Source organism: Pleurodeles waltl, chromosome 7, assembly GCF_031143425.1.
Source record: "Pleurodeles waltl isolate 20211129_DDA chromosome 7, aPleWal1.hap1.20221129, whole genome shotgun sequence".
Lineage (NCBI taxonomy): Eukaryota > Metazoa > Chordata > Amphibia > Caudata > Salamandridae > Pleurodeles > Pleurodeles waltl.
The window spans coordinates 1,446,982,959-1,447,127,137 of NC_090446.1; the positions used below are offsets into that span (position 1 = coordinate 1,446,982,959).

General features: G+C 45.1%; 1 protein-coding gene across 2 annotated transcripts; it reads right to left on the minus strand.

The window, feature by feature from the left end:
* Positions 1-13,171: 13,171 nt before the first annotated feature.
* On the minus strand, positions 13,172-112,198 carry LOC138246466 (leucine-rich glioma-inactivated protein 1-like). Of its 2 annotated transcripts, none has more exons than XM_069201103.1 (9): positions 112,045-112,198; positions 101,548-103,794; positions 63,132-63,203; positions 48,359-48,430; positions 40,703-40,774; positions 37,763-37,834; positions 27,522-27,691; positions 26,220-26,384; positions 13,172-17,283 (listed from the first exon to the last, which is right to left on the minus strand). In XM_069201103.1, exons 2-9 carry the CDS (start codon positions 101,739-101,741, stop codon positions 16,466-16,468), a joined length of 1,635 nt encoding a protein of 544 aa, XP_069057204.1. In that variant the 5' UTR covers positions 101,742-103,794; positions 112,045-112,198; the 3' UTR covers positions 13,172-16,465. The 2 variants fall into 2 exon arrangements, with proteins under 2 accessions (XP_069057204.1, XP_069057203.1); XM_069201102.1 differs by having other exon boundaries at positions 111,946-112,045.
* Positions 112,199-144,179: the final 31,981 nt, after the last annotated feature.

Sequence of the window (144,179 nt, forward strand, 5' to 3'; positions counted from 1 at the left end):
CTATCATATTGAATGGATGCTTTTTGTATACCCACGCTACAAACCAATGTCAATGAGGCACCTCCACTCAAAGGAGAGGCCAAGGACCTAACTGATGCCAAGGGACAGGCCTAGGTCTCTGTGCACAGACTAGATTAGCGTGACACCAGGGCCAAGATCAAACTTAACAATAAGAGATACTTGCAGTTGGACATTCAGGGCAGAGAATTAAACATTTCCTAGCTAGTTGTACCAAGTTGTACTTTGAATGGCTGCTGTGAAAATAAAGAGTGAGACCGGAGGTCTTTCGTTGGATGCGGGGAACGACAGCGAGGGCAAGGTTTGCGGAGCGGAGCTGGCGGGTGGGGGTGTAGAGGCTGAGTCTGTTGTTCAGGTAGGCTGGTCCGGTGTTGTGGAGTGCCTTGTGTGCGTGGGTGAAGAGCTTGAATGTGATCCTCTTGTCTACGGGGAGCCACTGAAGGTCTCTCAGGTGGTGGGAGATGTGGCTGCGGCTGGTACATTGAGGATCAATCGGGCGGAGGCGTTTTGGATGCGCTGGAGGCGTCGCAGGTGTTTGGCCGGGATGCCTGTGTAGAGTGCGTTGCCGTAGTCTAGCCTGCTGCTGATGAGGGCCTGTGTAACAGTTCTTGTGTCAGTTGGGATCCACTTGTAGATCCTGCGGAGCATGCAGAGGGTGTTGTAGCAGGAGGAGGATACTGCGTTGACCTGTTTGGACATGGAGAGGGAGGAGTCGAGGACGAATCCCAGATTGCGTACATGGTCGGTCAGTGTTGGGGGGGTTCCCAGTGCGGTCGGCCACCATGAGTATTGTATTAACATCCCAAAGGCTGGAGTACCTGGGTTTGGGGGGTAAGGACAACCTGACTCCCCTTAGAAGCTTGTAGATCAACAAGTGCTCCCTACCTGGTGCCCGTCCACCAGGACATGACCTGCCGAAATGGCTGATTTGAACGTATTAACTGATCTATAGGCTAGACCTGAGGCAGCCAAAGAAGACAGAAAATTTAAGATATAAACATCATCCGCCACCCACAGGATCCAACAGTCATAACTGGCACCAAACCAACCATTGAGACCATGATGGGTGGTAGCGTCTGGTGGTGCTGTCCACCTATGATTTAGTATAGAATGTTGCAGCTTCTCGTGAAATCCCTGGGACTTTCCAATGTTCGCTGTAATCCTCCATGCCATGAGTTTGAGTCAGCCTAGCTCCACCAGATGATGATGATTCCCCAAGGGATCCTTGAGAAGATCTGGAAATAGAGGTAGACGTATTGGAAAATCCCAAGCATGTTCCAACGGAACTGGAAACAAAGCTTGAGATCTCCAAATTGGGTTTACTACCACTTGATCCGCCGGCTTTCTCCACAGCAGGGTCAACACTCTCATGATCATCGCAAACAGGGGAAAAGCGTACCCCTTTTCCCTGCTCCAACCTTGGAGAAAGGCTTCTGTCGCCACCGCGCCTGGACTTGGTCTCCAACTGCAGTACCTGTCCAGTTGATGGTCCAGGTGTGAGTCAAACAGGTCCATAGAGAATGGACCCCACAAGTCATGAATCCCCTGAAACACCCGTGGGTGTAGTTGCCAACGGCTGGCATCCTTCCATTGTCTGGATTGCCAGTCCGCCACCTGATTGTCTAACCCTGGGAAATGATCTGCCATGACTGAGATCTGAAGGTCCAGGCAGTAGGACCAAAGGTCCCAGGCTAGGTCAGACAGAAGTTTGGATCTCGCTCCTCCCAGATGGGTGAGGTTACGGAGTGCTGCCACATTGTCCATCTTGGCAAGGATACAACACTAGGCTTTGCCTTTAATCCAGCATTTTACAGTGAAGGACCGTGACATTAACCCCAGACAGTTTATGTGGAGTGCACGTTCTTCAGAAGACCACTTTCCTCCTGTGGAGCACGGTCCTCAGCCAGCTCTCCAGCCCAAGAGGCTGGTGTCGGATTCTATGGCCAGATCCAGTTGGGTTCCAAAAATAGCCCACCCATTCCAGGCTTCCTTATGTGCAATCCGCCATTGAAGCTCTTCTTTGGCTTCATCTGAGAGAGGCACCAACTGGGAATAAGTGAGGCATTTGCAAAGGCAAGATATCTTCAGGCACTGTAAGGCCAGATAATGCAGAAGTCCCAGAAATATTGCATGAATGGTGGATGACAGAAGGCCCACTGTGCGAGGTATCTGCCTCAGTGAGTATTTCTCCTGAGTTTGTGTTTGATTTTTGATAATTTTCGAGAGGGGAGGCTGAGAGAGGCCTTCACGGAATCCACCACAAATCACAAGAATTGTATGGTCTTTGTTGGAACGAGAGAGGACTTCTTCTCGTTGATTATAAAACCCAACGATTCCAGCAGCGTGACTGCTTGTTGCAAGTGGACCAAAAGTCATGAAGAGTCTTGGTCTATGGGTAGGATGTCATCCATATATATTATGAGGTGAATTCCTCTTGCTCAAACGTATTCCACCAGCAGTTTTATGAACTTGAAGAAGCACCAAGGGGTGGATGAGAGACCGAAAGAGTGGGAGTTGAATTCGAAGGAATGAGAGAATCATTGAAATTGGAGGAAGTGCCTTTGAGGTGGGAGAATTTAAATCGTAAGATAGTTGCTTTAAGTCTCTGAGGAGGTGGATGCCCTCCATTTTGAAATGTTGAAACACAAGACATTCATTGATGTCCTTCAAGTTGATAACAGGCCGTTAGCCTCAGTCCCATTTCTCCACCAAGAATAAATTGCTGTGGAAACCCTGGGGGTGTAAGTGAGCCAGAGAGATCGCTCCCTTGCTTACCAGCTCTGAAACCTCTGTGTCCACCAGAACCCTTTGTGCTGCAGAAAACATCATGGGTCTTGACCTGGTGTATTGGACTGGGCACCCATAGAACGCAATCTGAAACCCCCACACCGTCTGCAGTACCCAGACGTCTGAGGTCAGTAATTCCCAATTGTGATAAAATTCAGCCAACCTACGCCAAGTTCCATCCTCGAGTGGGAGTGGGCACTCACCTTGTAGGAGGAGTTGTTTCTGAAGTTGTCCCTGAAGCCTCCTTGACTAGTGCAGCTGCGGGTATGGTAGAAGGTAGAAAACCGGGTGGAGTCTTGTCACTGACCTCTACAGACTGCCACACCTCTGTGAGAGGGCTGTTGAAGAGCACAGCCGGCCGAGCGCCCCCTTCCTTGATGGGCTGAGACAAAAACATGTGGAGTGAATATCCTCTTGATGGAGGTATGAGCTTTATCTAGGGAAGTAAACATATTCACGAACTTCCGAAGCTCACAAATAAATGGGTTGCCAAGGACCAGCCTCAGAAGCCGCTAACTCCCCCAATTTTGGGTCCATCTTGATCAATAGCGATATGCACCTTTCAGAACAAATTGGGCAGTTCACTTTACCCAGGAATATGATGGCTGTCTGCATCCAACCTGACAGGATTTCAAGGGAGATCAAGTGGCCAGAAGCTCTGGGGTCTTAAGCCATGGCCAGGTTTTTAGTCGGTGGTCAGCCATATTGAGCAATTTATCCTGGCATAACCTCCAGGACCTATCAATTCCCTTCTTTGGGTCCCTGACAAACTTCACCAGAAAGTTGGCCAGTCTGGCATCTATAATCGGGGTCAGAGCTACCTACCTCAATAGTAGGGTGAGGGCATTCCGTCTTAAGGCAGTTCTGGACCTCCTTATCTAGGTGTTTGCATAGGCGGTTTGCCACGTACGCTGCCACCTTCGGGACAGGAGACCATTCCGCAGAGCGCATGTGGATGAGGTCCTCGGGTCCTGCATATTTGAGTCCATGAACGAGAGAGACCGCAGCACTCAACAATGTACACATCAAGGAGTACAAGTGAAAGCTAACATGCAGCTGGTAAGTTAATAAAGACAGTCGGTATTCATCTTGGTGTCTCAGGAGATCCTTTATTCAGATTAGTATTCCATAAATCCAACAGGTACAGTCAAAACGGCACAGCCAACACGTGTTTCATCAGAATCGTGACTTCATCAAGGCTAAAATAGCAATAGAAGGTAGGTATTTCACAAATGGCAAGTATCCATTGCATCTGTTCATAGAAATAGAATGCAATGCAGTTTATTATTCCATGTAGATGTAACACGCTGTGTTTCAAGGGTGATGATGTCCAAGGGTACAGGTAGGTACTTCCAAGGCAAGCCGAAGGTGAAAGGACCTTAGTAAACATTTCCTATCATTTTTGGGAGTGACGCTGAGTCCATGCTCTGTGGTTGCTCATGGGAGGGATCCTGAGCTGTTGTAGAGGGCTTATCAAGATGGCACCAAGTCTTAGACTCTTGTGGACCCTCGTCATAGGAGGAAAATGAGGAATCATGACCCTCTGGAGGGTTGCTGGAGAGGGAATCCCTAGAGGTGCTTGGGATGGGGAAACCTTGGGGGGAAGGGTTTGTGTCCAGGAAGGCCTTTTATAGGCTGGCATGATTCAAAAAAGTGATAAGGTCCCACTTTGTGAATGCAGTTATTATTTCTCAGTGTCCGAATATCTAGAGATATCTCGCGTTCATCAACAGGACTAGAAATAGTGTCAATATTACTCCAAATCCAATTTTATTTTAGAAATATTTGACTCGTAGTGAAAATGTGAACACACAGAGATCCGAGAGGATATATGAATTAGGCCAGCCAACACGCGTTTCGCCCCGCGGGCGTGTAAGCCAAGGCTTTCTCAAGGCATGTCAAGTGATTGTTTGTTCAGATAGGCAAATAAGCAGTCGATTGTGTAAGTAATAATACAGCAGGCCTGTCTTTTGAATGTTATTTCAGGTGACGAATGCGGCTGTCTACCTAAATACTTACAGAAAACTGGATAACTGCTGTATTATTACTTACACAATCGACTGCTTATTTGGCTATCTGAACAAACAATCACTTGAAATGCCTTGAGAAAGCCCTGGCTTACACGCCCGCGGGGCGAAACACGAGTTGGCTGGCCTAATTCATATATTCTCTCGGATCTCTGTGTGTTCACATTTTCACTACAAGTCAAATGTTTTCTAAAATAAAATTGGATTTGGAGCAATATTGACACTATCTCTAGTCCTGTTGATGAACGCGACATATCTCTAGATATTCGGACCCTGAGAAATAATAACTGCATTCACAAAGTGGGACCTCATCACTTTTTTGAATCAGGTTTTTCCATGGAGGACTAGGGCCCAATGTCCTCCGGTGAAGTTCCCACGTATTATAATATTAAGGGGCATTTGTATACAGGGAGTTTTGTGGTTTTTTGGACCCCCCCCTCTTTTCCTTTGGAGCAACTTTTACAGGCTGGCAAAGGCATATAGACCACCCCCAGGTTTGTCTGCGCGCTTGTTCTTGGGGTCAGATAAGGCATCCGGCTGCCCTGGAGGTAAGGGGGCTGCGAGCCCAGATGTGTCTTCCCCTGTGAATGGGGGTGGGGGGATTGGGCACTGAGCCTCCAGCTGTAACATCTTCCTCTTTAGGGCTGCAATAGCCTGAGTGACTGCCTTCCATATAGTTAAGTCCATGATGTGGTAGAAATTACTATCAATAGAGAGGTATGTAACCTCCTCTTCCTCCAAGTATTCAGAGGGTTCACCTCTGGATTTAGCATTTTTCAATTAGGGCCGGTAGGCCTGTGACACAGAGGGCTATAAATAGGCTGGGTAAACCAGCGTTGTAAATAATGGCCACTTGTAGCGTAAAAGCCCAGCACGTAACCACACAGCCTAGATGGGCCTTGGACTAATTTCACCCCTTGCTTGAGATAAGAGCCTGACGTGTCTCGCTGCAGAGGGAAGCTGACAGTGAGACGTGTCGGACTCAGGAATGCGAGGAAAGTGCAAAACTGACGCAGTGCGCGGCCCTCTAGCGGCCAGATGACCACAATCGTGCCCTTGAGCCCAGCAGTTGAACAAGTGAGAGGTGACCCCGGAGCCAGGGAAGCAGGAGACACTAAATTTCTGGGGGGGACAGGGACAACTTTGAGGTGGGCCCCCTGCACAAAGTTTGCACCGATGGGGGGGAGATGGCGGGAGGCGGTCGCTTCTAGTCGACTCCTGTGCGGCCTGCAATTCCCTGTCTGCTGGGCACTTTGCTGTCTGTTAGACAGTGACAGGCTCTGTGATACTGTTCGCCTGTGTGAAGTTCTAAGAAGCCTGTACTGCCTGCTGGGGGGAGTGCTTCCTGTCGATTCCTGTGCTGCCTGTTGGGAGCTTTCTTTCTGGTCAGACTGTGTCTGTCTCTGTGGCCCCGCCTGCCTATAAAGGCCAGTAAGGCCTATGATTGCTGCTAGGTCCTTGTCTGACAGTCAAGTGGCAGTCTCTGTGCTGCCGCCTTCCTGTGAACTGGGAATTCCAGGGAATTCGTTCCCTGGCACTGATAGGGGTCTCCCCCCCAACCCCACAACCCTCCTACCACCCCCCCAAAGGTAGCAGGACTCCCCTCTCCACTCCCCCCAAAACATTGCCACACACACCCCCCACCTCCCTACACGCACACTCATACAACTACTGCACATACACGCAGACATACACGCACACATGTACACAGACATACATGCACACATTTCCCATACACACACCACAACCCCCGCATGCATACACGCACTCACACATCCCCTCTACACACTCACACGCACACCCCCATGCACACACACAACACCCCCCATCCCCCTCCCCTAACGGACGATCACCTTACCTTGTCCGGTGATCCTCCGTGAGGGAACAGGATCCATGGGGGCGTCTCCGCCGCCAGCTCCCCGTCACCAGAACACCGCCACACCGAATCATGGGTTGTGATTCAATGGGCGGTGTTCTGATGACGTGGAGGTGGAGCAGCCTCCACTTCACCGCCGACCGCCAGTATGGCTGCTGGCGGCTCTCCGTCTGAAAAAGGGCAGAGGGCTGCCAGCAGTCATGATATGCTGGGCGGAAAACTGCCTGCACTGGCGGTCTTCTGCACGGCGGTACATCGGTGGTCTTTGAAAAAGACCGCCGAGGTCCAAATGAGGGCCATATTCCTTTACCAAACATGCTTTTACAATGAAATTAGTTGTAAAGGCATGCATTGTAAGGACACGGTCGTTGTTGACACTGCGATGTTAAGGCATGCACAATATACGCATGTGTTGTTCCATCATTCATCCCTCATACCAGTCTAGGGTGTCAAAGCACTTTACATCACACAGACATTATGCTGAGACAATCATCATATATGTGTAAATCAGTGTATATGGAATGCTACATAAGACAGAGGACTACAAGGTGTAGGTGTCACAGATCATCCATAATGTAACAGGTATAGTTTAAGAGTGCTTTACCTGGAGAAGCGCAAACTCAGAATTTAAAACATAACACCATGGTTGGGGGCTCTCTTTAATAATAAGAATTGATTTGCGCTCAAATTAACTTGTTTTGCAACATTAAGTTAATGAAAAAGTGAGGGGAAATCATAACGCTCTAATCTATACCTTAATGTTTGGGTGCAGCTCTTTGATGAGTTCATTGCTCACTGTTCTATATTCAGTTTTAATTTATAAATTGCAGGGGACAAAAAACGAGTTATTTGATGTAGGAAGCTGGCCTGGTGTGTGGTGAGTACCTATGGTATTATCACCTTATACCAGGTATCCCCTAATTAGTGAAGTGTAGGCAGTGTTTAGAAGCCAGGCTCTCTAGAGGTAGCTGTGGATGAGCAGCCAAGACTTATCTAGGACACATGCAAAGATCATACACTCCCACTGTAGTCACACAGCACTTACACACATGAAAGAAACACGTGTTACGAAAATAAAGGTTCCTTATTACAGTAACACAAACACTAGATAGGTAATACTCCAATAGGATGTAAGTAACACACTTTAATATGTATAACAGCAATTAGAAATTGGCATAAAAAGCAATAGAAAACAGTGAAAAGCAATAGGCAATACTGAAGGCCTAGAGGGGACCAGACCATATACTAAAAAAGTGGACCCCACCCAAGGAAGTGGAATCGGTAGAGGGAAGCTGGAGGAACTAGGAAACCCCAAAGGTAAGTACCAGAGTGCCCCCCAGCGACCAGGACAAAAGAGGTAAGTTACAGGTTTTTCCCCAACCCACCAAAAGGACTTCAGAGAAGGATATTGCAAAATGCAGACAAGACTGCAAGAAACTAGAGGTGGATCCTGGAAGAGGAAGATCTGGAAAAGAAGGGGACCAAGTCCAGTTTACGTAGGAGTGTCCGGTCGTGTCAGGAGCCACTACACACCCATCTGTGGATGCAAGAGTTGGTCGACGGGGAGACGAAGACGGTCAGCAATGCAGCACTGGAGCAAATGAAGAGTTCCTAGGTGATGCAGTTGACGTCTCACGCCGGATGAAGAATTGCAGTCAGTCTGTGGTGTGGAAAACCCGCCAACAAGCCTTTGCAAAGGCAAATGTCGCAGTAGAAGAAAGGTGGAGCTGCCAGAGACCAGCAAGGTCCGAGGGGGACTCAACCCATGGAGGGGAGTCCCAGGAGACCCTCAGCAAGGCAGAGCATCTGGAGAAGGAGAGGCAGCCCCCACAGAAGACCTACAGGCAAGGAGCCCAGGACTTGCAGAGAGGCCCACGCAGCACACATGAAGAGAGGTCCCACGTCGGAAGCACGTTGAGGGCTGTGCTTCACAGAGAAGAGTGCTGGAGGCTGAGCTACATGGAGCCTGAAGATCCCTTGGAGGAGATAATAACAAGCCTTGGTAGCTGCAAGAGACACTGTGCATGGGGGTACTGTCCTGCATGGGAAGGCAAGGACCTACCTACTCCAAAGTTGGACAGCTGGTAGAGAGGACCAAGGAGACCACTCCAGACTACCACCCCTGATGCAGGATCCACGCAGCTCAGGAGGAGAGTAGATCCACGCAGCCGGTTGTTGTTGCAGTTGGTGCCTGCAGATGCAGATAAGTGACTCCTTCACTCCATGAAATTTTCCTTCTTTCTTCTCATGCAGACTGAAGACTTGATGCCCTCAGAGGAAGCACAGCCGGGCAGATGTTGCAGTTGCTGGAAGGAGCCAGAGAAACAATGTTGGAGGGCAAAGTCATCGCTGGACCTGCAGATTGTAGGTTCCTGTGAATTCCAGTTGTGGTTCCAGTGGCCAGAAGTCAAAGTAAACATTGCAGAGGAGTCCTGCTGGAATCTTACACGTCGAATCTGAGGACCCACCCATGAGGGAAACCCTAAATAGGCCAGAAAGGGGGATTGGTCACCTATCAGGGTGACCACCTATGAGGGGGCTGCGATGTCACCTCCCTGACCTGGCCACTCAGATGCTCACAGAAGCCTCTGCCTACCTTGGATTCAAGATGGCAGAATCAAGTGGCCACCTGGAGGAGCTCCGGGCACCACCCCTGGGTGGTGATGGACAGGGGTGTGGTTACGCCCATTTCCATTGTCCAGGTGCACGCCAGAGTAGGGGCTGAGGTCCCTGAACTGTTACAGACTGGTTTACACACGGAAGGCAGCCCTGGGGTCTTGGTTAGCAGTGAACACAGTCAAAACATACTGACAACAGGCAAAAAGTGGGATAACATGCCAAAAAGAGGGTACTTTCCTGCATCTGACAAAAGCAGTAACCCACTGACCTATTCACATTATATACACTTTGTGATCTGCATGTAGACTTTCTTTGTAGCAGGCATAGTAACCCTGTACGTTATGTTGAGTCAAAACTTCCACTAGACAAAACTTCAATCTCTCGCCAGAAAGACCATAAACACTGGAATTATCTTGAGATTTTTATTGTTGCCTGAAAACTGTTGGTGGCAAGGAACACCCAGCAGGTGCTTTTAAAGTCACAATATACTTACAAACACAGCACCCCCATCCTAAGTCAGCACCCAGTGCAGAGGCACCAGTAGCATCGCCCTAGAGCCGGTCCTGCTGTCTTACCTAGCCCTGTCTGGCTCTCAGGCCATCTGGTTCTTCCTGGGACCCATGCTGTGTGCTAGCCTCTCTGCTGTCTATCCAGCGGTCTCAGGCTCTGTTCCACCACAGCCTGTGAAGTCCTGTAAAGCCTGTGAGCTGCCACAGTGCTGGCTTTGCATCCACAGGCCATTGGCAGGAAATGAGATTTACAGATAGCCCTTGGCCTTCAGAGCGGGCTTTCACAAATACCGGGAAGTTCTGAGGGAGAGACAGGGGACCAAAATGTTGGAGGGGGCAGGATATCAACTTAGGAGACAATAATTAGCACTGGGGCAAGCAAGCTGGAGACAGAGGAGAGAAGAGAGTGAGAGAAAGGTGACAGAAATGGGGGCTCTAACAAACATTGTCGCACAGGGTGCCAATAGCGCGCTAAAGCCTGCCCTGCTCATATCTCACAGTAACTCAACAATACTGTTTTTAGAAAGGGAGATACACTGCAACACAGCACTGTATTTAAAAAGTAAGGGAGTTACTTGGCAATAGTTTATTTAATTACCCAAACCTCCTTACCTTCTCATATCTTGCTGCTGTCTTCAGGGTTCGATCTTCAAGGGACAGGAAGGGTTGGGCTCAGGAGGAACGGGATGCAGACAGCAATCAACAAAAGACCTCTCATCTCCCTTTGTTCTCAGAAGTGCAGACTACAGGCAGCTGTGGCTGCAAGGTGAGAACGAATCCCTGTGATTTGTAGGCAGTCCCATATTTCTGTTTCTTGGAGGGGGCTTACTCCATAGTGTTCGTTTTACCATTTTTCTCAAAGGGGGTAGGTTTGAGTTCTTGGATTAGGCCCAACTTGCTACCTGTCGTGTACCTGTGTCCTGCCATTCGACCTGGCGGGTCTGGGCTGCGAGTGCCGTGTTCCGCTTACTCCCCTTGGTTGGCCTCCCTTCACCCTGCCGTAAGGCATCCCCAGGTGAGTGCCCTTTATATGCACACCGCCTTACTAGGTGTGCTTCAGTCCATTTTGGTAAAACTTTCCTTAATTTCCGCTTGCCCCTTCTGCTTTGTCTGGCATTGCAACTGGATGCTCTATCATCGGGGTGGGAGGGTAGTGTTTCCTCCGTCGTGGTAGCGCGTTGCCGTGGGTCATCTGCTTGCCCACCTGGCTGACCTTGCGCCTTTTAAGTGTCTTCCCTCTTGCCCCTGCCACCTTCGGGGTGGGGGGGCCCTTACCTTTCTGGCAAACCATTGGGGTATTTGAAGGATTCAAAATCCCTCATTGGCCCACCTTTTCGTGCCCTCTCCCCTGACCCGCTGGTCCTGGGGGGTGGAGAGGGCGGGGAGGTCAAACTGGGGTAACTGGTTCTTTTGGGTCTTAGGCGGCCGTTATGGTGCCGGCCCTTCGAGCCCCCTGCAGTGGTGGCATTTGCTCAAAAGGGCAGAGGGCGAGTGTCCTGGAGGCAGGTCACAAGTCAAGTGCAGGGCCAGTATAGGTAGCGCTTTCATGCGCTAATGGCCCTGCGAGTTACAGAAGAGAAGGGAAAATTCTTCTGTCCCCCCACTCCAAAATCTGGGGGGGACATATCCCCTACGTCCCCCACACTTCCTACGCCCATGCCCGGAGCAGCGGTGGAACAAACTGCTAAAAAGGATAATTTAGCACAGTCAAAGTGCAATATCACAAGGAAAAAAGCTCAAGGAGACGGAGAGGCACTTATCTGAATGGCTGCTGGAGTAGCAAGAAATAGGGAGGTGAAAAGTCATCACAGGTCTTTGAACGGCGACGCTGGCACATGATTGGACACTGTGTTGTTGTCGTGGCTCTGAAGCATAATGGGAAATTAAGTCTTTTCTCTTCCTGTCAATTTTAATCCTAGCCTCCGGTCCTGACATAGAATCACATCTGTACACCATGCAGCAGAAGTTCCTGCCCCAACACAAACTTACTGTTGTGAATCGGTCCTATTATATATGCAAAGGCGACACAGATTCAATCAGACAAATAATGAGTGAATGCAAAAGAAAACACTACACCTTTCACTATCCAACTGAATCAATATATCACATCACATTTTGGAGCAATGAGACACTTCTCTGTGTCAACTTTAGGTTGTGTCCTTTCAGAATCAAGCCTGCATCGCTGCTGACTATGCTATACTTGGACTGTTTGGGGGAAGCTTGCAAGTTTTGTACCTGTCCTCTGTTGGTGAAGTGTGCACTGCTGCTACAGAGGTGTGACGCATGCCCCTGCAGCCCTTGCAGTGCAGGGGATCCCCAACCCTTCCAGGGGACCCTATTCAGCCCAAAGACAATGAATATAAGTGAGATATGGAAGACCTAGGGGTTCCTCATCACTTTCTGGAGGAGGTCCACATCATTTTGCGTTATGCTCAGTGCTCAATTTGAGCTTGTGATTGCTGGTGGAGCTCTGGCACTCATTCTGGGGTTGGCGGGGCCCACCAGCACCTTTTTGTATTCATCACACATTCCTTGCAAGCAGGAGAGGGGAAAAACACCCAAAAGAAACAAGGAGGAAACAAAGACGGAAACAATGTCAACAAGGCAGAAAACAGCAGTCTGCAAGAGTGAGATGAAGGGGCAGGGAGTGTCTGACAATGGTTTAAAGAGGCATTGGGGGGATTCAGGACTATGCAACCTTGGTATTCAGCACGAGGATATTTACTAGCACAGGCTTTGTGTTTTGAGCTGTGCGTTGGGCACCGACACTCATTGTGTAACGAAGTGAGCACTGGAAGTGCCACTGTGCTGCTCGGTGTCCTGTACCTACTGGAAGGAGGCTTGCACAGCTCCACTCTGTTATATGTCTTTTCTTTGTGAGGGCTGCAGAGTGCTGTGCCTGTCCTATGAGAGGAAAGATTGCACAGCTCCTAATTTATGCAATAGTGTTATTTGTGCTTTTCATGGCCCAGATGGAGAAACATTGCACGCTTGCTGTGTGTGTTGTCCTTGTCCTGGGTGATATGAAGGTAGCTTGCACTGCTCCTGCCTTTTCTGAGCCTGTCCTATGTAAAGGAAGCTTGCACACCTACCGGATGCCTGTGAAGTCCCTGGTTTTAGTGTGTTTTTTGCCCTGGCTCTGTCTGTGCTTTACGCGTTCTGTAAGGGGAAGCTTGCACAGTCACTGCATTAGCTCTGCCTGTCGGTGTGAATGAAGCTTGATGCTATCTACAGCATACCTCTGAAAAACGAGGGGCATCAATCCACTGCTTCCACATTAATAAATATACTCAGATTAAAATTGCAAGAACACAAAACATGAACAAATAAGTATTATCGAATTGTAGCTCCCATTATAATTGTGTATCAAATACAAACGTTTATACAAAGATCATTCATTAAATTACATTATATTGGATACATTAGTAACGAAGAATACAATTAATTTGGAATTTTTGTCCTTTTCTTATCCACAGCTCTCCAAGAATTATTTCTAAATGGGTTAGTACGAAGATTCCTTAAGAGGAAAATCTAATTTGTGTACTTTCAAGGCAGAAGAGAAACAGGACTTCAGTTTTTTAAAGGCCACAGCATCCAGGGGAGGGAAGATGGTGGCTTCTGCACAGTGGTTGGTGTTGCTGACCACTCTGCGTTTGCCACCCTTGATCTGTAGGGTAACAATTCAGGCCCAAACACAGGCAGAAAGGCCTACAAAGAAGTAGGGAGATTTCTTGGCATGTTGGTGGCCTTTGCAACGTGTAAATGCTGGTTCAACGGCATTGGAAGTGAAGCATGTCTCTCTTGACCCAATGGCTGATTAGTAGATGTTCAAGGTACAGCGCGGACACTGCTATCCCGAAACACCCAGCATGACTTTGGTTCTTATGCAATCCAACAATCACCTCCATGGGAACTCCCCCATCCAGTGTTTGAGGCAACAAGGCTGGGCTGGAGGGATGAGTTACAGTCTCATCCCCATGATGTCTCCACCTGAGCAGAGCGGGCAGGTTGCAGTCAGGGTTCAAAAGAGTTTCTAAAACTTCACATCACAGAAAGTGATATTACACAACATTTGACATCAACGACAGAAGTGGAAGTGACATCAGTGAAAAGTTAAAGCAAATATACAAGAAAAGTGAATAGAACAACACCTGGAAGTCAGGAATGTAAAATCGTGGCTTTCAAAAGCAGTGGAGCAGCATCCAGATGTGTTCTAAATAGTGCATGCTATCACATGATGTGGTCTGTGGCAGGGTGAGATCTCAACCTGAAGCTGCCACAGTTTCTAGAAACTGTTCTTCACACAAAAGAACTCTGAACAGTCTCATTTAGAATTCTGGTTATAGATTTTGGCACTGAGTGTGACATTTATCAGACGGTAGTGAGAACTGTGAACGAGACCTCAAAATTACCTCCAAATGTGAGAGTCTTACTTGCAATGAACACTGGTTCATAACCCTGGTCCAGCAAACCTCAACAATCGCATCTGGTTTCACAAACCGTTGAGACACCTAGGCTCCTCTTGTCTCTTATTTGCACTTATCCCACGCATGTGGAAAACCATATCTGGCAGTCCAGCCTTCTCTTACATTGTACTAAAGCATGGAACGACCTCCCGCTACACATAAGAGCCTCATCCTCCCTTCTTGAATTCTGCAAGAAGCTAAAGAACTGACTTTTTGAGTAGTCCCACAAGGCACTCGGTTTAACTAGATTCACATTGCTCAGTGCCTAGATACCCTCCCGGGTGATTCAAATCTGCATAACATAACATAACATGACATAATATAACATAACATATAACAATGAACGAGACTTGAAGTTCTGCCAGTGCATGATGGAAACCTCACATAGAGTATGATAATCCTCTTCAAATGGATATTCAGTTTATCAGTTCTCCCTAGGATGGAGAGCAACAGGAACATGTACTACAATAACCAGCTTCCCACCATATTTCATGGATAAAATATTAAATTTGTTATTCTGAAAAACAAACTAAAAGGCCGGTGTATGTACCATGGAAATATCAGACTTTTTTATTTGTCCCCTAGGCCTTTTCCTTAGTTTTGACACTCAATGAGCAATTTATGTTGCTGTTTTTTGGTTATTTCTTATTGTTTGTGTGTGATTTTGGTAGTTTCCACAATGCCAGGTGATTTCTGAAAGGAGACAACTTTTATTGTGGAAGCTTGCATAAATGTTAAACCTGTTAGAAGGAGTGGATATTTTAATAGCAGATAAAATTGCTTTACTAAAAGGAGAAGGACACCACCAGATCTTGTGATTGAAGATAATTTGAATCGAAAACTCAAGGCTAATGGCCTTCTTACAAGTCAAGACTGATTTGCATATGACTGGGTACAAACTGGGGCGGCGTGGTGAGCAAAAAAAAATGGATTAAACCCAGATCTTTGCTACTGGGGGTGAATGTCTGCATTGTTCAGCATTCCGTCCATCATCTGTTCTTTTTGTATTTGTCGCCCCAAGTGGGAAGGATATGCCCAGATGTGGGTCCCGCGCTCCCTGCACCACTGGATTCAAGCTAGCCTGGCTGATGGTGATACCCTGAAACCGGTCCTAGGATGCTTGTTACTGGTCCAGGGAGAACCTGGCTTGGCAGTTCGGGCTGGACTATTCCTATGGGGAACAGGGTCAAGGCTGATTTGCATATGGCTGGGTCCAAACTGGGGTGGAGTGGTGAGCAAAAAAACAAGGGATTAAACCCAGTTCTTTGTGACGGGGGGTGAATGTCTGCATTGTTCAGCATTCCGTCCATCATCTGTTCTTTTTGCACTTATTACAAGTCTGGCATTCACAAGACCGCCACACTCGAGGTGGCGGTCGGAGCACCACGGCTGTGGCAGTCAGACCGCTGCAACTGTGGCGATCCAACTGCCACATTACAACCCTGGTAGTTGGACTGCAAAAGACTGCAGTCTCCGCCAGGATGTTTGATCCCGACGGGATGGCGGCATTCGTGTTTGTAATCAGCCATGGCGGCGCTGAAGTCAGTGCTGCCGTGCTGATTACAACCTTGTTCTCCATCAGCCTTTTCATGGCGGTTAAACCGCCTTGAAAAGGCTGCCAGAGAACAAGTACAGGGGGCTCCCCTCCCAGCACCATTGGAATGCGTGCTGTCTGATGTGCAAACAGTGTGCATTCCAAAGATGCTAGGGAGCGGCATTAGACTAGATTCGTCTCCATCCAATGCCGCTGGATGTTTTCTACTGGGCTGACCAGTGGAAACCTTGGATTCCGACGGTCAGCCCAGTGGAAAACTCGTCATGGGACCGGTGGGGAGACAGCCAGCACCTGGATAGTCTCCTCAGTGGGAGTTTGGTGGTTGGGTTTTTCTGACCGCCAAACTCATAATCAGCCCCAAAATATCCTAATTGAATGTGTTTTTTTGAAGTCAGAGTGCCTGTGATTTATATTTTGTTGACTGTGACTATTGAGCTTTCTTGTGATAAGAAGATTTGTAAGTTTGCATCACCAGGAAGCAGAAAAGAAAGTTAGAACTTGAAATGAGCACACTTTGCCATTAGTGTTAACTAAACTTAAGACTGACTGAACACAATAGTAGACATGATCATAGCCACTTGCCCACTTAGCAGGTGGACTAGGCCCTTTCAGAGACTCAGATCAATAACAATGTGCCTATATATCTGTGTCTTCCCTTTAAAGCTGGAGGCGAAGATGAAGTCACGGTAGTCCACAGCTAAATGTGTGAATGACCGTGGGGCCTGGACATTCAACTCCTGAAAGCTTACAAATGTGGCTTTTTTGGCATCATAGCGGTACACTTGACTGAGTGAGTAGTCATTGCCAAGGATGGAGTATCGGTGCTCATCAATGCTCAATGGCTGGAATACCATAGAGCCACGAGAGGGGATGCGCTGGATTTCCTTGAACATGGAATTCTCCCACTTCATCATCTTGGAGTCTCCAATGAACCGTGTCAAGCAGACAAAGACATCATCCTTGACCTTGAAATGCTTGACAGCATAGACGTCCTCCATCTCAGGGATGTCCGTTCTCAGGACAAACTGTTTGGTACCTTTGTCCCACTGGTAGATCACTGGGCGCTGGGAGCTGCTGGAGAGAATCAGATGAGGCTTGTTGTCAATTTCCAGGTACTCCACATCTGTGTCTCGGTACCAGAGATGCAAGGACTGGTGAGAATAGAAGCCATACCCATTCCACTTGTAAATGGTGGTAAACCCTGCCTTTGAGCTGTCAGCCACCACAAAGTACCAATCACCCTCCACCTGGAAGGTCTCAATGTCATTGGGTTTGCGAACCTTGCGGATCTCAATGTCCTGGATCTTGACAAACTTTTGGGAGTCTGCGTCCCTTTTGTAGATGTGAGATCCCCCAAAGAGCTGGGCAACAATTACATAGAGTTTGTCATCTATTACCAGGGGCTTGCAGGCCACGGTGGAGACACCTGTGGAAAGAGAAGGAGACACAAAGTGTTTAGGGACTAGAACATTCAGAGACAGTCAGAAGCCATTAGGCACATTTCTGATGAAACTCACATACCTTGAGAATTTACAAGTAAATGAGGATGAGAATAGTGGAATTGAGTCTAAAATGAGAGCTGGAGAAATAATGTGAAATGATGGACTGGATAGTAAACAGCCAATGAGCAAACTCACAGCAAATTAATGGGATAGTGATGGAATGCCTGAGTGAAAACTTATAATTAGAGTGAATAAGAAAAAGCCTGGTGAATGAGTAACTGGATGAGGAACTGAATGAAATAATCAATATGTGTGTCATTAATGAAGTAAATCTTACTGAACAAATTATCTGTTGCATGGACTGATCACACAAAGTGGGTCTCCTGGTTGTATTTACATTGGTATAGGGAGGAGACCCATACATTTTGGGAGGTAGTTTTACACTATAGATGTTTCCTGTAGTGTCACAAATTAGAGCAATTTAGCAAATCAGAACTCATGTATACTCCTTCATTGTCCTGTGTGGAAAAATGAAAAAGCGGGGCCAAATATTTGAAATCGAAGATGGTTTTACCTAGATGGAAAGCAAGGGATTTCCTGACAGAATGATGTCTGTGCAACAGAGCTGGAATTGTTACCAGTGCAGGGGCACTGGTCCATTGGAAATTGCAGCTACTTCATAGCCCCCTCCTCTTTTGTGACATACAACTGCAGGCCATTTTATATAAGGATGCAAAGATGGAGATATAGAAGCAGTGCTGTGAAACACAGCTAGACTCTTACAAGTCATTCAGAGATACAAGGCCAAATTCTAGGTAGCACATTGGGATGTGTAAACTTTAGTGGTGAAGAGAACAAATAACCAGGATAAGGGAACCTCAAACCTTGTTGTATTCTCAGTGTTAAGTTCAGCCACATAACTGTATCCTGGAGCCTGATGTCAGTGAACACTTTCTTATGCCTCAGAGCACATGGTCCAAAGTGTTTTGAGATGCATATCATCTCAGTAGATTCTGTGTGTGGTTCATGTAGACCATGCCACAGTAGTGTGGTAGCAGGATTGTGACCATTGCTATTGATCAGTGATGTTCCTAGCAAATGGGTTTAGACCACAGTACACAGGGGTGTGGTAGCTGGAAATGGACTATAAAATGTCGATTAACCATAATATCGTGGTCAAAATATTATGGCTACAAAAAATCAAGGGAAATAATATCTTATAATACGTTTAAAATATTGTTTACTAAAATATTGAGAAACATATTTCGTTTTTTCATGCTGTAGTTTTCATATTTGGTCATTTATTTTCATTTTTTTCTTAATGAAAAGTTTGTTTTGGTTCTTTCTTTTTTATGGATTTTTTTCTAGTTTGTGACTTACTGTAGAGGATAGGGTGATTAGTGCTTTATATAGATTTAAATTATTAATGTATTACGCAGGTTTTGAATCATTTCAGTAATTCTTATATGAAAAATTAATATTGTTAAATTTGTTAAAAACATTTGGAGTGACTTATTTTAAGATTCACATTTAAGATTTATTGTATTACCACCGGTTGTGGGGTTCATAGTGTCATGTGGTAGTATTTTTGTTTGGAGCAATCTACTCTACTTTTAATATGTTGTTTTACATGAAATTTAAGAAATGGAGGACTTTTGTTTTTTTTAGATGAATTATTTAATTAATATGGTTTAAAATTCTACCATTATATGTAGTGTAAAAATCTAAAAAGATTTATATTTTACAAAATGTTGGGATTCGATGATTTTGGCTCTGCAAATTTAATTTTATATCTATATTATGGATTAAGTGGTTTACTGCTGGATTGGGTAGGTAATTTTTTTCAATTATTTTGTTTGGTTATTTTACTTCTTAAATTTTTGTTTTGTGTTTTATTGAAAATTTTATTATTTAAAATGAATGTACCTTTTTTAAATAAAAAAAAATGAATTCCTGTTTTTTAAATGTTTTAATGTGCTATAAATTTGACCATTTTGTAGTTTGGCTTGTGGTTTATTCATTTTACTATAAAAATATTGAAGTGAGTTTGCATTGTGATAAAAAAAATATTATGTTCAACACATAAATACTGAATAAAAATAGATAATTTGTAATCATATATACTGTATTTTACCACAACCCTAATATTGTCATAATTTAAAAAACTTTTAATGGTCTAACATAGGAATAATAAACAATACCGTCAAATGTACACATTTTGCTCAGTGTTAAATCTCACCCCTTTCATGCAATACATTTTTCTGTGTTTCTGCTTAATTGGAGTTTAAATATTACAGTTTACCCTTCAAAATTATGCAATTTCACAAAGTTTCTTACATTGGAAGTTAGAATAGTAAATGTCACACCATATATTTGTGCACTTTCCCAAATTTTATTTGGATTGGAGGTACAACATTAAAATATTACATTTATTATTTAAGCACTTCTCCCCAATTTTAGTTGGATTTGAGTTAGAATAGTAATTCACACCTCTGACTAATACACTTACTGGGATGTTTGTGAGGTTGTCGTTGCAACAGGCAATCCCTCATCCTGATGGAACTCTATTAGCTCCCATTACCGGCCTGCATCATCTTCAAAACCAGCTGAATCGTTTACATAGCCATTTACAAAGCCATCACTATCAGCCCACCCACTTATCTTGCAGACAAGCTCACCATTTCTGGCGGCTTTAGGCACACCTGCAGTCAGGACACTATCAGACGCAGACTAAGAAGTGTAAATAAAAACAAGACAGCAGACCTTCTCCATCTATGCACCTAGGATCTAGAACAACATTCCCATATCCGTCAGGACCACCCCAAAACTGTTCCAAAAGAGGAAAGAGTTGGAGACTCACTTCTTTAAAGACTACCACATCACAATGCATTAACCGTCCCCAAACCAGCCATCTTTCCTATCACGTGCTGACCTGATGCTTGTCTTTGGCTACTTATAGTGTTCCGCTGCCTTTTGGCTAGATTTTCCACACTTTATTTGGACTAGAGTTAGAATAGTAAATCCACCTTTTTGATTAATGCGCTTTCACCCATGTTAGTGAAATTGGATTCAGACTCCTGTATCTCACATTCTATAATTTATGAACATTCTCCAATTAATGTTGGATTATAGATAGAATAGTAAATCTTACCTGTTTTATTTGTGCACTTTCCCCAATTTTAATTAGATTGGAGGTGGAACAGTAAATCATGCCTTTTTATGAATGCACCTTTTCCTAGAAATACATGAATTGGAGTAGTAAAAATCACCCTTCTGATTGCTGCAATTTCTCCAGTGTTCATGAGGTTGGAATTAGAATATTAAATCTTAACCTCTTATTTAATACTTTGTCCCCAGATTTCCTTTGATTAGAGTTGGAAAATTAAATTTCAGTCTGCCCCCCCAACAAAAATGTATGAATATTCCCGTATGTTTGTGGGACTGGAGTAAAATAGTTAATCTCACATTTGTTATGCACTGTCGCACCTGTTATTTAAGCAAGTTCCTACCTTTTCATTTGATTGAAGTTAAAATTGTGTTTGTCACCAACAATGCATGTACTTTCTTCTATGTTTGTTGGCTTGGAGTTAGAGAAGTAAATGGCACCCCCATCATAGTAAAAATATTTTTTAACAGTTGCAGGATTGTATTTAATAAAGTATATTTTAAAATATTTCACTCTTATCCACCACAAGTGGTCATATCCTGGGCGAAGAGTAAGGTCTGTGTTCCTACTTGGAGGCTAAGAGCTGAGGTGTTATTAGATGGTTCATTCCGTGAGCAAATCAGCACTGATCAATGTTTTCCAGAAAATGAGGAGTCGACAATGGATGACACAGCAGAATGGGACACCTTTAAGATGGTTATATGCAGGCACTGTATGAAGACCTCAAGGGTTGTTAAACATACTCTGCATAATGAGATATTGGTAGAAAAGGATATGAGGCATGCTGAAAACCAGTTGATTACATCCCGAATCGTAGCAAGAAACTTGGAGAGCTAAAACTGAAAAGAAAGTATTCTGAGTTGCAGGGCAGATTGTGAAACATAGATTATAGGTACTTCATTGCACTCTAAAGGTGATAGAACGGGTAGGAGGTTCACCTGGCTCTTGATGTCAGATGCACCTAGAGCTCCAATAGATGCCATCAGAGCCGTAAATAATACCATATCAAACATACAGGGTGCCGTTAACAAAACATTTACTGATCTCTTCAAGTCACTGTAGGCAGCAGGGGTGGGACTGGATATTGCAATATCAGGAACTTGAGAAGTCGTTGCTGAGTGAGGAGGTTCAAACATCCATAGATGGCAAGGACCAAGATGGCCGGCGTGGATGGTCTGCCCACAGAATTCTATGCTACTTCTATGGCTGTCATTGTCAACCTTTACTGTTAACATACTAGTTCACAAAGCAAAGCGGGGAGCTGCTGAGGTCTCTGTCAGAATTCAGGCTTATGACTCCCTCTGAGAGATCCACTGTTTATATAAACTATTGATTACCCAGCTACCCAGGAATATAGGGTCGCCCCTTTTTTGATACTAGAGTCAATGAGGGCGACACAGATAGGGGTGTTGGGATTCCTTAGATGATCAATTTTATAGACCACTCATACTTTTGAATCAGGATTATAAGATTCAGAGCCGAATTTTGACCAATAGACTCCTTCTAGATCTACCGAAGGCAATCCACTTACACCAAAATGGGTTCATCCTATCTTGTAACCCTTTTATGAATATTAGACATTTATTTCTCCTGATAGATGTGGGTGTAGAAGGAGAGAAATTGTTTTTTGGTGGTATCTCTTGATGTAGAAAAGGCCTTTGATATTCTGGGTTGGCCATACCTTACAGCAGTCCTTGATAGAAAGGGATTAGCTCCAGAGTTTCTTGAATGGGTACAGTTGTTATATTTGCGACCACTGGCCCAGGTACGGTCTGGACAGGGCACATCAGAGTGTTTTGGGGTTGGCAGGGGCACACGGCAGAAGGCCCCCTCTCCCCTACTATTTTGTCATGGCAATTGAGGCCCTAGTGTGCTCGCTGCCCCACAGAAGCCCACAGTAGGGCATAAATGCTGGGGGCTTCTGGCATATATAATCGCCATAAGAGGGAGGACAATGCCATTGTGTATCTCTGAGCACCCGGGAAGTCCCTGCCTGAATTAATGGTTGAGTTAGATGAACCTGGCATATTTTTGGACCTCAAGACTAACTGGGCCAGTTCCTGCCTATTTCCTCCTAGATGGGCCACAGCATTGGCGCAAATAGCTACGCTTCTCACTAGACTTGAAGGAAAGAAGTCACTTTAACGTATTTAGGGTAAATGTGTACCATGCTGAGGACGATCCAATAATAGCCAACGTGGGCAGGGTTCTGTCACCATCACGCCAATTGGTGTTCTTGTGGAGCACACACCCACTGTCCCCACTGGGTTGTGTGGCAATAGCTGTGATTACTGTACCTAGTCTCAGCTATGCAGATGGTTCTTTAAAAAAAACTTTTTTTATGTAGTTGCGAGCCTTGCTATCAGACTTAATATTGGGCAAGGGACGGAGGAGGGTCGCTCTGCTTAAGAAGTAGCTACCATCATTGGAAGGAGGCCCGGGTGCCCGTGATTATGAGTGGCACCGTGCAGCAGCAACACAGCTTCAGTGGCACACAGGGTGGCTGGAGGACAGGGAAAGTCCAGAAAAGATCGAGGTGATAAAGGCTATAGATCTTGAATCAATACTGGACTGGCTGATGGCATCAAACTGGGGAGCAACTGGGATGAACAAACTGTATAGGGTGGCTAAGGTCTGTTGGTGTAGGTACTTGCAGCCTAATGTTGGGTCATATCTGTACACCCCACAGTTGCCACTGTGGGTATTTGCCGGAATTTAAAGAAATAGTCAATCAACTATTGTAAAGAATTTAAATGATCATTTATTGAGTCAAACTATTTAAAATACATTCCTAAATAATAAATGTCTATAAAATAACTATAAAAGTCAAGAACAACAAAAATTACCAAAACAGTCCAATATTCCTTTTTTTAAATGTCTCTTCATTATTTTTTATGATTAACAGACACCCTAGCACCATCATATTGAGACACCAGTTAGAGGGCAAAAACATCGCTTGTTACTTCAGCAAAGGAAAATAAGGAATGACATATCATGTGCATGTATTGTACAGATAAGTCTAGGAAAATACCGAAGGTTTCCTTGCCAACTAAGTATTAAGAGTAACCTAAAACGTAAATTAAGAGAGTACCTTAGAAGCGTTTGTGTTTATGCCACTGCACAGTTGAAGCATCCTTCCGGTACCATGGCATCACCCACCACCCAGACTATATGAGTATATTTCACATCACATCCCCCGCCCGTGGGGTTAACCTCTACTTGTGTCAAGTAAGATAGTTCACCATATTCTTATGCATATGGCCAGCCCACCGGCACCCCCTCGTTCAGCAGGGAATCCCCCCTACGAGGGAGGTGCCAGGCAACACATCTATAGTCTCAGACACCCAGGGTGCCCTGTAATCCTATTTTGCTTCCAACTTTATAATGTACATGCCTCTGACCTAAATCCCATGCATCCCCCATATTGCCAAGCCACTGCGTTAATGCTAGCAAATTTCGCAGCTCCCCACTTTTTAAATACTCAAATCTAAAGCCCGCTGTTGGTGACTTCCAGTCATTGCGATGAGTTGTTTGTATCGTATCAGTGCTAGGTCGCTATGTCTATAAACCTACTTCCATGTTTGTTCTTTTGTGTAAACAAAGAACAACACGTTTGCGCCTCCAGTAAGTCATACATATTCAGAGGGGGGCTTGCGCGTTCGGGTGGCATCTCACTGACTCCCTCCCATCCATTGTTTGCCCCAAGTTCATAGTGTTCCATTGGGCTTTCCACATATGGGGCTGCACATGAGTTGATGGACATATAGTGGCCCTGTTATGCTCCCCACACATTCCATTTTCCCCATTTTTTGGGGCAGCCCCTTCCCTCATATATTGTTTTTTCAGCCAGCATGTACCCGTCCACGCCCTTGCTCCAGAATTGGCAGAACACCCACCCCCCGTTTTCGAGCAATGTTTCTTTTTGCACAATTAGACCTAACACAAGCCAAATTTTCTGATAGTTTGGGACCGCCCCTTGACCCCATATACTTAGGAGGGACTATTTAGGTGATTCATCTAAGTGCAATCCTGTTACTCAGGCCATACACCCCGAGACTTCCTTCTAGTACCTTTCTATGTGTGGACACTCCCAGACAATGTGAAATAAGACTCCAATTGCTTGCACCCCCTCAAATAAGCATCAGGACAACACCTCCCCATCTTTACCAAGGTTGTTCTGGAGTGGTAGGATCAATGCAGAATGCGGGGTTGCACAAGTCAAAACCCTGAGCATATCAACGTAACTCATGGGCCCTCCAAGGCTTCTTCACACTTCCCTTCCTCAAAGGCACCGAGGTCGCCCTCCCGGACCTGTCTGAGGGTCTGAAGACAATGAGGGGAGTTGAGGTGTTTTTTTATAGAGGAATGATACGCCCATTTTTAGCAATGAGTCCACCAGCAAACCTTCTTCTCATGGCAAGGAGTCAGGTAGTTCGGTTCCTTTTATAATTTTGGATGTCAGAGCGTGTCTAACCTGCAGCTATCAGTAAGTTTCAGTCACTGCTAAGTGATATTCCTTTCAGAGAAGTTCTAAGGAAATCATGTTCCCCCTCGCCAACAGATCCCCAGCTCAGAAATGCCCAACATGTCCATTTGGCAAAACCCCTCAAGTTTCCTACAGCTGATAGGATGTCACTGCCCCACAGTGGCCTTTCTGCACTAAGTTTCCCCATCCAGCCCAGGTGGGCCATAGCCTCCCGCCATATTGAAACCATCGTTTTGGAGTGAGTGGGCAAGTCCTATATGGTTTTTTTGGGCTTGGGCATCACACCCAGCACCCAAAGACTGGGATCCACTTCCAACTACTTCCCAACTACTTTGGAAACTACCTTCAAGACCTCTCCTCATCTGCGCCCTCACTGGCCACTCCCACACCATGTGGTGAAAGTGTGTCTCCTGTTCACCACATCTAGGACACTGAGAATATACCCCTACAAGCATACGTCAATGCGTTGCGGAGTACAATAGGCCTGATGAAGGTAATTAAACTGGGTAAACTTGAATCTAGACTCCCTCGACAGCTTCTTAGTGAATTCCCTGACTGCCACCCATTGTTTACCTGCCAATTCCACATCTGTTCAGTTGTTCCATCAATTCTGGACCTCAACAGAGTTACCTGAAAATTGTGATTACGGTGCATTATATAGCAACATTACTGCCTTTCTCCCACTCCCATGCATTAGCAGGTACTACACTGTTGCTCCACTGACATCTCCTCTGGTCCACAAAATGTGAGTGCCTCATGCACGAGTGCATTATGCAGCAAGAATTGTCCACGCCGTACCCCATATTTCTCCACCAATCCCTGAAATGTGTTAAGTTTACTCTATTCGTATATGTCTCCCAGTGTGAGCACTCCCCCATCAGAGCATGGCCTCATATCAACTCTTAGGTCAGAGGGAGGTTTGCATCTCTCAATGTTCCTTTTCCATGTCATATTAGAGAATAATACACATGTAAGACGTAATGGATTTCAGGGACAATGAAAGGCATGGATGATTGAGTGACTCAGTGACTGAATGAATGAGATAGTGGCTGAATGTGAGTGAGTGAGTCATTTTAATGTATATGTTTGTTTTTGGATATATATGATTTGTTATTTTTATGTGCTTTTATGGTTTTCTTAAAACTGAATCAAGTTTAATTTGAGTGAGTGAGTGAGTGAGCGAGCAAATGAGTAAGTGAGCATGCGAAAGAGTGAACGCAATTACATAGAACACCTGACAGAATTAACTCTTTCTGTTTGGCTCATACCTGTGATGTTGTCATAACTTCTAAACACCATCTCCACGTGGTCCCACTCCAGGAATCCGCACCTGCCACTGAAGGGCTGAGCAATCACCACATACTGCTCATTGAGGTACGTGAAAGCATCGATGGAGAGAGACTCATAGGGTAACGTCTGGTACAGCCTGAACTCTGCAAAACAAAGGCAATCATTAGGATAGCAGAAAGGATGGAAGAACTGTCTTGGGGGTCTGAACGGTTCAAAATGTGGGTTATTAAAATAGCATTCGATAGTGTAAATTTGAAGAGATATCTTCCAATGAAAACTGAGGGACTGATTCACAAGGGAATTTGGTGTACTTAAAGTAGTACTCTTGTAGTACTCATTCGTAGCCATTCATGCCTTCAAAACAGGCCACAAAACATCTAAAATGAGAATTAAATTGTAATATTCTTGGAATATTGATATACAATTAGTGCAAACAGAAAAGAACTCTGTCATCTTTGCACTTTTACTAATAAGTAGTTGGGCTGTTTCGGGGCAATTCAGAATGGCCTGCAGGAGTATGTAAGAGAGTTCTCCTGCCCTACTACTTACTGTTCTCAAACATACTTTTGTAAATCAACCCTAACCTGTTTCAACATGTCACTGATACATCCTTTAGATAGGTAACATTGTCACCATCTTAACATCAAATGAAAGATGTTGTTTTTTCATTTACCTGCTCATGTGTGACATTGTGTAGGGGCATAGCTGCTAAGTGACCCATGACGCATTCAGGCAGTTCTGATGGTTTTAGCCAACATAACACTGGATTCTGGGACTTGTAGTTTTGGTAAGTGCAGTAAGTGTGAGCTTAAAAAAACCTACATGCAAAATGTGTCCTTGTGAAGATAGGACATGTCTCCACTTGACAGCTAAACATGTGTAAATGCACGATTGTATTTGAGATGTGCGTGACTGAATGTATGCACAATAATGCTGTCTGTGTACATGGGAGTCTCTCTATTGCACATGCTTGTCATGTTCATGAATTGTAATTCTGGTTCTCTGTAAAGAGATATTTATGCACTGACACCTATTTTGTAGGAATGTTGTGCTACATAATTAAATAATCCTAGAAAAGGTTTTCAATTCTGAAAGATCCAAACACAACCCGAGATGGAAATCCAGTACAGTTGATTTAGGATTTGTTTTTTTTAGTTCTTTCCTAGGCAGTAGCAAACACTCTCAAATTAGTAAAATTGCAGCGACACTGAAGAAAATATGAGGGCAGAAATTGTGTTATCTAGGATTCAGTGTTCTTTTGGTCAAGTCCCCTCACCTACCCGTGGTGATGCAGCTGAAGTCCTTGGGACTCATGTCATTGACCTTGCGCCTCTGTAACTCTTCCGGACCTGCGCAGTAGATGGACTCCACAGTGGTGTTGGAGCTACGAAGCCAGACCACAAGCCACTTTAGGCCACAGTCGCAGTGGAAAGCATTTCCTCGGAGATCCCTGAGAACACAAATATAATTCATTGGTCTTCAGATCGTATTGCAGCCAGAACAAGCAAATTGCGTAGCAAATATGCAGTAGGCCATCACATCATCAGAATATATGCATGACATTACCGCTGATTAAATATACAGTGAAATTCAGATGTTAATTTCTATCCTGGAATCAAATGTGGACCGACCTATAAAGTAATGGTAATAAGGTAAGATGTGGCCTAGTGGCCAGAGCTACCTGCTTTGGAGCCAGGAGACCCAGGTTGGAATCCCTGCCATGGCCCTTGACTCCACATTGTTTGATCTTGGGCAAATCACTGAGGGGCATATTTACAAGGAGGTTATGATGCCGCTGTGTCTTTTTTTTGATGCAGAAGTGGTGCATTCAATGCTCCATATTTCCAAAGTGACGCATTAGGCATAATGGGTCACTTTTCTCTTCTGTGCGTCACATTTTACCTGCACTACAACCGGCTGCGTAAGGTTAAGTTAATCATATGCATGATAGACATTCCCTCTTAAAATCCTACACAGAACTTGCACATTCATATTTACAAGTTTTTAGGTAAGTGACACATTGTTGGCAAATGACATGCAGAGTCTAAAATGCATCAGAATTCCTACGCCTCCTTAACCTGGGTGTAAAAATAATGAACTGGCTTTTCAATAGGAGTCTGACCAGCTGAGGCCCATTTACACACTGGGACTTGTCTGTATTTCACATCCCCTCTACTAGCAGTGGGTCTACACATGCGAGAATTATGTTGCAGGACCCCTTGACCAAGCTGGGACCATGGCACCCATGATTCTTTCATCCTCTGCAGCAAGGCAATGTGATGTTGTGTTCCTTGTCCAAGGGCCTGGCAGGATTGTCACTTCTCCATGGAGGAAGGGGTCCCCATGTCCAGGCTTGCGCACAGCAAAGGACAACAGATAGGTACACACATAAGATAGGTAATACATGTATTGCCACTTCACATTCCAACACTTGCTTGTATTTACTTACATTACACTGTCACTCACTATGGCACACATTCTCAGGTCTCTACATAAATATAAGTATGCTATGCCCACTGTAATGTGACACATTGACATACTGCATACATTTTTTCATCCAGGACCAATGTAAATGTGTATAATGTGATATTCCAACATTTTACAGTCTTTTACATTGGCCCTAAAGCATTAAGCTACTAGCGTCATGTGAAACTGATGCAGTACCTCTAAATTTTGACGAATCACTGAAGTTGCATCCCTTCTGAGGCCAACTTCAGTGATGCACCACCTTTGGGGCTAATCTGTTACAGCAAAGTTCCCACAGATGCGTCAGAATTTCTGATGCACCTTGGGTCCTTATTACATGGTGCCCTGTATTGTGAATATGGCACATAACAGATTTCTGTGCATTGTAAGTATTTTTGACGCATCGCTGCCACAACACGTCATTTCTTGTAAATATGTATACAAATCTCCCTGTGCCTAAAAGTATGTGATTTATGAGTTGTGTTTGTGCAATTGTCTCTTGATGTATAGGATCTTGTAGATGGTCTTAAATTCCCCCAAGTAATGTACAGTGTTCTAATGCTTCCTAGCCAGATTTGTGCTACATAAATAACATTACACGCACACACATCAATTTCCATGAGTAAGATGTGTGCTCATGTGAGTAATCATGTCTGTCTATTTTGGTTTATTGAGACATTACCTCCAGACCAATGTGTAAATTATCCACTGCAGATACTTTGGCACAATACTTTTTGATATTGCAGTTTACTATCCGAGCGGACTTCAAAAGATTTTAGTGAAATATAAAATAATGTTATGCTGTATCTGTTTTCACACCATAGCACCTGTTGTTCTCTCTTACAGGCTCCAGGGGCCCAATCACAATTTATTTTAACTGATATTACTGCATGTCCTTGTTGATAAATTAAATCAGTTCTTACTCCAAACACCTTTTACCATCAGATCATGAAAACAAGATTCTGGAAGTGTTAATGTGTGACAAGAACGTCTGTGTGTATTTGTGTGTGGTATTTTGTTCTGGTGATAATGTTTTCAGTTGTTATTGTGCTACTATATCTTTGCACTGCATTATTGCAATGTGATGTGTGTACTTTTTTTGTTGTGTTCTGTTTTCACAGTTTTGTTGTGCTCGGCTATGATGTTATTAATATTATAACACTTTTGGTAAGTGATTGCTTTAACTTCTATTGTTTAGTTAAGACATATCAACAAATACTGCTATGTTCCTATGCAAAAACAGCACATGCCTTTAAAGTTCCTGTGACAAGCAACCATTCGCTACTGTGTAAGGTGGTGAAATACCACTGCTCCAGCTCTTCAACTATTTAGGCCTCTGGTCAGCCTAAACTGGTGGGAGAGACTGGTGTTAAAGTAGCAGTTTTAGTGCTCACTTTGGGGCATATTTAGACTCTGTTTGCGCCAGATTTGCGTCATTTAAAAAAAAATAATCCAGCGCAAAGTTAACGCCATATTTATACTTTGACGCTAGAGCGTCAAAGTTATTGAGTTAACGTAATTTTTTTACCGTGGAAACCTACCTTGCGTCAATGAGATGCAAGGTAGGCATTCCTGGGCATAAAATTACTCTAAGGCGTTTGCGCCTTATTTATCCCCCCGTGCAAAAATGATGCATGGGAGGAGGCGGGCCTTAAATAATGGTGCTAATCCTGTTTAGCGCTATTATTTAATGCCTGGGTCAGGGCAGGCGTTAGGGGAAATGTGGGCTCATTTCCATGGAAGCAGTCCACAGGTGCCCTTCCCTGCACCCAGGGACACCCCCTGCCACCCTCACCCACCCCTGGAGGACACCCATGGATGGGGGGATCCATCTACTGTAATTCCAGGTAAGTATTTTAATTATTTTTTAAATTTGCAAGGGGGGCCTAACTTGGGCACCCTTCCATGCCACTATGCCCAATGGCCATGCCCAGGGGACACAAGTCCCCTGGGCATGGCCATTGGGCAGTGGGGCATGACTCCTGTCTTTGCTAATACAGGAGTCATGTCCAAGGGGGTTGTGCGTCAAAAAATGATGCTAGTCACGTTAGAGTCAATATTTTTGACGCTAACCTAACTTGCACCATTCTGTGATGCACAACCCCCACTCATCCCTACACCTCCGCTGCCTGGCTAACGTCATTTATTTTTACGCTAACCAGGCTGCAGCGCCGGCTACTGTCATTCCTTAAATATCACACCCGGCTGGCGCGTTGGAATGGCGGTAGCCGGCGTTAATCTTTTTGACGCAAACCTGCACTAGCAGGTTTGCGTCAAAAAGTATAAATATGGGCCTTTATGCGCTACGGCCCCAGCAGTGCATATGGCAATTTTCCTGCTGCCTGCTTTAAAGCTGCATTTTTTTTTCAATTATAAGCACAAGGGAAGACATTGGTTTGCTGTATATGCTTACAATTTATTACAAATATGGGCCTACAAGATAATGTGGACCCACATATTGATGTGCTACAAGCACTCATGAGCAGGCCATCACTGTAAATTTTCTTTAAGTAGTGAAACAATGGTTTTAAAATATTCATTAGTAGCTCAAAAAACACCTGCTCTTTAAGTAAAAGCAGGGACTTTATGGACTCTAATACTTTTTGTTATTCTTGTGCTCCCATGGATGTTGCAGTTCAGCACTACAATAATGCACACTTGCTAATCTGGTGTCATACTGAGACATGACGGTGGGCGGGTATGCCTTCCTGGGGAGGAACATGGTGCAGTGGGTGACATGCAATAGTGGAGCAGGCTATCGCATGCATTGCTTCGGTAGCTGACTAAAATACTGTAGAGTCGAGAAAGAAACACTGTGCATTGCTGTGCTCCCTAAGGGGCCACTGTAAGTTTTCATTTTTTACATAGCACAAACGTGGCCCAAGGGCATCAGACTGCTTTTCATGAGCACCAGATTACATTACACAACGCTTTTGCACTAGGAGAGTAAGGGCCAGATGTGCTTGCCTAATAGCAAATTTTAGCGATTTGCTGTTAAGTAATTGCAAACACCAATGTACAAATGTGTGTTTTACACATTTTGCAATTCCTAGTGTGCCCCAAGTAGACTTACCTCATGAATATTAATTACGTAGGTCTTGCTTTGCAACCCATTGGGAATCGCAAAAATCAGAGGGATGGTGGCCTGCTGGGGTCTGCAAACCACCGTGTCTGTGACTACTTTTCAATAAACAATCCTTAAAAAAAAAAATGCAGCCCGTTTTCTTTCACGGAAAATGGAATGCATTTCAAAGAGAAATATGAAAAGTTTTCTTTTCATTTTTTATGGGTAGGCAGTTGTCCTTGGGACCACTGCATGCTCTTGAAAAATGCTTTTAGAACCATTCTCAAATCAGAATGGGTCCCCAAGGGCCTTCCCATTCGTGAATGGGTTACCACCAACTTGAGGTTGGTGGTAAAATGTGAATGTTTTGCAACCATATTTTGGTTGCAAGCGTTTTTACATACTACTGCAATGCGGTATTAAGAAAGGGCATGATAAACATGCCCCTTTCTAATACCGAACTGCAAACCCAAATTGCAATTCACTAATAGTTGGTACATAAAAAAATAGTTTTTGCTTTTGCAAACGGGCTGATTCTGGGAATCAGGCTGTTTGCAGAAGTAAAAAGGCTTTGTACATCTGGCCTGAAGTGATTTGCCCAGCATCCCAGGATGTTTGTCTGACACTGGGACTTGAACCTTGAACGAATCCCCAATTCCAAAGTCAATAGCTCTGTGTGTTAGGCTACATCTTCTCCCTTTCAAATTGCATCTGAAATCATTAGCTAGTAGGACAGGCCACACATTGCAACAGACTGCACTACAGCAAACATCTCCCTCCCATCCAATGCTGAGATGTTATGCTGTTACCTGTCCATTTTCTCTGAACAGGAGTAGCCACCAAGATAACGCCACACAGCAACAAAACAAAGCCTATCATATTGACCTCCCAAACTCTGATAAAGCTTTGTCATCAACTGAGGGTGATTGTGTTGAACACTCAAGCCAACTAGCTCCATTCCAAAGATCTCAGGGAGTGTGGCTTGTAACCAGCATGTAGCACTTAACCAACCCTCCAAAAGAAAAAATATATATTTATATACAAGATAAAATACTCCTGCCGTACAATAGAACGATATGTATGTATGTATGATCACTGAGGAATTCTGTAATTATACAGAATAACGGGGTTGAAGGCCAAGTTCCTTTATAAGATCATGGAACTTAGAGGTGATGAGGTGACTTGTAATATCCTTATAAGGTGTGGTAGGAGGCATTTTATTCCTTATAATACATGGCCATACCATCACCCTTCCCACAAAATGCTTACATACTTGGGGTGTTGTGCTTTCATGTGAAAGAGATAAGATATTTGTAAACATGAAGGATGGTATTAAATCTCTAGTGCTAAATGAAACATACCAAAAAGCAGTTAGATATGTGTTGCAAAAAAATATTATCATCAAATTAATAAAAGTCAGATTTAAAAAAGACACTGTAGCTCAAAATGTGTAGAAGCATGTAAAGATGCTCTATCTTTGTATAACTACCTAAAACATGGAAAAATATAATATTGCTTTTCTGCTTACCACTGCTCAGGTAAAAAACAGAACAAAAGAAGAAAAAGCCACATGTTGTTTTCATTTTTGAAACTGCAGCTTTAATTGTGCTCTGTAATTTACATTTCCCCTTGGCTGCTGGCTCTGGCAGCAGGTACTGAGGTTTAGAACTCAACTGTAAGTAGTTATTACAGTTGAGTGGCTACCTAATTTATTTATTAAAAACTAGAGACAGGCCTTTGTCTAGGGATTGCAGGCTCTCATGTATTACAATAAATTAAATCACATAAAAATAGGCAAGTTCTATAATTAATGTGTAGGATAATTTGGGGTCTGTCTTCCAACAAACTACACCTTTATCTCAATTTAGTGTACCGACAATGAAGCTTTGAAGTTTATGGGGAAATGATTTAGAAGTCTAGTTTCTGGTAAGATACATTTTCTTTTAATGTGTCATGCGAAGGACTTAGGGCCATATGTACGAACACATTTTACCATAGACACAGAATGGGCAAAACTGCTTGCTACATCTGGCCCTTAGAGGCATATTTATGGGGTACTGGCATGGGGCAGTGCCTCAAGTCTTCTTGCCACACTGCCCTAAGCAAATGTGAAAGGGCAGAAATGCACCATCTTTAAGAAATTCATGCAGGATTGTTTTTGCACAGGAAGGGACACCTTCTTGCAAAAAAACAATCCAAAGAGGTGTTTTCCTCTCTTTGTGTGCTGCAAAATGCAATACACATGGAAAGATGAGAAAAGCCTAGGAATAATTAAAATATTTCCCGTTGTTACGCCTGTTCTGGGGAGGTGTAACGTTTTTGGCACTGTGATTAAGTAAATCTGAGGCAGCATCAAAATCCATGTCAAAAGCCACCGCAACACCCATGGAACGTCTCCGAGGCACAGAGTAAGGCAACGCGCTGACTTGCGCTGCTTTGTCTTACTCCATATCTATGAGGTCATTCAAAGCCATGTAAAGCAGCTTAGCATGGCCTCATAGGTATGCTTGATGGGCTTGTGCCAACAGAGCATCGTAAAAGTGACGGTCTGGGGGTGCAAGCCTCTCGTAAATATGGGCCTTAGTGTGTTGCATTGCAAATAGATTTATATAGCGCTTATTACCCCAGATGAGGCATTGAAGGGCTTTACGGTGAGTAGCACACTATTCTGGAACTCAAGGTTAGTGGTTAATCTAGTGGTCATTGATTATTTTTGGTTACTGGGATTAATTTTATGCTTTCAAGAAAATGATTCCAGGAATTTAGTCCAGTTTCTTTGTGTTAACAGGTGTTGGGTGTGGTCATTAGTGGGGGGCTATGTGAGCTCATGAAAATGGTAGGCGGTAAGAATGTATAGTCTAGAGGAGATTACATCTTGTTTGGTTGCATGGATATGGTTTTAAAGCAGGAGGGGTTATGAACTATATAAGGAGGTGTCAGCAATTTGAAGAAATACAATGAAGATTAAGGAAGACAGGCATGAGATTTAGAGTAGGCTATACCATGTACAAAGGATGAGGCATCAATAAATCACATATCTAATAGAGTGACATTAGATAGGTGGATTCATAACTAAACTAGTGTTATGTATACTGGCCCTAAAGGCAGAAGAATAAAGTCAAATATCCCTAAATTGAGGCGCAACCTGCAGAAACCCTGTAAGGAAGGGTTTATGAATGTCTAGAGAATATTTCTCACACATTCTGATATTCAGAAACAATATATATGTTTATACAACCGATCACAACCCTTTGTTTATGCATAATGTACTTATGCATTATTATTTAACAGAAAAAAATACTGTGAATGGAGTAGACCTGGGAGAAATTTAAATTCTAATAATGAAATTTGCATCATGTTCGAATTTCACATTACACAAAATTTGCAAAATGTCCAGAAAGTTTGCATTATGCAGTTTTGTGCATTTTTTAGTACACAGGAAGCTCATTCGAGTGGGAAATATCCCAAAACAGATATTTCAGCTTGAACCAGTCTCCTGCCTCTAACTGACAAGATTTTTTTTTTTAAAGTGAACGCTTGTGTGAAAAAAGTCACACAAACTGTTTGCTAAGAACATTTTGATTCAAAATCATTTTTTTCATACCATTGTGATGGAATTTCATGAAAGTTAGCGGATTTCACACACCCATAGGAAGGTCAGCTAAACACAAACAACAAAAGCCATATGGAGAAAGGATATAGATGTATGCAGCTATATTGGCACTGTTACTGTCAGATGAGTGCACAGGATAGTTAAGTGACCATTTTTAACACACTAAGTGAATGTGAATGTTAGATCTGGCATCCTTGGCGTAGTTTCCCCAGCCTTTTTTTCTATGCTTTCTGGGATTTTGACTGTGTGCTGGACTTTATTTTGCTGTTTTTTGGTGCTCTGCGCACTTTACAACTGCTGACCAGTGCTAAAGTGCAAGTGCTCTCTGTGTAGATTGTATTGGTGATTGTTTTTTCCATGATTGGCATATTTGATTTACTAGTACATCCCTAGTAAAGTGCACTAGAGATGCCCAGGGCCTGTAAATCAAATGCTACTAGTGGGCCTGCAGCAGTGATTGTGCCACCCACACGAGTAACCCTGTAAACATGTCTCAGACCTGACACTACAGTGTCTGTGTGTGCAGTTTTAAACTGGCAATTCGACCTGGCAAGTGTGTCCACTTGCCAGGACCAAACCTTCCCTTTTACTACATGTAAGGCACCACTAAGGCAGGCTTTAGGTAGCCCCATGGGCAGGGGGCAGTATAATTAAAAGGTAGGACATGTAATGGTGTGTTTTACATGTCCTGATAGCGAATTTCTGCCAAATTCGTTTTTCAACATTGCAAAGGTCTAGCTCTCCCATAAGTTAACCTGGGGACTGCCTTTAAATATCTTTTAAGTGCAGTTTCCATTTTGGAGCAGATAGAGATGTGGAGTTTGGGGTCTCTGAACTCACAATTTAAAAATGCTTCTTTTTTAAAATTGTTTTTTAGAAAGTGGACATTTTCCTGCTTATCACTATGTGCCTCTGCCTGCCTGTAGAATCCATGTCTGGGTTAGACTGACAGTTGGGCTGTTTGTGAATTCCCTCTAGACAGTGACACAAAGGGAGCTGAGGAGTGTCGTGCATATCTTGATGAGTCTCCTGGGCTAGAGTGGGGAGGGCGGAGCTGACACTGACACCTGAAGGGGTTGTACTGGTCCTCACACAATGCAGTCTCCAACCCTCTGGTGTGTGTCTGGGGTCAGGGCTGGGCAAGGCAGGATCTTGTGAACAACAAAGACTTTCCTTTGATGTTTGCCTGCTTCAAAGGCAGAAATAAGTATAAGTAGTGGATGCAAAAATACAGATTTTTAGATTACTTCTGGATCAAAAGGAATCTCTGCCAAGGAGAAGAGCTGAAGAGCTAGAGGAGGAGTACTGCCCCTTTGCTTGTAAGTGTGCTTTGCTGGATCGGCCTGCAGTTGCTGTTTCTACCTTAGAGAGGACAAAGTCTGGACATTGCTGTATTTTCCTGCTTGAGAAGTGTCTCCAAGGACTTGGACTGAGCTTGTCCCCTGTTTTGAAGTCTCAGGGCCATCAAACGCCTTCCTCTGCCAGCACCTGGACTCTCTTGTTGGGACACCTACCCTGCCAAGTGGTGCCCTATCCAGTCCCTGGACCCTTGTAAGGAGAAGCTGGTGGAACCAAGACTGAAACCCACGCATTGGAGCTGAACAGGAGAAAAATCTATGCAGCACCCGCCATGCGGCTGAAAAATCAACGCACCACATACATCGCTGATGGAAAATCAACGCAACACCCGCTTGCGGCTGCCAAAATCGATGTTTCACCCACACATCGCGGTTCTTCGCCATCGTGCATCAGGATTTCACAAGCATCATCTCTGGGCTTCAAAACCACAGTGAACCTGCACGGACACGAGTTTGCCCATCCAGAAATCGACGTATCGTTCTTCTGCAGGAGAGAAAAACGACACATCGCCTACCCGACTCGAGAAGAATCGCCGCACGGCCTTACTTGTGAGTCAGGAAAGGACGCATCACTTACTTTTCCGATGCACACTCACCCGTGCAGCTTTATTTTTGATGCATAACAGGTACTTTGTGTAAAAACAAAGCATCCATTGATTTCTATGGATTAAGACTCTTTTTCACTTTAAAAAAATCATATCTTTGATTGTATATGTTGGATTTTTGCTGCTTTGGTCTTGTTTTATTTAGATACATATGGCAGTTTTCTAAACTGGTGTTGTGTCCCTTTTGTAGTGTGTTGGTACAAATACTTTACACATTGCCTTTGAGATAAGCCTAACTGCTTGTGCCAAGCTACCAAGGAGGTGTGCAGAGGTTATTCTAGGTGTGTATGTCCCTTACCCTGACTAGAGCGAGAGTCCCTGCTTGGACAAAGTGCAAACTGGCTGCCAACCAGAGAGCCCATTTCTAACAGTGAACATTACACACAGGATGATCTTTTGAGATGATTAAACTTACACATGCCCCAGTGCTGAGAGGCCTTGGAACAGGTCCACTGGGAGCGTCTCTAGGTTGTTGTTTGCCAAGCTCCTAAAAAGAAGATCATAGGCACTTTTAGTGGTGTAAGCGCAAAGGGGTGAGCAGCAAAGATTGATGAAGGGGAGAGGGAATGAGCAGGAAATAAGTCAGACTTAGAGAGGAAAATGTAAATGAGATAATCAGGTCAATGGTAAGGGGTACTGATACAAAACAAGTCAAAATGGAGGGGGTATACATAGGGGAAAGGTGGGGTGTCCTGGCATGGAACACGTCATAGTGAAGGGTGTAGGTAGGCAAAGAGTGGAGTACAGTCGTCGAACCCATGAGAATGGGGTTTGTGAATAGAGAGGTACATTGAAGAGAATGAATAGTGAGAAACCTGGCCTGGAAGTAGTCAGCCATTCACAAAAAGAGGAATGAGGAGGAATGGGGAGTACTGCAAGTAACTAGTCACAATGCGGACTAGGTTGATGTAGAGGAGAGAGTACAGGCCTACAAAGAAGCACTAATGGAACCAGCCATAATGAATGACAGAAGAGTGAAGGGGAGAAAGTATAGCATGAACGCAGTCACAATAAGACTGACATCTCACCTTTTAAATAAGGAAAATGGCCCATTTACGTCCTCAGCACCAATTGTGCAATGCGAAGGAAGTCAGTGGGTCATTCCTCTTACCGCAACATTTCCCCCTCCATCTGTGCACCTTTGAGGGCTGTTGTGGAATCGCTGCTTCATCAGCCCCACCCCTCTCATGCACGTCAATTCACCAAAATGCCAGTGGTAGCGGAAGTGACATCACATACGCACACTCTCACTTAAACACACTCTCAATCGCAAGCTTGCACACAACATATATTTAAAAGCATTTTTGGATTACGTTAGCTGGCAGGGAGGGATATATTCAAGCTAATTGTAATACATTCTTTATTACAGTAAGAGTGAATAATATTTCCATTATATTCTATAGTATTATTCACTCTTACTGTAATAAAAAAATGACAGAAAACAAGGAAAGTAGAGCCGAAACGGAAGTCCATTTTGCCACCTCTGAGGCCAGGAGCCGCAAAGGCAGTGCCAGGGGTCTCAAGAGGCAAGCCAGAGGTCCCCCCCTTGGTGACCCCTAAATAACATCCATGACCTCTTTCCTGCCCATCAGTGACTCCAGTGCACTGCATGGTGGGCTGATATCATAGATCCCACTGAACAACACTACAAAGAGGTCTCACCCTGACCACCACCTCTCTGCTTGAAGGAAGCGCTGCTGGGAAGAGAGAGCCTTCTCTTTCCAGAGATGTTTTTTGTCAAACAGGTCCCTGCTCATGGATCACAGGTGCACTAGAATCCACAAGCTGGGATTCCACTAGACAGCAGGGATTTGTATTTTTTGTAATTGGGAAGGCCTCTGGATGGGTCGATCCACACAAGAGGCCAAAAAAAATATACTGATTTTTCCTTCCTTTGGGGGCTCCATTGAACATAATTGTATAACAATACAGTTCGTATTGCATTAATTTTGTAGATCATATTACATTCATTTGACAATGTGCACCAGATTTTTCAACTAGATGTCACAGGATTCCTGTGGTCGAGTGATAAATTGTTTTCCTGAATCAGAAAATACACGTGTATGTAATGTTTCAACATAGAAATGTTTATGCACTGCTCTTTGAGGAGGACAGGTGAAGGGAACTGCCAGATCCAGGCAATACCACACGCAGGAGTCACCACGCCGCGCTGCCAAAAAGAATAGACCAAAGAGGACTGGGAAGTGAATTGCCAGTTCCATGCAGCAGTAGATGCTTGCCCCCCCCCCCCACGCTGCTGAGAAAGAAGAGACCGGCAATAGCGTGACTGGATACTTCTGAAACGGTAAGCAGCATTTGGTTTCAAATGCCCCAGACCCCATGCTCAGTTGTCACTATGAGTATTGTGAAAATGTGTTCATTCTACAGGCTATGATTTGTTAAAAGAGGGATAATTAGGTCCATCATAACAGTAACTGGACAATTAGGACTTACACAAACTTCAAATGAAGGTACCCTTCTGGATTAGCGCCACGTATGTTTCAGAGGTATGTCATTAGATGTTCCTCCCCGTGTCTTTTGATGAGATACAAAAGATTGTAGACACTTAGGGCCAAATTTATGAACACAGGGACTTGCAACAAGTCACCTTGCTACACTGCCCTACGTCAAAGGGAAAGTGCAGAAGCAATACGGCACATTCCTGCCCTTTCCCACTGTGCTGGTGCTGTTTTGGCTGCCTAGTGAGAACATAGGCACCCTTGTACCATGGTGCAAGGCTGTCTACGTTGCATGCAGGATTGTTTTAGTGCAGGAATGGACACCTATTTTCAGTTGTATATAAGATAGTGGATGGAGATAGCCTCCAACAGATAGGTGAATTGCAAGGCTCCTCCAGGATGCAACAGAGATCCTTTGTAGTGGGTCAGACTTTTGAGTGTGGAAAAGAGAAGATGGAGAGGGCCCTTTCCACCTGAGGGAAATTGCTACATGTGTGCCAGCACTATCAGTATTACAAATGGGGTAGCACAAGTGTCTGCAGCTGGTTCTATAATACCAAAGTGCCCTGGGTGCACACAAAGCAGACGCCCACACCTGTTGCAAAGCTAGGCCACATGTGTAATAGGTTTTGAGTGTGCTAAAAATGCACAACTCAGTACTGATATGTGCTGTATCTGGAGTTATCACACACATCAGTTATTATCAGTCCACTCATAATGAAGGCCTGAGACTTATTCCAATGTCTGCAGATATTAGAAGTTGCTTAGAAAAGTTTATTTTCCACACCTCATGTACACACCTGTGAAAGTTTGCAGAACTGTACTCTATGTAGGAGACACATTTCATTTCACTGATCAAGAAACCACTGTTGGGTTAAAAGCAAGGACATACTTACAGGTGGACCAGGGACTTCAAACCCCGGAAGGCTTTTCGGGAAATTGACTTAATAGTGTTATTTTCGATGAATCTGCAAAGGCAATAATACAAGGATGATAAAGCATGATACTTGGTGAGGACAAAATCCAGACTCATTTGCCTGGTTATAGTCACCTTTTCTCTTTATCCTGATAGAAATCAAGGACCGCCATTGCTCTAACACTGAAAAGTCTACAATGTCTTCCTTCAAGGGCAATGCTGTCGAGTCTGTTACTGCATTCATAAAATCCATTTGGGAAAAAGACACCTACTCCACATTTCAATAAATATATGTTTCATTCTTTCTAATAACGTTTTATTACTTTATTACACACAGTAAATCATCAGATGGTTCTGGTTTTCTGACTCCATGTATTCATTAAGAACTATAGTTTGAAATGAAACTGGTTTGAAACAAAAAGTGGAAGAAACAGTTTGAATTTTGTTTGGCAAACGTCAACAATGGACATAGGATGAAATAGTTAAATTAAAAATACAAATAACAATAAAGCCTAGAAACAACAGTGATTAAACGTTTTAAATATAGATATGTGTAAAAAATTATAGTACATTCACTGTAACCCTGATCTGCTTTTTGACACATCTATACACCTGCCTCCACTCTAGACTAACGCTGACCCTAAACCTAATCTTGTCCCTAACACACTCAGGCCTAGAAAAATCATAAAAATGTTACTAGACCTGCAGGTCGAGTAACTTAAATAATCTACTCGACTTAACTGTAATGTAGTTGACCCATAAACGGGTCTCAAATTGTGTGATCCTAGGCAAACAATTTACGGAGTCGCCTTTTCTTCCTTCTCACATATGACTGCACCTCCAAATATGTGAGCTCAGCACTTCTGCAGTACAAAAAAATATATTTTGTTTGGTCAAGTAGACTAAATTGCATTGCATGTATCACAAGAATGTAGCCCACCTATAGAGAACACTTGCTTTTAGTTTTCTAACAGCATTGCCATCAGGGCAGGAGCGTTTTTCAGTTTATGTTTAAACACTCACTTTTAATAAATAAATTACTAAACCATGATGTGGTAGCATACTGTCATCTACACACAGTAAATTTCCAAGAAATATCCAAAAATCTTTCCACTAACTTGCAGCTTTACTGATAAAACTATATAGTGTATTAGCAATCTGTGAAAATTGGGTTTCAGAAAACACGTCCTTTACACACCAACACCTAAAGTATTCTGATTTGTTTTCATCCTATTAAAATAGTTTTTCATCACACATAAATACACAAAATGGGTTTTCGCAACTACTGAAATATATTTTGAAATGTTTGTACAGTTGACTTAGTCATTTAAATGTTATGTGTTAGGAAAAACCAGACACCCTATATCCTTTTATTTTACATTCTAAACCACAGGTCACACAGTTCACCTTACTAAGGCCAGCAACTCTGCATTCAGAATGAAAATTAATTGTAAGACACACTTTTGACCTCTGTCTGTGAACACAGAGCCAATCTGCCAGAAGAACAAGATTTAAAGGCATCTTTTATTGCCCCTCCACTTTCAGACTGATTAGAACACCTGTTCTTTGTCAACTCACCAAAAGGGGCAAGTAAGTGTAAAAAGAGCTCCCCTGATCAATTATGACGGGCCATAGTGAGCAGTTGAGTAGATTTTTCAAGCCCTGAGACTGATTTGTTTGTTTTACTATAAGTCTTACGAACTTTGGGGGCGTGGCTTGGCCATTTCCGCAAGTTAGCCATCACATTGTGAGGCTCTGCCTGGCGGGGACTAAAACGCTGCATTTATCCTTAACTACAGCCATAGTCCATTACTTTGCTGAGAATCAGGGGTTGGTGGTCTCACCTGGCACAGTTTGAGAGGCTTTTTAAGGTGGTGATCTGCAGGATGTGCCTCTCTAAACAGCACTTTGTGCTGAAGGTGTTAAGGCGTGAGCTGACAGAACTGGAGGCCCAGATTGCCGATCTTGAAAAACGCTCGGCTCTGAACTGGTCAGAGGACTTTTTGGCGGCCTTGAGGGGGAAGATGACACTGTTTGAGGAGGGAAGAATGCTACGGCGAAGAGATATGGCGAGGGTGATAGAGCTGGCCGCACTCTGGCCACAATGCTTCGTAAGCTGTGCGCAAGTAATTATACTGTAAAACTGACCGATTCGTCCGGAGCGCGACACACTGGCACTGGTGACATCAAGCGTATCCACATTGACTTTTACTCAGCTCTATATGCTGAAATCCTGGGGCTGAACTTGGCGGTAGCCGTTTACTATTTTGCGGATATTAGCCTTTATGGTTTGAGAATGCAAACAGGCAAAATCTAGATGTCCCCATCCCTAGATGTTCTAGATGTACCCTAGTTGTGGACGATGTTGTCCAGGCAATACGCAGTTTACCCGCGGATAAGGCAACTGGGCTGGATAGCCTGACGCAGGCCTTTTACAAGAAATATGCTGACATATTGGCTCCTCACCTCTTGGAGGTTTATGCGGAGGCTCTTCAGGCCGGGCTCCTTCTGTGCTTGCTGCGAGAGGCTCTCATTGTGACAATTATAAAGTCCGGGAAAGATCAGTGCTGCTGCGGTTCTTATAGACCTCTCTCATTAGGCAGTATTGATAATAAGATCCTGGAGAAACTCATTGTGGCCCGCTTGCAGCCTCTGCTCCCTTCTCTGATGCTGCCGGAACAATCGGGCTTTGTGCCGGGTTGTTCCACCCTATATAACCTCCAAACTTATTTTGCGATATCCTGAACCTGAAGACAGCACGGCGTTTCTAGATGCCACCAAGGCCTTCGACTCTCTGGCATGGCACTATATGCTCGCTTTGCTGGCTCAGATGGGGCTAAGCTCTTAGGTTTATTCAGCTGATTCACCTGCTGTATTCACAGCCGTCTGCCCGGTTGAGAGTCAATGGGGCCGTTTCTGACCCATTCCCAATTGCCAGGGGCACTCGCCAGGGGTGCCCACTCTCTCTGTTACTTTTTACCATCGCAATGGAGCCGCCTGCGGCTTGCTTGCATCAGCATCGTAATCATAAGGGCTTGGCATTCCGGCAGTGCCCAATATTACTATCCATGTATGCGGATGATGTCACCCTATATGTTCGGCATCCGCGGCTGCACCTTGATGCTCTGTTGAATGAGATTGTAGGCTTTGGACAGATCTCCCATCAACTGGTCCGAGTCGGTGGTGCTGCCCCTCTCTGAGGCTACGGTGCAGTTTCCCTCTAGATACCCCCTTTGCTGGGCTGATGGACCAGTGCGGTATCTGGGAATATGGTTAAGCAGGGATATTGACACGCTTTGGTCAGCTAATTATGGCAAAGCCATTATGTGGCTGGAAGAAGGGGTAGAGGTGTGGCATTCACTGCCGCTTTCACTGACGAGTCGAATTGTGATAGCAAAGATGGTTTTCCTGCCAAAGTTTTTATATCTTTTTATTAATCTACCTCTTGTCCTTACTGCTAGTTTTCTGAAACGGCTGCGATCTGCCCTTGTGACTTTAGCCTGGGCTGGTCGGCGGCCCAGAATATCATGGGAAAAATTTACACTTCCATTTGAACGAGGCGGGCTGGCGGCCCCAGATCTAGCACTATACTATCAGTGTGCTCAGGCACATTTTGCGCATTTTTGGCTACACCCTATTCGTTACTTACCTCACCTGGCACCTGAAAGCGATGCTATGTGGCCAGGTAGACTGCCGAGGATGCTGGTTGGGCCGACCAGACCCAGACCGTGAGGTGTTGACACAGTGGCGTGCACGATGAGAGCTTGGCGGCGCTGTTGAGGCACGCATCCGTGTGGGAGATTTTTGCCCCCTCAATGCCCGGAGACTGGTTTGACTACCTTGGGGTCCTGGTTTCCTGCTGAGAGGTTCATCTCCTCAGAGGCCGCACTTGGTGATGCACCCGATACTGCCCTGCACCGACTATTCTTTCTTAGAATTCATGCTATGCTCCGTGCACTTTATCCTTGCTTTTCTGTAATGCCTACAGTGTGTAGAGCGCTGGAGCTTATGTACCAAGCGCAGTCCCCATGCAGAATTATAACTAGGTTGTATGTTTGTATGCAGAATGAGGTGGATGGGATGGAGGTTAAAGCCAAAGCCCACTAGGAGGTGGACATGGGTGAAACCATTCCCAATAAAGAGTGGCGACGTTGTTGCACACATATACGTGAGTTGTCCCCCAACTACAGATTGCACTTCATTCACTTCAATTTTTTACATCATTTATATTACACGCCCCTTAGCCTGAAGAATATGGGCCTCTGGGCCGAGGCCCATTGTGAGAGATGTATGACCCCTGATGCAGACTTCTTGCATCTGGCGTGGAGTTGCCCGGTGCTGCGAGTCTATTGGACGGAGGTGCTGCGTGCAAATGAGGAGATGACTGAGATCCAGCTGCACACACCCCTAAGCTTGCCCTTTTGGGGTGTGTTGAGGGGCTGCCTGTTGCACACAGGACATTGATAGGACTGTTGCTGCTGCTGGCTAAGCGTAGGGTTGTGATGTGCTGGGGGAGGCGTCGGTCTCCCCAATGCTCTGAATGGTTGCATGATGCTTTGTATTGTCAGGAACAAATAATGATATATTGGGACCTTATGCCGGAGGGTTCCTGACTGAGAGATATATGGGCCCCACTGCGCTCCTTTCTGGAGACCCGCTCACTAACCAACATACAGTAGTATAGCGCCTTAAGCGATTGCGCAATAGTCATACTCCCCTGTCATGCTATTGCATCACTGGTCACATCTGTGTTGATGATCTGACGACTGTACTGTCCTTATCCCCTCCCACCTTCTTCTGCTGTATATTCTTCCTTTCCTTTTTTCTTTGTCTGTTTCCTTTTCCTGCTCCTTGCTTACCGTATGTGGAGGTCTCTCTTATTTCATTTGTTCTACATATCGGGAGGTCGCATTGATGCAATTTGGATAACACTGTGGTTAATGGCACTAGCCTGCCTCCTTAGTGAGTTATAAGTCTGATGAATATACGACTCTAATACTCCCTACTTTATATTGTGTCTATAGTGCGTACTTATGACCACACTGATGTGTGTGTTGACGTTGTTCTTAATAAATGCAAAAATAAATAATAATAAAAAATTGTTAAAAGTCTTACGAACGTTCTCCCAACTATTCATCTAACATAACTTCAGTATTTTAATCTTCCCCCTTTATTGTTCTGCATCTCAAATGAGTGAACTGTGCAGCAAATGTTCTTCATGTGAGATTTTCATACAAAAGATACACGTTTTGCAACCTTTCTAAAGGTTGCAAAAACAACAAGGGGAAAAACAGCAAAAAAAACTTTTGCAGAAAACACCTCTGTAAAAACTAATTTTTATTGGAAGAATGAACCCGTTCAATAAGTGAACTTTCACAAAGTTTAGAGGACTTTGAGGTCGTTCCAAAGTGTGATATCCGTACACTTCGCAAAAATGTCAGTTTCCATTTCTAAGAGTGATTATGAAGAGAAGTGTCTGTCTAACAATGCCCTTCTGGTCCTTCTCTTTGAGTGAAGAAAGAAATCCCCAAACACAAAGGGGGTCATTCTGACCCTGGCGGTCATGGACCGCCAGGGCCAACGACCGCGGGAGCACCGACAACAGGCTGGCGGTGCTCACATGGGCATTCTGACCGCGGCGGTACAGCCGCGGTCAGAAACGGAAAACCGGCGGTGTCCCGCCGGTTTCCCGCTGCCCTGGGGAATCCTCCATGGCAGCGCTGCAGGCAGCGCCGCCATGGGGATTCCGACCCCCTTACCGCCAGCCTGGCTCTGGCGGTCTTGACCGCCAGAACCTGGCTGCCGGTAACGGGTGTCGCAGGGGCCCCCTAACAGGGCCCCACCAAGATTTTCAGTGTCTGCCAAGCAGACACTGAAAATCGCGACGGGTGCAACTGCACCCGTCGCACCCCTTCCACTCCGCCGGCTCCATTCGGAGCCGGCATCCTCATGGAAGGGGGTTTCCCGCTGGGCTGGCGGGTGGCCTTCTAGCGGTCGCCCGCCAGCCCAGCGGGAAACTCAGAATAACCGCAGCGGTCTTTTGACCGCGCAGCGGTATTCTGCCAGTTCCCGCTTGGCGGGCGGCTCCCGCCGCCCGTCAAGCTCAGAATGACCCCCAAAGAGCTTTAACACTAGTTTAGCCTTTGGATGGCCCTAATGTTATGTGTTATTATTAGATGCACAGCACGCGTGTTGCATTTGAGCGCGTGTGATGTATTTGTTATGCTGTTTTCTAGAATCTATCCTGGTTTGAAGTGGAGCAGTTGTGCCCGACTTTGATGGCAGTAGGACATGTATTTGGAGTGGTGCTTATACGAATAAAGATAGATATATTCTTCACATATATCTCTCGTGGAATTCTACTTTACGAGTGGCGACGAGCGGCACCACCGTCTGAACCTTTGAACCTGAAGAAGTTGTGGTTTTTGTGATGGATCTACTCTTCGGACGTCTGATTGACGTTCGATTGATCGATCGACTCCCTGAAGAGGTCATTGTGTCCTAGGTGGGTGCACCCTGGAGTAATCGTCCTACCAGCTGCTACTAAACTTTTATTGTCTCTTCATCCTAACTTTCTATTGAGCCGGAATCTGCCTGCATTTATTTCGGGCTGTGATTTGTTGACGCTGCAAGTTTTGGCTTTGCGCGTTCCTCGAAGAACTTACGTACATTTAAGCGAGACGCGCGATCCCCAGCACGCTTTTCATCAAGTTCTAATCTTTAAATAATATTTCTTCAGTCACTCTTACCTGCCTGTGATTCCAGCCGCCGATCTTCCTTCTGGTCACCCGATCTCCTGCAGTGTGTTCCTACATGCAGAATGGTTTCCTCGTTCTCGCCCAGCTTTGATGGCGGTAGGACATGTATTTGGAGTGGTGCTTATACGAATAAAGATAGGTATATTCTTCACATATATCTCTCGTGGATTTCTACTTTACACCTTAGTTTGTGGACAGAGGAGCAAACTGCTGAAAAGGAAAGGCCTACAGACCACATCCATGTTTCCTAGGTCGGTGCTGGCTTCTGACACTATTGTGCATCATGCCTATTCCTGCCTAACTTGTCACATGGTTGTGGAGAAGGTGACAGTTATTGGATAGGTGCCATATGACCTCTTGAGGAAGTGCTGAGACATCAAGATGAATATGTGCTCAGCGTTTGATGCGTTCTTTGCCACACACAAGTAAAACACAAAACCGAGCACATTTCCTGAAACAAAACTGCAGAAAAGGCAACAGATACAACAGAGGCAAGGTTCAAAGAAGTTAGGTCTGGGGGCGGTCCTTCCCAGCACATTTACCCAGGAGTAAGTCTGGGAAGTGTCACTGGGGCACTGGATTTCTATGTGGGTGGAAGAGAAGAATGAACAGAAACAGCCCTTCTAGAAAAGCTTTGAGTTCATGTGTCTTAAGAACTATTGCTGTGGAGTTACCTGTCACCCAGGTGAGTCTGTGTGTAGTGAACTCTGCCATGAATCACAACTGGGTAGCAGTGAGAGCTGTTCAGATCTTGTAATGAATGGATTGGGTCTGCTGGCTGCTAATCAATGCTTGTTGCACCAATAGGGAGTGAACATATTAGAGTGGATGAGCGAGGAAAACATGAAAATGTGTCTTCCAGAAATGTTTGTACTTACAGGTACTCAAGGTGCAGAAGTCCAACAAACGCATTGTCTGTAATGAAGGCGAACGTGTTGTAATTGAACAACCTGCAAAACGAAAAAAAACAGGTTAAGGTTTGTGCTGAATCTCATTACCTTCCCGCCCATCAGGTCTCAACACCATAAAATGATATAAGGGAGCTATGAAGTGTCTTCTATGACATTCTACATTCTTTAGATTGGTTACATGGGTCGTGGTTTACATTAGGGACAGCGTAGAAGACTGAACACTGCCATTTCCTACTGAACTTGTTATGGTGACTGCTACTGGGCCATGCCCATGGGCAACATTGACAAAGAGAGTAACAGTTGTGGCTAACACATGTTTTGAACGTTAATGGATTCCACACTTCGGCTTGGAAGCAACCATACACAAGGCTTTAAGAGGATGGATCCGTGATGACCCAAAACCCAGTCTGGGGGGTGAAAGAAGAAACACATTTGATTCGTCCCTGACATCCAGCTGGAAAGCCAATCACATCTTGAGTCGACTAAACCTGACAACCATTGTATGCTAAGCAACTGTACCACTAGCATTGCTGGCAGATGTCCTTACATTCAAAATAACTGTGACAATAACTGTAGCAGCGAGGGTGCGACAGATACATTGAGATCCTATTTATACTCTGTTTGCGCTGGATTTGCGTCATTTTTTTTACGCAATCTGACGCAAACTTAACTCCATATTTATATTTGGCGCTAGACATGTCTAGTACCAAAATATTGGATTTAATGAAATTATTTGCCTGTGGGAACCTACCTTGCGTCAATGAGATGCAAGGTAGGCGTTCCCGGGCAAAAAATGCCTCTAAGGCACTAGCGCTTTATTTATCCTACCATGCAAAAATACCCTGCTTAGCGCCATTATTTAATGCCTAGGTCTGGGCAGGCGTAAGGGGACCTGTAAGCAGATTTCCATGGTCGGAAACCATGGAAATTGCCCTATGGTGCACTTCCCTGTCCCCAGGGACACCCCCACCCACCCCTACCCACACCAGGAGGTCACCCATGGATGGGGGACCCATCCGCAGGTAAATCTGGGTGAGTATTTTTTTTTTGTGGTCCAATGCCGCTCGGGTTTGTGGCAAAAAAGTATAAATCTGGCCCTTAGTTTCTAAAATATATTTCGGTAATGCTGGATCTGTTGTTTTGTACTAATAGGCGCAAAAGTTTTCAGCACCCATGCAAAAAAGAAAATTGCCTCCTTTTGTTCTCCTCACACATTTAAATAATGCAATGTTTAGGCTTTTTGCAGTAGCTTGTCATCACTGGTTGGTGACACCACAACACTGCTCCCTAATATCGCCCTATGGAAGGGCCGGCCTGGATCATTGTGGTGAAGAACCAGAGTGTCACAAGGGCAATTCACAACATTTCATTCAGATAGAAGTGCGTTACATCTGTGAAAACCTATCATTTCTGCATATGCAAAGTATGAGTGATTTACAGACACACTTAACAAGTTTTATGGGGAAAGATACATGGGAGGAAGTATAGGATTCTAAGCATCCACTTTCATGAATGTTACCGTGACTTGCGTTGGTCCTGTTGTCTGCTCATGCTAAAAATGCTCGTCTCTGACACTTTAAGATTCTTTTTAAGATCTTTACTCTCGAAAAGAGAAAGCTACTTCACTATACAGTTTGTATGTCATCATCTTTTTTTTTCATTACTTCTGTCTTCCGACCTTACAAATCTGTGTACCCTGCTCTAAATGTGTGCTTTACCCATGCTTGTTGAGCAAGCCCTAGCACAGCTGGCCAGGGGACCTCCATCCGAATCTGTCATTCATAGACTTTTTTTCCCTTTGTTAATAGGTTCCTCCAGTCTTGATTATCTGCGCTGATTTTCTTTAACAACTAGATGTGTGTAGGAAGGGAAGTCGATCACTGGCATGGGCAGTGCAGGGGCCCCCAGGGGCCCCACGACACCCGTTCCCGCCATCCTGTTTCTGGCGGTGCCATGGAGGATTCCCCCAGCCGGGGGAAATCCGGCGGAAAAACCGCCGGACCCGGCTGGGTGACCGCGGCTTCACAGCCGCGGTCGGAATACAATATGAAGCACCGCCAGCCTGTTGGCAGTGCTTCAGCCGGCCTCCACCCTGGCGGTCATAGACCGCCAGGGTCAGAATGAGGCCCAGAGTGTAAAGCATTCAAATATCACAAAACAGTAATCAAATAAAACACAGGAAACAGTTTAAAAATCCAAAATCAATTTATAAAAATAGATTATATGTTTATCTTTAAAATGACACAAAAACGAATAAAATCGGATAAGGGGAACCGGAGATATGATTTTTTAAAGATTTTTTTTTTCTAGCGCCTAGAAAAAAAAAGCGCCAATCTGGTCATCTGGTCGCACCCCAACCGGGGCAAAGTCAAAGTTTAAGGCCGACCGCGATGGAGCCCGGCTCAGCTACAGCCGGCAGGAGGCCTCTGTCAAAAGTTTACCTTAGGTCTTAGTTGTTTTTCTGAAGATTTTCTTCAGCGGGATGAACCTGCCAGTCCAATCTGACCTTCTGGAACTCTTCTTCGGATACACGTCGCGGGAGCCCTCGGTAGAGATTTTTACCTTTGGACTTAGTCTATTTTTCGAGGTGAAAATCCTTCGACTGGGGCAAACCTGGATCTGGAGCCGACATCCTTCGAGCCCTCCTCGGATACGCTGGCTGGGAGGTCCCGGTCAACTTCCTACGTTCGGACTTAGTCCCTTTTTGGAGATTTTCTTCACTGGGACGAACCTGCAAGTCAGGCCGGGTCGCGGTTGAGGCAAGCCGGCTAGAGCTGCCACAGCTCTATGGAACTTTTTTTCAAACGTTCTCCAAAGTTCTCCAAACTTCTGGATCTTCTTCCAGATGTTCTTTTTGGGTCCACAGCTCACCCCAAGGTTCCAGAAGATCTGAGATGCTCCTTGGGGTTGTGGACTAGAACTCCCAGAAAGCCCCTGGTGCAAACTCCTTTTTGGCCACTGGACAGTGGTCAGCTGGTTGGTTTCTTCAGGAGTTGGTGCCGGGGACTCTGGTTAGAAAGTTTTCACCTGCAACAAACAGGGAGTCCCTCCTTGAACCAGTTGAAGCCAGGCAAAGTCCTTCTTGTGGTGGAGCCCAAGTGTGCAGCTGGTGCAGTCCTTCAGAGTGCAGGGTCCAGGTGCAGGCCAGGAGTCCAGCAGGGCAGTCCTTCTTCTCCTGTAGTTCTTCCTTGTTGGAATCTGATGGGGATCTGGTAGGGAACTGAGGTGTGGGTGCAGGACTGCCAGTTTTATCCCTGCTCCTGGGTGGAAACCAGGGGGGTCCTGGTTCTCCAATCAGGTGCAGGGTCCTTCCCCCTGTGATGACCACTTCCTGGGAAGTGTGGCAAAAATCAATCCCAGGGAGCAACATTCCTCAAAAATCCATCAAGGCTGAAAGTGATTTTAGAGGTTACATCTGGCTGAGCCCACCCACTAGTGTGGCAAAAAATCCTAAACACACCCCTCTCCTGCTTCTCCTAATCCAATCAAGGGAGCACCTAATTGTCTGGGTTTGCAGGATGTGAGGGTGTTGTTGGGTTGCTCCAAATGTCATTCTCTGCCTTTGAAGACCAATTTGACAGCCCTCCCCCTTCCTGCTTCACCATCTGCTGAGGGGAGACCGTCCTCCCCCAGGTACATCTCTTTGTGTGGAGCCAGGTCACTTCACACCTCATCAAGGCAGCCTGGCCAGGCTGACAGAGGCTGGCCAATCAGAGCACAGCAGCAAAAACACTGCAGGGCTGAAGTTGGCAACTTTTCAGGTAAAGTTTAAAACTCTTTACCTGAACAAGTTATATTAAATCCAACAACTGGAAGTTGTGGGATTTATTATAAACATTAATTTGATACCAAACTTCTGGTATCTGTTACTTAAGGGGACTTTTAAAATTAAAATAAAGCCTCCCCATTCTAGCCTATGGAGACCATTCACTACAATGAGGGAAAAACGAATTTGGCTGTTTTACCTCACCAGGGCTTATAAAACTATTTTTATAAGGTCCCTGCTTATAGTTACATGGCACCCAGCCCTAGGGGCACATAGGGCACACCTTAGGGGTGACATGTAAAAATAAGGTTGTTTAAGACTTTGGAACTACTTTTAATTCCAAAGTCGAATTTGCATGTAACTTTAATTTAAAAGCGGCCAGCAAGGCAGGCCTGCCTTTAAAATGACACTGGGCACCTCAGCAGTTCACCTATGGGTGCACTACCTATGCTGGGGTCCCTAAACCTACATGCCCTACCATATACTACGGACTTATAGGTAGGATGACTTAGCGAATTATAATTAGCCTAATTTGCATACTGACTTTACACAGAACACAGGCCCTGGGACTGGTTAGCAGTACTCAGGGCACCATCAGAGTCAAATCAAATCAAATCAAATCAAATACATGTATAAAGCGCGCTACTCACCCGTGAGGGTCTCAAGGCGCTGGGGGGGGGGGTTACTGCTGCTCGAAGAGCCAGGTTTCGAGCTGCCTCCGGAATGCAGGGTGGTCCTGGGTGGTCCTGAGGTTGGCGGGGAGGGAGTTCCATGTCTTGGCAGCCAGGTAGGAGAATGATTTCCCACCTGCTGTGGTGCGGCGGATGCGAGGGACGGCGGTGAGTGCGAGGTTGGCGGAGCGAAGTTGACGGGTGGGCGTGTAGAAACTGAGGCGACGGTTGAGGTATTCGGGTCCCTTGTTGTGGAGGGCTTTGTGTGCGTGGGTGAGGAGCCAGAAGGTGATCCTTTTGTTGATGGGAAGCCAGTGCAGGTGTCTCAGGTGGGCGGAGATGTGGCTGTTGCGGGGTATGTCGAGGACGAGGCGGGTGGAGGCGTTTTGTATTCGCTGCAGACGTTTCTGGAGTTTGGCGGTGGTTCCTGCGTATAGGGTGTTTCCGTAGTCCAGGCGGCTAGTGACGTTGGCGTGGGTCACAGTTTTTCTGGTGTCGGCGGGTATCCAGTGGAAGATCTTACAGAGCATGCGGAGAGTGAGGAAGCAGGAAGATGATACGGCGTTGACTTGTTTGGTCATGGTGAGAAGCGGGTTCAGGATGAATCCGAGGTTGCGTGCGTGGTCGGAGGGGGTTGGTGCGGTGCCTAGGGCCGTGGGCCAACAAGAGTCATCCCAGGCGGACAGGGTGTTTCCGAGGATGAGGACTTCCGTTTTTTCTGAGTTCAGTTTCAGACGGCTGAGTTTCATCCATTCTGCGACGTCTTTCATTCCATCTTGCAGGTTGGTCTTGGCGCCAGTGGGGTCCTTGGTGAGGGAAAGTATCAGCTGAGTGTCGTCGGCGTAGGAGGTGATTATGATGTTGTGTTTGCGTACAATGTCGGCGAGCGGGCTCATGTAGACATTGAAGAGAGTTGGGCTGAGCGGGGAACCTTGTGGGACGCCGCAGATGATCAGGAAAACACCAGCAAAAAGTGGAAAATGGGGGCAAAAAGTTAGAGGGCCTTTGCAATCAGCCCTGTACTCTCACAGTGCGTAAACCACAAATAGCATAATTAAGCACGAGTATATCTTAATGCTTGCACATCAAACAAGTATAAATTACGACCAGACATAGCCTGCGCATGCCGAAGCAACATGCAGAAATCCATGCTTGCTTGAAGTGATCCCTATAATCACACTTACAACACCCGAACAACAGAAAAACCACAGCATATAATAAATAGGGCCAATGAGTGATGCGAGGTCTGACATAAGCAAAAGATATAGGAGTTCGGCATTTTTTCCACGAAAGTGAAGGGGAATGGTAAATTCAGTAAGCAGCTTCTCTGATAACTAGTAACATCTCAGCGGTATTTTTGCGATTGGCCACAAGGTGGCGATACCGTACAGAGTATGAATTTTGTTGTTTTCGTTTTCATCCGAACAAGACCTCTTTGTGAGAGGCCAGATCCGCCGCACGTTGGACGGGCTCTCCCCACAACAAATCGAGTTTGGCCCTGATTATAAGTGGGCTGGAGATTTTAAGAACGTCTGTGCACCGGGGCGTAGCTTGGTCAGTAAAACAGAGGGCATGAGCTTCAGATTTTCCGACAGTCACGCTGGCATATAATGTAAAAATACCTTAGAGAGGGGCTTTAAGGGCTGTGGGAAGGGGGAGGAATGCAGTAGGTAGGGGCACTAAGCGAGGGAAAACAATATTTAGTAAACTTACCAACATCTTTGAAGACTTTTAAAACAGAAAGTGAGAGAGTGTGCGTGCGTTTTTGTTTGTGTGTATGTAACAAACTCCTGGTGAGAACCGACAGACACCCCACCATGCCCGACTAAAAGCACCTGTATCCAACTATTTACCAGAAAATCAACTTATGGGGGGTGTAACAGCCCAAATGCACCCCCCTGAAGCTACGCCCCTGTCTGTGCAGACTCCTGTTTAGCAGTATATCTACACGAAGAACAGCACTTAGATTGCAAAAAACAATTGCTAGGGGTTCCCCTGCTTTACAGAACTAATTCAAATGTGCAATGGTAAGCACACATACAAGAGCTGGTGGAATAGCTGCCAAGTTGTAGTCCTGTTTTATAATGAAAAAAAAAAACAAGACTACAAATCCCAGAATGTAAGAAAAATTCTGCAATGGAGCAGCACATCACACACAGACCTGGGAAACTTGGCAGGGCTGGTATGGTCAGGGGACAAATGGCAGCCCAGACAGATCTCTCTCAGTTGTGCTATTCAGTAGCTGGCAGCGTTGCTCTATAGAGCTAGATTAGATTCGGAGGTTCTATGATTAAGGTTCAGTGGCACCAGACCCCTTCCACCGCAGTAAGCACAACTGGCCCCTCTCTTCTCCAAGTCATGCTCACTATGGCCATGGGTCTCGTGTTTGCTCGAGTTAGAACTATTAGGGTTGTAAATTCCTAACTGGACTTTTCTTGCAACTTAAATTGAAAATGAAAAGTAAAATAGTTGACATAAGTGAGCCGATTCAAAGTGCCACAGCTGCCATGAGTGTGAGCATGAAGGAGACACACTAAAGGAAAAAGAAGTTCGCTCAGTCAAACATATTGGCAATCGTACAATTATCCATGTAACCGGGGCAGTCTGCAAGGAAGTAACAAAACCACCCCAAGGATGGACAAACATAAAGCATTTACCCATGATAACAAAGGATTTTTGAAAGACAAGCCCAGGAACAAGTGAAAGTGATGGGTGTGTGGTGGGCGTGGTTAAAAGCCCACCACACTTACAACAGGTCAAAGCATTTCTGCACTCAACCTACAAAGGGATTCCAAGAGGGCACCTAATGCCCACCATATATAAAAGGAGGAACTAGTTGTGAACACATCCTTTTCCTTTTCTTCTGCCATAAAGGATCCTTACCTGACATGTCAAAGATAAGTACTGTTTTCTTTTGTTAATCTAAAAAATGTTTTTTCCCCCCTGAGGCGGCTTCCGCAGTTTCTAGGTATTAATAGTCTTTCTGCCTTGGTGAAGCAGGCTTTGACGAGTCCCTTCTGCACAAGGGCACGACCGTCTCTTTTTTTGGGTAGCTGTTATTTATGGCATTTTCCCGCTCTCCTGCCTGAATTTGCTGTGACATTTCCTGACAATAAAATGGCTGCTCCCGCAAAAGTCTGCGGCTGCGTTATTTCATTATTATAGAAATAATCTGGAGTCAGGAAATGTGCTCCGCAGAGTTGGCGCGTTGTGACTATGGTCTCTGCAGGTCCCTCCACAAACATGGCAGAGATCCCTACACTCGATACCATTCCCCTTCTCATAAATGAGGCAGTGCATGCAGCCTTTAAAGCTAGAGAGCCTGATGGCCCTTCTCCTACATTTCCAAGACTGCACAATCAGACTCGCAGTTGGAGGAGCATGGGGAAGATAAGCTGGGACACTTTGTATAGGGAGCTGAGCTCTCTGATTTGTTCAAACACATGAGTGAATCTGGGGTTTCCAATACCATTAAAGGACGCAGTGGATGAGGATTTCTTTCAGAAGTATCCACGCCCTGACCCAGAAACATTCCTCCTGCATAGTGCAATATGCAAAGTCCTATTGCATAAATTGAAAAACATTGAGAAAACTGTTTTTCCTAGTTTTCTCTCTAAGCAATACTGTTTGGAGGGGTTTTCTGAGGAACTTCTGTCTTCGGTTAAGGTGAATAACCTTATGGCTGGGCTTTCTTCGCAAGGCATGGGAATTTCTCCCACCTGGCCAAATGGATAAAAAGGTGGAGGGCGCTGTGAAGTGAGCTTCTTCTGCTTCTATTTTATCTATGAGGATGACCATAAGGTACAGTCCCTCCTGAAGGATTTTCAGTCTCTAATACAACTGATGACTGAGGGTAGATATATCATCCCTCTTATTGATGATGGAGCATCAAGTTAGGTTCCTCTCTGACCTTTCCTTTGATAATCTGTGTGCCTCAGAGGCTGCTTCAGGAGCATTTATCGCAGGCAGGCGCCATATTTGGATGCAGTCCTGGAAAGCGGACACTCTCAGAAGTCAACCCTTATGAATTTACTCTTCAAGGGTTCTAAGACCTTTGGTCACCAACTAGAAGATATGGTGAAACAGTCCGTGGAAAGCAGAACATTGATCACTCCTATTTGCTCTTCTCGGAGTAGTGGGGGATTTAGTTATAGGAGAGAGTTTTCTCCTCCTCAATCCAAAGGTAGCATCTAGCCCTATTAGGAATGGGTTGTGGCACAGCACCCCTTGGTGAGACAAATCCCTATTTCAGTCTACAGCCACCTCAACCCCTGCTCCACCTAAACAATAACTATCCATCCCCTTCCAGGGGGAGGTCATCTTTGATTCTTCATTAACCAGTGGCTATCGATTCCAAATGCTTGAGTGATTCAGACAGTGTGAACGGGAATCAAATAGAGTTCTCCTCCCTTCTGGCTCAAACTTTCAGACCCACCCTCCTGCCGAAGACTCCTGTGAAACAAGCGGTATTGCTGTCAGGGATCCAGTTGCTTCTGGAGAAATGAGCCATAACACCAGTTCCTCCTTCAGCGAGGGGTGAAAGTTATTACTCAATACTTTTTTGGCTCAGAAGTCCTCATGAAACTTTGGACCAGTCCTGGATCTTAAAGAGGTGAATCTCCATTTTCCCCAGAAGCCATTCATAATGGTGACATTACAGTCCATCCTTCAATTGCTCCATCAAGGGAACTATTTGGGATCTTTAGACCTGGTGGACGTGTACTTCCATGTGCCCATTCACAAGGCCCATCAGAAGTATATTCACTTTGCGGTGGGAGCAGAGCATTAGCAATCCCAGGCACTGACTTTTGTTTTCATTGGCACCAACAGTTTTTACAAAGCTCTTTACCCCATTGGTAGGTGCTCCTCCTTCTAAAGGTATTAAACAATATCCCTGCCTGAATGACTGGCTGATTGTGTCTCCTTCTTTTTCCACAGCATTGGAACATGTACAACAGGTCTGCAGTCTTCTGGTCGAATTTGGATTCCTGATCAGTCTCAAGAAATCCACTTTCCAACCCACTCAGACTGAAATTCATTAGGCCTTGTTCAGAATGGACTTGGGGGAATTGTTTCTTCCTCAGGAGAGACAAGCCTCTATTATCCGACGTCTGCCCTTTCTTCTTGCTCAATGCCAGACATCAGCTCAGCCTATGTTTAAGAAGCCAGGGAGAAATGGTATGAACTCTAAAGCTTCTTCCATGGGAACGCCCCCACTTTTATCCTCTGGTCCATCATCTCCTACGTCACTGGGATCCCTCTTCCCAGGATTATGAAGCCCCATTTACAATTACACTGGAGGTAACTCAGGCACTTCTGTGATAGCTCTCACCGTGAAATCTGTCCAAGGGCCACGGTTTGCTTGTTCCTCCAGTGACTGTTTGGCAACGGATTCCAGTGCCCTTGGTTAGGGTGCTGTGTTGGGGAAATCAAAAGCACAGGGCAATTGGAGACTTTCAGGCAGCCTCCACTTTTCGAACTGGAGAGAGCTGGCAGCAGCATGGAGGTCCCTGCTGTGGTTTGCTCCTCTCTTAAGGAATCGTGAAGTTTATTTACTGATAGACAATTATGTGGTTAGGACACACTTTACCCATCAAGGGGGCATGCAGGTTCAGTTGTTTCTTCTTTCCCAGAAGATATGCCTCTAAGAGGAGAGGAATCTCCTTTCTCTGGTGGCAGCCTACCTTCTTGGGATGGAAAATGGTCCTGGGGACTTCATGGTTAGAGTGTTTCCCTCTTTGGTGTCTCCTTGACTGTCTCTCACGTTATTCCATCTGATTCCCTCCAGGATCAGTCTCCTTGGGTGGACCTATTTGCCTCAGAAGACAATGTAATTCTCCCACATTTCTTAAGCCTTTCTCCCTCCAAATAAATGCCTCTGCGGTCAACACTTTTGCTATTCCTTGGCCTGGAGTCTTCCTTACATGTGGAAGTTCTGCTGGCCATTCCTGAATGGTCCAGGAGGCCATGGTTTCCACTCCTTATGCTGTTAGAACTAACTCCCCACTGGAAGTTTCCCATTTATCCATCTGCTCTGAGTGTTCCATGTCTCAGTACTCCCTCTCTGATGTGCCAGCGGCTAGGGTTATGGCACTTGAGATGCTGAATTTGTTGGCTTAGAGATGTTCTTTAGAGGTAGCTGAGAGTATTTTGCTTTCTAGTGAGACCTCCACCCTAAATCCTATAATCATCTTTGGCCGAATTGTGTATCACGGTGCTGGGATAAAAGTTTGTTCCCTGGTGCTTGTGACCCTGTGAGTGTTTGGATTTTTCCAGGATGGCTTTCTTGGAGTCTGGGTCTGACTGTCTCCACTCCTTGGGCTCAGTGGGCCTCTATTTTGGCTTTTAGTGGTTCTGCTGTTGATTCAGGGGCTCCTCTTCTGAGAAGCTTTCTTCTTCAAAGGTCATTTTCTCCATCACTGATCCTTTCTTGGGACTTGTCTTTGGTGCTCTATTCTTTAACGGTCCTCCATTTGAGCCCCTGAATACGACAGATCTTAAAGTCTTGTTTTGGGTAGTCATCTGCCCCGGTAGGAGGGTCATTGAGATTCAAGCACTTCTTTCCTCTCCTCTCTTTTTGAGAATTTATGACAATAAGGTGCTTCCCTGTACAAGCCCATTTGTTCTGCCCAATGTAGTGTCTGACTTTCCCTGTCAATAGGATATTGTCCTTCCACTATTTTATCCTGATCCTTCTTCTCCAGAGGAGGAGAGGTTTCATTCTCTAGATGTTCTCAGGGCTCTTTCAATTTACCTGGAGAGAACTAGTTCATTTCATAAAGTGGACTCCCAGGACTACCTGGGAAAGGTTTTAAGCCATCTTCCTCCACTCTATCTCGTTTGATTAAACTGGCCACCATTCCTGCTTATGATGCTGCTCATGTTTCTCTTCCCTCTTCCGCCCAAATTCACTCTACTAGAAGCATTTAATCTTCCTGGGCGATGTTTAAAGGGGCATCCACAAGAGATATTTGTAATGCTGAAATGTGGGCTTCGCCAAACACTTTTGTTTCCCATTAATGTCTTCATTTGCGGATGGCAACATATTCAGACTTTTGTTCATATGTGTTATTTGCCGTACACTGTGTGTGATCTGTATTATTGCTATTAAATCTTCACAAGTGTTGCACTATGAAGGAGTGTTTCCCTTCTTTTTTACAATCTTTGGGAACCAATCGTCATATGCTTGGGTATTGGCTCACTGTGGAAGGACTGGAAAAGGAAGATGGATGAGGAGGTAGTGCCCGATTACTTACCCGGTAATCTTCCTTACTTCGGGTCCAGGTCTTTATGTCACAGTCCTAAGCCCCAACCTTTCTTGTTTCTTCTTATGTTTTACTTGGTATTTTAGGACATTTTCATGATTGGTTCTTCCCTTTATTCATTATGGGTATTGGACGCCATCTTGGAAGAACTTTTTTGGCTTGGCTAGGTAATTGGTTTCTGGGAGCAGAAGAACTGCTAATTGTGTGAGGACTGTGACAGCAAGACCTGCACTCAGAGTAATGAAGATTACCGGTAAGTATCCAGGCATTATGCAGTCTCTCCAGTAGCTTAGCAAAGATACCACGGGCCCTGGTTCATGCAAGGAAATGGCCCCTTTCACTACTGTTGGCGTAGTGAAACATTGCAGTTGTTAGGGTTTAAAAGACCCCTTAGGGCTTAAAGTCGCAATGCCACTGAACTTGCTGCACCTACTCTCTCTCCCTCACTTTCTCTTCCCCTCTCTTGTCTCCCTCTCTCGCCTCCCTCTCTCGCCTCCCTCTCTGTTTATTTCTCTCTCGCTACCCGCCTTGTTTTCCAGTCTTCTCCCTCTTATTACCTCTCCTCCTCATCTCTATTTCTCCATCTTGTTTTCTGTCTCTGCCTAATCCTGTTTGGCCCTCTGTTACTGATTGACCCCTGTGGAAAGTTCCACAGGCTTTACCCAGTGTCTGGAGGAGGCCATGAATGTTCAACCTCACTCTTCCCCTGGCAATGGGCACCACAAGTTTCTCTCCCTTCTGCCAGTTGGAACCACAAGTCCCCCCATCTTCTGCTAGTGAGCACCACAAGTCCCCAAACCTTATCTCCCCCCACAGTCACCAACGCTGTTTCACCACAAGTCTATCCCTTCTGGCAATAGACACCATGGGGCAAATTTATGTGGTTATGTTCTCTTCCTTTTGAATTTCCGCAACAGAGCATCAACCAATGTTGATGTACTGCATGAAAGGGAGAGAACAAGACAATGCCATATCTACTAAGTTATTGTGCTGTTTTTCTCTTGCCGTGCACTGATGCACATTAAATTGCATTTCACCAACACACACACAACTTGCAAGCATGTATGCATAATGCCTAGCATAGGTATCCTTGTAGTAGAAAAAAAAACTGTTCAGTTAAAAGGTTTTCTAAGTTTGAATTAGTTCTGGGTGCAGTTTGAGGAGTTCTGCCACGTGGAATTCTGTGAATTGCTGAAAAACTCTGCCACGCTTTCTTGAGTTCCCTCGAGCAGCAGAGTTTGAGTAGGTTGTGCTGTTCGCGCTGATTTTCAGCTCCAGGAGTTTCACCCGCACTGTAAAATCAGTGCAAAATGCATCATGCGGAGTGCCATAGGGGACTAACTTCTTTCTGCCGCTCAAGTAGACTTTCCACTCGAGCAGTAGCTTCCTCAGCATGAGGGGCAGCTTTCTGAACAAGAGTGGTAGTGACCTGACGTGACTGCTCGCATTCAGAAATCTTGCTTGCCAGCTTAGTGATGTCTCTCACTTGCCAACTAAACATTGGTGAGCCACCCAAGAAAAAAGTCTGCTCTGCAACGCTTCGCAGAGTTTTTCAGAACTTGGCACTCTGCGCCATGCGGAGTGGGATAAACTCAGTTAACTCCACCAGCAAAGCGGAATTCTTCACCCACCCCTACTTTGAATGTGTGTTGTACTGTACAGCCCAAATGCAAACTTAGAAAAGTTCTGAGACAAAAAAATGGTTTTAACAAATTACACCTGCTATACGGGGGTGTAATATTTTGATGTAAATCCCTGTCTACCTACTTTAGTAGATGGGGATTTGCATCAAAATCCATGAGTGGGTGCATGGGAATGGCTATATATCAATCATGTAAAGTGCTACTTTGTGTTACTTTAGGCCTACTTTCCAACGGAAAACATGTTTTGCACTTTAAAATAAATCCAAAAATCAGCATTTTGTGCAGCTTTGCATCACGCAAATTGTGGACAAATCTAGCCTTCACATGTGCCCACGTCTCTCACTGATGGCAACCACTACTTGTCTCTCTGTTTGGTTGTGGCCCCACCTTTCTCCATTGTGGTGCTGCCTCAGGCCCTCTTGGACTCCCTAAGTGTGAGCTTCGCAGGTCTCTCACTCTCCCCTCCACTAGTCTGTTTCTCCAACTTGGAGGCGCTTGCCCTGCTAATAATGAGCATCACATCTCCCTCTCTCAAGTTGTTGTGGTTACCACAGATGTTCCTCTCTCAGACATGGTAGTGGACACCACATGCCTCCCTTTAAGTCTTGGCAGTGAACACCACAGGTCTCCCTCTCACCCACTAATGATTAGTAGTAAAGTTTATTTTTCGTTAAGTTGTAGGCGCCATGTCTCACTTTCTTCCCCAAAAGGGCCACCAAGTACTACTGTCTTAGTAGTGGTCACAAAATATATCCCTCACTGCATCTAGTAGTGGGCACCACACGTCTCCATCTACGTCTTTCACTGAGAATATACGGTTCTCCCTTTCCGCTGGAAGTGGACCCTTCAGGTCCGCCTCTCTTACCTACGAGAGGGACCCAAGGGCTGCCCTTCCTGTGGCAGGTGGTGAACATCTCAATTCTATCTGGGTTCACAGCAATAACAGGGGCTGTCTCCCATTGCCGTGGGGATAGTCTCTAAAACATAATTTGTAAAGGACACTTTCATCTCCAATGGCATGTTGGTTATAACAGATTTTATTTTTCCTACCCTACTCAATAAAACAAATGTTTGTTGACCTGAGGAAAGTGAACGACAGAGTGAGCTCGCCTGGATTTGAACCTACAACAACGGGGACAAGCACAGATCCTTAGAGAAGATGCATCAGTACACAGAACCACAAGACCCGGTAAGGAAGACTGAAACAATGAAATAAGACAGCTGAGTAGCAGACTTGCCTCCGCACATATAGATTTAGGCAGAGGAGGCAGAGACAGTCATATACGAGACCAGACACGACTGACTCAGCCCCAGACCTCCTTGATCTTCGTTCAGACACCGACCTCTCACAAGGTCTCCCCATTACATACATCACCCATCAGAATAAACCCTCACAGGAGCTGCAGCCTGGGCAGATGGTAAAAGTTCCCCTCCTCGATCTTGCTGATCCCAGAACGCACAAAGGATCTGCCAGAAAGGAAACAAAAGAGAGAGGGGGTGACATTGGGATCTGCAGAATATCATCACGTGGCTTTCATTTAAATGCTCTTCAATAGCAAGTTTTAATGCAGAATGCGGGCTACCCTGCTGTTTACGTATTCACCATTCTATTCCTTCATGCTATTATTAAAGGCTGTTAAATATAGAATTATAGATGGGTAACGGGTATGCTTTTAACAGAGGGTTCTGAGTGATATCAAATATACAATGCGAGTGAAGATGAGTTGTATATAATACCTCTCTCAACCCTGAGGTGGATAATATCCCAGTTATTTACTTTGTTCCATCTATAATTTATGCTAAGCATTTGCCACACACAACAGAAAAAAATGAAGTACAGTGACACCTAAAGCACACAATTGCAATAAAAATGTTAAATTAAAAAACATGTCTACTTTATACAATTTTAAAACAACAGTGCTGTGCTCCCTAGTAGGCAGCTGCTTCCAGAAAAGACATGGAAAGGCTTTTTAGTATTAATGCACAACACAACTGTTAGACCCGACAGCTGTAGGGTGGTCATCCTACAACTTTTTGCCTGCCTCCCTCCATTTTTCAGACACTGTTTTTGCTGGTTTTAGAACTCTGCACACTTTACCACTGCTAAAGTGCATATGCTCTTTCCCTTTAACATAGTACCATTGGTTCACTCCCAATTGGCATATTTGATTTACTTATAAGTCCTTAGTAAAGTACACTACATGTGCCCAGGGCCTGTAAATTAAAAGCTACTAGTGGGCATGCAGCACTGATTGTGCCACCCACATAAGTAGCCCCTTAACCATGTCTCAGGCCTGCCATTGCAAGGCTTGTGTGTGCAGTTTCACTGCCACTTCGACTTGGCATTTAAAAGTACTTGCCAAGCCTTAAACTCCCCTTTTTCTACATATGTCACCCCTAAGGTAGTAGGCCCTAGGTAACCCACAGGGCAGGGTCCTATGCAGGTAAAAGGCAGGACATGTATATATATGTGTTTTATATGTCCTGGTAGTGAAAAACTCCTAAATTCTTTTTCCACTACAGTGAGGCCTGCTCCTTTCATAGGCTAGCATTAGGACTGCCCTCATATACTTTTTGAGTGGTAGATTCTGATCTGAAAGGGGTAACCAGGTAAAATTGCCAGAATGGTTATAGAAAATCCTGCTTATTGGTGAGTTTGGATTTTATATTACTAATACTATATTAGAAATGTCACTTTTAGAAAGTTAGAATTTCTCTGCACTTAAAAACCATTTGTGCCTTACAGCCTGTCTCCAATCAATGGCTGGGCTGGGATGGTTGACAGCTCCCTTGAGAATTTCATCCAGACAACCACAAACACAGGACACTCAGTCACACCTGCACCCATCTGCATATTCAGTCGGTCTTCCTGGGCTGAAAGGGTGGAGGGGCCTGACACTTACATTTGAAAGGCTAGTGGCTTGCCCTCACGCAATGGACTGCCAAACCCCTCACTGGGACCCTGGCAGACAAGACTGTACTGAATGGGGAACTTGTGCACTTCAAAACCACTCTTTGAGGTCTCCCCACTTCAAAGGCATTTTTGGGTATATAAACTGGGTCTCTGACCCCAGCAGCTCAGACACTTCTGGACCTACACCTGCACCCTGTCAAGAGGAACTGCCTGGCTGCCCAATTGGCTCATCTGGACTGCTTTGCTGAGAAGGACTGCTGCCCTCCTGTTGCCCTGCTGGCCTCTGACTGTGCTGAGAAGGACTCTGCCTTCCCCAAAAGTGCTCTCAAAGGGTTTGGATTGAGCTTGCCTCCTGTTTTCTGAAGTCTCAGGGACAAAAAGACTTCATCTCTTCAGGTAACTCTTTGTGTGTCGAAAATCGATGCACCACCTGCCAGAATCAATGCAAAGCCTGCATTGTGACCGAGAATTCACTGCACAACCGACCGGAACGTCACGCCCAAGGTCCTGACCGGAAATTGGACGCAGCGCCTGCCTTTGCGATGGAAAATTCAACACATCGCCTACCAGATCAACGTAGCACCCGTGGCTACTTCCAGCGCATCAAGGATTTACTCTGCATCGTCTCTGGGCATCAAAAGATCCCCACATCACAGTGAGGAACCAAGACTGCGCACCGAAAAATTACACAAACCCCCTGCAGAGTGGAAATAAATTACGCATCGTCTGTGCCACATCAGAAAATCCAACACAACACTCAATTTTTCCACGCATCTCCTCCTCTGTGGTCTCCATGCGTGATATTTTTAAAGCACACAAGGTACTGTGTGTAACAATGAGACAACTATTCATTTGTAAGGATTAAGGCCCTCATTCTGACCTTGGCGGTCGGCGGAGAGGCGGCGGTCGGACCGCGAACAGACCGGCGGTATTAAAAATGGCATTCTGACCGCGGCGGTCACCGCCGCGACCGACCGCCACTTCCCCACTCCGACAGCCACGCGGGTCATGACCGACGGGCTGGAGTCTGCGCACTCCGCTGCGGCGGTCGACCCAAGACCACCAACGCTATCATGACCCTGCTTACCGCCGCGGTTTCTTGCGTTCGGGAACCGCCATGCGAACCATGGCGGTAGGCACTATCGGGGCCAGGGAATTCCTTCCCTGGCACTGATAGGGGTCTCCCCCACCCCCCACTGCCCCCCCGAGTCCTCCCCCCACACCCTCCACCCCCCTGCCACCCCCCAGAGGTGGTACGAACCCCCTCCCCACCCCGACATGCACATACATGCACCCCGACATGCACACACCCCCAACATGCACATATACACACCCCCTACACACACACATACACAACGGGGACACATACCCGCACACATACATGCCGACATGCGCACCCGCCGAACTACACACATTGCCCATAGGCACAGCAGCAATCCCCGCCCGCATGCACGCACTCACACACCCCCTCTACACACTCACACGCACACCCCCATGCACGCACACATCACACAACACCCCCCCACCCCCTCCCCTCACGGACGATCAACTTACCTTGTGCGTTGGTCCTCCGGGAGGCGACGGGAGCCATAGGGACGTGACCGCCAACAGAAGACCGCCAACAGAAGACCGCCACACAGAAATGTGGGTCGTAATTCTGGGGGCGGTGTTCTGCTGGCGTGGCGGTGGAGGTTGACCAGTCTCCACTTTCCCGCCGACCGCCAGTGTGGCTGCTGGCGGTATTCCGGCGGAACGCTCCCAGCGGTCGGAATACGCGCAGCGGCATACCGCCGCGGTCGGCGGTCTTTACCGCGGCGGTAACTCGGCGGTCTTGCGAAAAGACCGCCAAGGTCAGAATGAGGGCCTAAGACTCTTTTAAACCTTTCAAAAGTGATATTTCAACTTTAGATTAATGGATCTTTGTCATTTTGACCTTATTTTATTCAGATAAATATTATCTATTATTCTAAACCTGTGTGGTGTATTTTTGTAGTGTTTTCCCTGTGTTACAGTTTGATTTATTGCACAAATAATTTACAAATTGCCTTCTGAATTAATCCTGACTGTTCAGTGCCAAACTACCAGAGGGTAGGCACAGGATAATTTGGATTATGTGTGATTTACCCCGACTAGGATTAAGGTCCCTACTTGGACAAAGGTGTATACCTCTCCCAACTAGAGACCCCATTTCTAACAACAACAACATATCTTTTGATTTGGCATAAGAAACAAGTGACATTGCTTTACTTCAACTTGAAGACTTAGGTTAAACACACAAGGATCACTGAAACAGAAATAAAAGTAATACTAAAGAATCAAAAGAAAAAAAGCATTGGCAAAGTAAAGTATTGGCCCTCTAGCCCTGAAACTGAAGTGCACCTATCTTTAGGAGGTGTGAACAAGTGATCAGGCAAACTACTGTCACTCAAAGTGCAAGAGAGCTATCTGCCACACTGACCCATCCCTGCAGTATGATGTGGTGGGTGGAAGCAAACTATGAATGACAGCCGAACCGACCAATGGATGAAGAGGGTTTACCCAAATCCATCTATGTGTAGACATATGAATTATCAAACAGACTCAAACGTATCCTTACTCAACTCAATTCATGAATTCAACTGATTAAGTTCTCACAATGAAATGAGAACATTGTGTGTTCTGTTTAGTATAATGTGCTGAGAAGCACATAAAATGTTTTCACATGGTTGATGGTTATTTCTAGCATGAACCAGGCAATGGGTGGAATCAGCAAGAACCAGGTAGCAAGTGAAATCGAGTACTTTTTAGCTTTTATAGATTTATATATATGGTGGAGAAGCATCGTCCCCCAAAGCAGCAGCAGCAGCTGCAAAACTTTAAAAATAAAATTATAATAAACAATGTTTATTGTCATTTTATTTTTAACCCCTTCGCTGCCAGGCCTTTTCCCCTCAGGTGCCAGGTCTTTTTTGGGCTATTTGGGTCAGTTCGCACTTAGGCCCTCATAACTTTTTGTCCACATAAGCTACCCACGCTAAATTTGCGTCCTTTTTTTCCAGCATCCTAGGGATTCTAGAGGTAACCAGACTTTGTGGGTTCCCCTGAGGGAGACCAAGAAATTAGCCAAAATACAGTGACAATTTTTTTTTTTAATGGGAAAAAAAAGGGCTGCAGACGAAGGCTTATGATTTTTTCCCTGAAAATTGCATCAACAAAGCATTTGTGGTGCTAAAATCACCAGCTTTCAGTCAGAAAACTTGAATCAGAAAACCCAATTTTTCAACAAAATTTTGGCCTTTTACTGGGACATACCCCATTTTTACTATTTTTTGTGCTTTTAGCCTCCTTCCAGTTAGTGACAGAAATGGTTTTAAACCCAATGCTGGATCCCAGAAAGCTAAACATTTCTGAAAAGTAGACAACATTCTGAATTCAGCAAGGGATAATTTGTGTAGATCCTACAAGGTTTTCCTTCAGAAAATAACAGCTGACATAAAACAAATATTGAAATTGAGGTGAAAAAAACAGCAATTTTTCCCAACGTTTTACTCTGTAACTTTTTTCTGCAATGTTAGATTTTTGAAAGCAATATACAGTTACGTCTGCTGGACTCTTCTGGTTGCGGGGGATATATAGGGCTCAAGAACCCTAGGTACCAAGAGCCAATAAATGAGCTGCACCTTGCAATGGGTTTTCATTCTATACCGGGTATATAGCAATTCATTTGCTGAAATATAAAGAGTGAAAAATAAGTATCAAGAAAACCTTTGTATTTCCAAAATGGGCACAAGATAAAGTACTGAAAAGCAGTGGTTATTTGCACATCTCTGAATTCCGGGGTGCCCATACTAACATTACAGGGCATTTCTCAAATAGACGTCTTTTTTACACACTGTCTTACATTGGAAGGAAAAATGTAGAGAAAGACAAGGGGCAATAACACTTGTTTTTTCTATTCTGTGTTTCCCCAAGTCTCCCGATAAAAATGGTACCTCACTTGTGTGGGTAGGTCTAATGCTCGTGACAGGAAACACAACATGGACACATCACATTTTTACATTGAAATCTGACGTGTTTTTTGCAAAGTGCTTAGCTGTAGATTTTGGCCTCTAACTCAGCCGGCACCTAGGGAAACGTACCAAACCTGCACATTTTTGAAAATAAGACACCTAGGGGAATCCAAGATGTGGGGGTCTCACCAGGTTCTGTTACGCAAAATTCTTTGCAAACCTCAAAATGTGGCCAACAAACACTTTTTCCTTACATTCTGGTGACAGAAAGTTCTGGAATCTGAGAGGAGCCACAAATTTCCCACCCAGCGTTCCCCCAAGTCTCCCGATAAAAATGGTACCTCACTTGTGTGGGTAGGCCTAGCGCCCGCGACAGGAAATGCCCCAAAACACAACATGGAATCAAAATGATCAAACACAAAACTACCTGTTTTTGCTGGGTGGGGAGGCAGGCACCTGCGTTTTTGGTCCTGGGCTCAGCAGCCATCTAGGGAAATCTACCAAACACAGACATTTCTGAAAACTAGACACCCGCAGGAGTCCAGGGAGGTGTGACTTGTGTGGATCCCCCACCGTTTTCTTACCCAGAATAATCAGTAAACTTCATATTTAGCTAAAACATCACATTTTCCCCACATTTCTGTGTGGGATCACCGCACCGGGACAATCACCCAGATGTTTAGTTTTCAGATGTGTCTAGGTCTTGTGGATTTTTCTACATGGCAGCGTCCCAAAGTCCAAAAAGTGCACCCCTGACCAGTCCAAGTGGGACGATTTTGAGAGTTATCCAAGCTCTCATGCAAAACCAAAACCCAAAATAATTAAATGTCCTCTTGCTTGCCATGGGATAAGATGTTTTAGTGTGCGGGGGGAGAGCTGAAAAACTGTTACCCCCTTCAAATGGGGTGGGGGCATAACAAGGCCCATACTGGTTGGTAGCCACCACCCCACTATTTATATATATTTTTTAATTCCCTAACATCTAGAATGCCCACCACTGGGCAGAACAACTTTGGCCCCATTTATTTGGGGTGAGGGTATGGCCATACTCCCACCCTCTTATTTTGGAAAAAAATCTTCTTTGGTGGGCTTTCCCTTCCAAAAATAGGCCAATCTGCCACCGGGGGGAAGGGGCAGATATGGCAACAGTAATGTGCCCCCTATGGGGAGTGACCCTTGCCCAAGGGGCTTTCCCCCCAAACAAAACACACATACACACTCACCAATCCCTGGTGCCTAAATGGTTTCTGCCCCCAAGGGGAGCAGAAATGGCCTAAAACAAATTTGCCCTCCAGGGGAGCGACCCTTGCCTAAGGGGTCGCTCCACTTGCATCAAATTGGTGCAAAAAACAAATCCCTTGTGCCTAGTGGTTTCTGCCCCATCTTGGGGGCAGATCGGCCTAATAAAAATAGGCTGATCTGCCCCCAAGTGGGGCAGAAATGACCTACAACAAATTCCCCCCCCCAGGGGAGCGACCCTTGCCTGAGGGGTCGCTCCACTTGCATCAAATTGGTGCAAAAAACAAATCCCTGGTGCCTAGTGGTTTCTGCCCCATCTTGGGGGCAGATCGGCCTAATAATAATAGGCTAATCTGCCCCCAAGTGGGGCAGAAATGACCTACAACAAATTCCCCCCCCCCCCAGGGGAGCAACTCGTGCCTGAGGTGTCGCTCCCCATACATATAAAAAAGTTAACATAAAAAAATATATATCCCTGGTGTCTAGGGGTTTCTGACCCATCCTGGGGGCAGATCGGTCTAATTATAATAGGCTGATCTGCCCCCAGAGGGGGCAGAAAGGGCCTAAGAATATTTTGCCCGTCCCGGGGAGCGGCACTTGCCCAATGGGCCGCTCCACTTATGTATAAACATACATAAAAAACAAAACTCCCTGGTGTTTAGTGGTTTCTGCCCCCCTTTGGGGCAGATTGGCTTAATAAAAATAGGCCGATCTGTCCCCAAGGGGCAGCAGAAATGGCCTAAAAGTAAATTTGCCCCCAAGGGAGCGACCCTTGCCTAAGGGCTCGCTTCCCACATACATAAAAATAAAATAAAATAAAAATGATCCCTAGTGTCTAGCGGTTTCTGCCCCCCTGGGTAGTGGCCCTTGCCCAAGGGGCCGCTCCCCTTAAGCAATAATGAAAAAAATAAAAAAATCACTGATGTCTAGTGCCATTTCTGCTGCCTGATCGCATTGTGATCGGGCAGCACAAATGCAGAGAGAGACATGAAAGGAGAGGAAAGGCCTTTCCTCTCCTTTCATGCCTCTCTCGCCCCCTCCACGTGAGCTGAGCTTCCAGCGCGGTGGGGGCAGCCTCTGATGAGGTCAGAGTGCGATCGCGACATCATCATACGCCACAGGGAGGTTGGAGGGAGGCGGAGGTGGAAGGGGAAGCAATTCCCCTTCCCTCCCTGCTCAGGGGAGGGGGGTGCCCGGCCCCCGGGGGGGGGTGCTAGCGCTTCCCCTGTGGGCACCTGTCTGGACATAACGGTTACGTCATGAGCACCCGAGCGGTGCTGCCCAGGACATAACCGTTATGTCCAGGGCACCCAAGGGGTTAAAGGGGCGGGCCATGGGGGTGATGAGCACTGAGAGGATTGCATAGCACTCCCCTCAGTGGGCGTGTATGTTTGGCCGGCCTAATGATGATCTGAGCAGCGTCAGGATTGGCCGCAGGGCAGGTTGGGAGCCTGTGCCTGAAGTGCAGCTGACAGCGGCGGTGCGGTCAAGGTAAGTTTTTTAAAATATTTTTTTTTTCATTTTTGTTTTGTGTCCCCCGCCCTGCCATTTTATCCCATCGCCAGCCGTAACTGTTTATTTACAGGAATACAGTTGCCTAGCATCATAACCACTACAGAGGACTAAGGGTAAGAGGTGGGGATCAACGCAATTTCACTTGGAAAGATTTGTATGAGTGATTGCACTTGTTGAGCCAGAGCAGACGTAACTTAGATGGGTGAATAATGTCGAGAGTCAGAGCTCATGGTATGTTGTCAAGGCTTTCCAGAACCTCATGTGCTCTGGTTCCAGGTGGAGGAGAGGCAGAAGACAGTGTCTGAGCGTGAGCCCAACATTGTCTTCCTCTGTAGCCTCTGCACATTATTTTAGTGATGAACATCAGGCTGGTTGATGTTTACCGCATACATGGGAATGGCTTGGAGGATAGGAACACTCTGGATAGATGTTCTGATGTGTTTCCACACAGTGCTTTTAATGCCAAAAGAGAGCTTTAAAGTCAGCTCAGGTCTTGATTGTTAGCCTACTCTTGGGGTTATTCACTCATTGAAAGGGTTGGAGTCCTTTAATATGAATATTAAAAGGATGTTTACATTTTGGATTCTTTGAGGCTTCTACAGAGTTCCTACACAAATGCTGTACTGTTTTTCAGGACATTCTCACTGCGTGGATCACAAACAATCATGGTTATGATAAGTATCAGGAGTCTTCCCTGTTGAAGTGAAACGCTCTTTGTAACAGTATTAATCTGCAGCAGGAATGAACAATTTGCACTACACTAAACTTCCAAGTTGTAAACTTTCAGGGGCTTATTTGCAAGCGGCTTGTGCAGCGTCACTCTTAGTGGTGCACTGGTGGCGCAGGCTGCAGGCCCTTATCTACAAGGCCACGCAAAGCCACAGTAAGGCATTGCAGTGCAAGTCTCTGCATTGCCTTACTCTGCGTCAATGAGGTGTTCCATGGGTGCTGCGGTGGGTGTTCCCACGCAACACCCAAGGATTTTGACGCATTCCCAGATTTCAAAGTTTTGTAAACCTGGGAATGCATCAAAAGCCTGCACCACACCAGGGGTGGCATAAGGGTGGTGCAACGGGGAGAAAAATATTTATTTCTCCCTGTTTTTTCCTCTTTCCATGTGTGCTGCAAAGTGCAGCACACATGGAAAGAGGAAAACGCCTCTCATGATTGTTTTTGTGGAGGAAGGCGTGCCTTCCTCCACAAAAACAATCATCCCTGCAACACAGGCACCCTTGCACCATGATTCACCATGGTGCAAGGGTGCCTGTGTTGGCACATGGCAGCAATTTGTGAACCAGTGCAGGAGAATAGGACTGCAATGCGCTGTATCTTGTTTTGACACAGGGCAGCGCAGAAGAAGGCTTACGGTGCTGCCCTGTGCCAAAATGTTGTGAATGAGGCTCTCAGTGTGGGTGAAGGAGAAGTGCCAGTGTCCGATGGCTAAATGAATAAGGATTTCAAATTTCACAGGAGTGATATCTTTGAAGGATTAAACCACAACCTTTTTGACTCAGGATATGCTCAAAGTATACTGAGTTCCTTTTTGGGTCTTGTAATTTTAGGTAACTTTCCATGCAATACACAAGGGTAGTTGAGTTGTCAGTGGTGCCTCAGGAATGTTGGCAGGCCCATTGATATATTAATGGTTTATGTGACAACTCTCTGCCGGTAGGCATCTTGTATTTGATTTAATCAGAAGGTATGTAGAGGACCTGCTTTTGTGCTATATAATGTGCAGCATTTGTTTTCTGATCAAATTGGTCTGCTACTTAAGGACCTTGAAGGCATCTTCATTTTCATTTAAACCTTTATTGGACAAAAAGAAATGGATAGAGCAGTAATTGCAGAGTCATACATAGTTTACATTTTACTGTTACTCTTGTCATACATGAACAAAAAACATTTACTCTTATTCCTAAAGGCCACAAACGTGGTGCTAGCAGGCGCAGCCCCCGCCCCAGCAGCAGCAGCTGGAAACCTTTTACCAAAAAACAATAATAAACTATGCTTATTATCGTTTTTTGGTAAAAGGTTTGCAGCTGCTGCTGCTGCTGCTGGCGGGGGCGTCAACGCTCCTTCTCCCTAGCAGAGGTGCCGCGCCGGCTAGCACCCCGTTTGTGGCCTTTAGGAATAGGAGTAAATGTTTCCCATAAACTATGTTTATTATTGTTTTTTTGGTAAAAGGGGTGGGGCCACAGATGGGGATGGAGGGGGAGTGCTCAGCACTCCCTCTCATTGCGCATGTATGTTTGGCCGGCCGTCTCAAGCCGGCCAAACACAGATGCGCAGTAGGCTTTCTCCAGCCCTCCACTATGTTGCCGGGCTGGATAGAGCAGGCACAGGCTCCGAGCAGCGTCAGGATTGGCCGGAGGGCAGGCTAGGAGATTGTGCATGCAGCCTGTCTGCAGGAGAGGAGCAGCACGATGGTGATGGCGGCAACGATTTAGGTAAGTTTTTTAAAAATTAATTACGCCCCACCCGTGTGCGTGCCACCCCACCCCTCATTTGCACCGCGAGCCACTCCTGGGTGCTAACATCCAAAGTTGAGAGTCTGAGCACAAACAAGTTAGTCAAGCTTAGACAATGTACAACAATGGGGTGCAGCAGGCTCATAGGAAACGCACTAATCCCTATAAGTTCCCAACCATCCAAGAATAAAATATTCAGGTATCTATAGTGTGCAACTCCACCAAAGCACCTGCTGCAAAGGAGCTCAATAGGTTAGAAAAACCTAGTAATGAAAACTATATTGGCGGTGCACCACTTTGTTAGCAATTATTGAATCAAATGTAGAGAAAGTCCAATTCTTTTATGGTGCAAGTAAAGCAAATCTTCTTTTTATTTTCTTCCAATTCCATTAAATTCTTCCATAATGATCTTGTTAAAGCATGATATACATAACAAGACGCGTACTGACACTGGGCTGGCGGCGGCATATTCAAATTTGGGCCCGGCAAAGTGCTGTCGGACCTCCTTTGTTATGAACGGCTTGTAATCATGACAATGGCCAGGACTGGTATCACTGCGACACCTTGAACTCTTTCTGGACTCATTAAGAATATTTACTTGAAGAATATTTAAACCATGACCTACCGGATAATATATAGCCCTGAAGAAGCCCAATGTTGAAGGGCGAAACGCGTTGGTTGTTACCATTATGTGTATCATGCTTTAACAAGATCATTATGGAAGAATGTAATGAAATTGGAAGAAAATAAAAAGAAGATTTGCTTTACTTACAACATAAAAGAATTGGACTTTCTCTACATTTGATTCAATAATTGCTAACAAAGTGGTGCACCGCCAATATAGTTTTCAAGCTTAGACAGTGTTCTAACCGGTATCCCTCATACACATTGTTGTTGCAGACATTCATTAAAAGCACTGTCATATAAAGTTACATTTTGACCATTTTCCTGAAGCACACAGAATTAGAGTGCAATAATAGGGATGGGTTGAAGTCATTCTAGAATTTGAGATCAAGGATGATTAATGATCAACCCCAAAGTTTGCATCCAGGTTCATTGGTAAATTATGTGCCAGTTGGACAACTACGATTATCTGGTGGTAGTATATTCGGAAAATGAGGAAAAGAATAGTTTGCTTAGAAATTTACAAAACTTGGAAAAGATACAAATAAATTTGAGATTGAAAAACTATACTCATATATAAAGAAAGAGTTTCATGATAAGCCTTTATCTAACAGAATATAAAAGTTGCTCAGAAAATGATATACCATGTTTCCGGAGATGTGTTCATCAGACTCAGGTGACGGAGGAAGGCTTTCCTCCTGTCAGAACAGATGACTGACCCGACAACAATCACAAACATTTTTAGGAAGAGTTGCTAAAAGAAAGAACGGGAGACCAAGGCAAGACAACTTCAGAACAAAGTTCTAACAAGTTCAGAGCTAAGAGATTAGTCTATAAATGATAAAGCAATATTCCTGGCCATACACATACTAATCTACAGAGAGACGAATTGTAGGTACCATCTTGTGCCCAATTAAAGGGACAGATTTTACCAAATCAGTACTGGAGACACTAAGGGCCAGATTTACAAAAGTAAACTTACATGTAGTTTTCCAGTAGTCACAAAACTGCATTTTAATAGGAAGTTTACGAGTGTGGAGTTGGGGCAGAGAATTCTGCTGATAAAAGATAGGACAGTTATTCCCCGACTGAGAGAGTCCCTGCACTTGTAAACTCACTATTAAAATGCAGTTTTGTTAATACTGTAAAAATGTAAACTTACACAAACAGGTAACAAATTCTCCAGAAAACTAAGACTGAAGGTTTATTTTCACAGCAAGCAATATACTGATGTGAAGGATGAAGAATGAATCCAAGCTCAGTAAAAGATCTAATGTTAACACACACCCATAGGCAAATCCACTCCAAACATTTAAAGACTATTGAAAAAATCATTTATAGCTGCAAGCGACCGCCTGGAAAGTAGAAGGAAATGTTACAAGTCCCCCTTTATCAAGGCATCGGAATGATGCTCTTACATGACAACATGTTAACAAAAACAATCCAAATATTGACATGAAAGAATTAGAAACAGAAGGAGGTATAATGGTCTTAAATAGTGAAGACTATGTCTCACAAAGACAGAGGAACACTAACAATCAGGAACACATAGATGTCTCCCTTACAATGACCACCAAACGTTGGGATCAGATCAAAGCACTCATGTATGAGGGATGTCAAGAAGGATGATGAATAAGCCTGAAAGAATATGAGTCTCTGAATAATATAAATACAAGAACACCAACTTTATGTCTTTGTTGTAAGTACATAAGTTACTATCAAATCCACCAGGACACCCTCTAGTATCTTGCTGGGATTTATTATTTGTGTCAACATCTAAATATGTGGATGTCTTCTTGAAACTATTTGTATGTAAAACAAAACCTTATGTTAAAGACATAGTGGACTTCAGCAGTGACATAGAAAGAACCACGTAAAGTGTTACTGAGTAGATGCTTTTCACACTAAATACTTGTATACTAACATCCCTCGGCATCAGCCTACTGAAGTAACTCAATTTTATTTGGACAAGAACCAGACCCCATATGGTCGCCACAGAATCCACTCAGAGTTTAGCTCAACTGGTGCTTAAGAAAAATATTTTCTTCTAAAGAAAAGAATACTTTTGCCAAATTAAGGGTACCCCACGATCTGCACCAGAACTGCATATTAATATATGGCTCAAATTTGAAAAAATATAGTTTTTCAATATTGCCCTTACTTTGAAAAGATAACAGTATAGCATAGGTATAAAGACCATATTTTATGGAAAGGGAGCGTAGAGACACTTGAAGAATTTGTGAAGAGGTTCTATCACAGAACTCTGTATGTCAAATTTGAAATACGCTAGGTTAGCCATTTGACTTCTGTGGACTCCCACTTTATCATTACTGGAAACCAGGGACCCCCACTGAATCATTATTGGAATCTGCGGACCCCCCCACTGAGTAATTGCTGGAAGCCAGGAAGTTCGTTGATGATTTGAACCACACAGTACACAAAAAATACAGAAACAAGCATTCTACGAAACACATACACAATTGATAACATAATATATTTCATTTGCAAACAAATATAAATACAAAAATACAAATTATAATTTTAATAGGAAGGTTGGAGCTTGTCTAAAGTCAATTGAAGCCACACATCGCCCACACTTTATTCTGTTTGATGCAACTGTACTGCCCCCACAAATCAATCTGAGGATACTATATTAATTTTTAGTCTCCAATTTCAAATTCCTTGATATTAACAGTACACTTTACATTTTTAAAATGTACATTTCACCACTTTATTTACATAAACTTTATTAATATTACTTATTTTTTTAAGATGTTCCGGACCCCCTGAGGAGGCTGCGCTGATCCCAGGGGTCCTCAGACCACAGTTTGGGAACTGCTGCTCAGGGACAGAAGATACCCAAAGTAATGAACACCCACAAGAAGACATGGTAAGAATTGCTCAAAAGAAGTGCATAAGAGGGAGAAAGGACTCTAGTGTGCGTGATTACATTCAGCCAATGTACAACTCGTTTCAAGAAAATTATAAGCCAGAGTTGGCACATACCACAAACAAAAGAATGCCAACTGGAAATACTACTATTTATCTTAAGAATGGTTGCAGTCTGAGAGATAAATTGGTGAGATCTACCAATTAACAAGCTTTGAACAAAATAACCTCTCTGAAATTTGGAATATAGTGCCATTCTGAATTCATCCTTGGTGCAGAACGTGTTATATGTGTGAACAATGCCTGACAGTGGGCAAAAATAATTTACAATGGGGTGACTATATTGCATATCCGTTTCCCTAACTGCAATACAAAAATCTCATGTATGCAATTCTCGTCACATGTTATAAGATGCATTTTGGTGGAACCAACACAGAAGATCAGAAAAAGCATCTAGCAGATGAAAGAGAACTACAGTGCCAGTAGTCAGTGATGAATTCCCACACAGACAACACTCTAAAGCGCATCATCTTGGAAAAAGTACAAGAAAATCCATGAGAGAGCACTGTGGAGCAGTTATTGTAGAAAAGGAAAGTGACATTTACCCCGAATCTCCAGTTACCCATCAAAAGACCATGAGCGTTCAGTGGGGGTTGGGGCTGTTGGGGTGGGAGCAATGGGAAGAGCTTGGGGAAAAGCGCCATGGGTGTATTGTTATTGCTTTGTTTCACTGTTGTGATAAATCATACATCAAAAATCAATGAAATCTGTTATAAAAAAAAAAAAGACCATGAGAGATGAGATAAATGGAGCGACATATTCAGGTGCTGCCCTGTAGCGGCGAGGAGGCAGAATCGCAAGGCATGTATCCTACAGGATGCATATTTCAATTATTATAAACTTATAAAATTTGGAGAGTGACACACATTTTGCTAATCCTTTCAGGTAATTTCATTTTAAGCATTATATCTATTTCATATCTTTCTGGTCATTGATAGAATTCAACAAACACGGGGATGCAGGGATATTGGATGTAACGCACTGAAATATGTTATCTGTTCCAGAATAATGCACCAGAGCACTGCCTTTGTTATACCATTTCACAAACATATTGTATTCTAGGTATTATATACAGAATAATGCTCCATTGAAGGTAATAATAGAAAATCTACACCCCAAAAACATTTTTTCTTAACAATCTTTAGCTAGTGATAGTTACATCAACTGATATATCTATTAGAAGTATTCCGGCTTACAGCCTGATCCAGGTATTCACATTAGTAACAGCACAAATGAGCGTTCCACCAAAGCAAATAGAGTTTACAATCAACATAAAGTCCAGATAGATAACCCTATGCGTTAAAAAAGTGTCTAAATTGTTCTATTAGAGAACATTAAACATTAAAGGGTTTAATTATATCTGTCTTTACCTTCTAATATAGGATAACTAATACATTTTGACCTATGTCCTGATGAAGGCCTCAGCAAATATGGTTTAAGGGGATCGAAATGTGGTGGTAACTCGATGGGATTACACATAATTACTAGTTAGAACAGTACTAGTCTGGAGAGGGACTGAAAAGGTGGCATCTTGGGCCAGATGTAGGAAAATGCAAAATTGCGACTTGCAATTTGCGAGTCCATCCGACTCGCAATTTGCTATGCAGTACAGTGTCTCAGACACCGACTGCGACTCGCAATGGGGTCGCAATGACCCACCTCATCAATATTCATGAGGTGGGTCGCAATTTGCGGCCCCATTGCGAGTATAGGCACTCGCTAACATGGAGGCCTGCTGTCGTCAGCAGACCTCCATGTTTGTGACTGCTTTTCAATAAAGCAGTTTTTTTTTTTTAAGTGTAGCCCGTTTTCCTAACAGGAAAACGAGCTGCACTTAAAAAAAAAACGAAACCTTTTGTTTCAGTATTTTTTCAGGGCAGGGAGTGGTCCCTTGGACCACTCCCTGCCCTGAAAAAATATTTTTGGGTCCAGTCACAAACTGGAAGGGGTCCCATGGGGACCCCTTCCAATTTGCGAGTGGGTTACCATCCACTTGAAGTGGATGGTAACTGGGATGCCATTTGCGACCGCATACGCGGTCGCAAATGGTATTGCATCCCAATGCGACTCGCAAATAGGAAGGGAACACCCCTTCCTATTTGCGAGTCGGAAATGCATATTGCGAGTCGGTAACGACTCGCAATATACATTTCTGCATTGGGAAACGCGTTTAGCGAGTCGCAAACGGCAAATTTTGCCGTTTGCGACTCGCTAAACGTTTGCTACATCTGGCCCCTGATCTCTTATCTAAAAGAGGTCCATATTATGTATAGGAAGGAAATGAAAAAGAATTGCATTGCATTGTACTCCCTGATTGTGAAGATGGATTGGTACATTTGGAAATTAATTAGCAATTTTAACAAATTTAAGTTTTTCAATAGTGATCATTGTTTTACTATTCCCAAAAGAATTCACACTCACGAGATCAGGGTCATTGCTCACTTCACTGGCAATTTTCTTTACGTGTTTACATAAATAGTGGTCCTGAGCATACGTTGGCATATTTATTAATCTTTGAAAATACAATACATAATCGTAATCAGTGAAATGTGCAGTGAGTGGTGGTCTCCTTTAGAACGAAGAGCGTTGGACGGATAACTCTTTTATTTGAAAAGTTACAGTGTAAAGCGCTCCCAGGGGGGACGTATCCATTTGTCAGGTAATATAAGCAAAGGAGAAAATACCTTGAGGGGAACCTTTCAAATTCCGTTCCCTTGTTTACAACGAGGGACACCTTTTACAAGTACCTAGACTGTTAGATTCATAAGGTAGTACAGGTTTTAATTTGATCTTCGACCCTACTGAAAGCCAGTGGAGTGTTTTAAGGCTGGTTTTGTTTATGAAGATTTAGAAATATTTTGGCCACCTGGTTAACACCTGGATAGCCTTGGCAGGTTAACCTTTGCAATCAGTTAGTGTGTTTTTTGAAGGCGCGGTACAGGCTGTGTTACGTGTCCCACCAATCAGTCATACTAACGCAATCTTGCGACAGGTTCCAGGGTATGGATGATGTTTTTGAGTAAGAGCAGAGAGAGCATGACATGTTTCATTGCAGAACTGGTTTTAAGTACTTTCATAAAACAGTACATTTCACAATAAAATAGTAGCAAACTTATATGGAGCAGTTAACTTATAGGTCTAGACTATTGGCAAAATAGACCTAAGTGAAGTTAAAACACGAAGTACGACAATGCAGCTAACGAGGCACATTCACAATCAGTGAGAAGGTTTTAGACTTAGGGGGTTATTACAACTTTGGAGTAGGTGTTAATCCGTCCCAAAAGGGACGGTAAAGTGACGGATATACCACCAGCCGTATTACGAGTCCATTATATCCTATGGAACTCGTAATACGGCTGGTGGTATATCCGTCACATTAGGGACGGATTAACACCTCCTCCAAAGTTGTAATAACCCCCATTGTCTTCAAATGTTACTATTCTTTTCTTTTACTCCCAAGAAACATTACAAGGAGCACCACAAGAGTAAATCACAGCAGATCCTTTGTGAATCATGTCCTATGTGTGTAGTTGCATTCTTTCACCACTGATCCACCTGGGCGACAAGGTTTCAATCAGCCATCAAATTAGACCTTGGCTTTCCTTATCCAAAAACATTAGGAGACAGCCCAAGACGGTGGGAGTACTGGGACGTGTTGCATCATTTGCAATCAAATACCTACCAGCAGGAGTAAAATATTTCAGCGTGAGCCTCAGCCCGCTGTTCCCACAACATTCTGCTACGTTAGTCATATAAACCTAGAGGACAATTACATGCAAATGGACCTTTACGGAACAGGCAACGGAGGTGACGAAAACAACCTCAACCCAAATCATCCACCCTACTTTCTGAACCAGAAATCTTGAACACCCCTGTTGTAAAAGAAGGACTTGATTAATCAAGACGTCCAACATGACAAGGGGGGAGTAAATCTCCCATTTCTTTGGATGAGAGAATATCATCCCAGGCAGCAACCAGTGCCGTCTGAGTCCCCGACAAAAGGCGAAAACAGGATGATTGCGATTAAAATGTTCTGAGAACCGCTGGAGTTGTTCAATCACAAGCATCTTCAAGACCTAGAAAACCAGGTCAGGTCAGCAATAGGATGAAACTTTTTCTTGAAACTCAGACTCAAAATAATAATTTTTAACAGTATTTAATAGCCCTCTGAATATGGCAGACGATTCTCCATTTGCATTATATTTGTCACCGAGACTTGGCTGACAGACAATAACACTGTTCTACTGTTGAGCTTTGCTACCTTAAAACGAAGAACTTTAATTAGAAGGAATTTGTAAAGACGAACATAATGCTGGTTGGAATAGGACTGCCCCCTGCACGCCAGTAGACCTGATTCAGGCAGGAAAGTCCCAATTTTGTGAAGACAAAAATGTCTTTATTTTGGCTGCCTCCCATCTGGAACTGCTTCTTCCTCAAGGAAAGTCAACGGTAGAAATACATTCTCCCGATTTTTTAAAAATCTCCCACTTACCTCGTCTAAAATGTTGGCATATATGCTGCCCTGAGTGAGCCCGCGTGCTAGTTTCTGTCCTGTTTTGCATTTTTGTTTTGGTGTCAGTACACACAATAATCTTGCATTTGTACTTCCGTCCACTGGGGGCTTCTCTGGCTCTGGGGATGCACCAAGCATTCCTTCCCATAGAGAACGGGGCTACTCTCTGCTCATCGATTTGTTGGGTATTGGCAGTGGTGGCCACATGAACAGTTAGTATCTCGACCTGCCTTTTTCCTGATTCCTACAAAGGCGAGAGGCCTCCCGGCCTTATCATGTACAGTGTTGTATGGCCGCATCCCTGTGTGCATGAGTGTACTGTGTGCATACCTTCAATGTATCGCAAAAGTGTGCAAGGAGGATGTGTGCCGACACTGCAGAAACCATATGGATTCCACAGGTTAGCTACTATGTACAAAATGGATTAAGGAGGTCACCTTCCAGACCGGCTATGTGAATTGCTGAACCCTACCTCTGACCTAGCCTTTTAGTAGTTAATAACATCACTGGATGAGAGGAGAGAGCAGTGTCTTTGAAGTGCAAGAGTAGTTCCTGGGTATTCCCTGCCTGTTGTTCTGAGAGATGCTTCAGATAAATGTTAGCTGACTGACAAATGCTGAGATTGTCCCCTTCTTTGTAAGCCAGTGTTTTGGGTAGGTCTGACAAAGAGTCCCTCCTCCAAACACTCATTCCTGTTATCACCTGAAGAAAAGTGACCGTGTCTGGCTTGGCTAGCAATTTCTCTAGCTATTTCCATAGAACTTTTCTGTGGCCTGACACCCAGAATCAACAAAGTGCATCTAGAAAGACATTATAAAAAGTGGTTGGAGCTTCCACTGAATGTTCCAGGATTTCTCAAGACCATGGTCGATTGCACCCACTAGAGTGCAAGAGGACTTCCATGATCGAGGATTGAAGGCTCTTGCTGCCAGCTTCCCAAAGAGGTGAAGGGCCATCACCTCAAAGGACTGCATCTTTCTGCGGAGGATCTGTCTTGCAAAGGGGACTTGTGAGGAAACAGAGGGGCACTGGAGGTGTTCTTGAAAAAAATCTGCGCAGATGTGGAGCAAAGTGATGGAGGCACCTCTCCAGAAGGAGACTTCCCCGATGAGTGAGTTGCTCATTTTATGGATAGTTTCTAACATATGATGACATGAGGTAGGAGGTAACTTCAAAGCATCTAGACCATTCACACATGGTCTCCATCACACATCATATTTCTTTATCAATAGGCTCGTCCAAGCCTTTGTCAGACCATTACGTGGACTATGTTACAAAACAACACATGGAAAAGTTGAAGGAAAGAATCTACAAACATGTAATATCATTCAGCAGAAACCATCAAAAGGAGATTATCACAGACATTATTATAATTGTATTTATATAGCGCTTACTACCCCTGATAAGGCATCGAATTGCTTTTCAGATACTAGCACGCTACTCCGCAACCCAAAATGATTAGTGGTGGATTAGAATAGGGGAATACGTGTACAGTATTAGTATTAGTATAGGGAGGTATAATTTAATTTTAGGTATAGGGACGTGAGTCTGTTAATTGGACTGAATAGAATAATGGAAGTAAAAAGGAGGGAAGAATCCAGAAATGTTTATGGGAGATCACAGTAGTAAGAGGAGGTTTGGGATGAGTAAAGGAGAGATGTAGAAGGGAAGAATCTGTAGAAAGTTGTGTCTTCAAATATTTTGACATCTCTCTAGTGTGGAGAGGAGAAGGGCATAGAAGCGAATAAAAATTAATGCGGAAATAAGTTTCAAAAACTGGTATTAAGATTAGATCTGCAGACTAAAATTCCTCTATTCGTTCTTGTTTGTGGTAAGGATTTCTCTAAAATTACAACACACAGCTCATGTTTGCTGCAGCAGGCACGGGTATGATTGCACAACAAGTGCACAATGAGCGAATTAGTACACAATTAAAAAGTGAGGGCCATATTTATGGCCTGGCTTGCGCCGCTCTTGCATCACGCACCGTGAGTGTCCCAAACCCTAAGTGGGATTTATGAAGCCACGCAAAGCCACCTTGTGTGGTCCTGCGTGGCTTCATAAATCTTGAGTAATGTAATGCAGCACAAATCACTGCGTAACATTACTCTGTGCCAAGGAGGCATTTCCATGGGTGTTGCGTGGGTGTTCCCATGCTAAATCCATGGATTTTGGCACAGTCCCAGATTTAAAAGAACTTGTAAACCTGCACAAGCGCCAAAATGATATGCCTACCCAGGAGAGGCATAATGAGGAGATATTTCTCCTCATTTTTATTTCTTTCTATGTGTGCCGCATTCTGCAGCACACACAGAAAGAGGAAAGCACCTCCCAGAATTGTTTTTTGCAGGAAGTTGTCCCTTCCTGTTCAAAAACTATCCTGCATTTGTACTGATAAAACTATATTGCACAGAAACTGTAATGTTTGGAAATTGGGTTTCAGTGTTAGCATCTGTGCATAACCAAGTAAAGTGTTGTGATTTGTTTGCTCCTACTAACATCTTCCTTTTCCTTGCAGTTCACAATTACAAACGTGTGCCTCATTTTTGGTTTCCTAACTGCTAAACACGTACATCTCTTTTACAGGTATTTGCATTTACAAAAAAAATGACATCCTACAACCTTCACTTTCACTCTGCCTGTACGACAGCAGGATTGTGACATAAATCCCTTTACTTTTCTTTCTCTGACTGCGAAGCGAGAGGAGTTTGTAAACACCAGTCCTATGTTACAAAATAAGCACCAATTTGTCAGAAGACATTGCCTGACATTTGACCTCTTGCCATTGAAGCTCAGCAAATGTGACAAGAAAAATACAGAATTTAAAGGCATCCTTATTTATTCCTTGGAATTTTCAACCCACCAAAAACCGGCTCGCGACCCACCAGGGGTCTCGACTCACAGTTTGGGAAACACTGGTCTAGATTTAGGATTCACAGATGTCTCTTTACCACTTAGTCTTGCACAAGTTTCATCTTCGAGTTTAGGTAGGACCAGATTTACAGTTATAATTAACTGAGGGCTGTATTATATGAATGTGTGAGAAATGATGGATTATTTTTTTTAGCTTACTATAATTCGATGATCCTTCCTTTGTAGTAGAACTGTACATGTTATTGGTAATAGCCATTTTATTATTTACTTATTTTTGTATTTTATGTGTAATTTGTGAGGTTTGTGTGGTAAACCAAAATAACATTTTATTTGACAGTCAGAACTCCATCCTTAACTAACATAATATTCTGGGGAGGAATTGATGCTCAACCAAGGGGAAGTGTAAAATTTCTTATATGTCCTTTTACATTTTTGGCAATATTTCAGTTACCTAGGTCAAACCCACTGAGTTCCCTTTCTCACACAGGGCCGCTGAGAAACTTGGACAAAGGGCAAATATATCCCAGTACAATGGATGTTTTGTATGATTCTAACTGACACATAGCCTCATTGGGAAGCATTGCTCATAGTAACAAAACTGAAAAGAGAGCTCTTCCCAGAATAGCGAGGACTTGTGTTTTCAGGCAAAGAGAAGTGCACTTCCCATGACCCCAATGTTACATTTGAGGCTGTGTGTCACCCCCAGAAGATGTCTTCTGTTTTTCTGTACATCTTTATTCTAACTATTCCATATCTATATATTACTATTATAAGTAGAGACATTATTTCTAAAATATTTCCATGGTATGACACTTACAGTGTATTATTAAATTGTGCAACTAATGTATCTGAGTTCCAAACTCATTACATCCAAAAGTAATCTTTGACTACCCCTTTAAAAGTTTATGCCCAAAGAAGAATACAATATACAGTACAGATATATCCAAGGTAAATAGTAAATAACTGGAGACGGACACCCCTCTCCCAAAGGAAATGCTTTGTTCTGCCTTCCAGGACTCGAGCTGCTTGAGCAACAGGAGGGCATAAACCTGTCTGTGAGGTGGCAGCAGCTGGGGCTCTCTGGAAAACCTCAGAAGGCTGTAATGGCAGTACTGGGGGTCCTCTAAGGAGCCCCCATAGTGCATCGAATTCTACAACCAATGTTTGCAAAAGCCTTGGGGTATGATTCCGAAAAGGGTCGATATTTTCAAGTCTTATATTGGTCGAACAGCCTGTGCTATATAGGGGCAGAGAGGTGTTTGTTCATGGATCTGACACTGCAGTTAGGTGCTAGAGTCAGTCTCAGAGCAAGAAATATTGAGACTGAATGGTGTCCGCAGAATCTCTGAAAATACTCATTCTCATGGGTAACTCACAGGCCCCCTCATCTCGATTTTTTAAAGTATATACTAACATGTTTCAGTTTATCTGCAGGGATTGTGTAGACAACCATGATACATTATCTTATCTCTTTTGATTGCTCCCCTCACGTCTCATGTCCTCTTGTACCCTCCACCTCATTCCTCCACCCCCTGCTCCTCCCTTCACTATACCCCAGCACCTCATCCCCTCTTCTCCCTTTTCACCATCCCTATCCCCATCACCATTCCCCTATGTCCTAGCCTATTTCCTTCAACTCAGCAATTCCACACAAACTATCACCTGGTCAACTCTTTGCCCTTTCCTCTCCTCAGCACATCAGCTAGGTCTCTACGTTTTCTAACCCTGTCACTTTCTTTCGGCATGTCTCCAGTTCCCTCAACCTTATTCCCCTGTTGGCCCAAAACTCACACGTCTTCTGCTTTTATCACCCCTCAACCTCTGTGCCTTACTATCCCTGCATCGCCATGCTTCCGCCCACCTCACAATTCCTCCTGTATTGCCCCAACGCTATATCTCCATACCACCTTCTCTTGCCTACCCACTCCTTCACACTTTACCCCATTAACTCCTCACCGTACCTTAGTTACACACTTCCACATAGTACCTGCTGATAACTCATCCTCTCACAGATTATCACTACCTCCTTCCTCACTCAGCACCATACTCTTTCATCATCACTTCCGCTTCCTTACGATCTCTCCCATGGCCACTACCATCATCACTTCCTCTTCCTTAGATTCTCTCCAATGCCCACTACCATCTCCCTACAACACTGTAGTCAACCACTCTATAACGCAGTGTACCATTTACAATACAGCATATGTAAAGTCTTACCGTACATCTCACTACTCACTGCCACACCCGGCCACACCTCTTCACATCGCGCATGTACGCTGTGACTATATGGTATGACTGGTGTCCATCTTTGGCATCCAAAGAAATGAGACAAGTCATGCACAGCAGAGGAAGCTACGTTCTACAGGCTCAGGCAGAAATGTTACTTCTAAATTACACAGAATTTACAAGATGAGAAGGTTGACAGGTTACACCAATTTGAAATTCTCAGGTCTCAGACAGCCTTAGCAATAATACCATAAACAGCTTTATCAATGTACTTAAGAAAACAGATCCACACCCAAAATGAAATAATACCCATTGCAGTAAGTGACCTCCAGTACCAACATGTGCAATAGGCTTCCTGAAGTTAGCATGAATCATTATTCAAATATAGGCCCGTATTTATACTCCGTTTGCGCCGAATTAGCGTCGTTTTTTTCGACGCAAATTCGTCGCAAAACTAACGCCATATTTATACTTTGGCGTTAGACGCGTCAAGCGCCAAAGTATTGGCAAATAGCGGCAAAAATCACACCCGGGAGTTGGCGGGTCAAAAAAACCCGCATTTGCGCCACTATTTAACGCCTGGGTCAGGGTAGGCGTTAAGGGGCCTGTGGGCTCAAAATGAGCCCACAGGTGCCCTCCCCTGCCCCCAGGGACCCCCCCTGCCACCCCTGCCCACCCCAGGAGGACACCCAAGGATGGAGGGACCCACCCCAGGGACATTCAGGTAAGTTCAGGTAAGTATAATTTTTTATATTTTTTAATTTTTTTTGGGTGGCATAGGGGGGCCTTATTTGTGCCCCCCTACATGCCACTATGCCCAATGACCATGCCCAGGGGACACAAGTCCCCTGGGCATGGCCATTGGGCAAGGGGGCATGACTCCTGTCTTTACTAAGACAGGAGTCATGAAATGGCGTCTGGGCGTCGTAAAAAAATGGCGCAAATCGGGTTGAGGCGATTTTTTTGCCTCAACCTGACTTGCCCCATTTTAAGACGCCCTAACGTAATTTTTTCCCAACGCCGGCGCTGCCTGGTCTACGTGGTTTTTTTCCACGCACACCAGGCAGCACCGGTCTGCTTGCGCCGGCTAACGCCATTCCATAAATACGGCGCCCGCATGGCGCTTCAGAATGGCGTTAGACGGCGCTAAATTTTTTGACGCTAAACTGCGTTAGCGCAGTTTAGCGTCAAAAAGTATAAATATGGGCCATAATCTCTAAAATATTTCAGAAATAAAATCATTCTCTCTGAAAATACAGACAAAATGTTAATTTTGCATAGATAACCTCCACTTCCCAGACATAAACTTGTAAGATCATGAGAAAACACAGTGGTTATGTCCAAACAGATTTCTCAATGGTGAGACACTATAACTGTGGGGATCACCAGCAAGTGACCAAGTAGCCCCCTACAATTTCGAGGATAAGCCACTTATGTGGTTGGGACAGCAATAATGCCATCAGGATTTCACACAATACGCCAAGGTCACTACTATGTTAGGGATAGCCAGAATGTTGGCAAACATGCCAACAAAATGTCAAGGACAGAACACTATTGTGCCGGGGATAGCAGGAATGTCATCTAGAAAACCCACTGTAGGTCAACCAGGAAACCAGGATAAGCAAGCCTACCCCGAAGCCTACCTTGTACTATCCCCCCCACCACAAAAGCGCACATAAACTCAATCACACCTATCCGTTTGTATCTATATTCATAAACATGCACACAACCACACACACACATATGCACATACATGTACACACACACACACAAACAGTTGACTAACCCTCCTCCCGACATGCCTTCCTAAGTCTGGAGGGGCGGCATCACAGACAGTCCTCCACGAGTTCCACTTAGGCCGGGAGCACCAAAAGCAGAGTTGCATCAAGGACAGGTGGAAGGCGTCATGATTGGCATCTTCTATTTATCCCACCCAGGTCCCTGCCCCCTCTACCAATAGGTATAGAAGACAGAGATCAGGGGAGATCTTTGTCTGTGCAATTGCTGATGCCTGTCCCAAAGTTTTCACAAGTACAGGTGAGTTCTGCTTTTTCTACATGTTCACTGCATGTAAGAGATGTGTGACACTTCAGCTGCCCGCATTCTATCTGCAGTGCGCATGCACAAGTAAGTGATTAGCAAAACTTGTCCATGCTTTTCCTTTGGCAAAAGACTCCTTTGGGTGGTGGTTGTAGGATTGTGTGGCTAAACCAGCTAAGTCCTTTTGGGGCAAGGGCCACTGAAAATTTTTACAGCAAGTGACAAAAACATAACCACTTAGATTATACCATCTTCTATGCCACTGCAAAGCCCTTGCAATACCAAACCACACTGTTCCCCCTTACCACTTCACATCAGAATGCCATTACTTAACAGACAACCACAGCCTAGACAACACATCTTGAAAACCAAGCCATACGGCTACCCACAATAGAAATGTACGCTCCTGCCATAACCGTCAAAACTTTAGACAACCTATTGTTAGGCACAAATATGTTTCGACAGCAAAGATAAAATGGACAGTGCAGATCAATGATGAGTAAAAACACCAAGAAAGAACGACTAATATATTTGCATTAGACACTTCCTAAAATATATCTGGGACATCAGATGATGCCAAGGTGCCCAAAGGCATTTAGGCTGTGACCATATGGTATTACTAGTTAGTGCCCATCATTGCCAACCAAGGAAATGAAACAAGTCGGAGGGGTAGAACCACAACACCTACTAGAAGATCATCAGATGTCATAAGAAGATAAAAGACTTATGCCCAAGCGACACCATACAACATTGATTGCATGTTACAATATCGTAGTCGAAATATCAACATGAAAAAATATTGTATCCACAATACTCTCTGTATCTCTACCACAAAGGTTGGTAAGTATATGTAGGGAGCTATAGATTCACTATGTTTAATTTTTATTTTTGGAGGTGTTTTATTTAACCTAACAGAAGTTCCTTGGAATAGAGTTAATTATTTGGTGAGGGTTAAGAACTAGCGAAAGAAGCTGAAAGCAAGTTAAATAATGAAAAATATTGTGCATTAAGATATTTCTCGAGTAAGGAGTAAGATTCCAGTTGCGTGCTCAAATAAATTGAAGGAGTTGAGAAATCTAACAGACAATCTCAAGACATTATATAACCCAGTCATGAGCCCCGAGGAGGGATGTCCAGAGACTTTTCTTAGAGCGTTTACTCTGTAGGGGAAGCTTAGTTTTATGTCAGGCCAGGAGGGAGAACCCAGAGATGGTCGGTTTCTGCAAGAGATATTATTTGGCATATTAAGATGTAGGCTCCCGTAGCCGAATCAGACTTTTTTGTAACTATATCACGCCTCAGTTGGGAGCCTTTTTAAGCAGAATGTGACAGCTGTTATTTGGCCGTATGTAAGAGATTTTAAAACATGAGCGGCTGCCGCATGCAGAACTTTAAAAGGTGTAAGACAGCTCTTTAGAAGTCCAGAGAGGAGAGCATTTCCATTGTCAATCCAGGAAAGAACGACGGATTGTACAGAAGTTCAAAAGTCATTCGGTTGTAAGAAAAAATTGGAGTTATGGCGAAATTCAGGTGAAAAAACACACATTTTGCCCAGCTTCGTGATATGGGCTGCAGGGCTCTTTCGTGCTTAATATGACACGTAGAGATTAAGAGAATTCAACAGTTTGAGGTTTAAGGGCTGCAGATCAGATTGCATTTATTCAATCATCAATCAGCTGGAATTTGGGTTTTTACCACTTATTCAGCTTTTAATCCATTTTGTTTCAGGATACAAACTTTAAATTGTTTTTGAATGTTGGAGAGGCAGGATATAAAACTATGCCATCAGCATTAAGAGAGTCCGAGGTATAAGTATGCATCATCTATGTAAAGATGGCACTACATGGATCCCTAGATTGGTTAATGATTTCCTAGCTTTCTAAATGATACTTTTTGAAAAGTAAATGTACCAATATTGAGCCCTGGGGTGCACCACAGATCACAGTTGTCAGCTTTGAGAGAGCCTCCACAGTGGTGACTTATTCATGTCGGTCTGCAAGATAGGACTCAAACCATTTCGGGCCACTTATAATGAGCCTTTCTTTAATGGACAGCAGCACAGTATGTCCTGGTTCATTGTGTCAAAGGCAGACAACAGGTCTTAAAAATATTATAAGGCAATTGTCACAATACCATGGCCAATATTTATAGGTTTTGATGCAAAACTGCACAAACACAGTTTTGCGTCTAAAAGTGACGGGCCGGCTTGGGTCATTCCAGAGCACCAGCCGGGTGCCAAATTTATGGAATCTCGCAAGCCGGCGCAAAGGGTGGGCCACCATCTGGTAAAATGACGTTAGCCGGGTGGGGGTGGGGGTATGGGGCAAAGGGGTTTTCCTCCCCAAACATTTGTTAGGCTGGTTAGAGGCAAAAAAATGCTTTAACCAGCCTAGCGTCATTTCATAACACAAAACCAGCCATACCACATGGCTCCTGTCTTATTAAAGACAGGAGTCATGCCCACCACCCCAGTGGCCAGCACAGTGGACAAGGATCTCCTGGGCCTGGCCATTGCATCCAGTGCCATGTAGGGGGAACTTTCAGGGCCCCCAATGGCACTTTAAAAAAAAATCTAAAATACTTACCTATACTGACCCTGCTTACCTGGGATGGGGTCCCCCCCATCCTCTGGTGTCCCTCTGGTGTGGGTGGGATGGGGCGTTCCTGGGGCTTGGGGTGGGCACCTTTGGGCTCTTTCCACAGTGTTTGACCATGTAAAAGGGTCCACAGCTCCCCTAATGCCTGCCCTGACCCAGGTGTTAAATAATGGCACTAAGCAGGGTTAGAGTCATTATTTAGGTCAACCTCCTCCAGTGCAACTTTTTTGCACGTGAGGATAAATGAGGCACTAGGGGCTTTGAGTCATTTTTTGGACGGGAACGCCTACTTTGCATCTCATTGATGCAAGGTGGGTTCACGCATCCAAAAAATGACTTTAACTCCAATATTTTGATGCTAGACGGGTCTAGCATCAGAATATAAATATGGAGCTAAGTTTGCGCTGAATTTGCGTCAAAATAAATGACACTAATTCAGAGCAAAGAAAGTATAAATATGCCCCCATCTACCACATCCATCTGATCTGGTGTTAAACTCCACGTGGAAACGTCACTGGATATAGGATATCACATTGTTTTCTTTTAGATAGCTCTTGAGCTGTGATGCAGCAGTTTTGCACAAGAAATGGTAGCCGCGTGCTAGAGTGAACACGCTCAAGGAGTTTGGGTTAGCAGTTTTTTGAGGAATGATTTAAAACTTTAAATTTTCAGTGAGTCGGGCATAGGGCCGTGTCTAAAAGAGAAGCTTTACCACATAGCTAACTACCTTGACGATATGAGGATAGCTGCTATAATTGTGATATTTTTAAAAGTCGAAATTTGACCCACAGAATTATGATTAAGAGGAAAAAAGGTAGAACGAAATCACACTGTTATATTCCTGCCCTGTCCAGCGGTGGAACTGAACTTGGGTTACCTTTTGTTTTCAACTGCAATTTGTTTTTTGGAAAAAGAGTGACTAATGTGCGGTGAAAGGTGGCTCTTATAATCCCATTTCAAGGCACATTAATTCCCTCCGCCTATTTATGGGAGCCGGAATGCCTTTCATGTGGGCCAGAGACCGCGTTTAAAGCCTGCCTGCTGTTACCTGCCGGGTTATAAAGGAAACCCGTTCTGCATGGCTCCTTGTGTGTGTCCGCATTTTAATTTCACTGCAACGGGGAGCTTTTCGCATTCCTTGTGTCCCTGGTAATACTCGAGTATCCTGCCATACCTGCAGAGAAATCGGCTCAGCTGGAGAACATGTCATAAATAGGCATGTTACTGCACTTGCCTCTTGTCTCTCAGTTTTTGGATACAATGTATCAGTGTTTTAAACACTCAATCAATCAGTCAATCAATCAGAAAAGATATAGAGCACTACTCACCCGTAAGGGTCTCAAGGTGCTGGGGGGAGGCAGGGGGAATGGAAGGGGGGGTCACTGTTCGAACAGCCATGTCTTCAGGTTTTTTTCTGAAGAGCAGGAGGTCCTGGGTCTTGCGGAGGTGGGTGGGGAGGGAGTTCTAGGCCTTGGGGGTGAGGTAGGAGAAGGATCTACCTCCTGTGGTGGTGCGTTTGATGCGGGGGACTGTGGCGAGTGCGAGGTCGGCAGATCGGAGGTGGCCGATGGGAGCGTGGAAGTTCACTCTTTGGTTGAGGTAGGCTGGGCTGTCGTTGTGGAGGGATTTGTGCGCGTGGATGAGGATTTTGAAGGTGATCCTCTTGTCGATGGGGAGCCAGTGAAGGGATCTGAGGTGTGGTGAGATTTGTTCTTGGCGAGGGAGATCCAGGATGAGGCGTGCAGCTGTGTTCTGGATTCTCTGGTGTTTGCATTTGAGTTTGAGTGTGATGCCGGCGTAGGGGGCGTTACTGTAGTCTAGCCTGCTGCTGATGAGTGCGTGGGTGATGGGCTTTCTGGTCTTTATGGGAATCCATTTGAAGGTTTTTTTCAGCGTGCGGAGTGTGTTGAAACAGGAGGAGGTGACGGCGTTGATTTGCTGGGTCATGGAGAGGGAGGGGTCCAGGATAATGCTGAGGTTGCATGCGTGGTTTGCAGGGGTAGGAGCCGGGTCTAGGGCGGTGGGCCACCAGGAGTCATCCCATATGGTTTTGTTGGGTCCAAAAATGATTATTTCGGTTTTGTTGGAGTTGAGCTTGAGGTGGTTGGCTGTCATTTACGTGGCGGTGTTGAGGAGTGCAGCGTGGAGGTTGGTTTTGGCGGTGGTAGGGTTGCGGGTGAGAAAATTTTGAATAAAATCTACCTGCCAGACACCACACCTGACCAGGTATAAGTCTTGTGTTTGTGGTGCACAGAGATGACCAAGAGGGACAGAGATGCCATACGTGAGTACAGTGTGCTTTCTAAACATGGAACCATACAGGATCCTGAATTATGCCTGCGCTTTGACTCAGAGCTACTGCTGGGAAACACCAGGGGCGGCTCCTCCATTAAGGCGGAGGAGCGTCGCCACCCCCGCCAGCAGGGGCAGCTGTAAACCTTTTACCAAAAACAATAATATACTGCGTTTGTTATCGTTTTTTGGTAAAAGGGGCGGGGCCACGGGGGTGACGAATAGTGAGGAGCGCATGTGTATTTGGCCGGCTGTCTCGGGCCGGCCAAACACACATGCACAGTAGGCTCTCTCCAGCCCAGCAACACCGTCTGCCTGGAAGCACCCTGGCTGGGCGCTCCCAGCCAATCCGGACGCTGCTTTTAGCAGCGTCGGGATTGGCCGCAGGGCAGATTGGGAGCCTGGGCCTCGAGCTACGAGGGACAGTGGAGCACCACAGAAGCAACCGAGGAGGTAAGTGTTTTTTTTATTATTGCTAATTTCATATTTATTTATCCCCCACGGGCCACCGCGCCCCTCTGCTTGCCGCAAGCTGCAACTGGGAAACACAGAAGATGGTGTATAGACACATTACTTCCTTTCTGTGCTCCCCTGATGCTCTGTGCTCATGTCCTTCTCAGAGCTCGCTGCATGAACACATCTTCAGTTTCGATGACTAGTTTATATGAGATGTGTGGTTTGTGCTGGAGAGATTCCTCAGAGCACTAGCCACCTCACAGAGAGTAATGGCTGATGGTTCTGCATGACATCCAGCCTTCCCCAAGTACATTTAGTACTGTGATTAACTTTAATCATGGGGCTGCAAAGAAAAAAACAAGCATTTGCAATGCAATAGGTCTTGCATTTACTTGAGTTGGAGCTATTGGCATTGTAATTGCATAGCTGGACTTTTCTTTGCCACATTAATTGGTCAAACCTGCCGCATATTTTGGGCCTTTCTGCCACATAATTCTAGTGGCCCTGCATATAACTAAAGGACTAGTAGGCCTACTGGAATATTTTTTTAAAACAAGGCCCTTAAAACACAAACTACTCACAGGTGCAAAACATATTTACTTGGCAGTTGGTACAGGCAACATTGCCCACGGGCCAATTAGTAAATAATTGTACTCCAAGAATGCGGATTTACTGGATCACTGTCCCTTTACTGCAGTCTGGGGAGTCAAACAAAACGCCAATGATTTTTCACACGCTTGAGGAGAGCCATCTCGCATGATATTAATGATCCTCAGTCAGTCTTGAATTGAGATATTAGTTATAAAATATTGCCCATTGTACACATAATCAACTCTAAGCTCTCCTTGATGCTATGTTTGTAAATACATACACACACAGCTCAAGTTTCACGGACGCATACGTGTGTAGTTCATCTAGACAGGTTTCAGCTTTGTATTCACAGCTTGTATCATGTTGTAAAAATAAAACAAGTCCCAGAATGCAAAGCTGAAACAAACAAAAAGAGCGAATCATGCTTCGAACTAGAGAGCTGGACAACTCTTCGAATACTAGTCTAAGGGTTGGTTTCCAGTTTGTATCACAGTATAAAAGTAAAGCTACAAGTCCCAGATTGAAAATGCGTGCTGCAAAGAATGTGTACTAAGCAGATCAGAGTGCATAAAATGTAAAACAAATAACTCAAGCGATTAATGTTCTTTTTAGAGAGAGAACGTACTTTCATCTAGTGGAAGTTTGGACTCATAAGGTAGCGCAGAGGGTTAATGTTCTTTCTGGAGAGACAACTTACTTTTGTTAAGTGGAAGCTTGGAGTCATCATAAGGTAGCGCACAGGGTTAATGTGCCTGCTGCAAAGAACGTGTACTAGGCAAATCACAAAGTGCATGTAATGTAAAAATGTCAAAATAACTCTGGCGATTTATGTTCTTTCTGGCGAGAGAACGTACTTTTGTCTAGTGTAAACTTGGAGTCATCATAATGTAGCACACAGGGTTAATATGCCTGCTGCAAACAATGTGTACTAAGAAGATCAGAATGCATAGAATGTAAAAATGATACCCCTGATCGAGTTCGCGCTGTGAGCGCCACGGCAGCCAAGAGAGCGTAGTTTTGTCTAGTGGAAGCTTGGAGTCATCATAAGGTAGTGCACAGGGTTAATGTGCCTGCTAAAAAGAACATATACTAGGCAAATCACTAAGTGCATGAGGGGGGGAACCACAACTATGCAATCAAGCACAGTCCTTACTAGTCGAAAACAAAAAGAACAGGCTCTCAGTTTCTTTTTTGGGCAATTGGGGGTTTTATGTTATCAGTTATTTACTTTTCTTTTGCCGCCGATTTCAAACGTGTCCGACATCCCTTTAAGTTTGAGCTGAAATAGCAAAGCTCTCTGCAAACAAGCAAGAGCATTGAGAAACTTAACCCTGCAGGGAATGTGAAACCATAGTGCTACTGGTGATCAGACTATGACAGGACATCAGTGATTTAAATGTACGTTGAGCATTACTGCCCATTAAAGGCAGCAGTGCAACGTACAGCCCTGTAGGGTGTAATATAACAAGCAACAAATTATACTTTTCATATCGAACACAACCAATCTGCTTCTGGGTAATCAGACTATAGCTCTCTTCCAAGGAGATGAGTATGGTGCAGGAGTAGATATCATACGTCATCTCCAAAGCAAGGGAGACAAGAAGGGTATTAGTTCCGATGAGGGGCCTGTTACATAATAATGAATTTAGAGAGCAACAATCTAAAACAGTGGTTCCCAACCTTTTGACTTCTGTGGATCCCCAGTATATCAATACCGGAACCCGGGGACCCCCACTGAATCATTATTGGAATGTGGGGACCCCCCACTGAGTTATTACTCAAAGCTGGGGACCTAATCTGTTAAAATTATTACATTTTCTAAGCAGTCGCGGACCCCCTGAGATGGCTTTGCGGACCCCCAGGTGTCCCCGGACCACAGGTTGGGAAACACTGATCTAAAACAATAAGTGGTATGCTGGGTCAATGCCGGGCACAGTATTAATGAAACAGCTTCCATACACAGAAGGGAAACAAAGTGCAACAGTTTCTGGATGTGTCCATTTTCTTGGGGGGGTCTGGTGTAATGATTAGCCTTGATCATGTAATTTCAATACTAAAGTGAGAAGGAGGAGCTTCTGGTGTATTTCACACGGGTGGCTACGAGAGGGAAGGCCGATGTTGCCCAATGGCCAAGACTGTGCAATGTATAGTGTGTTAGGCCAGCTCGCTGCTCCCATACAACACAAAAGGATGCACCAGTCCCGGTGCACTCAGTCTGCTGACCCACCGTCAAATACAAAATGTAATGGCCCGGCAGAGAGTATAGCTGTTTGCTTCTCTTGGAGAGGATGCACACTGCCTGCTGTGATGGAACAACAACTGTTTACGAGGTGACTGTGATCACTGAGCATGCGCTGTACATGCAGTGAGAAACCTGATTTCTCCTTCGATATGCTAATAAGGAGGCCTGTCAGAAAGTAACCCTAGGCCAGCCCCAAACCAGCAGGGGAGCCTTGATAGAAGGTGCAGAAACAGGGATTTTATAAAATATATTTTCAACCACTGCTTTTTATTTCAAGTTTCATTTTAATCATTATCGTCATAATGTGTATGATATTTCCCGCTAAAGCATGTGATTGAGTGGAAGGGGTTTCATATAATGGGAGAGTGATGGTCACACAAAAAAACTTAGTTTTTACATAGCAAACTATGTAACTATGCCAAATTGGCGGGTAAGAGAGCAAAAGATAAAACCCGATGCAAAGCAATGAAAATAACAAACTATACAACCTTTAAAAAAATGAAGCAGTTATAAGGGATACAGAGCACAGAATTACAGTCTTCACCTTCTCATCACGATAACATCGCTGCACACTTAAACATGTAGGCGAAGGTGAGGGCAAGGCTGTGCCTTGTCACAAAAAACGCGGAGCCCCGCATTTTCATTTTTCAAGCTTTGTAATTCTAGTATTTGACGTGAGATGGCGCTATTCCTACTAGTTCAGAAAAGCAAATTGCAAATGCAAGTCAGTTGTTCCCCACAGGTTGACTGACCGCTTTACAATCCCACATCGGGGGGCATATTTATATTCAGTTTGCGCCGAATTTGCGTCGTTTTTTTCGACGCAAATTCGATGCAAAACTTTTTGGCGTGAACACCTTCCTTGCGTTAATGAGATGCAAGGTAGGCGTTCCCGTCTTAAAAAATGACTCCCAGGCATGTGTGTGGTATTTATACTCCCGGGCAAAAATGATGCCCGGGAGTGGGCGGGGCAAAAAACCCCGCATTTGTGCCTCTTTTTAACGCCTGGGTCAGGGCAGGCGTTAAGGGACCTGTGGGCTCAGAATGAGCCCGGAGGTGCCCTCCCCTGCCCCCAGGGACACCCCCTGCCACCCTTGCCCACCCCAGGAGGACACCCAAGGATGGAGGGACCCATCCCAGGGAAGAAAAGGTAAGTTGTGGTAAGTATTTTTTTTTTAAAAAAATTGTGGCATAGGGGGGCCTGATTTGTGCCCCCCTACATGCCACTATGCCCAATGACCATGCCCACGGGACAGAAGTCCCCTGGGCATGGCCATTGGGCAAGGGGGCATGACTCCTGTCTTTGCTAAGACAGGAGTCATGTTAATGGCGTCTGGGCGCCAAAAAAAAATGGCGCAAATCGGGTTAAGACGATTTTTTTGCCTCAGCCTGACTTGCCCCATTTTTGGACGTCCAAACGCCATTTTTCCCTACGCCGGCGCTGCCTGGTGTACGTCGTTTTTTTTCACGCACACCAGGCAGCGCCGGCGGCTAACGCCGGCTAACGTCATTGAATAAATACGCCGCACGCATGGCGCTTCAGAATGGCGTTAGCAGGCGCTAATTTTTTTGACGCAAAACTGCGTTAGTGCAGTTTTGCGTCAAAAAGTATAAATATGGCCCCGGGTATTTTCATGAACACCTGGTACATGGGTGCTGCTGGCTTAACCCAAAATGACCCCTATAACACAGATAAAAACATGACCTAACATACCCAATTATTTCGTTCATTTCAGTGCCCTCTGGACAATAGCAGAAGGACTGGTCGCAAATTGAAGAGAAAAAATGAAAAGTAAAACAGTTGACATAAGCAAGCCGATTCAAAGCACTACGGCCGCCATGAGCGCGAAGGAGACACACAAAAGGAAAAATGAAAAGTAAAACAGGTTGACATAAGGGAGCCGATGCAAAGCACCATGGCCGCCATAAGGGTGAGCACAAAGGAGGCACAAAAGGAAAAAGAACATAATGGCAAATGTGTAATTATCTATGCAACAGGGTCGGTCCCCAAGGCGGTAACAAAACCGCCCAAAGGAGGGACAAGTGTAATGCATTTACCAATGATAACAAAGGATTTTTGAAAGGCGCGCCCACATAAGAGTGAAAGTGATGTGCGTGAAGTCGGCTTGGTGAAAAGGCCATATAGATACCAAGACGTCGGAAAAGCTGCGCTTGCGCGCTGCTATGCTCAACTTAATAAAGGCAGACCATCACAGTCAAGCCGTGTTATAGGAGGTGTATGTAACTTGTTTTAGGGAAAATTATGAATAATTACACGGAATGCGAAACCTCCATTTAACACTATTTTTGAGCTCAAAATGTGTCTTGATATACATTTTTTGATGACAGGATGCATTTTGCACAAAAAAAGCACAATTGCTACAATCAGCTGCTTACGTTCACATTGTTTGTGCGCCCCGTGCTATAATTTTGCTACAAATGGAGGCGTACTTATGCAACGTAGCATGATGGCTTAGGTTCAGTGTCAAATGAAATTCCCAAAATTATGCAAATTACGCCGGCATAATTAAAATTTTCCCTGGTCCTAGCATGTAATGCATGTCTTAAAAATGAAAACAGATCCGCACTAAGACCGTAAGACTGCAGACTGTACGCTAAGGAGCAGCCACCGGAAAAATACATTTCACAAAAAGATGGGGTTTTCCATAAAAAGAGCGCACAATAGTATCTGTTTCTGCAGGATTGTAAAGACCGCGCAAGAGGGTAATGTTGAAGAAAAAGTAAGTAAGCGGCCTAACTATAAATGAGGTTGCAAGTAAGTGTTAAACAATGCACATCGAAGCCTGATACAATATGCACCCCTCAGTACTTTATATCTGGGGCACAGCACCATGCTCCTCGTGGAGAGCTTCACGAGTAGCAAAATGCAAAGAAGATGGGGGCACATGGAGGATAAGACCACGAAAAACACGACAGCCAAGGAACTAGTGGCACCAGATGTAGGTTTACAAACCAGGGAGCTTAGTTATGGGTAATTGGCGTAGGACAGCGCCACAAGTCTCTTGCCGTGCGGCCCTATGACAACGTGAAAGAGTAGCGATGCACTGTTTTTATGAAATATGGTGCATTCCTGTCCCTTCCCCTGCAGTGGCGCACATTTGTCTGCCTAGTGCCAACGCAGGCACGCTTGCATCATGGTTCAAGGGTGCCTGCATTGCCTGCAGGAATGTTTTTTGTGCGGGAAGTGGCACCTTCCTGCACAAAAACAATCCTGAGAGGCATTTTCCTCTTTCAATGTGTGCTGCATTCTGCATGGAAAGAGGGAAAAATGAGGAGAAATAAAAATATTTCTCTTCAGGGAGGCAGAAGGTTTTAGCACCTCCCCAGGTTTATGTGATTACGTAAATCTGGGCAGCATCAAAATCCATTGGAGTTGCATTGGAAAACCCACTGCAACGCCCGGGGAAGGCCTCCCTGGCACAGATTAGGGCAACGCAGCGACTTGCAGTGCGTTGTGTTACTCCATATCTATGAGGCCATTCACAGCCACTCAAAGTGGCTTTGCGTGGCCTCATAGATATGGCTGAGAGGTTTGCGCTGCTGGGTCGTCATAAAAAGTGACACCCCGGCGACACTAACCTCTCGTCAATAAGCCCCGATATCTCAGAAACAGGCTCTGAGCAACAGATTCAATCAGTTAATAAAAGTTACCAACACAAACACTCAGTGAGGATGATGTGCCAGGCAGCCTATCACCAGGCAGTGCTAGCTGGAGGATTTGTTGGGCCCTGGCCGAGATATATTTTGGTGGTCACTCATCGAAACAACTTTGAATTTTATTACTCATTTTCTGCTAATTCAAGCCTGCATGCTACCAAACTTTTAGAAATGGGATCTTTGAGAAACAGCTGAAATATTGAACATAGTGCGACAAGGTCTACTGTTTGTATTGTCAATAACTAAGCACCAGTAAAACAAGCTTATAAAAGAAGACTTAAGACTAAGCATGCCTGGCCTGGGGCTCCAAAGAATCCCTACAAGGACCCAGGGCAAAGAGAAACCACTGAGGTAGAGGCAGGAAGAGAGGGCGGGAAGTTGACATATAGAAATCAAGGTGAACAGACTAAATGTCCACTTTCTCAGTGGGCCCCTTGAAAGGTGGGGGCCCTGGGCAATTGCCCAATTTGCCCCTGCCTTTAAATATCACGCTAACACCAAATTGCGCCATGCGGTGTATGTAAAATTGTGTTCATGCTGCCCATAAAAACTTTATAACAACACAACAATGAGAGTGTGATGAGTAATTCTTGCTGTCCCTTACAGTGAGACGAGGTCTGGAGGGAATCCGACCGGAACCTGCAAGGTGCCTTGGCACAGGGCATTGTCGTGGGTGCAGCTGCAACCCTCAGGGCACTTCCAGCGGAGCCGCGGCCAGGCCCCTCCGACCCGCAGCAGCGCGAGGCTGAGACACAGGAGGCAGACGGCTCTCTCCATCCCACGGGCACCGGCCGCCATTCCCGGGGGTCCACAGAGGCCAGAGCATGAACAGGGCAGCAGCACCCTCTGGCCTTCCTTCAGCGGGGAACTCCTGACAGTAGAGACCGGGGACTGGCTCCAAGCTCCTAACTCTCTTTCACTAGCAAGGGGCTCCCGAGTTAATCATTGTAGGTACCCCGATTTCTTTATCCTCTCAAATGAATATTGTCTCCTCCCTGCCCTCACTCTCTTTTCCCAGCGTCTCTCTACTCGCACTGACACTCGCTACTCTTATTCTATTGAAGGTCGCCTCTCTCTCTCCAAATGCTCTGTGCCCCCTAGCGAAACTCACTCCTCTAAAAGCCAGTCACTCTGTCAAACTCCCAATCGTCTTGTCTGTGTCTGTCACTCGCCCCTGTCTAAATGTCGCTCACTCTCTGCCTGAATTCTGCGGGTTACACGCTCTCACTTGTCTGTCTCTGTGTATTTCAGCGTCACTTCTCTCACTTTGTTGCTCACACCCTGCCACTCACTCCCTCTCCAAATGTCACTCACCTTATCCAGTGGTCTCTCAATCCTGTTTTAAAGTTCACCTTTCTCTAACTATCATTCAACTCCTTGGTAACATCCCTAGAGAGCCCCCCTCTGAAGATGTCTGTGACACGTCTCTAAACGTCACTCATTTATCAGTAATTGTCACACTCAGGTATTTCTACTTTAGTAAATGTTAATCTCCCGTGCTGCACCTCTGTAGATCACAATCGACACGTTCTCTAAATGTCAGTCTCTGCTTTATCTTTGTGAATGACACTCTTGTCTCTAACGTCTCTTTTTGTGTTTACTTGTCCCTTTTCTATGTCACGTGTACGCGCACTCTGACTGTAGGTCACTCCCTACTATCGACTGCTCTGTCTCCCATCCTCACCTCTGTCGGTGTTGCCTGAGTACCCCTGCCGACCTCTCCCCTGCTCTGGCCAAGTAACAGGCACCCATTAAATACCGCCCTCCTAGCCCTCTCCTCTGTCTCACGTCTTCTACCCCGGATGTGTAAAACTCACCCACCAGTCCTCTCCAGTGCTGACCTCTTTCTTGGATTACTTTTACCAGATATACCCCTGTAACAATCACCCAATACTCTGCCTCTCTCGCCTCTTCTCTGACAACTTTTGTCCGCTATGTCTCCATCCCTCTGAACTAACAATTCTTTGCCACCCTGACCTTTGAGCCTCCGTCACCTCCACTTCATCCAGTGATCCCTCCCTTCCTCTGTCACCTCCACTGCTGCGGCTCTGTAAACCACCGAGTAGGTCTACGCCACGCTCATCTCATATTCGCCATTACCTCATCTGCCATGAGTCTGTGTCATTCATCCAATCATTCTCTGCCACTATAGCTCCTTGCTTTCTCTTTCTTCATCACATCACTGGTCACACTGATCCAAGGACTATCTGTTACTCTCATACTCTGTGTAATACTCACCGTACTCTCTTCTACTCTCACTCATCATTCCACCTACCGCACTCCAGCATATTATTCCAGACTTACCAGTTGTCTCTGCCTCTCGCCCCCTCCATCTCCCCTTCTCTCACCTTCATTCCTTATTCCTCGCAACTCACTCTCTCTCTTTAGTTCTGTATGTCTTACCTCACCCTGCACTTCTGCCCCTTGCTTTCCTCCTCTCCCCAGATAACCCTCTCTCGCTCACTATTAGTCGCCCTCTAAGAGTTTGGAGCTCATCCTATCTCTTCATCCATTCACTCATTCATTAGTGCGTTCTCGTGCCTTCCTACAGCCTCAGCCTTTAAAGTCCCCGCCGTCTGTCTCCGCGGGCACTTTACTCTCACAGGTACCCCTCGCCCTTGCGCTCGTACCGTCCTTCCCTGTCACTCGCCCTCTGCTGCTTACTGTCTCCTCTCGGTAGCTGTCTCTCCCTCGTTCCACCCCCTTCGATCTCTCTGTTGCTCTCACGCCTGGAGGTCTCTCTTCTTGGCTGTCTCGCTCACCCCTCCCCTCGGTCTGCAATCTACTGAGGGGCCGGGCAGGACGTGGCAGGCGCTCCTGGTATCAGCAGGCCGCGGCGGGCGGGACCAGTCTGTGAAAAATGTACAGAACAGTGATTTAAACAAAACCAAAAAAAGTGGCAGACACATCGCGCTGTATGGTACACATTTTGAGCACTTTCATGCCACAAAGGGCACGCCGAGAAGCAGTCTAACGCAAAGAAAGAGATGGCCTTAGATACTCACGCTCATATTTATACTTTTTTAGCGCCGCATTTGCGTCACTTTTTTACGCAAAAGAGGCGCAAACGTACAAAATACAATTATGGCCCATATTTATACTTTTTCAACGCCACATTTGCGTCATTTTTTTACGCAAAAGCGATGCAAATGTACAAAATATAATTGTATTTTGTACGTTTGCGCCGCTTTTGCATGAAAAAGTTATGCAAATGCGACGCTAAAAAAGTATAAATATGGGCCTATATTTTGTACGTTTGTACCACGTTTTTCGTAAAAAAATGACGCAAATGTGGTGCTAAAAAAGTATAAATATTGGCCTCAGTCCGAAGATCATACACAGATAAGGACCTCACCACACACGGGCACCCCCCCTCACCCTCCACCCACAAGATCTCAGATAAACAGAGGGTATACCTAAACCAGGCACTCTGAGAACACAACCGTGATGTCTTTACACTGAAAAAACTAAAACTAAACATACCTTGTAGTTGGGTGTCAATGTCAGTTATAAAGTGTTTTAAACCAGAAAAAACACTGGAATTCATCACTTATAGTTCAGAAAGCTAACAACAACGCGCACCCACCCAATGCACTGCTCATGACCTCACATATTACATTATTCATGACATGTTCAATGACTCCTTTGTGTGTGCAGGTTTTACTTTGTGTTCCGCATCCAGCGGGAGTACCGTGGGTCTGCCGAAACACAAAAGTAGTTCTGTTCAGTATGAAAGAGTGTTTTTTTTATTTCTATTTGAGCTTAAAGGTTTCTAACTAGGTCCATTAAGGAGGATCCCTTGATTCTTTTGGTGAATTTTGGGTGTTGTGGTCCAGCTGGAGTATCACAGGAGTACCATGGGACCTATGTAACACACACTAACATGCATCCGATTGGTTGTAATCACTGCCTTGCTATGTTTGCAGTGAGTCCCCACTCTTTCATTCTCATTTGGGCTAAGCACTTTAGTGTACTAACACTTTGTGCTGAGCCCTTGAGCTTTTCTTGCAACCTTTACAATTACTTGGTGAGTTGAATGATGGCTTCAGGATCAGAGAGAGGGGGATGTGGAAGAGCATGAAGGGAAGACTCCTAAAGCCACAAAAGACTCTTGGTGTGGCAATATTTCCATATGCCACCAGGGATGAAGAAGTTCTCCTCAAAATATGCCATGTGCAAGATCTAAAACAGGTGTTTCTCCCACGGGACTGGCAAAAAATGTTCAGGTCGAACTTCTGGCGTTTGGAAGCACATGCGATCTAACCGCCCTACTTGGCTGGTGAGACCTGAGGGTCAAAGGGGTGAGCAGGAGTCATCCACCAAGATATTGAGACCCTCCATTGAACCTGGTGATAGTGTGCCCAGTGAGGTTCCGCAGGGGCACTTGGACTACAACCCTTCTTACTAGGAGACAGTTACATGCTGCTGGAGGTGCAGTAGAATTGTTTACAAAGGAGATCAGCATAAAACTATGAGGGATAAGTTAGCTTTGGAACACCTTTGTCTCAATCACAGTTTGCTTTACTTTTAATTTTCTCTCCAAGTTCTGAAGCTCAGTTTTGATTATCAGATCAACACCACAAAAACTACAAAAATACAAAAAAGTAAAAGTTCAAAACATCTTTAAAAAAGTAGAAAACACAATCTATGCTATTTGTCATGTGCACCTATTTAAGTCAGTTTATCATAACAGTCTGGTATAGGATTGTGTTAGAAATTGGGTTGGTGATTTGGGTATGAGCCCTGGTCAAGCAGCAACCACAATTCCATTCAGGGTAAGGGTCAGGCAAACTCCAAAGTGACCTGTGCTCACCCTCTGGCAGCTTGGTACAGAGCAGTCAGGCTTATCTTAGAGGCAATGTGTGAAGCATCTGTTCAAGTGGTGAAGCTGCAAAGAGAGACTACAGTTAGCGGAGAGTGCAAGGAGCTGGCGCTGGGTGAAACGCTATGCTGTGGCTGTTCCGAAGGTGACGCGCCAGTCCAATGATGCAGCGATGGAAGACTGTTGTGTTGGTTTTGACCCACATAGTAGTGGTGATGCATTGGTTGTGCTTCATGCAGCAGTGGTGAGGCGTCCGTTCTGCTCCCACAGCAGCGGATGTGTCGGTTCTACTGGAGCAAACACCGTAGACCGACCTCCAAAGGGTCCAGGACTGGGGTGGCACCATTTGGCAGGGCAGACTCACAGGTGGCAGAGTGCAGGTGTAGAGGTAGGGTCATTGGAAGACTTTTATGTCCCTGAGACTTCAGATCAGGAGGCCACCCAGCTAGCCCTTGGAGTCACTTTGGGTTCAAGTGATGGAGCTCCAGTCGTTTTCAACCAGGCAAGAGAGAGAAGCAGGCAGCAGGGCAGCTTTGCAAGGCAGGAGTCCAGCAAAGCAGCAGTCCAGCAGATTGGCAGCCATTATGCAACACAGCAGTTCTTCTTCCTGGCAGAGTCTTCACAGGTCCAGGAGTGTACTGAGTTAGTGGTGTGAACGCTCCAGTGCTTTTGCCAAGTTGAGACTTTGAAGTGGGGAAGACTTCAAAGACAAGACTTTGAAGTGCACAGGGTCCTGCCTAGGCTCCAGACGCACTACACGGGTTTATGCAGCCCTTTGTGTGTGGACAGGGTACAGCCTATTCAGATGTAAGTGAAGCTGTGCCAGACTCCTCCTTCCCATCCTCCCAGGATGGCTCATCAAATCACACCTAAGCTCCCACGGTGTGTGACTGTCTAGAGGGAACACACAAAACTCAGCTGTCACCCACCCCAGCCAAGAGATCAGGAAGAGGCAGCAGGCTCCAAAAGGTGAAAGTAAGAAAATGCCAACTTTCTAAAAGTGGCATTTTCAGAATTGAAATTTAAAACCCAACTCCACCATAAATTGTGATTTTGAATTGGGATTCCACAGTCTCCAAACTCAAAAAGTTTATCCCTTCCAGACTGTGAATTACACTTATAAAATGTAATAATGCAATGCCAATGTTATATTATTGGAGAGCTAGGCCTTGATTTTGTGAACAAACTTCTTTGGTTGTTTTTTTTCTACCAGAACATGGACAACTTAAAAGTACATGTCCTGCCTTTTAAATACCCTGCACCTGGCCCTCTGGGTTGTCTAGGTTTGTACCTTAATGGTGCATACAAAGGGAAGGTTTGGGCCTGGCCAAAGGGTTATCTTGCCATGTTGACATAGCAGTGTAAAACCACACACCCAGGCTCTGCAATGGCAAGCCTGAGACATGGTTAAAAGGGGTAATTAAGTGGGTGGCACAATCAGTGCTGCAGCCCCACAAGAAGCATTTAATTCACAGGCCCTTGACACATGTAGTGCACTTCACTAAGGGCTTAAAAGTAAGTAAAAGATGCCAAATGGGGAAAAGCCAACATTACCATGTTTAGTGGCGAGAACACTTTAGCACTAGTTAGCAGTGGTAAAGTGCACGGAGTCCTGATACCAGCAGAATGAAGCCGGAAAAATGGAGGACGTAGGTAAAAAAGTTGGGGGAAAGACCACCTGGCTGTCAAGTCCAGCACAGTCTATACCTATTAATACAAGGCAAGTCTATTCTTATAATTGTAAATAAAACCAACACACTTAATACAATAGATTTGTCTTAGATTTAAAAAGATGTTCCTTCAGGGTTGTGTTACTTTTTTAGTGAAAACACTGAACACAGTTTGTATTTATAATCTAACAGGAGGGTATCTGGAGAGAGTGGGCTCTCTGTGAAGAGTTCTATATAAAGCATAGATTGTGTGTTCAGGCCGCTTGGCCACCCACCTCTCAACCACTGCACACAAGAGGCGCCTACCCACAGATGGTCTGCTAGCAGGGGCTTGGCCACCTACATCCAGACCAAGAGACAAATGTTCACCCAGCACAGCCTTGGACAGAAACTGGCAGAACTCAGCCTCCGATAAACACCCCTAGAACGCCAAGGAATATAATTCACCCCAAAGTGTACTTAGTTTTTAAGGGGAATATACATTTTCTTTCTTTTTATACAATTATTAAACATAGTTGTTCATAAAATATATACTATATAGATTTCAGTAGTTTACAAACGTATTTTAATATCTCTCTGTGTGTGTGTGTGTGTGTATATATATATATATATATATATATATATATAATATATATATATGAATATATACACAGAGAGAGAGATATTAAAATACGTTTGTAAAGTACTGAACTATATATATATATATATATATATATATATATATACACACAGATCCCTCCACAAAAACTATTTTTTTCGGATCCACGCTGGCAGTGGCATCACACACACACACTGAGACCCATTTCAGAGACAAACACGCGGTTCCCAGCCTCGGACCTGCCCTCAATTTCCTTCTTTGACAAACTCCATCTTCAGAAGCAGCCAAAGCAGAACCTTAAATGCACGCCCACACAGGGAGGTTTCACGTGCTACAATAACCTGGCTCAATCAGAAAAAATGGATGTTCGTCCATTTATCATACATTTGCCTGTTTTCGTTCATTTTGTGGCACTGCTATGGGTGGTGTGGTTGTACCGCATAAGTGATGTGGCAACTCCGCACCGCATGCATCACACATTCCTATTACTGTAAAACGACGGCGTTATCAAAGTGGGAAATAAGAAAAAAAGTGCAATAACATTGTTCCTGCCTGTTATTCACCATTTTTGCAAATCTCGAAATGTCCAATCCTAATCTTGCCTAGGTTTACATTTCAGGCGGTTAATCTGGGGGTATATGTTTGGGTCGGCCAATCCTCAACCTTAATCTGGAATCGAAAAGCCGCAGCAAACCTTAAAAAATGACAGAGAGGTGCACAGTTTCCTCGGTTTGTCTTCCGGCATCACCACAGCATCTTCCAGTAATACCAGTGGTTTTTTTTATAATAGTAGGAGCAGTAAACATGTCCACTGCCAAGAGCCCTTTCCCTGCATCATATGTTTGAGCAGGAATTTGGGGAATGACGTTTGGAAAGATCTCTTCTGCTGTTATTCCACAAACGTTATCTTATCCAGCAACAAAAAGCTTACTGAAGCATCCTCCTAAAATTAACACGAGATGCGCGGTAACACCATGGCATACATGTGTGGTATCCCGATTTTACCACCTTTTTTAGATGAATATTCTAAGTGAATCTTACAGGGTCCGGCCTCTGGTCCGTTACATATCTCATAGACCCGTGCCTCAAACACAAACTCACAGGGACTCACCTCTGACACCCATAGGGAGAAACCTCGTGCACCCCCACAGACTCACCCGAGTCACGTGTATCACTCACAGATCACTCACAGACCCCCATCGCACCCTCACATGATCCAGTCTAAATAACACTGTCAGAGACTTAACATTCGAGGAGGCTCTCCTCTGACATTCACACGTATAAAACTCCTGCACTTCAGAGACTCTACTGCAAATCTCACAGAGATCCACATAATAGATACTCAAAGACCCACAGACCCCCGGTACAGATCCACTCTCACACGGCCCATCATCAAAAACACATTTTACACTCGAAGGGGCTGTCCTCTGATTCTCACAGAGCCTCACTCAGAGTAACATCTGACAGTCACAGAGACTCTCCTAACAGAAACAAGGAATCCCCCTAAGGTACACACTCACAAACCAGAGCATCAGGTACTCTCTCACAGACTCACCTTTGACACTTACATGGTCTCACCTCTGACACTGACAGGCTCACCTTTGATACTCACAGAGGCTCACTCTGACACACACAGAGACTCTCCTCACATACACAGGGAAGCCCTCTAAGGTACACACTCACAGACCATATCACCATGTACTCCCTCATAGACTCACCTGTGACACTCACAGACTCTTAGTTCTGACACTCACAGAGGCTCATATCTGACACTCAGGCTTACCTCTGACAGTCACAGAGACTGAGCTCTGACATTCATTCAGGTGTGAACCTGACACTCACAGACTCTCCTATGGCTCTCACAGACTCACCTATGACCTTCACAGAGGCTCACACCTGACACTCACAGACTAAGCAGTAACACTCACAGAGACTCCCCTATGACTCTCAGGGCGGCTCAGCTCCGAGAAGCACAGAAACCCCCCACCCCCTCAGATACACAACCACAGAGTCTATCATCCGGCACTCTCACACACTCCTCTCTCACACCCAAATAAACTCATCTTTGACACTCACTGAGGCTCTCCTCTGACAATCATAGAGACTAACCCCTCATATGATGAAGAACCCACTCTCAGGTAGACACTCACATAGTCTGTCATTCGGTAGTCTCACAGAGATTAACCTCTGAAACTCACACAGTCTCACCTCTGACACCCACAGAGACTCAGCTGACACTCACACAGTCTCACCTATGACAGAGGCTCAACTCTAACACACAGTCTCACCTCTGACACCCACAGAGACTCACCTCTGACACTCACACAGTCTCACCTGTGACAATCAGAGGCTCAGCTCTGACACTCACACAGTCTCACTCGTGACACCCACAGAGGCTCAGCTCTGACACTCACACAGTCTCACCTGTGACACCCACACAGTCTCACCTGTCAAACCCACATAGGCTCAGCTCTGTCACTCACACAATCTCACCTCCGACACCCACAGAGGCTCAGCTCTGACACTCACACAGTCTCACTCGTGACACCCACAGAGGCTCAGCTCTGACACTCACACACTCTCACCTGTGACACCCACAGAGGCTCAGCTCTGACACTCACACAGTCTCACCTCTGACACTCAGAGGCTCAGCTCTGACACTCACACAGTCTCACCTGTCACACCCACATAGGCTCAGCTCTGTCACTCACACAATCTCACCTCCGACACCCACAGAGGCTCAGCTCTGACACTCACACAGTCTCACCTGTCACACCCACATACGCTCAGCTCTGTCACTCACACAATCTCACCTCCGACACCCACAGAGGCTCAGCTCTGACACCCACACAGTCTCACCTGTCACACCCACATAGGCTCAGCTCTGTCACTCACACAATCTCACCTCCGACACCCACAGAGGCTCAGCTCTGACACTCACACAGTCTCACTCGTGACAGCCACAGAGGCTCAGCTCTGACACTCACACACTCTCACCTGTGACACCCACAGAGGCTCAGCTCTGACACTCACACAGTCTCACCTCCGACACCCACAGAGGCTCAGCTCTGACACTCACACAGTCTCACCTCTGACACTCAGAGGCTCAGCTCTGACACTCACACAGTCTCACCTCTGACACTCAGAGGCTCGGCTCTGACACTCACACAGTCTCACTCGTGACACCCACAGAGGCTCAGCTCTGACACTCACAGTCTCACCTGTGACACCCACACAGTCTCACCTGTCACACCCACATAGGCTCAGCTCTGTCACTCACACAGTCTCACCTCCGACACCCACAGAGGCTCAGCTCTGACACTCACACAGTCTCACCTCTGACACTCAGAGGCTCAGCTCTGACACTCACACAGTCTCACACGTGACACCCACAGAGGCTCAGCTCTGACACTCACACACACTCACCTGTGACACCCACAGAGGCTCAGCTCTGACAATCACACAGTCTCACCTCTGGCACTCAGAGAGACTCAGCTCTGACTATCACATAGTCTCATCTCTGACACCCACCGAGGTTCAGGTCTGACACTCACAGACATTCTCTCCTCAGAAACAGAGATCCCTTCTCCCAAACACAACCACAGAGGACATCATTAGTTATTCTCACACAGACCCAGCTCACAATCACAGCCTCACCTCTGACACCCACGGAGGCTAGCTCTGACAATCAGAGATACTCTCTTCTTAGAAAGAGATCCTGTCTCAGAAACACATCCACAGAGCGCAACATTAGGTACTCTCACACAGACTCACCTCTAACTCTCACACAGTCTCTCCAGCTCTGACACTCACACCCACCTTTCACACTCACAAACTGACCTCCGACTCAAATCCCAGCCTTCCCAAGAATTGTCACCGCCACACACTAACCCATATTAATCCATGGCTTACAGTTTATCCCAGTGTCGTCCCTCTGCTCTCCTGCCGTAAACACCAAAGCAGGACTGTCTCCGACAGTGAATCCCCAACCACAGAGTACCCCCCACTCACCACTCTTCCATGATGGGACGCAGGGAGAGAGAGAGTGGAGGACTCTCCTCTCTTGGGATGCGACTGCCCAGTCCCCCCTCTCTCAAACCCACCCCTTTCCAACCCCGCAGCATGGTTCTATCTAGGCCCGAGGCAGTCTCCCCAACCGTGGAGTGTTGGTGAGAGGGAGGGCGGAGGGGGGCAGGGATGCACTTGACGGGAAGTGGCCCGGAGCCAGACCCCTGCACACAATAGCGGGGCTTCAGCGGCCTCAAAGCGCCCATTGTGGAGTGTCAGAGAAGCCCCTGGCGGTGTCGGGTCGGTGCGAGAGAGAACCCCTCTCACGGGCTGCCGCAGCCACGGACCACCGGAATTCCTGCCCAAGGAGGTCATGAACACACGGTCTCTGGGCAGGGCTGGCATCTCTCTTTCCTGTCCTTAGCTTCAGAAGCTGAAGCATTCTCTCGCCCAATGGGCGCGGCGGAAAGCAAGTTCCAATTGTAGTCCACTTCTATAGCGCCTAAACCATGGGAGTCGAGGCGCTGCTGCTCCAATATAGCCTATGCATCAACGAAACGATAGGCTTTTAACAGGCTATTTTCACTGCTTCCTCACCCTCATTTCTAGCCACGTTGGTTTTTGTTTCAAATATATTGTCAAAGTTTCTGGAACCAAATTAATTTAATTATGTTCTAAGATTAGTTATGTAGGTTCGGCTCTTGGGTCAAGTACTCATACAGAAAGAACCTGGGATTGTTTCAGATCTGCGGTTTACAAACTCAACGGTGTGTTTCTTTCCGAATACTAGAAGACAGACAGCTGGTGCCCAGCAGCAGAGCTGAGTTTAAATTATTAATTTTCACATCCCCTCCCCTCTTGATTTCTGGAAGGGACCCCTTATAATCGCCGCCTCTCACGAATAACTTCTTTGTAGCAAATACTAGTCGATCTATTTTCCTTTCATTTAGTTCTCTTCAAGGCCTGGCTTAGATACATTTTTATGCTACCAACAAATACACGGTTGTGGCTTTAGGCCAGACAAATTCAAATAATAGCTGCTGGGAGTCACCCCCCTTAAGACACTGCTTGTTTGAGGTGCTCTTTTTGTTTTGGGGCTGCTCTCTGCATATCAAGGATGTTGACATTTAGCACCGATGACTGGTCCGTTCACCGTCTAGCGCTATGAGATAGCGCAGTTCCCAGCTTCTCGCACATTAGAAACAGGGGACAGCTCTCAACTAGCCCCCCATCAAGTCCTATGCACGGGGATTACAGCCGCGTGATCATAATTCTCAAGAAAAGCAGGGATGGGAAGCCAGGCCCGATTGGGCTGCCTGGCCACAGGTCCAAGGAGGACCACGCCTTCTGGGCCTCCCTCCTTACCCATCTCTACCAGCATTGCACTGTAATCGCCACAGTCCTGCAATCTTGGAAGAGAACGAGTCTACAACCATTACACAAACAGGGAGATAACATGGATCCCTCAAACTACAGAATGATTGCTGCTTGACATGGAAGCCAAGGCTTATGCAAACCTATTACCAACTGATTTAGATACCTGGGCCACAGACGAGGGCATTCTGCCCATTAATCAATCAGGCGTCAAGAAGGGGCTTCTACTACAGATAATATCCTGGGCCTAGCTTACCTGGTCGAGCAGGTTATCCAGCCAAACAACCACCCACTCTTTGCATGCTTTGTTGATTACTCTACAGCTTTCGACAGCATGGACAGGAAAATTACCTGGTGCAAATTAAAAAGTTGGGGAATTCCAGAAAGCTGCTGAATGCCATAACTACACTCTGTTCCCAAACTTGGGTCCGAATCAAGCTTACCCAGAATACAGCATGGGTAAGTGTACATGGGTCGAACTCCTTGAGTCTATGCTCTTTAATCTGCACACTGCTGATCTAGGAAAATCTTAAAAAAACGCAAACCTTCTAGCACCTAAAATTGGGCAGGAGTGTCTATTTTTGATGCAGTACGCCGACAATATCATTCTGCAGAGATCTTTGGATACACTAAGGCCCTGATTTATACTTTTTTGCGCCGCATTTGCGTCATTTTTTGACGCAAAAGCGGAGCAAACTTACAAAATACAATTATATTTTGTAAGTTTGCGCAACTTTTGCGTCAAAAAATGACGCAAATGCGGCGCAAAAAGTATAAATCAGGGCCTAAATGCTTATAACTGCACCAACAAACTAGTGACGAAATGCAGCAAGACAAAGGTTTTGGTATTCGGCCGCTACCCCAACATACATAAGCTAAAGTGGGGATTGGGAAACTTGAAAATAAGGACCGCCCCCAACTACTATTACCTGGATGTGTGGTTCGCGAGCAACGGGAAACCCAAGGTGCACATCACCTGTACAGAAGAAAAGGGCAAGGCAGTGACTTATGCCTTGTGCAAACTATACTCCACCTTATGCAGCCCAACCACTGAAGCCATTCAGAAGGCAATCAGAGCAAAACTATTACCTTCCATCTGCTATGGGCAAATAGCCTTTCTGGGGGCCTTAGCGGACACTATGGAGTGGGAGCAATGCCACACCCATAAGAGTATTTTTCAAATTCCCTTATATGTCCGAAAACCCAATATGCCTAGAGTTTGGCTTGAACAAACAATCTCTAGAGAACTGGTCAGATATTGTCCAGTATTATTGCAGATTCTGTGCATCACCTCCAAATACCATGAAAGATATTTTGAAGGCCATTTTTATAAATGGGAAGAACCTGTGGTCAGAGTACTTGACTGTTGCCTGCTCCAAACTAATCTGGTCACAGACAATTGGGAACATTTAGCAAATCATCCCATGGTCCTAAGAGCTATGCTGAAAAAGCATGTCAGGCTTTTATCTAGGCAGGAAGACCTTGAAGAGTCTAAAAGCAACATCCAGGTCATACTGGACTCCTACAGAGAAAAGCACTGTCCTACATATTTAAGCTGCTTTAAGAAAGCCCATCCTCAAACAGATCCTTTTTGCAAGACTCATGGCTCTCCCAATCAAAGATGTAAAAGGCAAGTCACTCGCAAATATTGCTGCATGCATGTTATGTCAATCACAGGAGGGATCCTTGGAGCACCTGATCTGCTTATGTCCGGCCCTCCTAAATGCACGCCATGCTTTATCAAAGCCACTCTTTTTAAAACATGGTGTTCGTTCATGCAGAGAGGCATCCTGGAAACTCCCGCAAAGTTGGCAAAATTCACCAAATTCCTTAATTTATCTCAAAGGCTGCCAAATCGCTTAGATGCTCATAAACGTTAAAGGCCCAGCGAACATATATCTGAACCAGGTATCAGTAAACTGATGTTCTGGAGCACAATTAGCTCCTTGCACATTAGCATATGGCTCAAACCTGATTGGCTCAGCATTCAGCAGTATTATAACTGAACCTGGGTCTCTGTGCATGCAACTGAATTTAAAGTAGCATCTTTGTACAATTAGCACTTGTATTTTAGAGGACCCATATCCCTGCTGGACCTAAAAGCACAGCCTATCCTCCCACAACTGGCATTTCATGTGTTAAGGCGAGCGCTATACATCTTATGCTCATAAAAGACATTGATTGTTTTTTTTTTTCAGTCATTCGATCGCTGGTTTACTTGTATTTTATGTGTCATGACACTGTGTAACAATTTTGATTAAATGAAACAAATAAAGGATAAAAGTGACTGGTCAACGAAAGAAGCTCACTTTCAATATAGGACTCTGTTAAATCGATGAAGTGTAGACAGCTTGATAGTGGAAAGTGGGTTTATTTTCCTCAATACCACACCAATCGATCAGGCAGGTACCAGAGTCAAAACCCACTCTTGTAGAATCCCCGAATCATCAGTTCTATATTAAATGCCCAAATTCCAAACTTCCTACCAATAAAGGCAAAGAACCCACAACACATCCCCCTTCCCCAAAAGAGTGAACTTAAAACATGAAAAGACTTTTTTTATAATTCTGTTTTTATTGATTTTATGATAAAGAACCAACAAAAACAACAGTGCATATTAATGCAAGACATCACAGATATCTTCTCTGAGGACAGAGTACATACAAAGTCCAAAAAATGTGTATCAACAGCAACCAAAACGGTAATGTTTCCCCTCAACCTCTCCTTCTGGATAATATCCTTATGTAACCAATCCATATGTACACAATAAGTCCAGAGTTTCAAAATAGTCACAGTTGGTTGTCACCATTGTATCTAACATGTACTATCTATTATTCAGTCATCAGCGTCCGTGCTCCATTCAGAGCTTAAATTCTCTGTGACAGTGAAATGTTCCAATGAACGTCCCCATGCAAGCAAGTCGATTAGTGGCCCCTCCTCCCTTTGTGTTATCCGCATATGTTGTTCTTCTGCGGTTCCCCATTCAAGCATATCTCGTATCCAGTAATGCGTGGATGGGCTCCTGGCGCTCATCCAGCTTATGGCCACCCTGTGCTTAGCCAGTACTAGAGCTAGTTGTGTTAGCCTGTATGGAATTTTCCTTGCTTGTGGTCTCCGCAACACACCTAAGAGTTGTTGCTTCTAATCCCAAACCTGTGACTTTTTCAACCTTCCCAACCACCTCCCGCCAAAACTGCTGCACCTCCCTGCAGGATCAAGCCAAATGTAGAAAGGAGTAGCCCAATTCACCACATCTGGGACACCTGACCTCTCTAGTTGGGTTTATTTTTTTTAGACGATCAGGCATAATGTATGTAGAAGCTTAATCCTATTATTGCATGAGAGTGTGTGCACCAACAACAGAGCCGTGGCCCAATCAGTGTCTTCCATTGGATCCCCTAGTTCCAGCTCCCACGCCCTCCGCGCGATGCAGACTACACCTGGTTTATCCCCCCGGAGAGCTCTATGAAACAGGGTAATCCAATGATTCTCATCACCCCAATTTATCAGCCCATTCAACTCCTTCGAGGGTGGTGAGACAACCGGAAAATTGCACCAGATCTCCCGAACCACACTCCATCTTGGCATCCTGTAACAACTGACCAGGTCCGAAACCAAATGTAGCTTGAGCTTCCTAAAAGGATATAAACTCCCCATTGGGATATAAGTCCCCCGCGACACAACATCCTCCCGCTCTCCAGCTTTCCAGAGACATGAAGTTATCCATATCCCGAAAGGGAGCCAAGTCCCATATCTTCAGTTCCCTATCAAAGGGAGCACGACAAATCACTTTTTTAATGGCTTGCTCCCAGATCCATGCAGTATTTCTAACCAGGTCTGGGACAGCTGTTTCCAACCGACCACCTTTCATCAGTATGTGTGCTAACGTATCTTTGCCCATCATTCCTTCAGATAGTCGCTTCTCCCAATCATCCAACTCAGTCATCCACTTAGCAGCATGTTGTAAGTGTGCTGCATAGTAATAGTGCCTAATATTAGGGATAGCCAATCCTCCTCCTTCCAGCTCCCTCTGCAGTGTAGACAGCGCCACTCTACTACGCCACCTGGCCCACAGAAATTAGATAAGTATACTGTCCAGACGATTAAGGAGCTGAGCAGTTAACTGGAAATAAATAATTCAGTACCAAGTATAGACATCGTGGCAAGAACACCATCTTTAATAAAGCCGCTCTTCCCATTACTGAAAGAGGCAGCCTGTATCAGAACGACACTGAGCGCTTCAGGCCAGTCACTACTTTTTCTACGTTATACATCTCATGTGCCGCCACAGGGTGGGTAACCCAGATACCTAGGTATCTGAAACTCTCTAGCTCCCACCGGAGCCCAACTACCTGTAAGTCCTCCAGAGGTGCACCACAGAGCAGCCTTAGAGGGAACAGAAGCGACTTATTCCTATTCACCTTGAGTCCAGATACAGCCCAAACTCATCCAATAACCGCAACAACAGAGACACTGAAATCCTCGGCTCGCGAAGATATATCAAAGCATCATCTGCATATAACGAGATGATGTGGGTGGTCTGTCCCAACCGAATGCCCCAGGGGGCCAATTCCTCACGCATCCGAAAGTTCCCCTCCCACCCGAACACGCACTGAGGGTGCAGTATAAAGAAAGAAAACCCATGCACAAAATTGGGGACCAAAGCCCATTTCCCGCAGTACTGCCAGAAGATAGCCCCACTCTACCGTATCAAAGGCCTTTTCTAGGTCCAACGATGCTAGCACCAATTCGTCCTCCACACCCATGGTTTCATGCAAGACATGAGCCAAACGACATAGGTTATAAGTTGTACTACAGCCAGGTATCAAACCGCATTGGTCACCACCCGGACCACTCCACCGAGGAGCCAATATCTTACACAGGATCTTAACATCGCTATTCAACATGGTGAGCGGCCGATAGGAGGAGGGGTTACCCGGATCCCCACCAGGTTTGAGCATTAGACAAACAATGCCCTGGCGCAAGGACTCCAGCAGAACACCTCGCACTCAGACCTCCTCAAACACTGCCAAAAAATGTTCTTGCAGAAGTGGGGAGAATGTCTTATAAAGCTCGATTGGGAACCCATCCCCGCCCGGAGACTTGGATTTTGACAACTACTCCACCGCCTCACTCACTTCCTCTACAGTTATCTCAGTCTCCAAACTTTTCATACTCTCAGGGTCCAGCTGGGGAAGCTGCCTCTGCTGTAGGAACTCCCCCAAATACTCATCCGGCACTGATGCACCAGCGCGTGACACTGCCTTCAAATGTTCCACCAATACGTTAAAGATGTCCCTGCAATAAGTAACCTGCACACCCACAGCTTTTCTAATAAGTAGAATGGGGGGAGATTCCACTTCATGCTTTAGGATCCATGCCAGTAACTTACCGGATTTGTCCCCCTCCCTGTGTAACCGCTGTCTATAGGATGTAAGCGTTACCTTATCCAGTGTCTCTCAGCATCTACTGACCTCCCTGCACAATCGAAGCGGCTCTCTTTCTGCCTCCCTTGTTAATAGGGTATGGTGCTGGGTAGCCGCTAGTTTACCCTCCCATTCTTGGAGATCCTGTTCTATATGTCTGTGCACCCCACAAGTGGTGCCTATACACACCCCTCTCAAAACAGCCTTCATGGCCTCCTACTCCATCCCACTGGTGGCCGTGGTACCCCAATTCATGGCTATGTAATCTTTAATGGCAACTGCTGTTTCTTTCACGAGAGGCAGCATCTGTCAAACATTCCGTGGGCATGCGCCAACTATGTATCACCTCGCCCTCCAAGCCCCACTGCAGCTGCATCAATACCGGTGCATGATCAGATAGAAACCTCCCTAAATGTTTGATGTCCAACACCTGTGAACAGTTCAGGCCACCCAGTAGGGATCGGTCCAGTCGTCTATACGTATAGTGTGTCTTGGAGTGACAGGTGTACTCCCTACTCTCCGGGTGCAGTTCCCTCCACCCGTCCCATAGTCCTAAATTATGCATAACCGCTGTGAGAAATGTCACCATTAACGGTTTAGTACCCTGTTCAGATGGGTGATGATCTTTCTCACCGTCCAATATACAGTTCTAGTCTCCTGCCCATACAACAGGAGACCCCACCCCTGCCCCCAACACCTCAGGTATATAATCATAGAAGCAATGATCATCTGTGTAGTGCACAAGTGTTCAGAATAGTAAGGGGCGCCCCATCTAACGTGCCCTGTAGGAGTATATATCTCCCCTCCACATCAGCTTCGTTGTAGACATTTGTAAATGGAACCCCTGGTGCAACCCATATTGCTACTCCTCTTGCATAAGAGGAAAAGGACGAGGAGAACACTCGGCTCCACTATTTCTTAGTAAGCTTCTGTGTCTCCTCCTCCATCATATGCTTTTCCAGTAAACAGGCTATTTGAGCCTTATGTCGCCGCAAGAAAGAATGCACTCTATAGCGCGTTGTGTAGCTTTTCAGCCCCCTGAAGTTCCATGTCAGAATATTAATGTCGACCCTTATTAATGCTCTATATAGTCTGTCCATCTTCGACCACCCCTCCACCGCAGAGGAAAGGCAAATTGAGTACTTATTCCATATCTCACATACCACCATGCACTGTTGTTGTAACTATCAGACACATGCAAACATGCACTAACTAAGTAATCCCAAACCCCCATTCCCACCCGGATTAACAGTAAAAAAAAAAAATCAAAGTGTGCTGTAAATCCATATGTGTAAACCTGCCAGGACAACAGCCTAAACCCAAACACTCCAATTACAAGAATCTATTACAATAGTGGAGCACCCTTTCATTGTCAAATCCACTATAAGCCCAGTACTCCTTACTGTACAAGCAATGAACACCCAACATAACAAGATGCCCCACTCAGACAAGCATTACAACACTATCTACTTGAGTAAAATAAAGTCAACTGTCAACTGAAAGCATCTCCACTCCCAAATCAGGTGCTATAATCAGTCCGGCAGACAGACTAGGGGAAACCACCGCCATAGTACCATCCTGTTGAATTTCAATTCTGCTGTCATTGCTGGCTCCCCTGCGTTTCCTCCAGTCTGAGTCATCCACACCGGAGACACAACCAGCCACTGAGCCAGCCCTTCCTGATTTACCCAGTGCAACTTTGTCCCACATCTCCAGCCATCTCCAGACCTCCTCTGGGTGTTAAAAAAAAAGGGATTTGCCTCCGGAGAGCATCTTTAAGCGCTCCAGGTGCAGCAACATATATCGAATGTTCATTGCGCAGAACTTGATTTTCTCCTCCAGAAACCCCTTCCTAGAGGTCTGTACCTTGTTTGTATAGTCTGGATAAATGGACATTTTGCAATTTTCAAAAACAGCTTTGTCAGTTTTATGTGCATCCCGTAGGATACAGTCTTGATCTTTATAGTTCAGAAGATGTGCAATGATAGCCCTCGGAGAGGCGCAAGGTCGAGGAGGCGTGACCAGGGTCCTATGAGCACGCTCCACCACATACACATGAGAGAGCCCAACAGGCTGTAGTACATCTCTGATCCAACGCTTCACAAAGACCTCCACAGTGGAACCCTGTGCGTGGCCTGGGAACCCAAGAAGGTGCACATTATTGCATCGGCATCTTCGAGTCTCGCTTTCATCACCCCAGCTTTGGAAGTGGCCTGAGCCATCTGCTTTCATTAGGCACCAACCTCTGTCTGCAACTCTGAAATAGACCCCTCCGCAACTTTGATCCCATCTGAAACCTTTTGGAGGTCCACTCGGAGAAGATTTACCTCCACAACCACTGTCTCTATCTTCCCTTCAAGAGCCACCCTCGAGCCCTGAATTGCCCCAGGAGTTCAGCTCACGAAGGTTCCACCACAGCAGCTGGCATTCCCAGATCATCTCCGAGCCCACCCATCTGCGTCTGGTACTGCGGCAATGGAGCAGGGGTAGTGTACTGCTTCATGGTGTTCCCCTGCGACGCGGCTGTCTGCCATCTCAACATCAACCAAAGGTAAGCGGGATAATAGCACGTATCACCACCGTATCTGATCTACAGGACCAAGATTAAAGTTCCCTGGGACTGTGTTACCCTTCAGTCAATCCAGATCAGTCTCGTTGCCCAGTAAACGGATCGCTATTATCTTCATTTATCCTGCTAATCATCCCCTACTTGAAGCGTTATTACCATATTAGATATGGTCCGCGCTGTGGCACCATTACACCTTCATACAATAGTGCTGCACCTGCTCTACAGAATCTGTACTGTTGACATCCAAACATGCTCTCGCCACCTCTTCAATTGGAAATCCTTGGTCTTCCCTCCACAGGCCAGCAACTCATCCTTTCAGGCCACACCCCAGCTGTTCCGTCGAGGTCCAGGGCCCAAGAGCCTGCTGCCGCCCACCTAGGCTCCTGCTCTGCGCTGTCTGTCAGCCTCTCCCCCGTGGTCCAGAACCCAGGCCGTCTACCCGGGAAAGGACGTGGAGAGAAGCTCCCTTCTGCCCAGGCTCTGCGGTCCACTCCGCTGTCCCACAGCCGCACCAGACCCAGAGGCACGGGTCATGCATATCTGGGCGGCCGAGGATCCACACCACTGCTGAACCGGCCAGCCAGCCACCAACACGAAGCCCGGAGAGGACAGGAAGCCCACCGGAGATGGGCTATCAGAGGTTCTCCTTCCTCTCAGCCGGGCCGCTCTCCATGCAGCCTGAGTCTGTCTTCACTTGCCACCGGGATCGAGGATCCCCCTACCCCAGAGTGGAGGTTGTTTTTGCCACAGGGATACAGGTGCTCTCTCCTACCAGAGGGAGTACTCAGAGTCACAGGCACCCAAGGATTCCTGCAGGATCAGGCAGGGATGGCAGAGAGCTTCTTAGAAGCGCGTACCACTGGCCATCTTGCTTGGCCACACCCCTCAACACATGAGAATACTTAAGAATAAAATAAAAATAACATACACTATTATAATAAAGTCTCCCCACAGGGATATCTCGTCACCAGTGTTAAAACGATGAGTAGACAATTATTTTTCTCAATACCCCACCTACCGATGAGGCAGCTACCAGAGTCAAAATGCAAATGACTTGTAGAATCCCTGATCCATCAGTTCTGTATCAAGTAACCCACATTCCAAACTTCCCACCAATAAAGGCAAAGAACCCACAGAATGCTCTAACCTGCTAGAGGTTTGCAACAGGTGTCCTTCTCCCATATGTTTGACCCCACCCACCAATTATAGTTCCTCATCCTGCCCATACCTTTAGGCCCATATTTATTTACCTTTTTTGCGCCGTGTTTGCGACATTTTTTGACGCAAAAGCGGCGCAAACTTACAAAATATAATTGTAAAAAAACAATGCATATGCGGTGCTAAAAAAGTATAAATATGGACCTTAGGACCAGATGTAACAAAGGGTTTTACCCATTCTGTGTCTATGGGAAAATGTGTTCGTACATACGGCCCTTAGTGTCTGTAACCATCAAGAGAACCAGGACGTGCTGGGATCAAGAGTTGCTTCCAAGGCAGCCTGTCAAAATTGTTAGCATTTTGTTTCGGCTATTTACCTCCCTGCTGATGTGAGTATTATTATTATCTGATAAGAAATGACCTGCATACTAACACTGACTGATTTTATGTTGGAAAGTACAGTAATATAGTGTGTGTGCACTAAAGGCCAGGCCTGTCCATGGTGCCTGTTCTGTGACCTAGGAAGGCACACCAAATAAACCCTTTTAGTGACACAGGGCTACTGTCCATATTTTGATTTGATGACATACAGCTGTGATGGCAGCGTATCAGTTTTTAAGGACAAATAGTTTTGGGCAAGGTCTTTCTTGACTGGCTGAGAGGACTGCAGCCTACCAGTTTCCTCCTATATGATTGAGCTGGGATGCGACAACCTGACTTTCGTACAGACATATCATGAGTGTGTTGAGTGCATGTGTGCATAGTGGACGTATTGTGCATGTGTCATAGCAAGACTTCTTCTGTTGTGGCCAGGATGTTCCATTTTGGATGGCCCCTGGTTTTAATATGGCAAGAGATGGAGGGTGGATGCAGCTTCCCGAGAATATCAACATGTATATTCTACATTTCTTTCACTGGACGGTGGATACTCAGACATTGAAGTGAGGACCAATGGAGATAGGGATGTCTTTAGAAATTCTATGCAAGTCTTTTACCAAATACTTCTGATTAGTCCTACCTGAGCACTGTCACTTGGTGAATTATAGGTATGAAAGAGTGAGTCAACAGATACTGCTGTTAAAAGTGAAAAAGTTTCTACACAGGTCTTGATCTTTTGTTTTCCCATGATGACCAGTTCAGGAAGACTGATGACAGCAAGGTGTGAAGATCTCACACTTCATTGTCATGTTTTGGATAGTCCTACTTGCAGCCAGCCTCATCAATCGCTGCTGTGAGAGCATCACCTTGCACAAAGGCTGTGTCTGCACATCAACCTGAAAGTGACATTTGTAAAGAAACCACTGCCATGCTGGTTCCAGAACTTTATACAGCAGACCAACATCCCTGTGTTGACTATAAAAATGAGTCCCAAGACACCATAGTTTGTTCACTGTGCAATTAAGACTGGTGCCTTTCTGACAGCCATTTTTCCAGAAGTAAGGGATATCATCTGAAGTCTTCACAACTTTCTGGGGAAGTTGTGAAGCTGCCTAGCACCTAGAAAACTATCTACCTGCTTATAGAGGAAAGGAGAGCACCTGGCCCTGCAGGAGGACCTCCATGTTCCTGGTGTAAGGACCACCTAGAAAAAGCTGGCTTGTGTGTGGGAGTGGTCCTGGTGTCAACCACAGTTCAAGAGGTTTCCTCATGCTTCTCTGCATGGTTCATTTGGTGAACTACATAAAGTGACACCCATCCTCAACATCAGGGAGCCATCTGGCATCTCCACTGTGACTTAAGGACTCCCCTGCAGCTGACGAACGGTGTGACTGAGACCACCATTACTGCAGCTGTAGACCACCTTGATGGCCCAGTGGCCACATCTGTCCTGCAGAAGATGATCCCCGATGTTCTCCTGCCATGCCATAACTCCAATGTGATCCGAGGAGCACAGATGCATCTGTAACTCTTCTCCTTCTGCTGGAAAACTTAACTGTGTCACTATGAAGAGCACACGCCAACCACTAATCCCATTTACTACGGCTGCAAATCAGATGTGACCTGAGATGTTGGGGGCACCTCTATCACCTTGCTCCTATTGCCAGAGGACTCTGCGGGTGACCACGAGAAATACAGGTGGCATTCATAGGCTGAAAAGTGCTATGACCAGCTGTTAGAAATTGGGTCTCTAGTTGGCAGTGGTATGCATTCTCTCCAAGTAGGGACCACTATCCTAGTCAGGGTAAGTCACAACACAATCCAAATTACCCTATGCTTACTGTCTGGTAGCTTGGCAAAGTGCAGGCTAGCTTAAGATACAAGGCAATGTGTAAAGTATTTGTGCCATTACAGATTCAGTATCACAGGGAAAACATTACAAAAAGACTCCATACCAGTGGCTGTTCCTTGTGGCAACAGTTTGTGAAACAACAGTTCTCCTGTTTAAAACATCTCATGCCCAGAGAGCCTTTACTGTTAATGTCTGTGATTGGCTTTGAGATGTAGTCCTTGGGGTGTGTACCATATAAACAAACACCCGTATATTCCTGTAGGCACAGGGAGATGTGGTGAAGCACTGATAGGAACATCAGTAGAAGCAGGAGTGAGAAAAGGGCCACTTGATAGGGTCAGAAAGATATTTTGTTGACATTGATTTTCCATGTACTTGGTAACCACAGAAATCAGAAATAATGCATCGAGTTTTATCAAATGATGCATGGGAACTTAGTGGAGTGGTTACATGAAGTCTGGGGTTAAAAGAGAGGAGAGCAGGTTAAACATTAGTGGCCTGTGACAGACGATGTGTGGACCATTATACACAGGAGTCCAGAGGGGGATGGGGTAGCAAGTGTTGCAGATATTTGAGGTGGTGCCTTTCTAAACAGTGCTATTCAATCGCTGTTTTAGACAGCGCTTCCGGAAGTGGCATCTGCAAGGTCACAGTAGCTGTGAGGGGACTGTCATCAAAGCCATGATACCAGTGACTTCTGAGAGGAAGAAGGGATGGAGTTTGCTCCCCTTTTGTGTCCTATGATACGCTGCTTCTCTCACTGTAGCACCTTTGTGTTAGCTTCTTTATGCTACAGGGTTAGGAAAATGTCTGCCTCTACTAACTGAACTCTATTTGAAGAGGCCTAATTTTCATCCAAAGTCTAGATGTTTTTTGCTATCAAGCTTGAGGCGGTGAAGTGCTTGGTTCTGGAGTCATGACTCCTTTTCCACCATTTTCGAGACAACACCTTTCACCATCTTCTTGCCTAGAACTAACTTATCTGTTTGGTAGGTGACCCTGCAGGGGTTATCAAGAGCATGTGGTATCACCTAGTGTTATATTCTAGTCAAGTCAGTTGGCTAATGCACCCACTGCAGAAGTCTTGACAGAACGAGAATGTCACAGATTACAATCATGACATAGCTTTTTCACCTCTTCATCTCTGCAAGGTTGATGCAAATGAATAACAGTGAATTTGTTAAGAATGCCACCAACTTTGCAGTGCTATGAAATGGCAGAACCTGTATTACCAAGCGCTATACAAAACAAATGCCCAGACAGCCCTTACATTCACCAGATAAAGAACCCTAGGCAAGAGGATATGGAGTAAGGGCCAGAGATGCCGACTTTGGAGCTGGGAAACACGGTTCGAGTCTCGTCTCCCGCTCAACATCCTGTGATTTTGGGCACATCACTTAATCGCCCCTTGCTACTAAAAATTAATGTGTTCTTGTGTAATATTACCGGTGGTAACGTAAAACACTGTAATACATTTTGTTAAAAATGGGGTCTCTGGTTGGCAGTCAGTTTGCACTCTGTCCAAGCAGGGACCCTCACTCTAGTCAGGGCAATGGAGAAACACACACAGATAACCCCTGCTTACCTCCTTGGTAGCTTGGAACAAGCTTATCTTAGAAGCAATGTGTAAAGTATTTGTACCAGCATACACAGTAATACAGTGAAAACACTACAAAACGGACACCACACCAGCTTCAGAAAAATAGGTAATATGTTTCTAAATCAAACAAAACCAAAATGACAAAAATTCAACATACACAATATATGAATTTTAAAAAGAATAAGAGGCTTATGCCATAGAAAACAATAGAAACATTGATTTTACACAAAGTACCTGGTTTGCGTAAAAAATAAAGCCTCACAGGCGATTGTGCGTAGGAAAAGTCAGCGCTGTGTCAAATTCCTTACTCGCAAGTGAGGCCGTGCGTGGCTTCTTCTCCGGTCGGGTAGGCGATGCATCGTTTTCTCCCTTGCAAGAGAGCGATGCGTTGATTTCCGGACGGGGCACCTTGGACCCACACCAATTCACGATGATGATGACTTTGATGCCCAGGGATGATGCGTTAGAAAACCATGCTGCGTGGGGTTAGCATCATTATCAGCAGCCGCAAGCCGGTATTGCATCATTTCTCCAGCCATGATGCGTTGATCTCCCAGCCGCGATTCAGGTGGAGCATCAATTTTAGCCGCGAAGCGGGTGGCGCGTCGTTTATCAGCTGCACTGCAGATGGTGCGTCGAAAATTTCCTTGCACGGTGTTCTGTGCATGGATTTCAGCTCTTGTTCTGCCACCTTCACCTTTCAAGGGCCCAGGGACTGGATAGGGCACCAATTGGCAGAGCAGGAGTCTCAGCAGAGAGTCCAGGTGCTGGCAGAGGAAGTCTTTGATGGCCCTGAGGCTTCAAAACTGGAGGCAAGCTCAGTCCAAGCCCTTGGAGATTCTTCTCAAGCAGGAATGCACAACAAAGTCCAGTCTTTGTCCCCTTTCACAAGCAGAAGCGGCAACTGCAAGATATCCCAACAAAGCAGAGTTACAGGTAGGGGCAGCACTTCTCCTCAGCTATTCATCTCTTCTTCTTGGCAGAGGTTCCTCTTGGTTTCAGAAGTGATTTGAAGAAATCTAAAGTCTCCGGTTTTGGGTCCACTACTTATACCCCTTTCTGCCTTTGAAGTAGGCAAACTTCAAAGGAAAGTCTCTGTGTTCACAGGATGCTGCCTTGCCAAGGCAAGGCCCCAGACACACACCATGGGATTGGAGACTGCATTGTGTGAGGGCAGGCACAGCCACTCTAGCTCAGATGGCTCATCAAGATATGCAGGCTATACCCCTGCTCCCTTTGTGTTACTGTCTAGAGGAGATTCACAAATAGCCCAACCGTCAGTCTGACCCAGGCAGGGAATCCACAGGCAGAGTCACATAATGGTTTAAGCAAGAAAATGCCCACTTTTCTAAAAGTGACATTTTCAAACTAACAATCTAAAATCTAACTTCACTAACAGATGTATTTTTAAATTAAGTTCAGAGACCCCAAACTCCAAATGTCTATCTGCTCTCAAAGTGAAAATACAAAGGTTATTTAAAGGCAGCCCCAGTGTTAACCTATGAGAGAGATAGGCCTTGCAACAGTGAAAACCGAATATGGCAGTATTTCACTGTTAAGACATATAACACACACCAGTACATGTCTCACCTTTAACACACACAGCAATCTGCCCATGGGGCTCCGTGGGCCTACCTTAGGGGTGCCTTACATGTATAAAAAGGGAAGGTTTGGGCCTGGCAAGTGGGTACACTTGCTAGGTTGAATTGGCAGTTTAAAACTGCGCACACAGACATTGCAGTGACAGGTCTGAGATATGTTTACAGAGCTACTCAGGTGGGTGGCACAACAAGTGCTGCAGGCCCAATAGTAGCATTTGATTTACAGGCCCTGGGAACCTCTAGTGCACTTTACTAGGGACTTAGTAAATCAAATATGCCAGTCAGGGAAAAGCCAATTACACATACACCTTACACTGGAGCACTTGTACTTTAGCACTGGTCAGCAGTGGTAGAATGCCCAGAGTACCAAAAACAGCATCCAGCACACAGTGAAAACATGGGAAGCAGAGGCAAAAAAAGGAGACCACGCCAAGGATGCCAGGTCTAACCCGTGCCCCCCCAGATGAAAGTGGGGAGAACTACCCAACCTCTTGGGAGTTCTCATCACTAAGGCGAAAGAATCTGGACAGACCATCATCATTGGCGTGTTCTGTTCCAGGGCGATGTTCCACCGTAAAGTCCATCCCCTGTAGGGAAATGGACCACCTCAACAGTTTTGGATTCTCACCCCTCATCTGCATTAACCATCTGAGGGGCCTGTGGTCAGTCTGAACCCAGAAATGAGTCCCAAAAAAGTAGAGTTTTAGCTTCTTCTGTGCCCAGACCACAGCTAAAGCTTCACGCTCAACTGCACTCCACCTACGTTCCCCTGGAAGTAACCTCCTACTAATGAAGGCTACAGGTTTCTCTAGGCCCTCTTCATTTAGCTGTGATAACACTGCTCCTACACCCTGCTCTGAAGCATCAGTCAGCACAACAGATTCTTTAGAGAAGTCAGGTGCCTTCAGTATGGGTGCCGTGCACATGGCTGCCTTCAGGGCATCAAAAGCTGTCTGGCATGACTCAGTCCAGATCACCTTTCTGGGCAGCTTTTTGGAGGTTAACTCAGTCAAGGGAGCAACAATAGTGCCATACCCTTTGACAAACCTCCTACAGTATCTGGTGAGACCTAAAAAGGCCCTCACTTCAGTCTGGGTCTTGGAAGGCTCCAAAGCCAGAATGGTGTCAGTTTTTGGCTGTAGGGGTGCCACCTGGCCACTCCCCACCTTGTGCCCCAAGTACACCACTAAACCCTGCCCTATTTGGCACTTACTAGCCTTAATAGTGATGCTTGCCTTTTGCAGGGCCTCCAACACTTTGCAGAGGTGCTGTAAGTGTTCATTGCATGTGGAGCTGAACACAGCAATGTCATTCAGGTAGGCTGCACTGAAATCATCCAGTCCTGGCAACACCTGGTTAACCAATCTTTGAAAGGTGGCAGATGCATTTCTCTTCCCAAAGGGCATCACCCTAAATTGGCAGTGCCCACCTGGGGTGGAAAATGCAGACCTCTCCTTAGCCCCCTCAGTCAAAGCAACCTGACAATATCCAGAGGTCAAGTCAAAGGTACTTAGATATTTGGCAGCCCCTAACCGGTCAATGAGCTCATCAGCTCAGGGGATGGGGTGAGCATCAGGGCGTGTACCCGGTAATCCACACAGAACCCGAGTTCTGGAGTGACACCAGGAGCAGCAGACTTTAAGACCAAGACCACAGGGCTTGGCCCAAGGGATACTGGAGAACTCAGTTACCCCAAGGGCTAACCCTTTGGATACCTCATCCGTTATGTTGGCCCTAAACATTTCAGTCACTCTGTATTCTTATGTTTGACAGGAGGAATGTCCCTGGTGTCCACATCATGTGTACACAGATGAGTGACCCCTGGGATCAAGGAAAATAGAGGGGTAAACTGTCCCAAAGCTGGGAGACAGTCTCTCTGTTGCTCTGGGGTCAGGGAAGGGGAGAGCTTCACACCCTCCACTGAATCATCTTTCTCTTTGGCAGACAGGAGGTCAGAAAGAGGCCCACTCTCTTCCCCCACCCGATCATCTGTGACCAAGAGCATTGTTACCTCTGTCCTCTCAAAATGAGGTTTGAGGCGGTTGACATGTAGGACCCTCAAAGGGTTCCTGGGAGTCCGCAAGTTCACCAGATAGGTGATATCACTCTTGCGCTCCACTATCTCAAATGGCCCAGTCCACTTATCTTGGAGAGCCCTAGGCTTCACTGGGGCCATCATCCAAACTTTTTGGCCAGGCTGGAACTCAACCAGAGTGGCATTCTGGTCGTACGAAGGCGGAACCAACCTTCGTTCCGTGAGGCTGTGCGTCGAAGTTTCGATCTCACGGCAGGCGTTGCTTTGATTTCTCCTCTGGAAGTCGGGCAGCGTTGTCCTTGCGAGGCTGTGAGTCGAAGTTCTGGTCGTCCCGAAGGCGTCGCGTCGATCAGCGTCGGTGTGCGGCGTTTTTCTTGCCGCGGAACAAGCTGTGCATCGAAAAATTCGGCGCACGAAGCGTCCAAGTGAAAAAGGGAAGTCTTTTTGGTCCTGAGACTTCAGGGAACAGGAGGCAAGCTCTATCCAAGCCCTTGGAGAGCACATTTACAGCCAGGCAAGAGTTCAGCAAGGCAGCAGGCCAACAGCAAGGCAGCAGTCCTTTAGAGAAAGCAGACAGGTGAGTCCTTTGAGCAGCCAGGCAGTTCTTCTTGGCAGGATGTAGTTTCTGGTTTCTTCTCCAGCAAGTGTCTGATGAGGTAGGGCAGAGGCCCTGTTTTATACTAAGTTGTGCCTTTGAAGTGGGGGTGACTTCAAAGAGTGTCTAAGAAATGCATCAGGCCCCCTTTCAGTTCAATCCTGTCTGCCAGGGTCCCAGTAGGGGGTGTGGCAGTCCTTTGTGTGAGGGCAGGCCCTCCACCCTCCCAGCCCAGGAAGACCCATTCAAAATGCAGATGTATGCAAGTGAGGCTGAGTACCCTGTGTTTGGGGTTTGTCTGAGTGAATGCACAAGGAACTGTCGACTAAACCTAGCCAGACGTGGATTGAAGGGCACAGAAAGATTTAAGTGCAAAGAAATGCTCACTTTCTAAAAGTGGCATTTCTAGAATAGTAATATTAAATCCGACTTCACCAGTCAGCAGGATTTTGTATTACCATTCTGGCCATACTAAATATGACCTTCCTGCTCCTTTCAGATCAGCAGCTGCCACTTCAACAATGTATGAGGGCAGCCCCAATGTTAGCCTATGAAGGGAGCAGGCCTCACAGTAGTGTAAAAACGAATTTAGGAGTTTTACACTACCAGGACATATAACTACACAGGTACATGTCCTGCCTTTTACCCACATAGCACCCGGCTCTAGGGGTTACCTAGGGCACACATTAGGGCTGACTTATATGTAGAAAAAGGGGAGTTCTAGGCTTGGCAAGTACTTTTAAATGCCAAGTCGAAGTGGCAGTGAAACTGCACACACAGGCCTTGCAATGGCAGGCCTGAGACAAGGTTAAGGGGCTACTGAAGTGGGTGGCACAACCAGTGCTGCAGGCCCACTAGCAGCATTTAATCTACAGGTCCTAGGCACATATAGTGCATTCTACTAGGGACTTATAAGTAAATTAAATAGCCAATCATGGATAAACCAATCAATAGTACAATTTACACAGAGAGCATATGCACTTTAGCACTGGTTAGCAGTGGTAAAGTGCCCAGAGGTCAAAAGCCAACAACAACAGGTCAGAAAAAATAGGAGGAAGGAGGCAAAAAGTTTGGGGATGTCCCTGTCAAAAAGCCAGGTCCTACATGCACCCTCCTCTCAGGCTGCACTGTGGTACTGCTGCCACTATCACTTCTAGACTGGCTCCTCTGGCCCAGCTCCTTTAAGCTGAGCTCATGAGCCAAGAGCATCTTTCTCTTTTCAATTACCAGCCTCCTCACACCCATCTTAAGCTTCTCTAGTTCAAGTAGGTGCACCCTCTCTGCCTGTCTGCCCTGCAACTCTTCAGGAGTCAGACCCTTGGATGACACACTGCTACCTGCCCTGGAGACCCTCCCCCCAACATAACAGGTACATCCACTACACCATTGTGAACACTCTGCACCTACTCATCCTCATCCTCCTCCTCTGTGTGCCCCCCAGCCTCCTTGGCTGTCACCCAGGCCCTCAGTGCCTTTTGCAGCTCCTCCTTCCTGGTGGAACTCTTAATTGGACAGGCAAGATCCTTACAGAACTGTTTCAGCTGAGCAACTGTGTAACTTTCCAGTTTTCATAACTCAAAAGCAGCTCCAGCTGGTGCATTTCCAGACTGAGACATGATGGCAAGTCAAAAATGCAAAGTTCCAAGGCAGAAAAAAAGTTCCCAGTGAGAAGTTCAAGAAAAAAAATCACCAAAAATATGAAAGCAGGAAAAAAGTCCAAAAAGAGAAAAAGCAAAAACAAGTAGCATGTGGTCACGTAATGGTCTACATTGAAAACAGTACTGTACACTTAATCACTGTATATTAAGTTCAAACAGAAGTCCAATCCTCACTGCTGATCACCAATGTTAGAAATATGGCCTCTGGTTGGCAGTCAGTTTGCACTCTGTCCAAGCAGGGACCCTTGCTCTAGTCAGGGCAATGGAGAAACACATTTATAGAACCCCTGCTTACCCCATTGGTAGCTTGGCACAACCAGTGCAGCAGGCCCACTAGTAGTATTTGATTTACAGGCCCGGGGCACCTCTAGTGCACTTTACTAGGGACTTACTCGTAAATAAAATATGCTAATCAGGGAAAAGCCAATTACACATACACTTTACACAGGAGCACTTGCACTTAAGCCCTGGTCATTATTGGTAGAGTGCACAGAGTACCAAAAACAGCGAAAACAGAGTCCAGCACAGAGTCAAAACATGGGAAGCAGAGGCAAAAAAGACAGGGGAGACCACACCAAGGATGCCAGGTCTAACACCTTTGTAGCAAGTTTGCTCTATGTAAACTGCTAAAAAATAAAATAAAGCGCTCCAATACCTTTGTGTCAAGTTTGCGCTAAATAAAACTTAAAAAACAGATAAATAAATAAAAAGACCCTGCAGACATTGCAAAGAAACAGCAAGATGCCTCAAAACAAGGAAGAGGGACAAACAATATACCGTCATGAGCGTGAAGCAGTGAGGCAAAAAAAAACAAGGGGGTACCGAGCAAGCGGCCACGGTGGCTCAGGAGTTAACAAGCGACAGCAGGAGGAGGGTGATTGGGTGGCGGGACAAGCAAGAATACGGGGTAGTGTGATTTAACTGCTATGGACGAAGCAGTAGGGTGCATGTACAGTGCCCCACAGCTCAGCATTGTAACCACTTTGGTTCACAGGAGCAGGAAACCAAGAACGAAAGTACCCCAAAGAACAGATAAACTCTACAAAGCGTAATTATACATTAGTTAGTCCCTGCTCCCGAAGAGAAAAAGACTGACGACTAGCAAGAAAGATTTTTAAATGACACTGAAATGAATAAATGCAATGGCTTTAAGCCCACAGAAGTAAGTGTGCTAACAGTATACAAGAGGCCATATGCTTACGCTCGATGTTAAAAGTTAAAAGGAAAAAATACTCAGACTGATGTGTAAAGGAGAGTTCCAGAAATTAAGGTTTATGCCAATTTTTTCAACAAATAATGACAGTGATAGATGAAAAGAACTGGTAAGAGCATTCAAACACCTTGTGCCTAATACAAAAAATATCAAAAACTATGTTATGTTATATTTTCCGTGAGGGTATCCAAGTGCTGGAGCAGGAAAGTAGATCAGGCGGTGATCCTAGTTGAACAGTCAAGTCTTCAGTTTCTTGTTGTCAACACCAGGGCAGTGCGCGCTCTATTGGCGACTAGAATGCAAAAACCCAGCATTCTCAAAACAACGTAATTTATGCATTGTGCTGATATGTTGTTGTTTAACCTTTTGCATTGCAGAGTTCAATCCTGAAGACTTAATTTTAATGTGCTTACAAATGCTGTTCATTTGCAATGTATTGCTTCAGGCTTTCAGAGTGTGTTAGGGTGTGGTCCCTTTCCAGGGCCTTCTAGAGACTTTCCCTGGAACATGCCTGGGTGTGGTTGTGGGCTGGGCCAAGACTCTATAAAAAGGAGCCAGCCCAGCTCCAAGTGCTCACTATTCAGAGGTCCCGGTGCAGAGCAGCAGCTACTTCCTGAGCTCCTGTCCCGGTGGCCTATTTGATCTTCCAGACATCTGACTTTCATTCTTCATTTGGAGATCCTTGTTCTGGGCGGTAAGACGGTGGTTGGACTGGCCGCCCGACGCCGTTATCGAGAACTCTCATGTTCTTGGGCCTAATTCTTTTATGATTTGACGGAGTACTTTGCACGTGTGAAATATGCGCTTGAGTGTTTGTGACATTTGCAGGGTGACTTGCGAATCGGCAAGATGCGCGATTCGTTTCATGATAATTTAATCTTGTTATTCATTGCACGCTACCATTTCTTGACATTTGCATGGTGGCTTAAGAATCGCCAAGACGCGCGATTCGTTTTATGGTGTTTTAACTATGTTGTTCATTGCGCGCTACCATTTCTTGACATTTACATGGTGGCTTAAGAATCGGCAAGACGCGCAATTCATTTTATGGTGTTTTAACTTTGTTGTTCATTGTGCGCTACCATTTCTTGACATTTACATGGTGGCTTAAGAATCGGCAAAAGACGCGCGATTCGTTTCATTGTACTTTGATCTTGTTATTCATTGTGAGCTGTTATTTCATGGCATTTACATTGTGGTTTACAAATCGGCAAGACGCGCGATTCGTTTCATTGTACTTTGATCTTGTTATTCATTGTATGCCACTATTCTAAGATATTTATCATGTAATATTCGAGTTGACAAGTTATGTGATTTGTTTTCCTGAATCCATATTGTGTTATTCATGGTGCACAATTCTTTTATGGTGTTTACTATAAATATATATATATAAATCTACAATATGCGCAATTTGTATTGAAACAATTTAAGAGTACACAGAAGGTCAGAGTTTCTAAATGCAATATTGTATGGTCCTAGTATGCATTCTCAAAAAAGGATTTATATGACTGGTTTAAAATTTAGTCAGAATGTTTTTCTGATTCTCATGTAAAGGAAAGTACTTGAATAAGAAAGTTTTGATTTAATCCATCTTGATTCCCTTACAGGTATCCGGTCATCTTGAAACTTAGTCATTTTAAACTTAATTCTTAGATTGTTCATGTTTTCAGAATGACTATGCTTAGAATCATAGTCTAGTATTGATTTCAGGAGATATAATTTTCATATTGTGTGTTCTAACCTTTTTCTTACTACAGGTCTCCTTCCCAGCTGTTTCCCTTCCTAATCCCCTCTTCCCCTCTTAAAATCTCTTAGCCTCTGCGCTTTATCTATCAGAGTCTTGGAGCTGTTCAGTGGTGGACGTGTTGGGAACGTGCGCAGACCCCGAGGATCTGGTGACTCTGTCACTTGTAGAAATTGGGAAGTGAATTAGCAGTTCTGATGTGTTGTGGAAGTTTATTCCAGTTCTTGGAGGCGATGAAGGAGAGGCACATCCACCTGACTTGCTTCTGCAGATGTGGGGAACCCATGCGAGGGAGAGAGAGGTGGAATGTAGTTGTCTGGAAGGTTGGTAGAGCTGAAGTCTGTCGTTGAGATATGATGGTCCTGTGTTGTGGATGGCTTTGTAGGCATGGATGAGCAGCTTGGATTTGCAATATTTTTGGATAGGTAGCCAATGTAGTTCTATGAATAAGGGAGTTATGTGAGCACTTCTGGGGAGGACGTCTAGGGTGAGTCTGATGGCAGTGTTTTGTATGGCCTGGAGTCTTTGCATGAGCTGGTTTGAAATGCTGACGTAGAGTACGTTGATGTAGGCAACTTTTCTGGTTATGAGGACCTGGGTGACCATGCGTCTTGTGTGCATGGGGAGATATTTGAAAATCTTGCGAAGCATTTTGAGGATGAGGCAGCAAGATGAGATCACAGCCTTGACTTGTTTGCTTATTGAGAGTTTGTCATCAATGATGGTATAGCGGTTTCTGGCATGGTCTGTGGGGATGGGCGTGGGACCTAAATTGGGTGGCCACCAGGAGGAGCCCCAAGGGAGGCACTTGTTTCCAAAAATCAGAATCTCTGTTTTGTCTGTGTTGAGTTTAAGGCAATTATCTTGCATCCAGTTGGCCACATTGGATATGCAGGAGGTGAAATTGGTCCAGGTGGTTCTGTTCGTGTTGGTGAGGGAGAGGATGAGCTGAGTATTATCGGCATAGGAGACCATGTTGAAGATGGACCAGGGGTGCCATGTAAACATTTAACACGGCTGGGCTGAGGTAAGAGCCCTGGGGGACTCTGCAGATAACTTTCTTGTATTCGGCGGTGAAAGTGTAAAGTCTGATTTATTGAGTCCTGTTGGAGAGAAAGGAGGTGACCCAACTCAGGACATTCCTGAGTCCTGGAGTCTGGTGATGAGGGTGCCATGGGAGAAAGAGTTAAAGTCCACAAAAAGGTTGATCAGGATGAGAGCAGCTGTTTCCCATCTGTCCATGATGGACGGAATGTCATCTGTTGTCGCCAGGAGGGCAGTTTCTCAGCTGTGGTTGCTGCAGGACCCTGACTGGGTGGAGTCTAGGAGGTGGTGCTGTTCTAGATGGGCAGAGAGTTGTTTGTTGATCTCTTTCTCCAGGACTTTGGCCAGGAAAGGAAGGAGCAAGATGGGTCAGTAGTTTCTGAGATATTTTGGGTTAGGCAAGGGTTTCTTCAGAAGAGTTGTGACTTCAATGTGTTTCCAGCTATCCAGGATTCAGTTTCAGCTGAGCATGGCGAAGTTGATGATGGTGGTGAGGTTGGGGCTGATCAGTGTGCTTCACAGGTTGTACATGTGGTGAGGGGAGGGGTCTGTGGGGGCCCTGAGTGGTTGGCCTGCATGATTCTGGCGGTGTCCTCTATGGTGAGAGGGCCCCAGTTCTCTAGAAGGTGGGTGAGCCTGGTGGTGGTGAGAGTTGTGTGATGATGTCTTCTATGTTGGGTTGGGGGTGAGAACTTGGGTGTTTTGTTGTGAAAAAAGCCAGAAAGGTAGTTGCAGAGGACTTCTGAGGAGGTGATGGAGTTGGTAGCTGCTTTTGGATTGGTGAGCTCTTTGACAATGTTGAAAAGTTCTTTGCTGGAGGTGGAGCTGGATTCTAGTCTGACCACGAGGGCAGCTTTCCTGGCTTCTTTGATCTGGGTGTAGTACCTTTTGAGTGCAGATTTGTAGGTGTCTCTGCTCTCTCAGCTGGTTCTCCTTCTTCTTTCCAGTTGTTTGCAATAGCGTTTGAAGTCTCTTAGTCCTTCAGTGTACCACATGCTTGAGTATGAGTTCTTGTATGCCTGATCTTTTTCATGGGAGCCAAAGTGTTTGGCAAGTCTGAGATTCAGTTGTTAAAAGTGGATAGGTCATTCTGTACTTCACCTGTGAGGATAGGCTGGTTGGATCTGAGGGTGTGGGCAATCTGCTTCTTTTATGTTGTTCCAGTTGCAACTGAAGTTAATGGCTCGCTTTGGTTTGCTGGAGTGGGGTCTATTGACGTAGAAGTGTACAATGGAGTGGCCCATCCATGTGAGCGGGTAAGGTGGCTGAAGATAATCTTGTTGCTGGCTGTGAAGACTGGGTCGAGTGTTTGCCCTGCAGTGTGAGTTGAGTCTTGGTCGAGAGTCCAGCGTTGTTGAGACCGTCTAGAAAGGTGGTGGCGGTGCAGTCCGTTGGGCATTGAGATGAAGTCATTCAAACTAATGGCGATGGGAGGGATGAAGTCAGTTAGAATGTTAGTAGTACAAAATCTTTATTCGACTTTCAGCAAGTCATAAAAGGCATAACAGTCATAAAAGAACTCCATTTATGGTGCATACATACAATTTCACTTGGTTAGAATGTTACTGAAGGTGGTGCAGGTTCCTGGCGATTGATAAGTGAGGAAACCTAGGATGATCATGGAGTGGCTGATTTGTATTTGGAAGTACATCTGTTCCATGAGTGCGATGGCTTTGTCTGTTATGTTTGTGAACGTAAAAGTGATGGTGCCTTGGCGGATATTCACAAGACCTCCTCCAGGTTTAAGGTGTTGCCCTTCTGGACGATCTTGTAGTCAGAAGAGATGGCCTCAGCAATGGCTGGAGTGGATGGCGGGCTGAGCCAGGTTTCAGTGAGAAAAAAGGATGTCCAGCGAGTGTGTCGATGAGGTCCCAAACATCAGTGGCATTATTGCAGAGAGATCTGGTGTCGAGGAGCATGCAGGTGATGTGAGGTGAATTATGTGCGGTGGGGGTGTAGGGGTGACACTGCAAGAGAAGTGGCAATTACCACATGAGAAGGGTCCTACTGTGCAATGCAGTGTGGGGTGGGGACAGAGATTGTGTCAACATCTGGTGTTGAGTGCTAGCAAGTCGGGGGAAGATTAGCTGTGTCAGTTGCACAGACCAGGGTCCGTGGCACTGGGCACAATCCAGGTGTAGATGGCTGCCGACAGGCTTTCCTTTGGTGTGACTGCTGTGTGCACCAGGTGTACGGTTGCACTATGGCCACAATTAAGTAGGTCCTAGGAGCGGGAGCATTGCAGTGGGTGGGGCCAGGGAGGGAGAGGAAATCGCAGAGGGAGCTGGCATGTGGGATAAGTGTTAAGGTGAGAGGGAGGATGGGGATGTGAAAAACCACAGGGGATCCAGAAGGAGTCCCTGAAGATAGCGGAAAAGTGGGGGGAAAAAGAGGAGAAAAAACAGTTTGTAGAAACAAGTCAAAATAACAAAATGGGCACAAGAAGGCTAGAAAAGAGCATAAAAATTGGCAGAGACAACTTTGCTGAGCAATGAAACAGGCACAAAAACTAAGGCACAAAAGACAGATCGGCACAAAAGACAAACAGGCACTGAAGCCAGGCACTAAAGAACACAAAAGCCAAAGAACAAAACACAAACGGACACAAAAGACAAATGAGCACTAAAGCCAAGCACAAAAGAACACCAAAGCCAAAGCACAAAAGACAAACAGGTACAAAAGCCAAATGGATACAGAACCCAAGCACAAAAGATCAGAAAAGAACAGTGCAAAGCACAGGTCAAAGAAAGAGTGTGAAGGAGTGAGTGAGAGCAGAGAAAAAGTGAGAGCTGAGAGAGAGAGAGGAGGAGCATAGAGAGGTGAGGCCTCAGGGCAGACAGCCGGGTCCAGATGGGCCTTAGAATGGTCGGAGGACCAGTCGAAAGGTAAGTGGGAGCTGACCCTAGACACCTGCTCAGTGGGGTTACAGGGCAGTTGCCATTACGTAGGTCTTTGGAGGGTGAGGAGCACAGGGAGTGAGGATAGGGAAGGACGGGAAACTGCAGCAGGAGAAGGCATGCAGGAAAAGAATTAAGGGCAGGGGTATGGTGGTGTGAAAAAGCATGGGACGGGGAAGCCAGGGGATCCTGAAGTTAGGGGAGAAGTGGTGAAGAAAAGAGGAGAAAAAGCATTTAGTAGTAATGAGTCAAAACAACAAAACAGGAACAAAAAGACTAGAAAAGAGCACAAAAATAGCGCAAAGACGACTGTGCTGAGCAATAAAACAGGCACAAAAGCCAAAGTGCAAATGACAAATGGGCACTTAAGCCAAGCACAAATTAGTACAAAAGACAGAGTACAAAGCAGACGTCAAAGCTAGAATGTGAACAGTCCTTAGGACTTTCTGAGCGAAGGAAAGATAAACCTAACCTACTGAATCAGTCCAGAACAGGAAAAGAGGAGTATTGAGGTAAAGGAAGGTGAGAGAGAATCTTACCTAGCAGCGAGAGGCCTGTCACAGAACACTTCCTTTGCACATGACAACATTTAGAGTTGGAGCTGAAGGCCTTGAAAGGGAAAATGACGGATGTAGGAAACAAGCGCAAAGGCACCAGAAAACAGCCAGGACCTCAGAAGCACCTGAAGAACCATCACGCAAAGCAGGTGGCAGTGATAGGACCCCCGAACAGCCAAGGATCATGGAGAATAGGAATCTAGCAGGGGATAGGGTAAGAGAACCAGGGGAAATGGAAACATGTACCGGGAAAGGGTAGAACACACCAACAGGGAAGGTACCAAAGTATGGTGGTAAACTAAGCAAAAGTGAGAGCCATACAACAAGCAGAAAGCGGTCAGGCACAATATTTCTAGTCCCTTTTAGAGTGACCAAGAAGTGCTGTGCTTCCTCTACTAGACATATTCTTAAATATCAGCATGTGAGCCAGCGACAAAGAGCTGGTAGTAAATAGTCTCCAATCTCTCCTTGTCCTTCATGAACTTCTAACCTCAATGCAGACAAGCTTCCACTTGTGTCTCCTTCCAAGCTTGTTCTTCAATGAAATTCTGACACCAATGTAGTAATAAGGTATAATCAGAGCAGAGGTGGAGAGACCTAAAATGATGTGAACATAAGATTCAAAGATATATTGAAGTAGAAGCAAATCACTTTGTGAAAGCTCACACATAAAATAAAATGTAATATAATTGTGAGATAGTCATGGATTCATGTATTTTGTCAACAAAAGAATGAGAAACCAAATAAATTACTTTGTGAAAGGTAAATAACACATAAAAAGTAAGGCCTCTAGTGTGAGAACATGATGATGAAGACAGAGATAAAGACAATGAGGAAGGAGATGAGTTGCAATTAAATGTACATAATAAGATATTTGTTTTTGAATGAGGAAATTAAAGGCTATAAAGGTTTCAGTAGCAGAGAGACAAGCATAAAGACAAGTATGGACAGAATAAATAAACAGTAAAATAAAAAGTAGACTTGGATGTCATCTCCATGAAAATGAACATGAAACTCAATTGAAGGAACAACAGAGGACAATGCAATGGAATGAAAGTAAAAAGTAACTGAGAGAAACTTAAGTTGACCTCGACACTTTCAAGAAACATGAAAAGGACAACCAGCTAGATAAGAGGAAATCCAGGATAGAAATGGCAAAAGAATGTAGAGATAAAGTTAGAAGCTGTATGTAAGGCTGTCTCTGTAGAGTGACTAGATAAAAAACAAGCAAATAGACAATATACTTTAATGAGAAATAAAATGAGAAAGATGACAGCTTAAAATGTATGTGATAATTTGGTAACAGCAAAATCAAACAACTGATGGAGGTAGAACATCTAAAGAAGGTTTCTTTATTAGGGAATGTAAATTGCTGATTTAAAGCAAGGTTGAGAAATATCAACAGGTAAAGAAAGATACAATAAATTGACAAGATAAATCAAGATAAGAAAGTAGATGAAGTAAATTATACCAGCAGGTAGATTTCCTTGAAAAGTAGTAGAGATAGATATGGAAATTGAGCTGCCAACTTCTGATTTAGAAACTATTGTAAAATCAGAGAAGGCTGGAACTGACTGAGGATATTGAAGAAGCTGCAACAGTTGATGTAAATATAGATTTGGTTTATTAACAGACGATAAGACAGCAGTACAACTGACCCCCAAAGTGCGATCATCCAACTGACCGTCTTAACATTCTACATTCCATGTGGTACTCTACTTAAACAATCTACTTATTCAAAATATCATTGCCCTTATTTAAAGTAAGAACACATTGAAAATATAACACATCTCTCCCTTAATTAAAATAAAATTACAAAGTCCTATAATTACCCACATAAAAATTAATCTGTACTTTATAGCATCACAACAACTGGTTAAAAATTACTTTGTACTTTATAGCATCACAACAACTGATTTTTCTACATAGTCCCTTAACGAAAATGTTCTGAGTTTTTTTCTTTCAGGTTATGTTCTCTTTGTTCCTCCATTTACTGTGCGATCGCCATTTCCTTCTTCTGCTCCATGAAGGCATTTCACATGGAACTAACCTTCTCATGTTCCATTTCTCATTACCCTCCAACTTAACAGTATTACCAAAGACTTTCATTACTTTCTTAGCATTGGAAAACTTTGATTCCCCCTTTCTTACTAAAGTGCCCAGTTTTGCATGTACATATACTCCTTCTCTCAGCTGATAAGGATTTTTTTAAAAGTTTCCTATTGTGTTTTATACTATAACTTTGTTATTTTTCCTTTATCATTCTGGACACCTCACTCAAATTACAGCTTTCATTCTTTTCACTTCTCATCCATACCGGACAAACCACTGTTGTTGGTTTCCTGCTTCTTAACAACAAAAATTGAGATTCTCGTGTCAAATCCAATCACCCCCTCTGAATTGATGCCATCAACTATGTGAACCGCTGGCCACTTGAACAAATAGTCTGCCATCACTATGGCAAATTTGCCCTTTAAACTTTGCTTGCTAAATAGACCGCAAATATCCATACCAATTATCCCCCAAGCACACTCAGGACATTTAAGAGGTAAAATAGGTGGTTCCTTAAGTAACCAAAACTTGTCATTGTTTAAAAGGTTCTTGCAATTTCTTACAGATCTCTCTATGTTTATGTCCATTCCTGGCCACCAAAAATCCATTTGTGCCTTTCACTTCATGGCTGACATCCCTCCATGCCCTTCATGCAATAACTCAATTAATCGTTCATGGTCAGAAGCTGGAACTACTAACATTTCCCCCCTCTATACAACATCCCTAACCACAGATAGTTCCGCCCACACTAAATTGTATTTTCCCAGAAAACAATCATTCACCCACTCGTTCTTCCACATACTAGTCACATGTTGCTTGACTTTGTCTAACTCCTCATCATTATTCACAGTATTCACCCATTCATCCTTAGTAATGGCTCCTTCAAACAACAATCCTACTGCGGTCACCATCTAATCACCATCTAATCCTCAAAAGTTTGATCCTTTCCGCCTTCATCCTCCTTCAACCATGAAAGACAGCCTTAGTATTTCTTGCACTCAGTACATATTTCATTGTGAATCGAAACTCTTGTAGTCTAAATAACCATTTTGCCATGGGAGGTGTAGTTCTTTCACCTCCTTTGGTCAAAAAGACATTAAAGGTTTGTGACCCATTCTTAGTACAAATCGTACTCCCCATGTTGGACCCCCTCCAGCAGGCTAGCGCCTCTTTCTCAGTTACCGAATAACTCTCCTCAGTTCCCGTCAATGTTCTCATTATATTTAGCCGCACACCATCTTGACAGAAAACAGAGTACAGTTCTAAAACCACTTGTCGCCAGTTAAGCTGGGACAGTCCAAGAAAATGTAGATTTGGTTCATTAACAGACAATAAAACAGCACAACTGAACCCCAAAGAGCGATTAAACAACTGACCCTCTTCACATTCTACTTTCTATGTGGAACTTGTTAAACATTCTACCTATTCAAAACATCATTGTACTTATTTAAAGTAAGAACATGTTGAAAATATAACAGAAATGGTACTGAATGAACAGATTCTGGGGCATATTTGTGATATTGTAACGCAGCAAGTCACCTTGCTGCACTGTGTCACAGGGAAAGGACGGAAATGTGCCTTATTTAAGGCAATATGGCACATTCCTGGTCTTTCTCCCTCGCTGGTGCACAATAGGCTGCTTAGCACCAATGTAGGCACCCTTGCACCATGCTGCAAGGGTGCCTGCGTTGCATACAGGATTGCTTTGTATGCAGGAAGTGACACCTTCCTGAACAAAAACAATCCTGAGAGGCATGTTCCAATTTTTTCAGCACAGATACAAAGAGGAATTAACGAAGAGAAATAAAGATATTTATCCTTGTCACGCCTACCCTGAGAAGGTGTATCTCTTTGGCGCATTCCCAGGTCTACCAGTTCTGGTAAACCTGGTAACTTGCCAAAAACCATGGGAGTTGCATGGGAAAACCCATCCAACACCCATGGAATGACTTCTCAGGGCAGAGTAAGGCAATGCAACCATTTGTGCTGCGTTGCCTTACTCCAGATTTATGGTGTCACTCAGGGCCACACAAAGTGGCCTTGCGTGGCTTCATAAATCTCACTTAAGGTTTGCGTTGATCATGGACCAGATTGCATGGTGCAATCAGAAAGCAAACCTTCTTATATATATGCCTCTTCGGGCCAGAGTTACAAGGCCTTAGCGCCACCGGAGCGTCACTTTTTGTGATGCTCTGGTAGCGCTGTGCACTGCACCGTATTTACAAGGTGGCTTTAAGCCACTTTTTGTGGCTTAACCCCACCTTGTAAATACGGCACCTTCACACGCAGCACTTTGCATGGAAGGGGCGTGCAATGGGTATTGCTGTGGGCATTCCACAGCAACACCCTTTGCATTTAGATGTTGCCCCAGATTTATGAGGAATA

What these genes read in the sequence shown, in the direction of transcription:
- LOC138246466 (XM_069201103.1), bottom strand. Translation starts at nt 101,741, where the DNA reads ATGGCGGCCGGTGCCCGTGGGATGGAGAGAGCCGTCTGCCTCCTGTGT. An exon ending in CTGCCCAGGCTGCAGCTCCT is followed by an intron (nt 48,431 to 63,131) that starts GTGAGGGTTTAT and finishes TTCGTTTTGCAG; the next exon opens with GTTGTTCAATTACAACACGT. An exon ending in CTTCAGCTGCATCACCACGG is followed by an intron (nt 26,385 to 27,521) that starts GTAGGTGAGGGG and finishes TTTGTTTTGCAG; the next exon opens with AGTTCAGGCTGTACCAGACG.